The sequence below is a fragment of the Callospermophilus lateralis genome, chromosome 1 (assembly GCF_048772815.1).
Source record: "Callospermophilus lateralis isolate mCalLat2 chromosome 1, mCalLat2.hap1, whole genome shotgun sequence".
NCBI lineage: Eukaryota > Metazoa > Chordata > Mammalia > Rodentia > Sciuridae > Callospermophilus > Callospermophilus lateralis.
Genome location: NC_135305.1, coordinates 24,706,502 through 24,850,680, shown reverse-complemented (window position 1 = coordinate 24,850,680; position 144,179 = coordinate 24,706,502). Strand labels below are relative to the sequence as shown.

At 40.5% G+C, this 144,179-nt stretch overlaps 2 protein-coding genes across 8 annotated transcripts; one reads left to right on the top strand and one right to left on the bottom strand.

The window, feature by feature from the left end:
- Window positions 1-28,407: 28,407 nt before the first annotated feature.
- On the top strand, window positions 28,408-39,213 carry Irf5 (interferon regulatory factor 5). 4 transcript variants are annotated; one of them, XM_076833439.2, is made up of 9 exons: window positions 28,408-28,487; window positions 32,579-32,784; window positions 35,908-36,097; window positions 36,472-36,530; window positions 36,948-36,981; window positions 37,154-37,420; window positions 37,647-38,039; window positions 38,128-38,246; window positions 38,459-39,213. In XM_076833439.2, the coding sequence occupies exons 2-9, from the start codon at window positions 32,590-32,592 to the stop codon at window positions 38,702-38,704; spliced, it is 1,503 nt and encodes a 500-aa protein (XP_076689554.1). In that variant the 5' UTR covers window positions 28,408-28,487; window positions 32,579-32,589; the 3' UTR covers window positions 38,705-39,213. The 4 variants fall into 4 exon arrangements, with proteins under 4 accessions (XP_076689554.1, XP_076689538.1, XP_076689547.1 ...); XM_076833423.2 differs by lacking the exon at window positions 28,408-28,487 and adding an exon at window positions 28,554-28,993; XM_076833432.2 differs by lacking the exons at window positions 28,408-28,487; window positions 37,154-37,420 and adding an exon at window positions 28,554-28,993.
- Window positions 39,214-39,810: 597 nt separating this feature from the next.
- Window positions 39,811-130,396, bottom strand: Tnpo3 (transportin 3). 4 transcript variants are annotated; one of them, XR_013088634.2, is made up of 24 exons: window positions 129,899-130,396; window positions 102,324-102,524; window positions 101,111-101,184; window positions 99,103-99,259; window positions 88,419-88,562; window positions 85,862-86,037; window positions 85,117-85,255; window positions 83,294-83,440; window positions 81,415-81,522; window positions 79,543-79,634; window positions 77,499-77,638; window positions 75,777-75,968; window positions 72,461-72,552; window positions 70,741-70,817; window positions 68,056-68,116; window positions 66,255-66,395; window positions 64,256-64,372; window positions 63,090-63,184; window positions 61,088-61,244; window positions 59,931-60,098; window positions 56,317-56,429; window positions 46,513-46,604; window positions 44,942-44,984; window positions 43,547-44,722 (listed from the first exon to the last, which is right to left on the bottom strand). XR_013088634.2 is itself a non-coding variant. In XM_076833410.2 (23 exons), exons 1-22 carry the CDS (start codon window positions 130,016-130,018, stop codon window positions 46,544-46,546), a joined length of 2,772 nt encoding a protein of 923 aa, XP_076689525.1. In that variant the 5' UTR covers window positions 130,019-130,396; the 3' UTR covers window positions 39,811-39,862; window positions 46,513-46,543. The 4 variants fall into 4 exon arrangements, 3 of the variants coding, with proteins under 3 accessions (XP_076689525.1, XP_076689507.1, XP_076689519.1); XM_076833410.2 differs by lacking the exons at window positions 43,547-44,722; window positions 44,942-44,984 and adding an exon at window positions 39,811-39,862; XM_076833392.2 differs by lacking the exon at window positions 44,942-44,984 and having other exon boundaries at window positions 129,899-130,395.
- Window positions 130,397-144,179: the final 13,783 nt, after the last annotated feature.

The following is a 144,179-nucleotide window of genomic DNA, read 5'->3' as shown; positions in this document are numbered from 1 at the left end:
CTGTATACCACCTTAGCCAGGGTAGAGGTGACTCGCCCCTCCAGGCAGTAGAACCCTCCCATCTTGCCATGGAGGGGGAGCTCCTATACCAGGCAGTAGAACCCTCCCATCTTGCCATGGAGGGGGAGCTCCTATACCTCTGCAGCCAGGAGAGAGGGGACTCGACCAACTAGGCGGTAAACCCCTAAACCCTGGTTGTCAGGGGAGCTCATACACCACCAGAGGCAGGGAAGAGGGGACTCGCGCATCCAGCCAGGAGACCCCTCCCACTTGGGTGTAGGGGGAGCTCCTACACCACTTCAGCCCCGGTATAGGGGACTTGCCCTTCCAGGCTGGAGACACATCCCACCTGGGTGTCAGGGGGATATTTTATACGCTGCAGCCAGGGTAGAGGTGACTCATAGCTCAAGGTAGGAACCCCCACCACCACCGGGTGTTACTAGGAGATTGTATAACAACTTAGCCAGGGTGGAGGGGACTCGCTTCTCTAGGCAGGAGATTCCTCCCACCTGGGTGTCAGGAGGATGGATGGAGCTCATATACCGCTTCTGCCAGGGTACTGCATACTCGCCTCTCCAGGGTGTCAGAGAAAGCTAGTATACCACGACAGCCAGGGGAGAGGGGACTCGCCTTCCAGTTGGGAAACCCCTCTAACCTGTGTATGGGGGGAGCTCCTATACCGCCACAACCAGGGTAGAGAGGACTAGTCCCTCCAGTTGGGAGACCCTCTCATCTGGCAATTGGGGGGTCATCTGGTATACTGCTGAGCCAGTTTATAGGGGACTTGCCCCACTAGGTGGGAGAACCCTCACACCTGGTTGTCAGGAGAGCTTATACACTGCCGCAGGCTGGGTAGAGGGGATTCGCCCCTCCAGGCAGAGACCCCTGCCAACTGGGTGTCAGGTGAGCTAATATACCAACATAGCCAGGAGAGTGGGGACTTGCCACACCAGGCGTGAGACCACTCCTACCTGGGTGTCGGGGGGAGCAAGTATACCGCTGCAGCCAGGGTAGAGGGGACTCGCCCCTCCGTGCAGGAGACTCCTCCCACCTGGGTGTCAGGGGGAGCTTGTATACCATCGATGCCAGGGTATAGGATATATGCCACTCCATGCAGGAGACCCATCCCAACTGGGTGTTAGGGGAGCTCTAATACAGCTGCAGCCAGGGTAGAGGGAACTCACCCCTCCAGGCTGGAGACCCCTTCCTCCTGGGTGTCCTCCTGAACCCTGACCCTTTGCCCTCCAGTCCCCGGGCCTGGCTCCTCTCCAGGGACCCCTGGCCAAGTTCAACGTGTCGCGTGCCGTTTCTCCGTGTAGGGTCGGACCTGGGGACCCCTTGTTTGGGCCCCCTCCCACACTCCCCTCGGTGCCCCTTGCGCTGCCCACCCGCTGGCCCCTCATCCTCGCGCCGCCCCTTCCTCCTCTTCCCCGCCTTCCCCTCCTGCACTGTCTTCCTGCTCCTTGGGTCCCTCATCGTCCTAGGTCAGGTGGGTCCCTAGCCTGGGCTCCTCGCTTGGGTCCTGGCTCTCGCCCCTCTCCACACCCACCACGACCCCGCCCTGAGCCCTCGGTCCCCTCCTCCTGGCCCCCATCCCTTGCCAGGTCCCCTTTGCCAGTTTCCTGGCCCAGGATTCTCATCTGGGCCAGGGCGCCTTATGGGAAACACAACGCTGCCTCTCGCCTGGGCCCCTTGCTCTCCCTGGGCCCTTGGTCCTGCACCTGGTACTGACACCTGGCAGTGACCCTGGGCTTCCAGCCTGACTGCCCCCTGCCGCGTCCCCTGCCTTCCCTCCCCAGCCCTGTCCACTGTCCTGAGCTCCTGCCCCAGCCCCAGCCCTTGGCTCTCTAATTCCCTAGCCTGGCTCCTCGCTTGAGACTCTGGTGGCCCTTGGTGACCAGCGCGTCCCTGGGCGTTCACTGCCGGCCCCCTGCTTGGGCCACTTTTCTGCTTCTCTTGGTTTCCCTGCATTGCAGTCCAATAGTGCCGCAGGCCTGCCCGGCAGCACCCGCCCCTGCTCTCCCCTGGTGTGGGCCCTCCTCTAGTTCCCTAGCTTAGGCTCCTTGCTGGGGTCCTGGCTCCCACCTCAATAGCACCTGTGCTCCAGCCCTTCCCGCTGTGCCCTCCTTTGGCCCTCCTTTGGTTCCTGTCCCTATCAGGCCCCCTTCCCTGATCCCTTTCCCAGGATGCTCACCCAGCCAGGGGAGTGGACCTGGCCTCTTGGCCCTTTTGGCTCCCTAGGGGAAAACATAGTCCTGCCCCTTGCCTGGGCCCTGTGGCCTCCCTCAGCCTGGGCTGCTGCCCAGCAGTGGACCTGGGCCTTAAGCCTTCCTGCCCCTGCACCACGGGCTCCCCTCTCTGCCCTCTCTCCCCTCTCCTGGCCTGCCGGGGCCCTGGCATGTGGCTCTCCATTCCTGGGTCTGGCTATTGCTTGAGCCCCTGGCCACCCTTCTCCAGGACCCTGGCCTTGTGCCTGTCCCTTGGTTTCAGGCCCTCCTTGATTGTGCCCCTTCCTGTGCCTCCCCTCTCCCCTTTGTGCTGTGGTCTCCCGGCCCTGCCCAAACCCTGGGCTCCCCCTGCTTCTCCCTAACTGGGTTCCTCCATTGAGTCCTGGCTCCCCACAGACCCCTGCTACCAATTTCTGATGCAAGGTATCCCATCACCGTGCCCTCCTTTGGCCCTTTTTTGGTCCTGTTCTCTCTGAGGTTCTACTCACCTGGGACAGAGGAGTGTAATTGGCCAGCCTCTGCCCCTCGCCTGGGCCCCCTTAGCTGCCCACATCTTGACACCTGGTAGTGGGCTTGTCCTTTCACTTACCTTGTCCTTTGTGATCTTCTCCCTCCCTTCCCCTACCATCTAACCTTTCATGCTGCACCTTTGCCAACCAAGCCCATCCTAACCCTGACCCTTTACGCTCCAGTTTTCGGGCCTGGCTGCTCCACTGAGCCCTTGAGTCCCGCTCTCATTTCTTGCCTCCCTCTTCTCCCTAGCCCTGTCCATTTTCATGGGACCCCTAACCCGACTAAGGCACTTGGCTTTCTAGTCCTGGGCCTGGTTACTTGCTTGAGGCCACCCTTCTCCAGGACCCTGTTCCTTTCCCTTGATTTCAAGCCCCTTTATTGAGCCCTCTCCTGTGCCTTCCTTCTGTTCTCTCTGTATTGAAGTGGCATCCACTTTCTCTACAGAAGAGTCTTACCTGGGCTTCTCCAGAAATCTTCACCATGGCTGATTTTAGGACTGTCAGCAAAAGAGTCTCTGCAAAAGAGTTCAATGTAGATAAACTTCCTATATTTGTGTCATCCTATTTTACTTGGACCCTGGCTGAGAAGATACCAGAATTCCAGGTGCTGGACACCCCCTTACAAGTTTTTCATAAACATATCCAGTATAGTAGTTTGTAAAAATGTATAAACGAGGCCTGTAGCCTTGAGCTGGGCTTCACAGAGATGTCTACATTTTTAAGATAAGTTACCAACTGGGCTCCATGGTAACAGCTGGCAGGGGGAAGAAAGAAAGGGGAGAAGAAGCTCTCCCCTTCTCAGGTGTTGTCCTTGAAGAGTTAACTTGCCCAGAACAGTGAAAGAAAAAGCTGCTTTTATGTGAACTTCTGCAGACTGTGAACTTCTGAGCCCCTACTCTTACATGCTGGGTATAAAATTTTGAAACTACCTGAACTCAGGGTTCATAGGATTGATTGATTACAGCAAAAGTTGTGCCTTCTGAGCCTGGCTGCAGCCAAATAAAACTGTTTCCTGCTATCTTGGGTGCCTTGCCTTGTTTGTCCCTACAACATTTTTGGTGACCCAGATAGGACAAAAGAGGGAGGGAAGGCTATTCTGCCTCTCTTGTCTCTTGGGACCAGCTTCCCTAGGGTGGAGGGAGACAGCATTCCCCTTGGCGCACCCAGGCCACTCTTGGCCTGAAGGAGGATCGACTCACCCAGTGCCCTGGGGCTGCCACCCGGGAGCACAATGGAACCTACAGGCAGCAGGAACCAGAATTAGGGTTTTGGAGCACTGCCCAACTGAACAGGTAGGACCCGGGTCCATTTGTTTTTGAAGCCCACCTGATTTCCCCTTCGAGTCCTAGGCAGGTGGAAGAGAGGCTTGATCAACCTCTGTTGGGCCCTGAGTACCCTCCAAAGTGGTTGGAGCTGAAACGGACCCCAGGAGTAGCCCGATTAGTTTGTGTTTGTGGTCAGCGAGCAGAGGGGAAACCATGACTCCCTTTTTGTTTGGTTTAGAATTGTTGGAATTTGGGTGGTATAGAAATTTTGTTCTGACCATGTCTGTGGGAAAGTGTGTGAAAGTATTCGAATGAGATCGACAAAGGGAAGGGTTCTGACAGAACCCAAGGGCCAAAGGGAGTGTGGAGTCCCAATCTGCAGTTCCATGGCATCTCATACAGTCTATGGCAGAATTTCACCAACCAACGTCTAGGTGAAATCTCCAGATTGGGGTTGATACCGACCAGCAAGGCTAAGAGGGCCCTAAGTCCCCACGAGGGGAACAGCCAGAGATGGACTAAGAGAGTCTTGTCCTAAATGTGAGACAACCATGCAGGATGAAACATGGGAGGCCCCCAAAGGAAACTGAGCCTTCTGAAATGTGTGTGAGAAACCTTTAGGAAGGTTTTCCTGGTAACTGTGGGGTGAAACTCATTCCACAAAGGTGGCATACTCTGTGAATTAGAATGGCCCATCCAAGATGTGGGCTGGCCACCAGAAGGATCTTTAGATGAGAGAGTCATTGCTGAGGTCCTTTTGGTTATTGTTGAAACCCCTGAACCATGTCTCTTACATTGATTGCTGTCAAGAGGTAGTACAGAAACAGCCTCCTTGGTTGAGAGCCTGTCTAGATGGACAGTCCAAGCTAATGGGAGCCAGGAGCATAGTGGTCTCTAAGACCCAGTGGAAATCAGCTAAACAGAAAACCTGATGGAGGAAAAACAGGAAGGGAAACAGTTTTCCCCATGAGCCAGAAGAGGTCCCAAGACCTTATGTGCCACTCTACCCAACATTGCCAAGACCACTGGGACAGCAAAGTGTCCCCTCAGCCCCCTCATCCTCAGAGGCAACAAATGATGGCCCCCAATACTGGCTATTCCTTCCTCTGTGATGGCCTCAAAGGCAAAGGCTTCCTAGGACCAAAGAGTCTTTCACCTCCCAAGATTAAGGTGGGAGATTTGTCCTGAGACCAGAGCCACAACTCAGATGAGAACTCTCCAGATGCCCCTGCAAGGGACTAAAGGACCTACCCATGTTGACCAGAAGGGAAACACCTGAGGGAGACAAGGCAGTTTTGTGTGCCAGCCTTTCTCCACCATTTCGCTCATAAGCTGGAAAAATCATACTCCCTCCTACATGGAGAAACCTTGGACCATGACTGATCAGATGCCGCCCATTATCCAGACCTAGGATGGGGCCCCAACAAAGAAGGCTAAAAATAAAGAGATATCAAGAAGCCCTCATAGGAAGTCTCACAAAAAAAAAAAAAAAAAAGAAAAGAAAAGAAAAAGAAACTGTGCCCCAACAAAGAAGAAGGGCTAAAAGTAAAGATATCAAGAAGCCCTCATAGGAAGTCTCACAGAAAAAAAAAAAAAAAGGAAAAGAAAATGTGTGAAAAAGAAGGAATCAGAGCCAGCCCTAGGCCCTAGCCTAAGCCAGAGCACATCTACAGACAAACAGAGCCAAGAAAAACCTCCCGCTGCTCCAGCATCTCCCCTCTTGCACCTTTGAGAGCTCTGAACATTTCTCTGGGCCCTACATCTCCCTTAGGCCCCTCTGCCTTATGAAACTGGCAGTAAGCAAAAGAGATTGCCACAGTCTGGCTGGGCACAAATCACGAGCCACTCACAGCTTTGTAGATTCAAACACCAATTCTTTATTCCAGATCTCACACTGGCCTTCTACAAACACGTTCTGGGGAAATCCATGTTCTCTGCCCAAATCCACACCTTCACTGGGCTTCTGTCTCCCAAATATACTGTCTGACCCTAAGAACTCAAGAGGAACTCAGGCAGCAGGATACGCCCTATTCTAAAAGGGGAACGCCCTAATCTCCTATTATGCTAAACCGGGAACACCCTAAACACGGATCCGCCCTGGTCCTTGAGCAAGGTCACCTTACATGCAATGTCGCTGCAAAATGTCCTATTTCCATGAGTCCTTCCACTAAAGAAACATGGGGGTACGCTGGCAAGGAAATTGTCATACCTACTTGGCTGATGGCTCCCAGCAAGAGATGTGCCCAACTGACTCAGAGCTGAGTGTCTAGGCCACTGCCACTGCTGCCCCTCTCCCTGCCCAGAGGGGCCCAGGAGAGGAGGGGCACCATACAAGCATAGCTGCCACAATGCAAGTTTTTCAGTGAAGAGATGCAGAGGCTCAAGCGACAGGTGACCAATGCAGCCTTTGTGGAACAGGCTCAGAGTGATATTTGCCAAAAATTATAAACCTAGAGGGCTTCACTGAGAAGTGTGCCAGAGAGCTGATGAAGATGGCAACCACAGTTTTCATCAATCGAGACCCAGAGGCTCAAAGACAGGCAGACCAAAAAGGTAAAGAGGAGGATGGATCTCTTTACAGCTGCCCTCACCACAAACCCAGAGGTCACTCAAAGGGGGTCTCACTAGAACAAAGCCAATGGTCCAAATGTTTATAAGGAAAAAAAGTGTGGCAAGACAAAAGGGGAAGGCTCCAATGGCCCAGGCGGGGAAGCACCCACTGTCATGCTCAAATGCGAAGCCTTGACCAGAGAAGGAGTGAATGTTTTCCCCCAGCCTTTGGCCCCAGCCCCTCCTTTCAGTTTCTTCCCACTTGCTCAGAAGTTGATGATTGACGAATATGGCAGGGGTCCCATAGACACACACAACTGCATCTGATGCATGGGACCAAGAGCCTCAGGAGGGATCAGCTGCTGCAAGCCTCAAAATGAACCAGAAATATGTTCATGAAAACAGCCAATAGTGAGCTATAGGGTGAACACTCCCAAACGAAAACCTGGCTCTAAGCCACAGGCTGTGAGCCACCAACAGGAAGGACCACAGAACCCCATGCACCCAGGCATACCGTACAAAAACACAAGCAGGTCAGCTACTATATACAATTAGAGCAGGCTCATACCTGACAAGAGGAGAAAGTCACTCAGACAAAGAGCAACACCTAAGTGAGCACAGTGTGACTGCCACTCGGAACCTGCCCTCCAACCTTGGCAGACGGCCCACAGCGAGATTGATGTAGGTGCCTTTTATACAAATGATGTCCCAGGTTATCAGTCTCTGCTAAGATTTACATTAGATTTGAGAGTTGAAGAATCCCAGCAGCCAAGATCCTGCACCAGGAGATAACAAAAAAATTCCTGCATCTTAAAGCGCCAGAGGATCTATGGAAGCTCCCCTTTTCCTAAATGGCAGTTCCTCCCAGGGGCTTGAGTACACCGTCCTTGGGACAGCACTGGACTCTGACTTAAAAGCCCATATCTGTCAAGAAAAAGGTCAAATGCTTTGGTTACCATCTGACTCAGTAACAGAACTGACAATAGCCACTGGGCCTCAAAAGACACAGGAGATCTGCTCAATGCCATTCCCTTCAACCTGCCATCAGACCAGAGAATTCTTGGGGGCTACCAGATTGAGCCATATATGGATCCCCAACTTTCAGTTATGGCAAACTCCTCTATGAAGCCACAAATGGGGGAGAATAGGATCCTCTAATTTGGGGGCCAACTAAGCAAAAGGCCTTTGAGGACATTCAACAAGTACTCCCAGTGCATCTGGCCTAGGGCTTCCTGACCTCACAAAGCTTTATTTTCTGTACATCCATGAACAGTCTGTAATGGCTGTAGGAGTCTTGACATGGACATCTGTCCAAATAGCTGGTCTCTGTAGCCGAAGGCTGGCCATCTTGTTTACGGGTGCTTGCAGCCACAGATCTTCTGATGTGGAAGCTGATAAACTGGCTATGGGACAAAAAAAAATGGTTTTCAGGTTTTCTCATTCAGTGTTGACATTGTTAGAGTACAAAGGACAATATTGGTTAACTAATGGTCAATACCAGGACATGTTCTGTGAAAACCCATGTATCCATGTGGAAGTCATCTAGACGCTAAACCCAGCAGCCTTGCTGCCTGATCACAACTCTATTGAAGTCATGAATGAAACGTTCTCCAGCAGACCACACCTGGCAGACCAGCCCTCAGGGACCCTGATGTGGAGTACTTCACAGATGGAAGCAGTTTTATAAAAGATGGGGTATGTTTTGTTGGATATGCAGTGGTCACTCTGGACTCCACTGTCAAGGCAGAACCTCTGCCTCAGGGAACTTCAGCACAAAAAGCAAAACTTATTGCTTTGATTCAAGCACCTCAGTTGACAGCAGGAGTCTTTGTGGATATTTACATAGACTCAAAATATGCATTCCTTACCTTCATGTTCATAGGGCCTTATGTAAGAAAAGGGGGCTAATTAACTCAGGAGAAAAAAAAAAGGTATGATGTATGGGCAAGAAATTCTTAAACTTTTCGATGCACTGTGGGCTCCCAGGAAGTTTGTGATTATATATTGCCAAGGTCATCGGAAGGGAAACACTGTGGTTTCTCAGAGCAACCACAGAGCTGACAGAGAGGCCAGGTTAGCTGTCTGCAAGAAATGAGAAGAAAATCCAGTCCTAGGTTTAAATGCTGCCCTTCTGCCTGGCTGACTATTTAACAGAATGGGAGCCAACATACTCTCCACATGAAAGTCAATAGTTTATGACTGAAAAAGAAAATTTTCTCCCGGAGGATGATGGAGATTTTCTGATGGCTGGCATAGCCATCCCAGAGATTCTAGCCCCAGCCTTTATCAAACAGTTCCACAGGAGAACACTTTGGACATATAGCACTTGAGACAGTTCTGAGTCAACATTTCTATGTCCCCTGCCTCACAAACATCACCTGGGTGATCTGAAAACAATGTGCTCACATCAATCCTTGTCCCTTGCCAGAGCTCCCACCAGGAATCCAAACTATAGGAGGAGCACCTTTTGAAGACTTGGAAGTAGACTTCACTGAACTACCACGCTCACAGGGCTATAAGTAACTTTTGTTTTTTGTGTGTTCCTGCTCTGACTGGGTGGAAGACTTTCCCACCCACTCTGAAAAGGCTAGGGAGATAACCAGGATGCTTCTCTGGGAAATGATTCCCAGATTTGGTATCCCAATAAGTATTGGCTCAGACAATGGGCCAGCTTTTGGGCAGAGGTGATATGATTACTGGGCAAGAGTGTAAACATCAGATGGAAGTTACATACTGCCTATAGGCTGCAGAGTTCTGGTAAAGCTCAAAGGATGAACAGGACTTTAAGTCTCAACTGGGTAAGCTGTGTTAAGAGACTCACTTACATTGTGATGAACTTTTCTCTATTACACTGTTGAGGATTAGACCCACTTCCCTAGGAGGACTGGATTCTCTGCTTATAAGATAATGTACTTGAGGCCCCCCTCTTATTAGGGGATCATTGGGAGACTTAAGAGAGATAGGAGAATTCACCCTGAGACGACAGCTTCAGGCCTTAGGGAAAGCTTTACAAGTTCTCACCCAATGGGTTAGAGAAAGATTGCCAGTAAGTTTGACCACAGGTGCACACTCCTTCAAGCCTGGAGATTGAGTCTGGGTGTCCTGACCGGCAGGACACATCAATGAGGGCGGCAAACCTAGGCAGGGAGGAATGAAGGGACAAGAGACACGAGGGATGACAGCAAGACAGGAGTTCTGATCAAGCTGTAAATTTTTATTGTTCACACAGAGGTATTTATATGCTGGGGATGGGGAAGCTCTCTTATCGGCTGTTAGAGTCTGTAAACAAGTCTGGATGGTGCCTGGCAAAATGCCAGAGGGAGTGGTTTGTGAAGTAACAAAAGTGAGCCATTAAGTGTGGAGATTCCTTATTGGTTGACTGCTGTATCTAGTTTATGCTAATTAAGATAAGCTGTGTGGAATGTATAAATACCGCTCCTGTCCTACAATAAATGGCTCCTACTCCTGCTGTATCAATGTACACAAGTTGTTTGTCACCCCCCGGTTAGCTTGCTGCAGCCGGACTGCGGCAATCGGCAGTTGCTGGATGTCTGCACAAGGTGAGATAACCGCAGGATGTTTCAGGAAGACAGATGGCCGCAGGATGTCTCCCAGGCAGGATATCTCCCAGGGGGATGTTTCTTGTGTCAGGCTATTCTTTGAAGGAGAACTTCCTTCTAGCCCCTGACATCTGGGTCAAAGAATGGAATATTCAAACACCTAAACTTCTTTGGAAGGGCCCTTTCCCTGTTATTTATCCACCCCAACTGCAGTCAAGTTTGCAGAGATAGGTCCCTGGATTATTTACACCAGATTCAAGCTCCAGCTGTGGACTGGGCGTGCACTCCAGATGCTGCTACGCCCTTGAAGCTGAGTGTCTTGAAAAAAAAGGAGCACCAGAGAAGCTTGAGGTTCAGAAGAACAATAGCCCTGCTCCAGTCACTCTAGAAGCTGACTGGTCTCAGCACGGCGGAAGCTTGAGGAGACTATGGCCCTGTTTCAGCCACAGGGGAGGGACTGGCGGATCAATGCACCGTGAAAGATAAACTTCCCACCAAGACTAATGAACTCTTTCAAACTCTCAGATAGTTCTTATACTATAGTGTATTGCCACCCCTTGCTTCCAGATATATACATAATTCTCTGGTTTTTGCTACTGGTTTGATAACTGTAACTCCTACTGACTGAACCACTGGGTAAAAAAAAAAAGATTTATTCTTTTTTATCTTACATATATATTTTTTCTAGGGTTGGTTTGTTGTTATTAGTTTGGCTTCATTAATTTATGCTGTTTAACCTATTCTAACCAAAACATTAGTCTATTATTTAGTTTGGTTTCCTTTGATAACCTTAAGGGGTTCTATTCTACTACTATTCCAACCATGAAGATCATGTGAACCATATGTCAAGACAATCCACTATAACCAATAGGTGATAAAACATATATTTAAGACCTGTCCTACCAGAGGAATGCTATAGATGGATGACTGGAAAGACAAAAGAGGTCCAATGGGAAGAAACTTGACCAATCTTGGGGTGAAGATAACTGGACACCCCAGAGGATTATTGCCACTTATGGTCCTGCTACCCTGGCTACAAAATGGCAGTTAGAGTTATAGAATTCCTATTTACATGTTAAACAGAATTATTCACTTACAAGCTGTACTAGAAATTATTATTAATCAGACTGCCACAGCCTTTGACCTCCTAGCCACACAACAGACCAGAGGCAAGTGGCTAACTATCAAAACCATTTGGCATTAGATTATCTACTAGCTGAGGAAAGAGAAATATGTGAAGAGTTCAACAGCTCAGATTGTTGCATTCAAATGGATGACAATAGACAAACAGTTAAGAATACAGCCAACAACACAAGAGAACTAGCATGTGTGCTAGTTCATACCTAGAAGGGCATCAAGTTTGGGTCCCAAACATGCTTTTGGGAGATGGTTGTCAACTCTTGGTATATTTAAAAGCTTAGCTGGTATAGTGGGTATTCTGCTGTTAACCTGTTTATTGCTCCCATAGTTGGCTCCACTGTGCATTAAAACTATTGGGTCCACTATAGAAGCTGCTGTTGAAAGGATGATAACAACTAAGGTTTTGGCATTATATAAGGCTTTAAGCCAAGATAATGGTAATGATGCTCTTAAATTTAAAGGATTAAATTATGGGGAGCATCATTAAAGGGCAGAATTGAAGTGGCACCCCCTTTCTCCACAGAAAAGTCTTACCTGGGCTTCTCCAGAAATCTTCACCATGTTTGATTTTAGGACTGTCAGCAAAAGAGTCTCTGCAAAAGAGTTCAATGTAGATAAACTTCCTATATTCGTGTCATCCTATTTTACTTGGCCACTGGCCAAGAAGATACCAGAACTCCAGGTGCTGGACATCCCCTTACTAGTTTTCACAAACGTATCCAGTATAGTACTTTGAAGAAATGTGCAAAAAGGCCTCTGGCCTTGAGCTGGCTTCACAGAGATGTCTACATTTTTAAGATAAGTTACCAACTGAGCTTCATGGTAACAACTGGCAGGGGGAGGAAAGAAGGGGAAAAGAAGCTCTCCCCTTCTCAAGTATTATCCTTGAAGAGTTAATTTGCCCAAAACAGTGAAATTAAAACTGTTTTTATGTGAACTTCTGCAGACTGTGAATTTCTGAGCCCCTACCCTAACAGGTGGATATAAAATTCTGAAACTGCCTGAACTCAGGTTCAGGGGATTGATTGATTACTGAAAAAGCTGTGCCTTCTGAGCCTGGCTACAGCCAAATAAAACTGTTTCCTGCTATTGTGGTGCCTTGCCTCATTTGTCTCTACAACAGTACTGTGGTATCCGGGCACTGCTCGGACCTTCCCATCCCCCTGTTTATCACAAGCCTGGGCTCCTCCAATGGGTCCTGGCTCCTCGCTGACCCCCCAATCCTGGATACAAGGTACCCCCTCACAGTATCCTCCTTTGGTCCTGGTCCCTCTCTGAGGATCTCCTCATCTGGGCCAGAGGAGTGGAATTGGCTGGCCTTGGCCCCCTGAAGGCTCCCTATGGGAAACACAGCTCTGTTCCTGGCCTGGGCCCCCTTCCCCACCCGAAACTTGACACCTGGCAGTGGAAGTGGACCTAGCACCTGCCTTGGCCTGCAGGATCCTTCCCTCCCCTGCCCTCTCACCTTGCATGCTGCCCCTCCCCCAACCCAGCCCTCCGCGAACTCTGGCCTCTTGCTCCTTGGGTTCCTCTTTTGGTCAGGTCTTTTCCCTTGCCTGGGCTCCTTACTTGTGTCCTGGCTCTTGCACCTCTCCGCACCCACTGTGACCCTGTGCCATGCCCTCCCATCGCAATCCTCCTGGCCCTTGTCCCTTGCCACCCCCTTGACCCCGTCCCTGACCCTTGATTCTCATCTGGGCCAGGCGGCCTTATGGGAAACAGAGCCCTGACTTTCATCTGGGTCCCTTGCTCTCCCTGGGCACTTGGTCCTACGCCCAGAGCCCTGACACCTGGCAGTGGTCTGCTCCTCCTTGGGTCCCTCATCCTAGGTCTGCGAGCCGGTCCCCTGCCTGGTCTCCTGGCTTGAGTCCTGACTCTCGCCCCTTTCCACACCCACTGTGACCCCCAGTTGAGCCCTCCTCTCGCCTTCCTCCTGGTCCACTTCCCTTTCCAGGCCCCATTTGCCTGGTCCCTGGTTCTGGATTCTCATCTGGGCCAGGTGGCCTTATGGGAAACAGAGACCTGCCCCTCGCCTGGGCCCCTTGTTCTCCCTGGGCCCTTGGTCCTGCACCCAGAACTCTGAAACCTGGTAGTGGCCCTGGACTCGGATCCCCTGCCTTCCCTCTCCACCCTTGTCTACTTACCTGAGACCCCAGCCCTGGCCCTTGGCTCTCCATTCCCTGGCCTGGCTCCTCGCTTGAGCCTCTGGTGGCCCTTCTTGCTCCATGTGAGTCCCTGGGCTTGGACAGTGGGCCCCTCACTGAGGCCTCTTCCCTGCTCCCCTTGGTTCCCTGTACTGCAGTACCCTAGTGCAGCCCACCTTCCAGGCCCTGCCCGCCCCTGCTCTCCCCTGGCTGGGGCCCTCCTCTAGGTCCCTAACCTGGGCTCCTTGCTGAGGTCCTGGCCCCCACCCCGACAGCACCCATTTTCCAGCCCTTCAGGCTGTGCCCTCCTTGGGACTCCTATCGTCCCTGTCCCTGCCAGGACCTTTTTCCCGATCCCCTTTCCAGGATTCTCACCGAGCCAGGGGAGTTGACCTGACCTCTTGGCCTGATGGCTCCCTTGGGGAAAATGTAGCCCTGCTCCTTCCCTGGGCCCTTTAGCTTCCCTCAGCCCGGGCCCTGCTCCTGAAGGCTGATACCCGGCAGTGGACCTGGTTCTTGAACCTTCCTCCCTTTGCGCCACCCCACTCTCCATTCTCCCCTCCCTCCCATCCCCAGCCCTGTCCATTTTCATGCACCATGGCCCAAACCCTCACAATTGGCTCTCCATTCCTGGGACTGGCTCCTTGCTTCAGCCCCTGGCCACCCTTCTCGAAGACCTTGTCCCTGTCCCTTGTTTTCAAAAACTTGTTTGGACGCCTTCCTGTGCCTCCCCTCTTTTCCCTTATACTGTGGTATCCTGGCACTGCCCGGACCCTCTACTCCCCCTGCTTCTCCCTTGCCTGGACTCCTCAAATGGGTCCTGGCTCCCCAGTAACACCCCCCAATCTCCGACAAAATGTACCCCATCACAGTGCCCTCTGTTGGTCCCCATCCCTCTCTGAGGAACTGGGAAAGAAGAGTGGAATTGGTTGGCCATGGCACCCTGAAGGCTCCCTATGAAAAACACAGCCCTAGCCCTCCCCTGGGCCCCCTTTGTGCTCGAAACTTGACTCCTGACAGTGGACGTGGGCCTAGAGCCGCCAACCTTGCCCTAGGGTGATTCCCTCTTATCCCTCCCCTGCCCTCTGGGCTTGCATGCTGCCCCTACCCCAACCCAGCCCTCCCTATCCCTGGCCCATTGCGCTCCAGTCCCCAGGCCTGGCTACCTGAGCCCCTGACCGTGTTCTTCGTGTCGCGTGGCTTCGCATGGTATCCTGGCTCTTGTCCTTCTGTAAATATATAACTTATAACATGAATCATTGCCTAATTTAAGTATACATAAATTATTTAAAGTATATTATTTAATAATAAGAGAGGTATATTTAAAGTATATAATCTTTATATACTTTTTATATGTCCATGAATATTGATATCCATGGGGGTCCTCGAACCAATCCCTCCCCCCATGGATACTGTTGGATGACTCCATTCACAGAGTTGTACAAGCTTACTACAATTGATTTTATAACATTTCATCATCCCTCCAAAGAAACTTTGTACCTTATTTCTAACCACATCCTGGGCCTTAGGCATACCATGAATCTATATTACTTTCCCTATGGATTTGCTATTCTGAGCATTTTATATAAATGAAATCATACAATGTGTGGTCCTTTTTGGTCTGACTTCTTTCACTTAGCATGTTTTCAAGTTTCATTCATATCATAGCATGTTGCATGTCTTTTTTACTGCTAAATAATATTCCATGTATATACATACAGAATTTTGTATATCCATTCATCAGTTGATGGATGTGAGGTCTGTTGTTTTTGTTTTGTTTTGTTTTACTATTATGAATAATGGTGCTATGAACATTCATATACAAGTTAGTGAAGACAGATGCTTTGATTTCTTTGGGGTATATAAATCAATGGAATGCTGCACTATAGGGTGACTCTTTGTTTAAATTTTGGCAGAACTGCAAGACTGTTTTCCAAAGTGGCTGCACAAATTTTCCTTTCCATCAGCAATGCATGAGCATTTCAGGTTCTCCATGTCCTTGACAATGTTTGTTACAATCTTAGTCCTTGATGCTACCTGTCCTGATGAGTATGAAGTGATATCTCATTATGGTTTTGATTTACATTTCCAATATCATTTACTAATGATACTGAACATATTTTCATGTGTTTATTAACCATTTATTTATCTCCTTTGGAGAACTGTCTATTCGAATCCTTTGTCCATTTTATGTATGTATGTATTCTGCCATACAAAGAGCAGGTGTGCTTTACCACTGAGCTACATCTTTTTTAATATTTACTTATTTTTTAGTTATAATTGCACACGATACCTTTATTTATATATATGGTGCTGAGGATCAAACCCAGGGTCTCGTACATGCTAGATGAGCGCTCTGCCACTGAACCACAACCCCAGTCCCTGAGCTACATGTTTGGTCCTTTTTATTTATCTATTTTATTTTGAGACATGGTCTTTCTAAGTTGCTCAGGCTGGCCTCAAATTTTCCACCCTCCTGCCACAGCGTCCCAAGTAGCTGGGATTACAGGGATATGCCTAGTCTTTTGCCCACTTTAAAATTGGGTTGTTTATTTATTATTATTCAGACTTGTGTATGTTTTTCTGTGTGTGTGTGTGTGTATGTGTGTGTGTGTGCGCATGTGTGTGTGTGTGTGAAAGAGAGAGAGAGAGAGAGAGAGAGAGAGAGAGACTGGGGGTTGAACACAGGGCCCAATAAATGCTAAGCATATATTCTATGACTGAGCTAAGCCTCCAGCCCCAAGAGTTCTTTATGTATTTTAGAGACAAATTGCTTACCAGGCATATGATTAACAAACACTTCCACCCATCCATGGGTTGTTTTTTTTTTTTTTTTTTTACTTTTTTGACGGTGTCCTTTGCAGCACAAGTATCTGTTGTTTCTTTTGTTGTTTGTGCTTTTATAGACTCATTGCCTAATCTAAGGAAGATTTACCCCTATGTTCACTTATACAAGTTTTATAGTATTAGCTTTTACATATAGGTCCTTGATCTATTTTGAGTTAATATTTTATTTATTGTGTGAGTACAACTTAATTGTTGGGTGCATTTATATTGTCATAGCTTCTTAATGCCACTTCTTAACCCACTTATCATTATAAAATTTTATCTTTGGTAACTTTTGTTTTTAAGTCAATTTTGCGGGGACTGGGGTTCTGGCTTAGTGGTAGAGCGCTTGCCTTGCACACGTTGAGGCACTGGGTTTGATCCTCAGTACCACATAAAAATAAATCAATAAAAATATGGTGTACATCTACAACTAAAAAATATTTTTTAAAAACTATTTTGGGGATGCTGAGGTAGGTAGATCACAAGTTTGAGGCCAGCAATGACAATTGAGTGATACCCTGTCTCAAAAAATTAAAAAATAAATAAATAAATAAATAAATAAATAACAAGGACTAGGAGCACAGCTCAGTGGTAGAGTACCCCTGGATTATATCCCCAATATCACACACAAAAAATAAATTAAATAATGTTTTTTGGCTGTAATCCCAGCTACTTGGGAGACTGAGGCAGGAGGATTGCAAGTTTAAGACCAGCCTGAGCAACTTAGTGAGCCCATATCTAAAAAAAACCCCAACAAGAACAAAAGTGAAAAGGGCTAAGGGTGTAGTTCAGTGATAGAGCGCTTGCCTATCATGCATGAGATCAAAGGTTCAATCCCTAATACCACACACACAAAAAGCCTATTTTGTCTGATATATAGCCCTTCCAGTTTTCCTATGGTTGCTGTTTACGTTTTACACACACACACACACACACACACACACGTTATCTTCTTTTCTTTAAATCTTCTTCTACCCTTAAATATAAAGCATGCCATTGGATTGGATTGTTTAGTCCATCCTCATGGAGACAGTTGTGTATACATCTCCCATTTGGAATGCATTATGGTTTAGATCTGGAATGTCTCCCAAAGGCTCCTCTGTTGAAGTCTGGTCCCTAGTGCAGCAATGGTCAGGGCTGGGGCTTTGGAGAAGTGATTGGCTCATGAGGGCTGGGACCATGGATGGGTTCATAATTGAATGCACTACTTGGAGGTAGCGGGAACCATAGGAGGTAGGGCCTGGTTGGAGGAAATAGGTCATGGGGGGCATGCCCTGGGTTATATCCTGCCCCCAGTCCCTTCTTCACTTTCTCCCTTTGCTTCCCTGCCCACCATGTGCTCCTTACCATGATGTTCTGCCTCGCCAAAGGCCCAAAGTGATGGGGCCACATGACCATGGGCCTGAAACCTTAAGCCAAAATCTTTCCTCCTTTAAATTGATTGTCTCAGATACTTTGTCATAAAGATAGAAAGCTAACACAACTTGTTTTGATGTCTTCTTTGTTCCTTTATTATCCCTTCACTGCTTTCTTTTGCATCAAATGAATATTTTCTAGTATAACATTTTAATTCCTTTAAAGACATTATATATATAATGTCTGAGATACGGAGATGGCCACAGGTGACTCTAGTTGGCAATGCAGAGCTTTGATCTCTTTGGGGGCCTATGCAGCCCAGGGGATCACCCCAGATTTTTGAGTCAGAGAAGATGTCAGACCAAGGAAAACAAACGCCTTCAGGTCTGGGCATGGCTGCTACTATATTTTCCTGGTAAATGTCCCTGCTGCCTCCTGTACTACACCTTGAGCACCTCCCAGGATGGGCCCTTAAACTGTCCACATTTGCCAACAAGGCTGTGGGGCAGGGTTCAGAGGGAATGGTGGCTGCCTCCCTTTCCTTGAATATGCTAAAATTAGAAGACTGGGCTGGGGGACACAGAGGGGATGAAGGTTAGGGTGGGATATCCAAACATGAGGAATGTTGAGAATGGAGGTCCAGGGACCCTGAAGGGTTCTGATTTCTTTGTTCAGTCAGTGGCCCTGCTGAGAAAGGACAGGGTTCTTTCTAGTGGTCCATCCCACTGGAATGTTCTGTCAGCTCACCTGGAAATGTTTGGAAATAGACCTGAGAGCAAGGAGCAGGCAGAACATGGTAAAGACTCAGGGTCACTATATTCCAGGGACCAGTCCACACAGCAGGGGTGAGGTTCCTGCTACTCACTTGGATTTCCACAGAGGCCTGGATTGAGGCTTTGGAGGTAGAGTTCGGCTCCTGATTGGAGGTAGGAGCAGAGCTGAAGCAAAAAAGGACATGGCTCTGCCCTTAATCCTCACCCCGGGTACCTGCCTCTCATTCTAGTGAGTCTCAGCTCTCTGGCATCCACCATCTAGCAGCAGCTATTCTGACTGCCAAGTATTTCTCCATGTAGAGGTGGGAGTCCAGTGTCTCAGGACCCACAGGGGAAACCCCCAAGGAGGAGACCTTCCTTAGACCTTTGGTCTTCCACTGTGACCCTCGCCCCTGTTCTGGTGCTGGTTTCTGAACTCCAAAGGCTCTGAACCCCTCTTAAGGTCTTCCCCATGAGATCTGAGCCTTACCACTTCTCTGCACCATGGATGGTCAAGGCTAGTGTTCACCACGCTGGTGTTCACCCACACTGACTCCACCAAATCTCTAAGAATCTAGGCAGCGCACCAGGTACAGGAGGGGTGATCTCCAAGCAAACCAGGGCCTCTGTTGGGGTGAAGTATGCAGGACAGAAAATGTACATGCACAAGTGTGCAAGTGCCCAGCACTGTGCCAAAGTCCCTCCTGCTCTACCAGGGACAGAGAAGCGCTCCCTATTAGCTACCACCAGCCTGCCTCCCAGAACATTGAGAACTGTGCAGTCATGCTGCGCTCCTCCCACCAGGGGGCGCGGGTTGCTCTGCAGACCTGTACACCAAGCTCCTGAGGGCTCTGGCCTAGCTGTCCTGCTCCACCCCTGCAGCAGATGGCTGACCTCCTTGGCCTATATGACTTGGGCTCTCTCTGGATTGGGGATTCTGGTTGAATCCAAAGCCTGACTGAGTCCCAGGAACCAACCTATGTCCCTGAGCAGTCCAGATGGAGAAGGGTCCTTTTCTTTTCAGCGACCCATTTATTGAGTAGGTATTCAGGGAGAGGGAAGAGGGGCAGGGCCTCTCCCTTGCAGAACTACTGGCTTCATGATTCTGGTAAGGCGCCCTGCTGCGCATCCCACCACCACATGGCTTCTTCTTATTGTGCTTAGGATCCTACATAAGGTCTAGAAGTGGGTACTCAAGAAATAGTCCTTAAGGGACTGGAAGGATGGGAATCCTGGAAAAGCGACCCACCTGGTTCCTAGTGCCTAAGGAATGGATCCCTCCTCATTCATCTTATCATTTATCCATTTAAAATTTCATCACTCGTTCATTCAGGAACTCCCAACCTGGAAGACGAGCTTGTATACTTGGTTATCCCCAGGGAGAAGCCTGGGGTAACCATGGGCCCCGGGTGTGCTCCCACGTGGTGCTGGGCTCTTTCCACTGACCACCTCTTGCCCATTCCATCCTTTGCTTTTCTCTGCCTTTCCCCAGATGGCTGACCTCCTTGGCCTACATGACTTGGGCTCTCTCTGGATTGGGGATTCTGGTTGAATCTGGCTAATGGGAGGCATTGGCAAGAGATGGGCAGACAATAGAATGGAACACACAGGGGATTTCTTCCCTTTGTCCCTGACCTTGCCATGGCCACAGCCTGTGAAGGACTGGCCTTCTAAGAGTGGAGCTGGTTCCCAGATGATGCTAGGCCCTGGGTGTCTGGAACTTCCAGAGTGGCCTTCAGAATCCTGTCCACACCCCTGCAGATGTTCCCTTCACTAAACTCTCTTCATTCAATACCCCCTGTGTCCAGCCAGAACCTCTCAGCCACAGCCACCCACACTAAAGGCCTGGGTCCCAGGGCAGTCAGGAGACCTCAGAGTCCCTGGGGAAGAAGTCCAAAGTCAGACCAGCCAGACATCTGGGAGATGGCCCAGAGGGGCCAGGTTAGGGGTGGGGGTAGGGAGACATGATAGGACAAAGATATTAGGACCACCCCTGGTTCTTTGTGAAGGACGTGTCAGGCCTGGTTTTTTTCCTTTTCTTTTTAAAATTACTTAAGTTTTACTTTAGACTTACTTAAGGAGTCCTTTAAGACTTTTGTTTTTACTGGTAATTGAAACCTGAACACTTTACCATTGAGCCCTTTTTATTTTTCATTTTGAGACAGTCTCTCTAAATTTCTTAGGGTCTCACTAAGTCGCTGATGCAAACTTGTGATCCTCCTTTCTCAGCCTCTTGAGTCACTGGGATTATTGGTGTGTTCAAACATGTGCATCAATAAAACATGTTTCTTATCACATATCAATCTTTTGCTTACAATAAGAAGGAAAATGCAAATCAAATACATTAGTAAGATTTTTCTAAAACTGCTTGACATTTAGAATTTTTTAAAGTTTTACAAATTTATTTTTCATTGACGTACAGCCCATTTACTCTTTGCAGTATACGGTTCTGAGTTTTGACAAAGGCAAAATCGTGTCAAGACACGAACTGTTTCCATCCCTTCGTGCTATCACTTTGTGGTCAACCCCTTCCAGAAACTTCCCCATCCCTGTCTGTTCCTGTGGCTTTTTTGAAGCCTCTTCCCATACTGAGACAGCTGGGGAACAGACGAGCTCTCTCGGAAGCCACAAGCATTGCCTGGACACATGGGTCACCTTTTCTATACAGAGAACTTCTGGGACCTGACCCCACATTGTGTCTGGCAGGGGAGGGAAAGAAAGGATCAAGTGAAGGGCATGTCCCAAGCAGCTTGGGGAGGGGGTGGTCAGGAAGCTCTGGACTGTCAGAGTGTGGGGACCCACATGCTGCTCTGGCTCTGACAGACAGAATGGCTGTCATGGCTAGGTAGCCACTCAGAACCTGCAAAGTACAGGATGTAGCTTATTTACTTATTCCTGTCATTTCTACTGTTGGCCAGGTGCTGGGCTAAACTGGTCCTCACCACTGGGCAGCAGATTTGTTGCTTTCAGAATATCATTTCTGAGACTCAAAGAGTTGAACAAGCCCAAGGTAATTGACCTAGATCACAGCCCAGGTCAACTGAATCCAAAGTGATAAAATGTCACCCATGGTTTATTCTGTTTCAGCTCCAATTGTCTCATTTTATTCGTTGCTGTGTGCCTTTGGGTAAATTGCCTCACCTGTCTGAACTATAATGTCTTCAGATTAAAATTAAGCATATCCCTTCTTTGCAAAGTTGTTGCGAGAATCAAATATGACCCCAGTGTTTGGGGTGCAGAGTAGTTACGTGTTAAATACTATCATTGGGGTGTCCCCATCTCCCAAATTGATATGTAGAAGTTGTAACCCCCAGTACCTCAGAATGTTACTTTATGTGAAAATAGAGTTGCTGTGCATATTATTAATTAAATCGAGGTAATTGCGGGGGGGGTCTAAACCAATAGGACTGGTGGGGTCTTTTGTTTGTTTGTTTGTTTTGATACCAAGGATTAAATCCAGGGGTGCTAAACCACTGAGCCATCCCCCAGCCTTTTTTTATATTTTTATTTTGAGACCCGCCTCGCTAAGTTGTTTAGGGCCTTGCTGAGTTGCTGAGGCTGACTTTGAACTCACAATCCTTCTTCCTCAGCCTGCTGAACCACTGGGATTACAGGTGTGCACCACTGTGCCTGGCAATGACTGGTATTCATATATAAGAGGACATCTGGACAGCGAGTTGTGCCATGGGCATGAAAAGATGAAGGCAGAGATCTGGGCGATGCTTCTACAAGCTGAGGGACACCAAAGATGATACTAAGAATGCAAAGGAGGAACCCGAGAACCTTGCTGAAACTCACAAGGTCAGCAAGGTCCTCAGTTTACTTTTTGTAAATGGGAACACAAGTAACGCCTACCTCCTCCTAGTGGCTGACTGTGGTAATTAAATGCAATAATGTATAAAAAGTCGTGTCTGACATGGTCAAGTTCTTGTTATTATCTTGTTATTCTTGTTATTCGTTTGCTTCCAAAGTGATCAAATATCACCATGGTTTATTCAATGTCAAAATTCAGTGCTTTATTTCATCAACAGCCCCTCCCCAGGGGCACCTCTGCTCCATTGCTTAGGATGGGCTGCCCATCTGCAAGGGGTCCCATCTGCCCCACTGTCTCTTACCTGACCTTAAACCTCAGATCTGCAGTAACCACCCAGGATTGAGCACATTTGCTCAACAGACGATGGAGTTCCAGTGGGATCTAGGATCCCTAGACTGGTTATCCTCATACGGGTCCTCTGGGCACTCCCATGACCTGCTCCTGCAAAGCCCCTTAAATTCAGGGAGCTGGTAAGGAAGTCCCTTGTAAACTGAGCAGGTGCCTCTTCTTTCCACCCCGCCCCCATCTCCATCCACTTGCAATGGCCCCTGGATAAGCTGCTAGGACATGTCCTAGGAGGGAAAGGAGGCCCGGTCCTCGGGACTGGCTCAGATTAGCAGAGGTTCTCCTGAACCCCACATGCCCCTTCAGCACCCTCATGGGCCTGGTATGCCCAGCATGGGGGTCTGGGTGGGCATCAGGATCTTAGATGGCTCCTGGCTTGGAGAACTGCAAAACACTACGGTAGCAGGACATTTTCCTGGTAAGAACTCAACTCCAGGTCCCCTGTGGAGAGGCCTGGCACCCTTCTCCTAAGTGGCCCCCAAAGAGAAGAGGACTCTAGCTCATGATCCTCCACAAAGCTTTAGTCCCAGGCTCTCAGCTTCTTTGCCTTTCTGCCTCCCACCCCCACAGGAGAGGCTACAAAGACACGAAACCAGCCTGGGAGTGTGTGGGTCCCACCAGGGTCCCCAGGGTCTGACTGCACATGGTCACAGCAATTGTCTGCACAGCTCTGTTTGGCTATTGGCCCCCAAGAGCTACCTCCTCTTCTTCTACCACATATGTGAAATGTTCAACTCAAACCCCCCTCAGGAGTCCAGAGAGGGGCAGCCAGGACATCGCCCCTCCCATGGTGAAGTCTTGAGAGGCCACATGGGGAAGGAAGGTCATGCCCCTCAACCCCCTCCCATCACCTCATGCCTAAGCAACTACTGGCCAGGGGACATCTCCTCAGGAACCTCGGAGTCATCCCTTGAGCGTCCCCTCCAGGCATGACTCGGGCTGAGGAGAGCCCCACCACGCCCTTGGGCCATGCTGCTAGCATCTCTCCTCCTTTCCCCGCCAAGGAGTCCTCCTGCCCTTGGAGAGTCCGTGGCCTTGGTTCTAAGCTGCAGCTCTTGGAGTGGATCAGGCTCATAAGTACTCAGGAATGTGGGGCCCAAGTCCCTGCACCCCTCATTGCAGATGGGTGGTCCTTGTGCACCTGGATGGGACCCTCTCCCTGGTGGGGACCCCTGCAGATTCTGATCTTCAACAAGGTTCCTCTTGGAACAAGAGGACACTGTAGCTCCTCAGCTAGTTCCCATGGGGCCAGTCAGCCTGTGTCCCCTCAAAGCAGAGGCAACCCATTCTCACTGCAGGTCCCTAGAGGCTGAGGTTTCCAAACAGACTTCCTCTTCTTCTATTTCCTCCTTGCCCAGTCCTCTAGACAGGCAGGCAGGAGGGAAGCCCGGAGCCCCTCCTTGACAGAGCTCAGGAGTGGGAGGGAAGTGGTTTGAGGCAATGATGAGCTAAGCAGATCGTAAAGGGTTTGAATCAGATCAAGGGCAGTGGGTGGGGGACATGAGGCCATCTGTGGGTGGTGTCTGGGTGGGTGTCTGGTGAGGGCAAGGGGTGGAGAAGGACACTAATGCCTACTCAGGTTGCCAAACCAGGGGAGGGTGCCTAGGGAAGAAAGGTCTCTGTCACATTTGTTTAAAGGAGCTAAGTGAGAGATTGAGGCAATACTGAAACCCCAAGATCTGAGAGTTAAAATGAGAAAGGGAGGCAGGCACAGGAGGTCAGAAGAGACTGGGGTCAGGGAGTTCCTGAGGACCTGGGGACCAGTTTAAGCTGTGAATCCAAGGTCCAGAGGAGGGGGTGAAGCCAGAACAGAGCCCACAGAGAAGGAGCTGGAGCCAGGTCTCAGGGTATCAGGGAGAGATTTGACAAGGGCTTGGGGAAAAGGAACTAGCATTGGCTCTTAATGGGGTACCAAAACAAAAAGCCAGACCCTGGGCTGGAGGAGGTGACTTGGTGGCATGCTAGACCTCAGGCCATGGGACAAGAGACAGCGGTAGGTTGGGGAGGTGAAGTCCTGAGGTCCAGAGCTGTCCAAGTGACAATGCTGACCAAGCAGGGGATTTCCAGGTCATACCCCAGAAAGCTCTGAGGAGATATCATTTAGTAAGAAAGAGAGAGGAAGGCCCAGCTGTGGCATCCCTGGCTTTGAATAAGCTAGAGCTACCAGAAACCACAGGATGCACTTGCCGAGAGCCAGGTGCATTAGCACAGCCCAGTCCCAGCTGTGTGGGAGACTAAGGCACGAGTATGGCAAATTTGAGGCCAGCCTGGCCAACTTAGGGAGACCATATCTCAAAATAATAAATAAAGAGGCCTGTGGATGTAGCTCATGGTAGAGCACCCCTGGGTTCAGTCCTGTATAACACACGCATGCGCACACACACACATGCACACGCACACACACTCACACTCACACAAAAGCACTGGAGTATTGTTAAAACTTCCATCAGATTATGTCCTGCCTCTGCCCTCAACTCTTCCACAACTCCTGTATGGAGCAAAGCCACAGCCTGTGGGCCATCTCAAATATATTATTTAAGGATTTATTGTCTCTCACCCTAAAGAATGGAAGCTCTGGAAGGGCAGGGGAGTTTGGACAAGAAAATAGTTTTGTCTACAGCTACCCAAATATATTATTTAAGGATTTATTGTCTCTCACCCTAAAGAATGGAAGCTCTGGAAGGGCAGGGGAGTTTGGACAAGAAAATAGTTTTGTCTACAGCTACCCAAATATATTATTTAAGGATTTATTGTCTCTCACCCTAAAGAATGGAAGCTCTGGAAGGGCAGGGGAGTTTGGACAAGAAAATAGTTTTGTCTACAGCTTTATCCTGGCAGGTACAGGTACTTTGCTGAATTTAGAACCCGCAGCCCCTCTATGACATAGATACTACGGTTTCTACTTGACAGGGGGTGAACAGGGAGCTTCCGGGAGAGGAGGAAGCTTGCTCCAGGTCTTGCAGTTCCTGAGTGGTGGAGCCAGGATTTGAGAGCCCTGTGGGACTCTGCCTGATATCCAGTCAACAAGTTTCAGAAATTCAGGATGTCTTAGAAGTAGGCCAGTCTGGGGAACCCTGAGAGCCCAAGCCTGAGGAAGTGGTTTCCTGGAAGGAAAGCACTGGGAAGCAATGGCAGCTGCCATCTGCCCAGGCCTGGTGAAGGGCACTGGCCCAGAGGTGGTGGGAGTCCTTTCCAGCTGCCTGTGGGCTTCTGTCTTCCTTCCCTGCCATTCACTGGTTTCTTTCAGTTCCCTCTGGTGACGTGGCTTCCCCTGGACCTTCCTGCCTCTGCTCAAAAACACTGGCTTATACTCAAGCAGGGGAGGGACCCCCTTACCACATGCTCAGCCTGTGACAAGCTTCCCCAGCCAGAGGAAGTGGACACAGGGATCGTTCGGCTGTCTAGACTTAGACACCTGGACACATAACTGCTCAGGCTCCCGGGGCTGTGGAGCCATTGTCCCCATTGCCATTGGCCCTGTCCCACCAGGGGGAACTGAGATTGGTGACATGTGGGCTGGGTGCAGCCACACTTCCCCTTTGCTCATGCTTCCACCCACAAGAGTACCAGGAGACTGGGGACCCTAGTTCTTGGAAGAGCCAGAGTGCTGTTGTGTACCCAAACTCTGCCCTCACTCCTTCCCTTTGCACACTTCTGGCCCAGAGTGGTTCTCGACTCAGGGTCTCCCTGTTGAGGGAAGATACTAACCCTCATGCAGTGCTGTGAGCCCGGTGATGCCATCTCCCTTTTAGAGACAGGGAATGAGATATACAAGGCCTGCCTCAGGCCGTGTAGTTTAAACATAGCAGAGTTCAAAGCAAGGTGATGTATGGTGTCTCTTTTTCCCACACACAACCCCTGCTGGTTCTTGATGAAGCTCAGAGATGCTAGAGTGGAAGTCTCACTTGAGCAAAGTGGACAATGGGAGGGGGAACCAGGTGCGGACTCTTAGGTCTTATGGTCCTTCAGGCTGTATGTGGGGGTGAGGGAGGTAGTATTTGACAAGAGAAGAAGGTTCTTCTTGATTATGATTCCAAATAGCTTTTCTGGATCAATGTATTTTTTTTTTACCAAGCATAACTCACTTTCAATGAAGAGTATTATTGTTCTGTGGAAGCCCATTTTCAATTAAATTGCAGTTTTGTTTTATAAAGAAAAAAATAAAAACAATGGACCCATTCACATTTTCCCCATCCACACTTTTTTTAAAGGGGGATAGAATCCAGAAGCACTTAAACACTGAGGAGATTGCTTCTGGATTCCATCCCCCTTAAAAAAATACATATATTTCTATTTTATGCTGTCAGGGGTATAAAAGGAGAGAGGGAGAGGGAGAGAGCTTCAGAAGAGAAGTAAAAAGATATGGAGTCACTTTACTTCTTTGTACTTGTTAAAGACCAACCAGGTGTTCCTCAAGAGACAACAGAGAAGGGAGTTCTCCGACCTTACTAGACATTTGTTGTAAATACTAGGCTCTAAATTTTAAAGGGTAAATAGTATTACCTAGAACTTACATAATTTGTTTGTTATCTAAAATTAAACAATTTACTTGGAAAACTTGTATTCATTAAAAATAGTTTTAAGCTGGGGGGCGTGCTGCCTGTAACCCCAGCTACTTAGGAGACTGTAGGAGGATCTCTTGAGCTCAGTTGGACCCACCTCGGCAACATAGCAAGACTTTGTTTTAAGAAAAAAAAATTAAAATTACTACAGGGCTGGAAATGTATTCATTAAGTAGTAGAGCACTTTCCCAGCATGCACATCCCGATTACCATATAAATAAATAAAAGTAAAAATAAACTGGGCTGGAGTTGTGGCTCAGTGGTAGAGCACTGGGATCAATCCTAGCACCACATAAAAACAAATAAGGGTATTGAGTCCATATAGAACTAAAATTTTTTTAAAAAAAATAAAAACTACTATAGTAAACAAACAATGAAAAGACAGGCGCGGCCCCTGTTTAGGTTGGACATTAAAAGCACCAGTGTAGGGCTGGGACATAGCTCAGTTGGTAGAGTGCTTGCCTCGCATGCACAAACACTAGGTTCAATCCTCAGCACCACAAAAAAAAAAAAAAAAAAAAAAAAAAAAAATCACCAGTGGAAGAGAGGAGGACGACCTTCACAGTCCTGGAAAACCCATCTAGGAGGGGAAGTCAAGGCAGAATTCCTAAGGAAGGAGATGCTGACAGGAAATTTGAAGAACCACAGTTATCAAGTAAAGAATGTTCCAGAAGGAACAGAATATGTGAAAGTTGAGGCTGGCAGCGAGGCCCATCTATGCAATCAAAACAGTGTTAGTAATGGCAAACCAATGGTGAAGGTAGCGCTGAAAGAAAAGGCGGGTCTGGCGCCAGTGCCACCTCCACTAAGAGAGGAGCTGGGGTGAGGCAGGTGTGGGGTTGAGGATGAGAAATGGAGAGTGGCCCAGAGATCCTCCCCTGCAAGCTGGGGCGTCGCAGTCCAGGGCTGGGGCCACTCTCCCACGGGGCGCCAGCGGGTGCTGGGGAGGTCCGGGGCTATCTGCGGCCTCAGGCTCCCTGGTACGTGGCTCCAATGACAACCTGCGTGCATCAGATCTTGGGCTCCTGGAGGGCGCGGGCTGGGGAAGTCCTGGGTCCCCGAGCATTGCAGCAGGTGGAGGGCAGCTGTCGGTTGACTGTTTTGCGGTTCCAGATTTCTGAAGGAGCCCAGTGACTGGTCCAGGGAACCTTGCTGCCTGGAATCTCCCCGGAGGCCCTGGGCCTGACCGGGTGCTCAACGCAGGTCCGCGGTCGCCGGGTCAGTGCTGGGGCTCGGGGTGGTTCCGCGGGGCGGGGCGCTGCCTGCGCACTGAGGCTCCGCAGCGGCGGCCCAGGGGCGTGGGCGGCGCGATGCGGAAGTGCCAGGCTGGTTCATCAACCCGCGGGAGGCGCCGCTCCAGAAGGGCGCAGCTCGGCCCCGCAGCCCGGCCGGTGCTCGCGGGCACAGCCGAGCGGGCGCACCGCAGGCAGGTAGGTCTCCGCCGCAGCGCACTCTTTCGACGCCGCCGCCCAGCGCACCCTGAGCACAGTGAGAGCGGTACCCTGTTGCTGCCAACCCACTTCCCCGGCTTCAACTACTGCTCGCACCTCAGGGACACCTGCCGGGAGGGCGGGTGGAGTCCGTGTCCAGCTCCTCCTGGCGCCCAAGCTCTAGTGGGCACCTACCGCAGGGCGTGCCCAGCGGCCTGAATGCCTCCAAGGTGCCTCCCACGCGTCGATGAGATTGGGGTGCTGGGCACTGGCTGCCATCGTCGCGGGGAGAGCCCCAAGGCTTGAACCGAGAAGTGGGCACCACTGTCGAGGGCGCCTGCTCTGCTGCGTCTCTCCCTTTGCTTCGCCATTGCCAAGGACTGGGAGCAGCACTCTGGCGCCTGAGTGTAGCTGGGGACACCGTGGAGGGAGGCCCCGACTCCAACCCCACGCCACGAACCCTATCAGAGCGCTCCCTCTACCTCGGCCATTCTTCACCCTTTCGGGTAAGAAGTTGAGATTTCAAGCAGTCACTCTGCCAGGATCTTAAAACCAGTTAAAAGCGTTTGGGGGAAGATGGTGTCAGATGGAGTTGTCGTGTATCCTTTGACTCACGGCCCAGAAAAGTAGGCACTGACTCTCCTAGCAGCGGAGAAGAGTCGGGGTGCAGTAATTTTGGGGTAGCTCTTATTGACTTGAGAAGGAAACAAGTCTAAAAGTGGAGGGAAAGTGAGACTAGTGTGGCCGAGATGCGGGGGAGGAGATGGTGAGGACCTGTGCACCGCACTCCGTCGCCGCTGTAGTCTCTGGTCTCCGGGAGGGGCCGGAGCGGGTACCCAGGAGCGGGGGTGGGACTAGGGGACTTTCCTGGCCTTGCCCTGGCATAACAGGGCGGGGAAAGAGCGGGGGCACACCAACCTGAAGAGGTACAGCGGGTACTTCGGTGTACAGCGGGTACTTCGGTGTACAGCAGCGCCGCGGGCTGCCCCGGGGGCGCGGGTGGTTAACCCCGCGCCCAGTCTGCGGGGGAAATCGCGAGGGCCAGCCTTGGCCTGGACCCCAGAGCGGTAATAAGTGAGCAAGACCAGAAAGGATGTAATCTGGGCTGGTGAGGGACGCTGGAGGTCTTTAGGTGAGAGCCCCGGGACCAGAGACAGAGTCCCCGCCCCCGCCCTTTAGCTCTCAGGCCTGGGGCGCTGGTATCGAGAGGCTCCCGCCTAGTGACAAGGGAATCGTTGGGAAATCACCCCTTCTAACCCAAAGGACTTACTTTGGGGTTTCCCCTTGCACCCTGGCCTTCCCCTAACCCTTCCTGCAGCACCTGCTGCCCTGGAGTCTCAATGTGTTTGGACTTTGAGGGGGGCCGGGTCCAGGGTATATCGGATCACCTGGAGGGGGCGGGTTTTAGGGGTTCTGCTAAGCGAACCCCTTGCCTTCTCCCTGAGTTGAGTGTGGAGTTTGCAGGGAGGCATGTGAATCAGAATCTCAGGAGGAAGCAGGGGGACCAGCTGTTCTGCCAACTATTACTTCCACTACTGCTGACTTTTTCCCTACAGCTCCCTGGTGCCTGGGTGTTTCCCCCTGCTCAAGTGTCCTCTCCTGGGTCTTTAATAGGGCCCTAGGATGAGCTGGGGGTCTCTCCACCCCAGCAGAGGCTTCAGGACTGCCAGCTTCTGGGGGCTCCCTTAGAACTTCAGCAGCCCACACCCTTTTCAACATTTCCATGGAAAGTATTGGAGGAGCTCTTGGTTTACTCTGCTTTCCAAGGCTCAATCCTAGGGCTGCATAAATTTCACCTCAAGCCTCCAGACCCTTCACCAGGCAGATGTATTCAGACACTGGAAGTCAGAACTCACAGTTTGGGGGAAAATCTGAATCAGATCTAAGCCCACTGTGGGGCAGGAGAAAGCTTCTTGGGAGATGGATGATGAGCCTGATCCTGCTCAAGGGAAAGGACCTCACAGAACTGGTCATGGTCAGAAGTTCTTGAGTCTGAAGACCCTTCTACAGCCTGGAGGACAGACCTTCTTAGCTGTGGTGGGGCTTGTTGTGGAAGCCCTTTCTCCATACCTTGTCCCTAGACCACTTCACGGGACTGCAGCTTTCTGACACTGAAGCCAAAGTTATATTTTCAAAAACTTGCTCTGAATTGGAGAAGTGTTGGGTTGAGCCAGATGGCAGGACTCACCCCTGCTCCTCCTTAGCCCCAGCAGCAGGAAGCAAAGGGGGTTTTCTGGTCTCCCAGCAAAACTGTTCCTCCAGCTTCAGACCTGGCCATGCATGTGGGGGTCAACAGAGTAACTTGCCCACCCACTTGGCATCATAGAAGAATTGCCTACTGCTGGTCACAGTCATCCTTCCATTGTAGGACTAGGGACTACAAATAAAAAACATGGGTGAGTGAGACTCCCCAATGTTGAGGACCACACCAAAAATGCTGTGATTGTCTGCTGGCTTGGGAGGAAGGGAATAGGCTAGGGATGGGTGGTTGGAAGTTTGGTCTTGGGGACTCACTTGTGAGTTTTCTCTGCATCCCTCCCTCCCTCAGTCCAGAGTGAGTCAGGTGTCTGAGATGTCCCATCAGACCACTTTCATTTCCCTTGGGGCTGGGTGGAGGCTAATATAGAAAGAGGAACTGAGCCACAGTCTTCTGAGGCCTGGGGGCAGGGCTGGGAGCCTTGCTATCCTCCCTGTCCCGGTCTGTCCTTACTCTCTGTCCTTACTCTGCTTGGGTCCCTTGTAGCTGAGCTGGGCACTGCTTTGAAACCTGTAGAAAGACGCTCTGGCAGTCTCGAGGTGGAATGTAGCAGCTGCAACCCAAAACAGTACTACGAGAGGAACTTCAGGGGAAACTGAGGCTCTGTACCGCAAGGCCCAAGCAGGCCTGGAATGACAAAGGGTCCAGCTCAGCCCTTTGTTTCTTACTTGCTGAGCAACATTCCCCTGTGAGTCCAGTTGGTATGATGGCTCTCTCCTTTTGGTCACTGACTCTGGGGTTACAGACTTAGGGGCAAGCAAAGGAGAAAAACTGACCAGGAGCAGGAAGGGGCTCCAGATTGTGAAGAATTTGTTTCTGGGTTGGGAGAGGGTACAAACAGGGGGAAGGGAGGACACTTCATGTGTCCTGTTGACCTGACTCCAGTGAGGCAGAGACTGGGGCCTAGGTACCCACGAGGAATTATGAGATCTTGGCTCTGTACTTCCTGCATCTGTGTGCAGTACAAGCCCGAACACCCAAGGGGCTTCCTAAACGCTGAACAAACGTGTGTCCAGTGGAAGATGGGGCAGGAAGAAGCAGCTAAGAAACGGATGGCTTTAGAGGGGTCAGATGTAAGCTTAATGGCCACCAGCCTTGCTGGAAGTAGATAGGTTGATGGGATTTCTCTGAAGAGATCAGGGTGAAGGGATCCTTCATCCCTGAGGATAACTGAGAACAGATGCTCTGAGAAGTAGGTGTGGAAACCTTCATTTCATTCATATATTATATATATATATATTTTTTTTTTGTCTAAGGCCAGATTTCCTAGAAACCTGAGATGGAATTCTTATGTAGAGATTTGTTGAGGGGATTCCTAGAGGAAAGAGGGTGAGAAAAACAGGGAGCGGGGAGAAGCTGAGGAGAAGCTGAGCAAGGATGGAATGGATCAGTTATGGTGGAAATGTCAGGTCCTATGGGAGCCCTCACACCTGTTGGCCCACCTGGAAGCAAGGGAGCCAGGCTTTGTCCCAGGTGTCAGGCAGCTGTTAGCTGTGGAATGAGGAGTGCCCTCACCTGTGAAGGGAGGCAGCTGAGAGCCAAGGGGCAGCTAGGTTCTGTTAGCAGTTGGAGAAGGGAAGCCCCAGCTGGGTGCAGAGTCTGGTGAGGCTGCCCACAGCATCCCCTAGTGTGAAATCACTTCCTTCCTTTCCCTCTGGACACAAAGCACAGACTCAGTGACTCTGTGACAAGAAAGCCGAGATTTGGAAAGGAGAATTGGCCTTGAACACCTGGATGGACTGGAGAGACTGTCTGTCCCTCCATGCTCCCCCCACCTGGGGCAGGGAGCGTCCAGCTGCCGATCTGCTGAGCTCCCCCTTGCTTTCTCCTCCAGACACCTTTGCCATGAACCAGCCAGCCCCTGGGGCTCCCCCGCCACCCCGCCGGGTGCGGCTGAAGCCCTGGCTGGTGGCCCAGGTGAACAGTTGCCAGTACCCAGGGCTTCAGTGGGTCAACGGGGAAAGGAAATTCTTCTACATCCCCTGGCGCCATGCCACCAGGCATGGTCCCAGCCAGGACGGAGACAACACTATCTTCAAGGTAAGGGTTGGGCAGGGTGCTGCCTGGACCTCTAAAGCCACCCCCACCCCTAGGAAGAGGAGACACACACACACACACACACACACACACACACACACACAAATCTCCTCAAGGCTAGCCAGTCTTCAGCTGCCTTGCCAAGGTCACACCAGGCTTAGACTGGGGACATAGGAGCTGGCATAATGGTACAAGCCTCTAATCCTAACAACTTGGAAGGCTGAGGCAGGAGAATCCCAAGTTTAATCCACCCTGTCTCAAAATAAAAAATATAAAAGGTCTGGGGATGAAGCTCAATGTGAGAGTACTTCTGGGCTCAATTCTAAGTACCACAAGGAAAAAAAGGAGGCAGCAAGGGGAAACATAGCCATAGGGTTACCTTTTCTAACCTGTACCTCAGGGCAAAGTTGGGACCAAAAGTCCCTGGGAAAGCCTCTAGTGACTTCTACCTACCCCTGGTTCTAGCCTCATGCCATTAACCAGGAGCACACATTCAGTATACATAGAATAAAGGAGGTTACCAGTTCATCCATAATCTTAGTGCTAGGAAGTCCCCATTATTATTTTTATAATAGAAAATATAATAGGATAAGATCAGGGAAATGGATGGCATTAGAGCAGATTATGCTAAGTGAAGTTAGCCAATCCCCAAAAAACAAATGCCGAATATCTTCTCTGATATAAGGTGGGTGACTTAAAATGGGGTTGGGAGGGAAAGCAAGGGAGGAAGATTACCTCTAGATAGGGAATAGGGGTGGGAGGGAAAGGGAGGGAGAAGGGGAATAGAATGGATGGTGGACAGAGACCCTCATCATTATATAAAATTACATGTATAAAGATGTGAATTTGGTGTCAACATATCTTATATAATCAGAGATATGATAAATTATGGTATAATGGTATATTAAGAATTGTAATGCAAAAATAAATAAATAAAATATAATAGGTTTTTTAATAGAAAATATAACTGCTAATAATTTCCAGTTTTCTATGTGTATATGGAATGCAAAATTAGAATCAAGCCATATATTGTTTTATAACTTACAAATCTTTTTTCTTTCTTGTTATTTTATTTTTGTGGAACTAGGGATTTAACTCATACCTCAAGTGTGCTAGGCAAGTGTTCTACAACTGAGCTGTGTCTCCAGCCCCTCCTTTTATAAAAGAATTGTATTTTGAGACAGGGTCTCTTTAAGTTGCCCAGGTTGGCTTGACTTGCAATGTTCCCATCTCAGCCTCTGGAGTAGCTAGTAGGTATTATAAGCATGGGCCAGAGCACCCAGGACCTGGACCATTTTCACCCAACATCAGAACTAGTTTTCCTTTCCAAAATATGCCCACATCACTTGTAGTGACTGTTGAATATTCCACTGGAAAGATTTAGCATCCAACACCAATTTTTGTACTCTTCAGGCTGCTTTTCGTGTTTCAGTGTTGAAAACCACGTTTTCATCTAGACTTTCTTAAGTCCTAACCTTTAACTGGTTTCTTTGGGGGATAGTTACTGGAACTTTGGGGATAGTTCTGGGTCAAAGAGAATGCTTATTTTTAAAACTTGGATACATGTTTCTTAATATTTGTACCTAATCTTCCCTTTTCAGAGTTCTTTTTCAAATCCATTTCTTATTTTTCAATATATAACAGTTACATAATTCAAAATGAAAATGGTATAAAATGATTTACAGCAAAGTCTCCCTTGCACCCTTGTCCCAGCTATCCACTCCGCTCCCTAGAGGCAGTAGTTTTATCAGATTCCATGTTTTGTTTTAGTACCAGGAATTGAACCCAGGGCTGCTCAACTACTGAGCCATATCCTCAGCCCTTTTTTTTTTTTTTTTTGTATTTTATTTAGAGACAGGGTCTCCCTAAGTTTCTTAGGGCCTCACTAAGTTGCTGAGGCTGGCTTTGAACTTGCAATCCTCCTGCCTCAACCTCAGATTCTTGTTTATCTTTCCTGAAAGATTTCTGTGCAGACAAGCAAAACACCACCTATCTTTTCCCAGCTTTTCACAAAAATGCTAGCGGTATACATACTGTCTGCACTTCATATTTCTTTAAGATCAATCAGTGTATAAAAAGTCCCCTCCTTTCTCTTCCTGCAATTCAATTCTATGAGCTGATCATAATTTAACCAGCTAAACATAATTTAACCAGCCCCCACTATGGACATTGGCTATCACAGATCATTTGCTTTTCAAATAGTGCTACAGTGAATAAGCTGTATGTATAAAATTTTGTGTTAAGTCTAATTTTTTCTTTGGTACCTGGGATTGTGGGTACTTAGCCACAGAGCTGTATCCTCAGCCCTTTTTATTTTTTATTCTGGCCTCAATTCTGAGTATCACAAGAAAAAAAAAAAAGGAAGGGGGAATCTTGCTAAGTTGCTTAGGGCCTTGCTAAGTTGCTGAGGCTGGTTTTGAACTTGAGATCCTCCTGCCTCAGCCTCCTGAGATTACAGGCATGCACCATTGTGCCTGGCTAGTCTATATAATTCTATAGAAACCCACTTGCTGGGTTTGAGGGTAGAAACTTTTGTAATCCTGACATCACCAAATTGCCATCTAAAATAATAATAGCAGCTGGGGGTGTAGTTCAGTGATAGACCTTAGCAAGCATCCTCAACATCACCATCAGCAGCAGCAGTAGGAGCAGCATACCAATAGATGAAGCACACCCATCCCATTCTATACAAAGGCACAGTTTTGAGTACTTTATGGGCACTGACTCTTGGAGCCCTCACTGATACCCTGTGAATAGGTATTATGAGGAGGATGAAGCAAAGAGAGGCAGAGTGACATGGCAGGAGGCACATGCTGGTTTCGATACCAGCCTGGCTCCAGATTATGTACCCATATCCACCATGTAACTTTGTCCTATGTAGAGACTATACCTCTTTGCCCTGCTAGGAGCAGTGAATCGTGGGGTTTATTGAGCTTGTTGGAACCCCAAGAGAAGGACTATTTCACATCCACTAGTTGCAGATGAGTCCCTCAGCTCAACAAGGCTCAGCCTATGGCCACAGATCTCAGCAAGGACTCCTGTAGGACAGGAAGGTAGAGAAAAGGATAGCTGGGGCTTCAAGGAGTGAGGTTCTCCATGGTCAACTGTCCTCTCTTCCTGTCCCAGGCCTGGGCCAAGGAGACGGGGAAATATACTGAGGGGGTGGATGAGGCTGATCCAGCCAAGTGGAAGGCCAACCTGCGCTGTGCCCTTAACAAGAGCCGGGACTTCCGCCTCATCTATGATGGGCCCCGGGACATGCCGCCTCAACCCTACAAGATCTACGAGGTCTGCTCCAATGGCCCTGCTCCCACAGGTACCATGCCTGGTCCTGTATGGACCACCTGGGAGGCTTACTGTGAATGTAGGAAGGCCCAGGGCCCTTCTAGGACATGGTGCTGGGGCTTTGCAAGGTCATTACTCCAGGGCTTGGAATAGATTCAGGGCCCCAGATGGTTCTTCCTCACCACCACCATTGTTCTGGGCTCTTGGAGTCAGGGGAGAGGTCCCTACCACTTCCTGGTGGTGGTGCCTTTCATCTCATCCTGTGTTTGGTTAGCTTTGGGGAGGGCAGAAGGCCCAGCAGGACTTTTGGGAAACCTCTCAGGCTGCCCAAATGGAGCCTGGATGGCCCAACTCCTGCATTGTCACTGATTCCCCTCCTGTCCTTTTCTCTCCCTTGCTGTGCAGAGTCCCAGCCCACTGAGGATTATAGTGTATGTACAGAAGAAGAGGAGGAAGAAGAAGAGGTGCGTGGGGGCAGGGCAGTGAGGAGGGGGCTGCATCCAGCTGCCTGCACTGACCACTGACCGACAAGATGGGCTTTGCTTTCCTCCCCTATTTTAGGGTTGAGCAGTCCCTTCCTCTGGAGCCCATGACCCTCTGTGGCTCTCTTTTATTTTCTTGGGGATCTGAAGGACAGGAACAGAGTGCCTACCTTGTCCCTCCCTAGGCTGTGTTGTTACACAGCATGTCACATTGACTGATTGACCCTCATAAAGGTTGGACTTTCTGGAGGTAGGGTCTGGCCTCAGCTGAGCTGAAGAAAGGAGGAGACAGCCTTGTGCTTCTCCAGCCTTATTTTCTCAGCATCAGAACAATTTAATAACCTGCCTTCCTTTCTCTCTGCCTTCTTCTCTTCTCTTTTGCCCATGTCTTCTCTTTAGCTCCAAAGGATGTTACCAGGCCTGAGCATCACAGGTGGGGCTGGGAGGTGGTACGGTTGGGGGTCTAGCATAAGAAGTGACAAGTACCATAGGTACTTGGGAGGGGGCTGAAAGGAGGCTGAGGGTTGGCAGGAGTTGGGAGTTGTTGGGCCTGGGAGGCATTTTCTAGGTGGCTTTAATGGCTCTGTCCACCCCACTGTCTGTAGAAACAGTGCAGCCTGGTCCCCCAATGGCATCCTATTTACCCAAAGAAGATGCCAAGTGGTCACCAGCTCTCCAGCCACCTGTGGGGCTGGGTCCCCCAGCTCCAGCCCCCAACCTCCTGGCACCTCCTCATGGCGACCCTGCTGGCTTTGGGCATCTTCTCCCTGGGGTCCTGCCGAACCTGGAGCCGGGGCCCCTGGATGCCAGCCTGCCCCCTACAGGAGAGCAACTCTTGCCTGACCTGCTGATCAGCCCCCATATGCTGCCTTGTAAGGAACCCCGGGTGTGCTGGGGGTGGGGTACAGTGCTGGAGGTTGTGGTAGAGCTGGCAAGGAAGGTGGAGGATGACGGGAAAGAGAACAAAAGTATGTATGCCAGCCCCCCCGGGAAGCTGGGACGGAGAAAGTGAGAGAGCGGCTGAGGTTGGGCTTGTTCCTGGCTGCAGAACAGGTGGGGGGGCTCATGGCTGGGGTGGCCTGCCCCTCTGCCCCACAGTGACAGACCTGGAGATCAAGTTCCAATACCGGGGGCGGCCACCCTGTGCCCTTACCATCAGCAACCCACAAGGCTGCCGGCTCTTCTATAGCCAACTGGAGGCCACCCAAGAGCAGGTGGAACTCTTTGGCCCTGTGAGCCTGGAGCAAGTGCGATTCCCCAGCCCTGAGGACATCCCCAGTGACAAGCAACGCTTCTACACCAACCAGCTGCTGGATGTCCTAGACCGAGGGCTCATCCTCCAGTTGCAGGGTCAAGACCTGTATGCCATCCGTCTCTGCCAATGCAAGGTGTTCTGGAGCGGGCCCTGTGCCACAGCCCATGGCTCAAGCCCCAACCCCATCCAGCGGGAGGTCAAGACCAAGCTCTTCAGCCTGGAGCAGTTTCTCAATGGTGAGACTCCACAAGTTCCTCCTGGCTGCCTCTCCCCCAGGACATGGTTCTAACCTCTGACTAACTAGGTGTCTTGATCTTAATGCAGAGCTCATCCTGTTCCAGAAGGGCCAGACCAGTGCCCCACCACCCTTTGAGATTTTCTTCTGTTTTGGGGAAGAGTGGCCTGACCGAAAACCCCGAGAGAAGAAGCTCATTACTGTACAGGTGTGCCCCTCAGCCCCACTGCCTTGGCTTGAGTACTGGGGCATACAGGGCTGGCCCTTGACCCAGGGTGGGGGTCAGGGCTTTCTGGGAGGTAAGAACTTGGTTGTCAAGAAATGACCAAGGCTCAGGGCTGGAGGAGGCAGTCTACCACTTTCATGCCCAGTGGGATCTGGCAGCCCTGCCACCAGTTTTGTCACTTCTTTGTCCTCCAGGTCGTGCCTGTTGCAGCCAGGTTGCTGCTGGAGATGTTCTCAGGGGAGCTTTCTTGGTCAGCTGACAGCATTCGCCTACAGATCTCAAACCCAGACCTCAAAGACCACATGGTGGAGCAATTCAAGGAGCTCCATTACATCTGGCAGTCTCAGCAACAGCTGCAGCCTGTGGCCCAGGCCCCTCCGGTGGCAGGCCTTGGTGTTGAACAAAGGCCCTGGCCCATGCACCCAGTCAGCATGCAATAACAGGGCTGCAAATACTGGCTGGCCCAGGTTTCCTGGGGGACTATGTGGACTGATTAGCTGTGATAGCCCCAGAAGGCCTGGCTGGCTGCAGGGTCCTACCTCTGGGTCTCCTGAATGTGGATTTGGGCCAAGTACAAAGAAAGGCCTAAGCACCTAGTTCTCTCTGCAAAGCTCTGCTTTAAAAGGGCTCTATCTTCTTGGGCCTACCCCTGTGTTCATTCTAGCTCTGAAGAAACTCAGCCAGCAGCCAAAAGAGCAGGAAAAGAACACCTCCAACCTTAGGGGCCTAGTTATGGTTGCCCCCCAACCCTTTTTTTGGCAAAAGAGCCAAGAAGTATTGTGGGTCAAGTCCCTCAGCAAGGCCTCTGCTGGGCATGGGCCTGATTTGGGGGTTCCCCAGTTTGAGTGTTGCTTCCTCTTCTTTCTTCTTCCTGAGATGGATATGATGAGCCTTTGTGTTACTGGATACTTAAGGTTGGCAACTACTCCCCCTTTTTCAGAGTCTAAGAACCTGGGGTAGAAAATATAATTTTATGTATTTTTGGATTAAAAAATGTTAAAAACAGACTGAGCTGTTTTTTCTAGTGCCTGACTTCCATGCTGTTCTACCAGACCCTCCTTTGGATGCTAGCTGGCTGTCCCCCCCAGCACCTGCCCTCTGGCCCATGCTGGCATGGGGATGGCCTGCTTTCCAGGAGGAAGCTGGCTGAGGCAAGGTGTGCAGTCTAAAATCCTGTCTGAATCAACTTTCCCTTAGGAAGTGGTGAAAAAGGGAGGCCTGGGATTCTAGCTACATTTGGGACCAGTTAGTCTCTTATCCTCATGTATATTCATATGCTATTAGATAATGTTTGAATATGAGATAGCTCATGAGTATAATTTTCTGGACTGACAATTTATTGTTTTATCATGGAAAATTTTAAACATTTTTGAAAATTGGAAGGATAATAGAAAATCCCATGTAGCAGCTTCAATAACTATCAGTTTATAATCAATCTTTCTTATCTAAATTTCCATCCATACTCCACACCAAGATTATTTTGAAGCAAATCCAGAAAATAACATTACATGTGTAAATATTCACCATGTGTCTTTAGCCCCATGTATGCTAGGCCAGCACTTTACCATGAGCTACACCCAAGCCAAGACAGGAACATTCTGGAAAAGGAAAAAGAAAAAAAAAAAAGAGTACATGGCTGGGGATATGGCTCAAAAGAGAGTATATGATTTACAATGCTGCTTGTTGACTTTAACTACCAGTAGTTCCTCCACAGTTAAGTCCACTCCCAACCCCTGCTTTTTTTGGTGCTGGGGATTGAATCCAGGGCCTTGTGCATGAGAGACACTCACCAACTGAACTGTATATCCCCAGTCCAACCCCCTGCTTTTCTATATTGTCATACGTATGGTGTTTTCAGAATTATTAACCTGTACCCCCTTAAGAAACTTTACCTAGGGTCTCAGTTTGCAGTCATTTACAAGGTTAGCACCTTTACTGCCCACTGGTCTGTACAATTCTATTTCCTCTTGACAAGCTTTAAGCTTTGGAGATGTCCCATATTTGCCAACCTCTCTCAAACAACTGACAAATATGGAAATACTGTCTCACATTCCCTGATGGTATTACTCAGCTAAATTTAGCCAGGGAATGTCCTCCCAGTTCAATATAGTCCTTGTCTCTGAAGGCAGCCCTTGGTATCTGCAGCCCTTGGTGTCTTGGAGAATAAGGAGACAGAGTAGATGAATTAGGGAAGCTTGGAAGAACTACATGCTTTATATGAACACTGGTAATCCAGTACTACTTATATCTTCCTTGGCTTTCTATTTTCTTTTCAATTTCTTAAAAATGAAAACACTAGGCCAGGCACAGTGGCACATGACTATAATCTCAGTGGCTCAGGAGGCTCAGGCAGGATGACAAGTTCAAAGCCAGCCTCAGCAAAAGTGAGGCACTAAGCAACTCAGTGAGTCCCTGACTTTAAATAAAATACAAAATAGGGCTGGGGATGTGGCTCAGTGGTTGAGAGCCCCTGAGTTCAATCTCTGGTACCTCTCCAAAAAACAAACAAACAAAACTGTCATTTCCTCTAGATTTCTGTTGTGGTAGTCAGTTGTGGATAAATTCAAAAGAAGTGACAGACATGCGCTCCAGAGGTAAAGGGAGAACCATACATTCCCTTCTTGGGATCCTCTTGGTAGTGGCTTGACTGCTTTGGTGACCAGTGCTGTTGTTTTAGGTTGGAATCCAGAGAACACTGATGCTCACGGTTCTGGGAATGAATACATCCCACATACACAGGAGTCTCTCTTCCTTCTTCCAAGTACCTCCCTCCTTCTCCATCAAGTTTATCCTTGTATGCAAGGAAATATTCCTTTAATTCAAGACTCCTTCCTCTTATCAGCTCTTCAATGACATCAAGAACATACCTCTTTTCAGTCTTTTTACAGGAGAGGATACTGATGGTTGTTTCCATTTTTGCTAAGGATCTGTTCTTGGAAGGACACTTTATTTGCTGGTAATATATGCCCCCCAAATCAGACCTACTTTGTCACATGCTCCAGATCTTGGCTCCAACTTAGTAAAATGATTCACTTAAATCAGGGTTATACACGGTGGATATGCACAATAAATTTGAGGTGTTGATGCCATTCAAAAGCATAGGTGCCTTTACATTTTCAGTCATCAATCTTTAATCATTCCTTCCAAACATGTACATAAAAATTGTAAATTCTTTTTTAGTAGTCTTACTGGGAATAGTCCCAATGGGTGATTTGTGTTTCATGTAACTAAAATTTCTTGGCTTATCCAATACATTTAACAGATAATTTGTGGATAAATTCCAAAGAAGTGACAGACATGAGCTCCAGAGGTAAAGGGAGAACCATACATTCCCTTCTTGGGATCCTCTTGGTAGTGGCTTGACTACTTTGGTGAGACAACTTAGATAAGTTGTCTCTCTTTGGGGAGACAACTTAGATCTTAGATAAGTTAGGGTACAGTTAGCTGACCTGCACATATGGGAGAAAGATGGTAGTTCTACTTCCTCTAGATAATGCCATGCAGGAACACAAATAAGACTATATTAGATTAATTCTTTCAAATCTATAAGGCTCACAGGAAATATACTATGAGGCCCTGAGCCATTAATGACAGGGTTCAGCTTTCAAAGCCATAGCTATAGAGAGGACATTCTTGACATTAACTAGAATACGCATTCCACATGCTATTTATTCAGTAGCTAGGGAGGGCCAAATGAAGCATTCCACATTTTTCAATCCAGGATATAACTTCTTGTGAAAAAAGCCAAATTCCTTAAACAGAGCAAAGTCAACTGGTTGTTCAGCAATGTACAGTTGGACTAGGCTTAAACGTTTTATTGTTTAACCAAAACATGAGAGGGATGGCTAGGGAACTGTGCTGATCCCCAGGATTTGATAATCTCACTCCACTCTTTCACATTCACGGTTTTTGCTCTCCTAATAACATCTCTTTAGAGAGTAAGACCCTGAATACCACGGATTCAAGTAATGCTGAAAGGTCTGCTTCACTGATTGTAAATATCACTCTGCAGCTTGAGGAGTCAAGCCCGGGAGTGAAAAAGTTAAAAGTGACACGGTGAAGGAAAAGGCAGAGAAATGTCAATCCCAACAATACTGCCAGATGTTATCAATGAGAGCCAGTTCAGTAGTCAGGGATATTAGCTCAAAGCCTAATTACCATAACATAATGTTTGATTCCACTTACATAAAACTCAAGAAAATAAATTTAGTAGTAGAAAGCAGATTGCTAGGGTGGGAGAGAACAGGAGAAAGCCATCACCTAGGGACTCTCGGGAAAATTGGTAGGTAAAGAATATGTGAACCATTGGGGGAGTGGGAACTGGGATAGAACCCAGGTGCTCTAAGACTCAGCTACATTTCCAGCCTTTTTATTTTTTAATTTTGGGAAGGGTCTTGCTAGGTTGCCTAGGCTGGCCTGGAACTTTTGATCCTCCTGCCTCAGCCTATTGAGTCACTAGAATTATAGGAGTGTACCACCATGCCTGATCTTATATGTTATCTTGACTGTGGCAATGGTATCATAGGTATATCATGTCAAAGCTTATTAAACTGTATACATTCTGTGCAGTTTAGCCAGGCACAGTGGCACACACCTACAACCCTAGAGACTCCGGACATTAAGGCACAAGGACCACAAGGCAAAGTTAGCTTCAGCAACTTAGTGAGACCCAATCTCAAAAAAAAAAAAAAAAAAAAAACACAACAGTTAGGAATGTAGCTCAATGCAAAATGTCCCTGGGTTCAATCCACAGTAGCTTCGCTCCCCAAAGGTGCAGTTTATTGTCAATTATAGTTCAATAAAACCATATATATGTATACACTTAAAGCCTTATCATTAACAAAAATATATAGCTATATGTGTGTGTGTATATATATGTAGGTACACATATATACATAAGTAAAAGACCAGCAGCTCTGTAGTTAAGAACAATCTAACTTAGGGGACCATGGAGGAGAAAAGCAAGCTTGCTTCTAGTTTACCATGAAGGAGTGGCTTCCTTTTTTACCTTACTGAGGTGACATGAAAGGTGTGAAGAGCAGCATGAGGAGCTTTAGGGTGAACTAGAAGAATAAAGCCTGCAGAAAGCCACTTCCCTGCAGAGTCTATGGTACAGGGCAAGGGCTTGACCTTTCAACTCCATACCCAGCTGTCTATGAGGTACCAACTAAAGTTGCTTACTTAGTTGCTCTGACCAAATCATTTCAGAATTGGGAGGTAGTAAATGGAAGTAAAAACAAAGAAACACTGATTACATTTTAAAAATTTATTGTCTTTTTTTTTTTTTTTTTTGCAGTTGTTTTGTTGCTGTTGATTTGTTCTTGAGATGGCCACAACACCAGACAGAACAGTGCCCTCAAATCTAATGGCTGTGCAGGGCTACACTCCTTTTAAACATTAAGATCCGTTTGGGCTTCCTGATTTGACCCTTATCCCCACAAGAAGTCAGTTAGTTTCCACGCTTTTTAGTAAAATACAATTAGCCCTATAAACACTTTTGCTTCTCCCACCCTAATTTTTTTCCTCATGTCTGTGGGTGAATAGTTTGCTAAGGAAAAAAAAAAAAAAAGAAAGAAAGAAAGAAAGAAAGAAAGAAAGAAAGAAAGAAAAACTAAACAAAATACACATTTATATCCTATCTCCCCTCCCCACCTCAATACCTCAATGTGGCTCTTCCCCCTCAAAGACTGACGACAACCTCATGGGGATTGGTAGTGGATTCAGAGATTAAACAGGGTCAGGGATGGGTTATACATAAATATGAATTTTGACCCTGGCTGGTCCTGAGTATCACCGACATGACCATGACTTATAGAAGAATAGGCTTCTTGTCATAACAACTCAAGGCAGGAAGAACAGTTGGGGGAGGAATATTTCTATTCACATATGTTAAAGTTGGGAAGTGGAGGGAGAGTAGGAGAGGGAAAGAAGGTGAAACAATAGAAAATTCTCAGAGATGACCCTGACCCTTTACTTCCAACTGTAGCTATTTAAAATTCATTTGATTTCCCACATTTTCCCTAAGTGAATATTTTTGTTTCACATCAAGTCCTCACTTTTGTTTTTCTATGTGTACTGCACTTAGCGTGTTGTATCTGTGTATACCATTTGCTTATCAGGCGAATGTTTCAGTACTGGTTTCAGTTTAGCTTTCCTTTTTTTTTCCTTTTTTATTTCCTTGAAATTGTTTTTCCTTTTAGAAACAAGTTCACCAGGAAACCAGCTCCCCTCCCCACCACGCCGGACAGGCTGCAGCCATCTTTTTTAAACCGCGCTGATTTTCCCTCACACCCCCAAACAGGAACTCCTCAGGACGCCTGGGAAGGCTGGAGTCTCTCCCTGTCTGGGTTGGACACCCTGGGGGCAGTGAAGGCCCCTCTGCCGCGTCGGAGGTTTCTGATTGTGGGACACAGTCTGAGTTTTGTTTTCTTCCTGTCTTCTAATTAAAAAAGACATTCCTGACAAGAAGAAAGAAGATAGTCAATAACTGTGCCCAAGAAGCTAGTGAGCATTTTATAAAAGAAATCTCAAGGCAGAGGTTTCTATAATTGCTCAGGCATCACATTCTGTATTCTGTCATGATACCTGTTAAGGAAAAAAGCAGCAACAACAATAAAAAGCAGCAACAACAATAAAAAGTTAAATTTTTTAAAATCTATGATCTTAAGGGAACTTACTTTAATGAAATGCTGCTTGAGTGCATCTCCAATGCTGACTGGACTGTGGAAACAGGGATGTGTGGGTGGGATCAGGAAAAAGCCAAATGAAGAGCCCAGGCCTTCCATTTCAAACCAACCAAAAAAGCTCCACTTTTAAATAAAGACGTTTCATTATGATTTACTTTGTAAGAAGGCTTTACCTATTAACAAAAGCTTTTAAACCACTGATTTAGACTCTATGGAAGGAGTAGGTATAGAGGTGTTAAATGAAATTGTTAAAAAGTGAGGACACTGACACCAGAATGTCAACACTTGAATTATGGCTCCATCAGTTACTAACTGACACAATTAGGCAAACTGTTAAACATCTCTGAACTTGAGATCCTCATATGTAAAATGAGAATAGTAGTAACTAACCTAGAGGATTGAATGAGGATTTCTTAGTTAATACATAAAGATATAATACATAATATATAAAAAATGCATAGTAGTATGAGATACCCAGAAAGTGCTCAATAAATACAGCTATGAACATCTATAGCAGTCCATGAACAACACTTTGAGGTGCATCTCTGTTATCAGAAACACATGTAAAACCCAATGATCCCAGATTATATTACTCATTAAAAACAACAAAGTTTAGAATAAATTTTGATGTGGCAAGTCACTGCTGAATGTCACTTTGAGTTATTAATGCTTTTACCACAAAAACTACAGGTCAGGGCCCCAGATTCAGAGAGAATTGCCTTCTACGAGAATAAACTCTCCTTAATATGTTCAAAGGGGCTTAATATGTCAAAGGGTGCCCATTGTGGTGACACACCCCTGTAATCCCAGCGGCTTGGGAGGTTTAGACAGGAGAATCGCGAGTTCAAAACCAGTCTAAGCACTAGCACTTAGGCTATGAGGCACTACGCAACTCGGTGAGACCCTGTCTCTAAATAAAATATAAAATAGGGCTGGGGATGTGGCTCAGTAGTTGAGTACCCCTGATTTCAATCCTCAGTACCAAAAAAACAAAGGAACAAAAAACCTAGCACCCAAATTCTACTACCAAGATTTTCCTCAGCTAAGCTTCTTGCTTTGCTTTGTAATAAGCAGACAGGAAACAGGAGAAGAAAAACAATGACCAAAGAGGCTATTTGTTTCCTGTACCACCTGCTGGTCAAGGCACAGCATTTCAGTATTTTTTAAAAAAAAGGCAGTAAGAACAAGCTCCATGCTCATCATATCTGGAAGGTCAGTCCTAGGAGGATGGTGTCATGTTATCAAAGTCAACTTCTGGCCAGCACTGTTTCCATCAGTAGCTAGGTTAAAAGTAAAGATACTTATTTGATTTGTTACCACACTCATTATAGTAGTTATTTTGTTATTCAAGTAAAAATGACATCCGAATACACTAGCAATTATATGGCTGCCATAGCTCAAAAAATGAGGGCCCTGTATTCCCCAGTTGTGTGGTACAGTTAAACTCTTAAAGTCTTTTTCTAACTCTAGCTACAGGACTGGTCCCATGATGGGCATTAAACTTCTCCCCATCCCCAAACCTCCTAAAAGCTCAGGAAAAGCTGGAAGCACATACTACTCACCTGGGTGACAGGCACAGTACAGGAGTGTGAGCTATCGAAACAATCTGGTGAAGTCTCGCAAGGCCCAGCAAACTTGCTTACATTCCTCAGCACTAGAAGAGAAAAGGCAGGTGGTTCTTGACTGAGGAGAGACACATAGTCCATAAAGAACTAACCATGACACTGAGGCACACTGAGGATGGTCCCAACTCTGTGAGGAGTGTCCACTGTCTCTTGATTCTGCTTCAGATCTTTTTGTAACCCAAGGTAAAAACAGACTAGTATAAATGAGAACAATGATAAACTTGGCGGTCCCTGAAGAGCAGACTTTGGAGACAAACTGCCTGAGGTTGAATCTTGGCCCTGCTGTATCCTTGGGCGAGTTACCAATCTTTGCCTCAGTCTCCTCATCTATTATCTACCTCATGCTGTCCAGAGAATTCGATTTGTTCATATAGGTAAAATGCTTATTTTAACAGCATGGTGAAGAAGGCAGCATTCAAGAAACACCAGCTGCCACATCAACACTTTGCTGAAGTCCCTGACACATATACAAGAAATTTAGAACCCCCAAAATAAAATAGCAAGCATGTTCACTTAAGGCTCTGGTCACTGAACTTTGAACCACACTACAACAGTTAGATACCCTGGTTTATTCATTCTCTCCCAAAGGCAGATTCTTTTTACAAAGCCCAGTCCAGCAACTAAGTCTCTATCAGTTATAGATTTTCTAATTAACAGGTCACTCAGGGGAAGGAGTTTAAGGTGTGTAGAAAGGGAGAAAGGGGGAGCAGAACTTGGTCTTCAGGCAAACACTGGAGGACAAACAGTAAGAAGAGTCCAATATTCACCTGCTTTTTTTCAAAAGGTTCCCTTTATCCAAAGCTGTCACCAGGAAACACACTGATGCCAGCTTTATTCTTTAGTGTCATGTCTTCATAAGTTTTTGCTAACTGAATCTCGGGCTAAGTTAAAACAGTGAAAAAGGCAGCACTTTCTAACATGCCTACCCTTCTGTGGAGTGCTTTCCCTTCTGAAAACTCAGGGATCAGGGTCTATGCCTAGGATTCAATTCTCTCTTATAATGGCTGAACACCAGAGGAAGGAACTGCTAACAGTGACCCAACAGAGAAGAAGATGAAATCTGAGTAATTTCTTTGAGTACCTACATCTAGATTTCCCTACCCATTGTAAGGTTGGTCTGAAACATTAACCCATTCAGTCCCAAGTTTTCAATTCTATATAGAACAATGGGACATAATGAATTAAGAACTTTGATTTAGACATATATTCATTATTTGATCCAACATAATATTCTAGAGACTTTCCTGTAGTCTCTCTCCATCCTAAGAATGTAATGAAAATGAGAAAGGTCTTCTGGTTTTATTGGCAATCTGCCACTTCCTTTTTGTGGACTTAACAAAGTTCAATAAAAACATTGTACTTCCCAGTCTGTCATTCATGCTCCCAATGTCAGGAGAGAGGAAGACCCAAGGAGGCTGCTGTGTGATGTGCTATGACCAGGGCTAAGACAACAAGAAACCCTGACAGCTGAAGACTCAGGATTCCTTAACTGTCCTAATGTCCTACATGTTTAAGAAATTTAATCCCTTTCAACCCAAGATCTTGGTTTAATCTCAAAGAGAAATAACTCCATCATTCACTTTTTTTTTTTTTTTTTTAAAACCAGGGATTGAACCCAGAGGTGCTTAACCACTGAGCCATACTCCACCCAAGTCCTTATATTTTGAGAGTCTCATTAAATTGCTGAGGCTGGCCTTGAACTTGTCATCCTCCTGCTTCAGCCTCCTGAGTTGCTGGGATTACAATTACAGGTATGTGCCATCATGCCCGGCTTCTTGTTAGCCTCTTTTGTGGTACATGAGAAAGGGTATTGAAACCAAAAATACAAGTACAGGAGAACTGTGATAAACAAAGCAAAATGAGGGGTGAGTCACAGTGTTTTAAATCAGCTCCATTTCTGCTCCTGACCCTATCAATGATTGTATGGGTGTCAAGAGCTTTAGCCAAATGTTGAACTTACAGAGCCTTTGGTGAATAAACCCACAGAAATGGATCAAAAATCTCCTGGAATGCTAGCACTATTTTTTGGTTCCTGCCTCAGTCCTTCTGACATTTGTTAGTTCTTGGTTTCTAATCATATTTATTTGAACTGCCTTTATTTTTCTAGGTTCTGTTTTCTGCTAGTCCACAATTCCAATCATTCTACCATACTTCTGAATACTTTCACAGTCACTATTTCTTAAGCCTCGTCACTCTAGGGGTGTACTGAGAAATGCAACGCTTTTGATCTGATGCCCTGGTATGGAGAATAACCAAGCTCTCACTGATGACCTGACCAGGGAGACACCTCCTATTGGCCTCTAGTTCCATTGTCAATTCTTTCCACGTTCAACATCTTTTAGCTTAAAGACCTATATGTAAATGGTACTGTCACAATAAGATAAAGAAAGGAAAATGATGGCATGATTTTTTCTGTTCCAATTACTCTTTGACAGAGATAGGGTCATCTGGTGTTTAGAAAGCAAGAACGATATTCTAGAATGAAAGGTCCCAGCTTTCTTCATGTTGACCAACTTAAAAAGCCAGGGAAGTAATTGCCAGTACCATTTGAAAAGCAGGCTTAGACTTGCCGAAATGAAACTGAACCAGTTCACCCTCCCTGTTAAGATGGCAAACAAAGCAGCATGTTGAGGCAGGACTTACAGGACCTTAAAACCAAAAGGGAGACTGAGTCATGCAGAGATTCAAGGGCAACAGGCATACCAGAGAAAGAGAGGACGTGAGCCATTTCAAACCCTCTTTCTTATACCTTAACATTACCTCTTACTTCTGTTCATTTCCCACCATTATGTCACAGTCTACTACAGCAGGAGCTGTAAAACTTGTTTTGCAATGAAAGATCAGGTAGACAACCTAGGTAGTGTACTTTATTTTCCCATATCACAGGGCCAAGATTACAGATATTTTTTGTTTACAGTCTTGTTTTAGGTACTTTTCCTTGCCCCTTTCCTTAAACAAGGGAATAATACCCACGACCTTGATTTCCAACTTAAACTATTGCTCTATCTGTCATATACTAGCCCTGTCAAGAGAATTTGGGTTTGGTGGAGACTTATTCCATAATGTGTGGGTGGCTGCCTTAGAGCTGGCAAGAGACACGCCTCAGCTAGTCTTGCAAGTATATAATGGCATTTTGGCAGTTTCTTTTTTAAGAAGGAGTTAAAAGTCACTGATCACCTACTATGTGCAAGCTCTTCTTTAGATTTCCATTTGCTATTTCACAATAACCTTATGTGCTAGGTAGAACTAACTCTGTATTACAGAATTAACTAAAGTTTCAAGTAACAGGGTAGTGGGACAAGATTCAAAATAATATATTTGACTCTTAAGCTCAATCCTTTGAGGCTTTTCCCTCCTAGGCTCTCATTTGCTTAGAAATCGGAGCCAATATGATTGTGCCCTTCTACTGACCAGCACTACATGGAATAAAGCAAAACAGAAGTAGAGAGAAGCATCTGTTACACTACTTTCATCTGCAACAGCTTATAGGTAGAATACTACTTTAACTGGGAAGATTCATAGTTACAAAGGTTGTCATGTTATTTTTCAGTCATGCATGTCACTTGATCTATAGTTAAATATCACTCACTTCTAGGGCATGAAGTTAAGTCACTTAATAAGCTACAAATAATAATAATGTTAAAATCCCAAAGCTACTCCATGGTTTGGGATTTTAACATTAAGAAAAATTTGGGGTATACAAAAGGAAGAAAAAGGAAACTGTTTTTAAAGTGACATTAAGAAATCAATTCTCAGGCTGGGGTTGTGGCTCAGCAATAGAGTGCTTGCCTAGCAATTCGGAGCCCTGGGTTCGATCCTTGGCAACACATGAAAATAAATCAGTAAAAGGTATTGTGTCCAACCACAATGAAAAAATAAAAAAATATTTAAAAAGAAAGAAAGAAAGAAATCAATTCTCAGACCAAGGGTGTAGCTCAGTGGCTACACCCTTGCCTAGCATGTATGTATAAGGCCCTGGGTTCAATACCTAGCACCACACACACACACACACACAAAAAAAAACAAAACAAAACAAAAAAAAAAACTCCCTCCCCTTCCATCCTGGTCCTATGTATAATTTTCCAGCAATTTACTATACATGAAGTAACATATATATACAAACACATATACATACAGACATATAGTACAATAAAAAACTACAAAAAATTGATGAAAGACATTAGCCAGGCATGGTGGCACACACCTGTAATCCCAACAACTCAGGAGGCTTAAGCAAGAGGCTCACAAGTTTCAGACCAGCCTCAGCAATTTGGCAAGATCCAGTCTCAAAATAAATATATAAATAGGACTGAGGGGTATAGCCAGTGATAAATCACCTTGGGTTCAATCCCTAGTAAGAAATAAATAAATAGATAGATGATAGATAGATAGATAGTCTGGGGACACTAGAGATCAACATGAAAAACGAAAAAACTGGGTCACTACCAAACATCACATACAAAAACTAAGTCATAACAAGACCTAAAATTATAACTCTTAGCACAAAATCTAGGGGGAAAACTTTATGACATTATATTTGTCAATGATTCTTGGATATGACAACAAAAGCACAGGCATAGTGGTGCACACCTGTAATCCCAGTGACTTGGAAGGCTGAGGCAGGAAGATCACCAGTTCAAAGCCAGCCTCAGCAAAAAACTAGATACTAATAAGCAACTCAGACCCTGTCTCTAAACAAAATACAAAATAGGGCTAGGAATGTGGCTCAGTGGTTGAATGCCCAAGTTCAATCCCCAGTACCCGATCCCCCAAACTTAAAACTTCTGTGCATCAAAGGACACAATCAGCAGGATGCAAAGGCAGACTATAAAATGGGAGAAAATGTTGTATGCAAATCTGATATACCTGATAAGGAGTTAATGTCCCAAATATATATAAGGAACTTCTTCTACAATCTAATGACAAAAGATATCTAATTTAAAAGTGGTCAAGGAACCTGAATAGACATTTCTCCAAAGAAAATATACAGATGGCTAATATGCATATGAAAAAATACTCAACATCGTTCATCAAAACCACACCAAGATATTTATGTCATACTACAAGTGAGATGCCAAGGTGGCTGCCATTAAAGAAACAAAATAACAAACATTGACAAGGATGTGGAGAAGGTAAAAGCAATGCTGGTGAGAAAGAATAATGGTGCAGCTGTTAGGAAATAGTATATGATGGGTCCTCAAAAAATTAAAAATAAATTCACCATAGACACAGCAACTTCACTTGTGTGCATAAATCCAAAAGAAATAAAAGCAAAGTCTCAAAAGACATTTCTACATCTGTTTATGGCAGGATTATTCACAACAGCCAAGAGGCTGGAGACAACATAAATGTGTCCTACAGAAGAATGGAATTATAAAATACATGCATATAAAAATATTATTTAGCCTTAAAAAAAGGAAGGAAATTCTGGTACATATAAAAAACATGGCTGACCTCTAAGGACATAAAAAATAAGCCACATGAGGTAGTCAAACTCAAAGAAACATCAAATAGGGTGATGGTTTCTAGGAATTGGGGTAAGCAGAGAAAAGGGAATTGTTACTTAATGGGCACAGTTTCCATTTTACAAGATAAAAAATATTGGAGATATGTTTATATTGTTTTGCAACTATTTCTTTTTTGAGTGAGAGCTACTGGGGATTAAACCTAGGGGCACTTTATCACTGAGCTACATCCCCAGTCCTTCTTGTTTTTTATTTTGAGACAGAATCTCACTAAGTTTCCCAGGCTGGCCTTGAACTTGTGAGCCTCTTGCTAAGCCTCTTCCTAAGTTGCTGGAACTATAAGTGTGTGCCATCACATATGGAAATATGAACATACTGAGCTGCACATTTAAAAATGGTTAAGCAGGGCTGGGGCTCAGTGGTAGAGCACTCACCTGGCACACACTGAGGCACTGGGTTTGATCCTCAGCACCACATAAAAATAAAATAAAGATATTGTGTCCATCTACAACTAAAAAATACATTTAAAAAAAAATAATAAACATGGCTAAGCACTCATAAGTCAAATGCATTCCTATACATGAGTGAGGAATTCACTGAAAGAGAATTAGGAAAACTGCCCCATTCACAATAGCCACACACACAAAAAAAATTGGGGTATCAATCTAACAAAAGAAATGAAAGACCTCTACAATGAAAACTATAGAACACTAAAGAAAGAAATTGAGGAAGACCTCAGAAGATCTCTCATGCTCTTAGATTAGGGTGAAGCAGAAGGATCTCAAGTTCAATGCCAGTCTCACAAAAAGTGAGGCACTAAGCAACTCAGTGAGACTCTGTCTCTAAATAAAATACAAAATAGGGCTGAGGATGTGGCTCAGTGGCTGAGCGCCCCTGAGTTCAATCCCTGGTACAAAAAAAAAAAAAAAATCCCAATGATATTCTTCATAGAAACAGAAAAAGCAATCATAAAATTCATTTACAAAAAATAAGAGACCCAGAATAGCCAAAGCAATCTTTAGCAAGAAAAATGAAACAGGAGGCACCACAATACCAAACCTTAAATTATACTACAGAGCCATAGTAACAAAAACAGCATGGTGTTGGCATCAAAACAGACATGTAGACCAATGAGAATAGAAGACACAGAGATAAACCCACCTAAATACAGTTATCTCATACTAGACAAAGTCACCAAAAAAAAAAAAACATCAGAAAAAAGATAGACTCTTCAACAAATGGTGTTGAAAAAACTGGAAATTCATATGTAACAAAATGAAATTAAACGTCTATCTCTTACCCTGCACAAAAATCAACTCAAAGTGGATCAAAGACAGGCACTAGAACAGAGACCCTTGGCCTAATGGAAGAAAAAGTAGGCTCAAGTCTTCCCCATGTCAGCTTAGGAACTGACTTAGGAAGTCAACTTAACAAGACTCCCAAAGTGCAAGAGGTAAATTAAGAATCAATAAATGGGATGGACTCAAACTAAAAAGCTTCTTCTCAGCAAAGGAAACAATCAATAATGTGGAGAGCCTACAAAATGGGAAAAAAATCTTTACCACATGCACCTCAGATAGAGCATTAATTTCCAGAATACATAAGAACTCAAAAAACTCAACACCAAAAACAACAAACAACACAATCAATGGGCTAAGGAAATGAACAGACACTTTGCAGGAAGAAGAAAAACAATCAACCAACAAATATATGAAAAAATGTTCAACATTTTTAGTAATTTGAGAAATGCAAATCAAAACTGAGATTCCAATTCACCCCAGTCAGAATGACAATCATCAAGAATACAAGAAACAAAAAATGTTGGCGAGGATGTGGAGGGAAAAGGTACACTCAGACATTGCTAGTGTGACTGCAAATTGGTGCAATCACTATAGAAAGCAGTAGGAAATTTCCTAAGAAAACTTGGAAAAAAATCACCATTTGATCCAGTTATCACACTCCTCGGTCTATATCCAAAGGACTTAAAATCAGCATACTACAGTGTACAGTGATACAGCTTAATTCACAATAGCTAAATTATGGAACCAACCTAGATGCCCTTTAACAGATGAATGGATAAAGAAATTGTGATAGATATTCCCAATGGAATAATGCTCAGTCTCAAAGAAGAATGAAATTATGAACTTGTGAGCCTCTTGCTAAGCCAGTAAATACAAGGAAGTAGAGAATATTATGCTAGATGTAATAAGTCAATCCAAAGAACTAAAGGCCGAATGTTTTCTCTGATACATGGATGTTAATTCACAATGGGGGAGGAGACAGAGGTATTTTGGACTAGACAAAGGGAGTGAAGTGGGTGAGGGGATTTTGGGAGAGGAATGATAGTAGAATGAATCAGCCTTTATTACCCCATGAGCATATATGATTACGTGACCTGTGTAACTCTATACAACATACAACCAGATGAATGAGAAGTTATACTCCACTTATATATGATGTGTCAAATGCATTCTGTCATGTATAATTAATCAGAACAAATTAAAAATATGTAAAAATGGTTAAGATGATAAATTTTAAGTTATATATTTTATTATAAAAATTGTTTCAAAAGTTCAAATTGAGTTATGTAATACCATTAGCTTCCTTTACAAAATGTTTTGTATATTTTTTGTACCAGCACATGTACATCTTTTTCTTTTTTAGTGACTATTTACTAGTACAGTCATACCATTAATTATTAAACATGGCAATTAAAATATTTCCAATTTTTTTTTCACAATTGCCAATCTCACTTCAACACTTATTCTCTGACCTTATCTTTCCATACTTGTTTAAGCCATTGCCTGAAATTTATTAAAAATTCTAAAGATTGTTCTTGCAAAAAGAAGTATCAGTTATAAAATCCAATTTAAATTGCTGACATTAATATTATTGAAGACCATACAAGTCTTATAGAGTTTGATTCAGTGATTATATTTTAAGACAAATATTCAAAGGAAAAAAAATGCTACATCTTCAAAGATTCTACATCTTTGAAACAATCTTTATAAAATATATATAACTTAAAATTTATCATCTTAACCATTTTTATATATTTTTAAATTTGTTTTTAAATGGCACTGGGGATTGAACCCAGAAGAACCTGACACTGGGCTACTTCCCTACTTTCTTTTTTTTTTTTTTTTTTTTTGAGACAGGGTCTCATTAAGTTGCCCAAGCTGGCCTCAAACTTGCAATCCTCCTGCTTCAAGCCTCCTGAGTAGCTGGGATGAGAGGTATTACAAATCATGTCTAGATACAGTTCTGTTATTATCTCTAACACCAAAAAATATATAAATAAAAATAAAAATAATCTAACTACCCATTAATAAAGAAATTAAAAGGAAATCAAGTAACACCTCTATGGATATAAGATGGTAATTAGGAAGACCATTAAATAGGTTACTATTCACAATCAAAATGTACACACAAAAACTTTAAGCTATAATCCAGAAATTGTGATCAAGTAGCTGACTCAGGGTCCTAAACAACATCCCAGAGAGATGTTTTATGTGTACAACTGTGAAATTAGAATTTGAATATCTTTAGGCATGGGGAAAATTCTCATTCACTGCAGTCTACATTTCCCTTTAATACTTTATAACTAATGCTTCACCTATTCAGGAATCTGCATTTTTTTTTAAAAAGATACAATTGAACCCAGTGTTTTAGGCATGCTAGGTAAGCACTATACCACTAAGCTACATCACCAACTCAGAATCAGAATCAGTGTTCTTTTTGGGGGGTGGTGAGGGGGAGGTACCAGGGATCGAAATCAGGGCACTTGACCACTAAGCTACATCCCCAGCCCCTGTTTTGTATTTAATTTAGAGACAGGTTCTCACTAAGTTGCTTAGCTCCTCGATTTTGCTGAGGCTGCCTTTGAACTCAAGATCCTCTTTCCTCAACCTCCAGAGCCGCTGGGATTACAGGGGGTACACCACTGTGCCCAGCCAATAGCATTCTTGATCCCTGAACATGGACTAAAAGGGACTCAGAAAGGTAAACACTGATCTCCTGATTGCATTTTCTTTTGGGATAGGTAATGCCTCCTCTTATTCTTAAACCAGTTTAGTTGATATGTATGATGTGATATACAGAAATATATAGTATGGTGATATTCCCCCCAGATTGGTTTTTAATGCCAATTTGTGCAGTCTCAGACTAAAAGAAACTAAATTGTGAATTTACAATAGCACAGAAGAAACATAGATGTTTTATTCACATATCCCAGATGCTATTCACACTCATTTCACAAGCCTCTGGCGTCACTCACCTAGTGACTTGCTTGTGGAAGTCTGTAAGTTGTTTGTGTGTCACTGTAACAGCTCCCACAGTTGTCTCCTTTGGCAAACCTTTCAAAGAATTCTCTAACCATCGACAAAAGGTCTGTATGAGGAAAAAGGATAAGAATCTTAAAAGGAGCCAGGGTTTACATGTCTGAGACTTTATAGGTATTAGCAAAACCACACAGGTTTTCCTTAGCATTTTCCCCCTAGACTTGAAACAAGTAAAGGAATTAACAAAGTACTATCTTTATGCCCTCAAATGCTCTGGGTTGATATAGTCTGCAAATGCAAGCCTAGACTTCCCTTCAGAGGGGGAGCAGGCATGATTTCAGATGAAGTCCTTCTACACTTTGGAAGTGAAGCCTTTTCTATATAAGCCATTATTCTGTTTCTGTCATTAAACTTACACAATATTTAAAAAATTAAACAGATGTCACAAAACTCCAGAGCCTATATAGAAAAAAATTCAAAAATAAAATTTCAGACATAAGAAAGAATAGGGACAAAATGTATACAAAAAAAGTAAAGGGACGCAGTGCCTAGAAAGTGGCAGCAGTCAGGCCACTATCACCATGTCCTTGCAGGCTGATTTTGACAGGGTTGCAGAAGACATGAGAAAGCGGAAAACAGGACTAAATAATGAGGTACTGAAAGAATTCTATAGGCTTTACAAACAAGCTATAACTGGAAATGTTGACAGGAACATCTAGCAAAGTACTGTATAAAATGCAAAGTCAAATGAAAAGCTGGGAACCTTCAAACAGGGTTGTTGAAGGATGATTCTACTTCTTTTATTCTTTGTAGTACTGGTGATTGACTCTAACTATGCTAGGTAAGCACTCTACCAATGAGCTACATCTCCAACCCAAGTATCTATACTTCTAAAGCAAAAGAGCTGACAGAAAAATCTGGAATTCAGAATTAGCAGATAAGACATTTTTCCTTTGGCTGGGCACAGCGGCGCATGCCTGTAGTCCCAATGGCCCAGGAGGCAGAGGCAAGAGGATCAATTGAAAGTTCAAAGCCAGCCTCAGCAACTTAGTGAGGCCCTAAGCAACTTAGCGAGACCTTGTTTCAAAATAAAATATAAAAAGGACTGGGGAATGTGGCTCATTGGTTAAGCACCCCTAGGTTCAATCCTGAGTACAAAAGAAAAAAAAATTTTTTTCTTTCCTTTTGAAGACTTCAATAATAGTGTCATTGCCTAACATTTGGGGAGGAAATGGACTGTTAACTAACTCTATGTATCATGTATATTTTTGCTATTAGCATGAACCAAAACACTTAATTAGGAGTAGGCTAAAACTACATAGTCCACTAAACTTTATATGCTTATACCAGGTGAATTTGCCCCAGGGTATGGATCAGGCAGGCCATCTATGGACTGAGACCTCTGAAACTATGAGCACAAAATAAACGTTTCCTCCTTTAAATTTGGTCTTGTAAGGTCTTTTGGTCATGGAAGTGAAAAAGCTGACTAAAATAATGATTATTTCTTATTTTGGGTTGTTTTTCCACAATGAGTATTACAAGTGACATAAAAACAGTTTATTATAAACAAGTATACTAAGCAAGCAAGTCTGCATACATAACAATATGAATTCAGTGTCTTTGAATTTTAAAGTCATTTTTCTCAGTAGAAGTCATATCCATCCATTCATTTCTCTGTATAATTGCCTACTTTCTGGGTTAGAAAAGCTCACTCTTATTGCTATTTAAAATGCTTTATTTATATCTGAGCAGTCTCTTTAAACCTTTCATAGGCACATAACTGTCTTACCCCACTTTCAAATTAAAAACTCAAAGACTTGTTCTGGGCTATTTTCTGTTTAACTGTTCTCCTTTGAGTCAGCTCTAATTTTTTTTTTTTTTCATCCCTTTCTTAAATGGGATATACGCTTGGTCATAGTTTTCAGCAATAAAATTATCTTTTTATATCTAACTTTTTTAACATCATATATTTCCCTTCATGTTCATTTATAATCATAAGAGAGGCACAAATGTAAACATTATAATATAAATGCTTAACAAACATAATTCTCCAAATGTTGCCTACAGAAAAGACAATACTTACTCAGAAAAAAATATAAGCAGTGGAAAAGGACTCAGTGAAAAAAAATAGAAAACTAAACAAAAAGGAAAAAACTCATTAGCTAGAACAAATAATCTTTTATTATCTTCCAAAAAAGGCATTTAAAAAATTTGGTTGAAAACATTAAATTTACCATATATGGGTATCCAACAAAGAAAGAGCAACAGAAGAAAGAGTTTAGTTTATTCAACCTAAGAGAGAAAGCTGGTATGTCACCTTCTAGTGAAGGATTTATATATTCAATTTTGAAAAAGTTATATAAGAAACTGCTCAGGTCTGGGTGTGGTGGTACACACCTGTAATCCCAGTGACTTAGGAAGCTGAGGCAGGAGATGGTAAATTCAAGGCCAGCCTCAGTAACTTAGAAAGACCCTGCTTTAAAATAAAAAATAAAAAGAACTAGATATAGTTCAGTAGTAGAGTGCCCCTAGAATGAAAGCCCAGGATTTAAAAAAAAAAAAAAAAAAAAAAAAAAAGCTTAGGAATGTAGATTTTATTTTGACATATGTCCTTAGTTACAATATTAATCCAATTATAGGGTATACACAACCCAAACTTACATAAGTGTTCTTTTACAAAGTTGGAAATTGATGTTTATAGAAGAAAATAATTTAAATTGCTTGATAATAAAGTGTCTATATAGTAAAATGTTATAAGCATATAGATACCTGATTTCTGTTTCTCTCTAAACCTGCTATTCCCATTTTCTTCTGTAAGCACTTAAGTGTATGTTTGTAAATAAAGAACATTTTTGAAAAGTTTGACTTAGTTTAAGCAGAGTATGGGGGTTTTATTTCTTAAGAACTTTCAGAATTAAATTTGTTGGTCCCTGGGTGATGGGAGTGGTGTGTGTATCAAAGACTGCTTTATGAAAACAGAAATATTATTGTATTAGATTGAAATAGAATATGTATACTGAACCAAGAGCAATAGGAATTTATATTACTATCCATTTATATTATATAAATATTATATTACTATCCATTACATATCCATGGTTCTGGAAGACAGTTCACTTAGGTCAACTGTGTACTTTCCTAAAGAGCTTTTTTTATCAATATTAAAAATATTATCCTGTGGTCAGTACTCAAATTACTTGGACATAACTGTATAATGCTCTGGCTAGATACATCAGTAAGAAATAATACAATTCCCCAAAGTGATTGAATATTGGAATAATCTGCAACTCACTATAACTGATACATGGGATCTCTTATGAGGGAAAAATTTCTTACTGGCTAGTCACATAGCTGAATTCAATGCTTGTACTTACTTCTGGTAATGCACAGTATAAACCTCATGAGAGATTTATTTAAACATAAATATGATATTAAGTTATTTTTCTTCTCTGGGCCCTTTCAACTACCAATTAAACTTAGCAATATGCCTAAATTTGGTTCTAAGGACATATGCAAAAGGGCTTGTTTCGAAGTTATGGTAGGCTTCAAGGAACCAAAGTCTATTAAGTTTAAGAATTAGGAGAATAGGTTGCTTATGAAAGAATCTTACCGGTCTGTCAACCTGCATGATCTCCCAGAGCACTTCAGCCACGTCTGGTAAGGTATAGGGGGGGAGACAAAAGCAACATGTATGGAGCAGCTGGCTTACAAGCTGCTGTCCAAGCTGGTTCATCACCTGTCCAATTAGTTCTTTTCGTAATTCAAAGTCTTCTTCATGCTGTAACAAAGCAGGAGTGTCAGATGACTGTGGTTCTAGTTTCCACTTTCCAAAGAACAAGAACTCACTCTCCGTTAGTCTAATAAGTACTCTTTACCATGGAAAAAAGTATATACATTATGTGACAGCTGAATTCATAATGACCATTAAATATTTTGTCATTAGGAAGAAAATATGAGTTTAATATGAGGGAAATGGAGTCATAGGTATCTGATGAGATTAATATTAATGATTTGATTTTTCAGGATTAGAAGGCAGAAGAGAAACAATGGTTAAGAATTAAGATTAGCATTTTTCCCCCGTGAAAAGTAACTCATGTCCTTGTTTTCATCTCCCATGTTCACCTCCCTGTCTTGTTCCTTGCTTATTTCCTTTTAAAATAAACCTTGATTACTTTTTACTTATTAGCTCATTCACATATTTCTTCTTTACTTTCAATCCTACTCAACATCTAGACAAATTTACCTTTGAAAATCTTGTGAACCACTTCACTACATAGCCAAACAGGTTTATATTCATTGTCTACTAGCATACTTCATGCTATTCTGACTTTTCCTGATCACAGTTATATACCAATTAGACTATCCTCCTCTCTAATCCATCAAAGTTCTATCTCTATCTTACGGCTTTAAGTTTCTTCTTTTGAAGACAGTTACCCCAACTAATTTCTGTCCAGAACCTTCCCTATTCTGACTCATAGCAATCATGACTTTTATCACTCATCTCTATGTCTATTTATCTCTTCAACTAGACACCAAATATTTTGGAAACAGGGACAGTTTTAGACTGCTTTGTCTACAAGATGCCTAAGGCACTTAGCACGGCTACCTTAGATCTGGAGTTAATAATTCAGGGGGTGAATGATCAACTATGATATATGTCTGGTAATAGAGATCAAATATGGACCTACTAGCATACTGGTTTTCCCCTAAATAGTAAGGAAGAGATGATAATCTGTTAAGTAGGAAAGGTACAATGTTTATACTTACATCATTGGCTACCCCTGTATGGATGAGGTCTCGTAGGAACCTCATGACACTACAATTGGCATCCCGGTGATCCAGGGTAGTAGAGGCAATGGCCCACTGTAAGATTGGGATGACTACTTGGCTCCTCAGTAAGGTGACAGGGCTACGCTGAATAAACCTGTTATGGAAAGAGAGGCTGGATATAATAAATGATAAGATTAGGCTACAAAAAAGCAAGCAGGGTAAAGGATAAAAAACCATGAAGATACCAAAAAGATCAACTGTTGCTATAATTGTAGGGAGGAGGAAATAAATATAGCACAGAAGATTTTTAGGCAGTGAAAATGCTATAATGGTGGATTGTTTTTTTAAAACTCACAAAATGGGTACACCAAAAGTAAACCCTAATGTAAACCATGAACTTTGGGCAATGATGTGTGAATGCAGGTTCACTGGTTATAACAAATGACCCACTCTAGAGGGGAATGCTGATAACAGAGGAGGCTATGTTTGCTTGTTTGGGACAGAGAAACTGGAGGAATATGGGAATTCTATACTTAGTTTACTCAGTTTTGATGTGAACCTAAAACTGCTCTTTAAAAAATATTTATTGGAAACAAAAAGGCAAGAAAGGGACCATATTTTAGATTAGCACATGAAAAAACATGTTGTCAAACTCAATTTCCAATTAAGACTTTGAAGTAGCTTCAAAGATCAGTCCAAAAGAGCCTCAACACATTAGAATAGCATTTCCCAAACTATATTCTATAGAACAACGGTTTCCAGGATGTCAATAAGAATTCTTCAAAAATAAATTGTGTGTTCAATCTGGTTGGAAAATGCTGAATTTTTAAAGTAGTTTTGCTTGAGGTTTTTTTTGTTTGTTTGTTTTAAATTACCACAAGATTTTACCAATTGTTTGTGAGATGGTGGTCTCACTAAATTTCCCAGGTTGATCTTAAACTTATATTTCCTCATCTCCTGTTCTTTCAGATTCTTTATTATACAGGAAGAATTTTTTTTTAAAGAATACAGTATGTTCTGAATTTACTTCACCACATGCAAAGAGTTTTCCAAGAAAGATATCCTGGTAAACAGAGGTTGACTGCTTGTCCAATAATTCTTTTCTAGATTCACAAATAAGGTTTTTTATTTTGTTTTTTAAACCTGTCCAAAAACCAACAAAAGCAGTATTCTATATTCAATTCTAAGATGAAATAGTCAAGTCAATAAGACTTCAAATTTTCACTGGTACAATAATTTAAACAGTGGGGCTGAGTGGTAGAGTGCATGCTTAATATGTATGAATCCTTAGGTTCAATCCGGAGCATCTAAAGTTTTCTTAAAAAATGCATTTAAATTTGTTCACTGACTTGGTTCAAATTCCTTAACAAAGGACCAAGAAGGAATTCAAGCAGAAGGTCAGCAACAATGTTTTCAGTGCTATTGGTAAAAGAAATTTAATGGATAGGAGTGATAGCAGCCTGGTGAGGGTACAGCTGGACTAGTAACTTCTAAGGCATTTTAAAATCCTAGGAATTTTTTGTTATGAGATATGATTAAATCTGAAGGATGTTAACCTTCTCAAGGAAAAAGCTGGGATGAAGCATGAAATAATCACAGCAGCATAAACACTATGAGGGTTGTAGAGATTATCTAGTCAAATGTTCATACCAGGCACTTTTTTTTTTTTTGGATGCTAGGAATTGAAACTAGGGGCCTCCACTGAGCTACACCACACAACCCATACCAAGCACATTTGTGCTTTGTGCACGTTCTCTTCTTCATGGTAGGAACTCAGATATTTTTCTGCCTGCTCTCACCCAGTATATATCCTTGTTAACCTCTAGGTATATACCAGTTCACAATTTACCTTTGGGTTATGAATCATTAATATCTGTTCTCCAATGATCTCATTTTATAGAGAAAGAAATAACCAGGTGTCAGATGGCAAGATTAAGCAGAGATGGGGATGAGCAATTAATTTTAAAAAAAGTTTAGTTTGTTTTTCAGAAGGACTTGCCTGGTAGCTAGCCTGAACAGGTCATCTACAGTGTCGGGGTGGTTCTGGAGACCATTCTGCTGTTCCAGGAGTTGAAAGGTGGGGATGCACAGTGCCTAGATTAGAACAGTGATTTTAAAAGAAATGCTTATAAAGCTACAGCATTCAGACTTGCCAAATATCACAACAAATACAAAGGGAACAAAAAAGGGAAGCACAGGTGAGAAAAGAAAAGATTGTGATGAGAATCAGATCAGGGAAGCCAGGTGTTATGAAGCATGCCTATAATCCCAGGGAATTGGAAGACCGAGGCAGGAGGATTGCAAGTTCAAGGCCAGCCTCAGCATTTGACAAGGCTCTGTGGCCATGTAGTTTAGTGGTAAAGCCCCTGTACTAAGTTCAATCCCCAGTACTAAGGGGAAAAAAAGAGAGAGAGAGAAAGAGGTGGGGTGGGGTAGATGGGATATGAATCAGTAAAAGCAAGAGAAAAAAAATTTCTGATTAAAACTGTTTCCACACATGAAATTTACATTTCAGAAGAGGTAAAAGGTATAGATTTCAGTTCATAAAACCAGAAAAATGTCATCTCAAAGTTTTATAAGTTTCTGAAAACAAAGACACTATTTATAAATGTGATCTAGGGAGTAGATGAAGTTTTCATAACAACCCTGAAATGTCAATTTTACGTGAAATAATAACTTGGGAAAAGGAGTAGCACACTTTAATTCTCTTATCTATTACTCCCGTGTGACTAGAAAGGAGGAAAAAGAAGTATATTAGAGGCATTTTCCAACACCTGCTATGAACTCCAAAACTCTCTCTGTTGCAAAATAAACTAGTTAATTGGCTATTCCAGGCAAGAAATTAAACATACAATTATGTTTGAGTTTGGAAAGCCTATGCTCTCCCACTCTACTGAAAAAAACTCCACTCTATCACAAGAAAACATAAATCACGCAATACTATTTATAATGATTATTATACTCAAGTAGCCAAGTTTGCTCACTTGCTCTTTCTGCCAATCTCATCTGTACAGAAAACAAAGAGCATTTCTACATTCCTGTTATGAGGAAATCAACATGCATAGAAGGGAAAACATAAAGCAATAAAGACATAGTGAAGAATACAATGCTTGGCTTTTAGGTCCTCTAGGCCTGATGCATCTGCTGTGCCAAGGAAACACATACCTGGAGCATGTCTAGAAGTCCCTGCCGACAGCCTTCTTCCATGCCATACTCATCAACAAGGATACTGCCAAGGTACAGGAAACAGGAATGCTGATGTACATGGTATACATTCACCATCTGCCAAGGGAAAAAAATTCATCAGTTTTGCAAAGGGTGGTGGGGCACACCTGTAATCTCACTTACAAGAGACTGAGGCAGGAAGATACCAAGTTTGAGGCTATCCTTGGCAACTTAGGAAGACCTTGTCTCAAAATAAAAAATTTAAAAGGGATGAGGATTATAGCTCAGTAGCACAAAGTATTGTCAACCCCCAGGATTAATTTAAAAAAAAAAAAAAGTAAAAAAAAAAAATTAATTAAAATCTTTACCCTTCAAAAAGTATCAACTTAGGTAGCTATTTTCCAGGAAGCCACTGAGAGACAGATTGATCTCTTTAAGGCAATATAGTAAACCCAGGCCTCAATTTCTCCATGATTTTCAAGTTCTCTATTTAAGAATTCTTTCAAGCCTTTGATCTTTTATTTTGCTAAAACAATGTTGTAAGAGAATTGTCCAATATTTCAAACTGGAAGACATGAGGGCACTCACGTAATATTTGTAAAACTATAACAGTATGTGCTCAAATTTTATTTGCAATATCAACAAGTCTTATTTTTTTAAGACCATATATAAAACCACAATAGCAACAAAAATATGAAATGTCCTTATCTTGGAGAAGACAGTGAAAGAACTCTTTATTTTTATTTTGGGGACTGAATCCAGGGGCACTTTACCATGCTTAAGATACAAAAACTGTTTAAGATTTTGAGTTGATCTTAAACTCATATATTTTACTTTTTAAGTAAAAAACTTATTTCCAATCAAGATATCTCAATTTCAACAAAATAAAATCTTAGTACAGGGGGTTGTGGCTCAGTTGTAGAGAGCATTTGCCTAGCAAATGCCTCTAGTGTGAGGCACTGGGTTCGATCCTCAGCACCACATAAAAATAAACAAACAAAATAAAGGCATTGTGTCCATCTACAACTAAAAAAAAAGTAAAATAAAACCTTAGTACATTATGTACATTTAAAATATTTGTTTAGGATTTTACTCGAGAAACATTTACCTATTTAAAATGCCATTTGATCTTAGTATATAAATTCAACTATGAGCTTGGTGGGGGTTGAAGGATTTAGTAATTCTTCTATCAGCATATGCCATGGAATGAGCAAGCATAAGATGAGAGCTATGAATCTATTCAGTGTTACAGACTCAAAACTATATGCACTACTAATGAATGACTGAAATCAGGGGTTGGCCAACTTTTATTTTGAAGGGCCACACAGTAAAAAGTATAGGCCTTAACAGGCTGTTCAGTCTTCTAACAACTTACCCATGTAGCACACACACACACACACACACACAAACACACACACACAAAGTCAATAGATAATACTTAAAATATGGTACACTGGCAAAGTTTATGGCCCTGCTTTGAGGTTAACATAAATACAAATTACTTAGTGATGTAAGCTGAGGCATCTCATATACTATAGTTCTAGATGTGAGTACTTCATACAGAAAGTCTTGCTATCATATTGACTTTAAGGATAAAAATAAATAAAATTCATTTTTAACAAATAAGAGATATATGTGAACAACAAACTGTGGTCTATAAAATATCTTTGAGCCAAGAGCTAGCAAAGTTTGACTTGCTACAGTTTTTCCCCAAGGAAATTAATCTGTAAGTGCTTAGCTTTGGTATATAAGGGCTGAACATGACTCATTCTCTTCACATAATTTCACACTGGAATGTAGTCAGACTACAATTATACAAAAGAGATTACAAGTTGTTTTCCTTATAGACAACATATCTACCACAGGCACTTATTTCTTTCAAATATTTTTCAGTTTGCACTTAATAAATTGAGAGCATTTTGGCAGTAAAACTTTTTGATCTAAAGGGTCTTATTTCAAATTCTGTGCATTTAACATTCTGCTTTTGTGGAGAACTTACCTGTGTGACTAGTGGTTGCAGCAGGGCTGCAGAACCTTTGCCTACACAGCGAACAGCAAAGCGAAGGCACCTGCAACAACGCTCTACAATCCGATTATCAGCCCGGTGTTTATTTAGAGTCTCGGATAAAACTGGCCATATCTGAGTCAAAAGAACACAAGAAAGAAAATAATCAACATCTAAAAGCTCAAATAGTGCTCCTACGATGGTACTATCTGATTTGGCTTTTAAATATTCTGGATAAAACTTTTTATAAAAATATACATGACCTGATTTTGACCAGTGTATGGACACACATATGTGCATAGGTTCAACCCATTACCCATCAGTAAAACTTGATCTTTTCTTTTTCTTTTTTTCCTATTACTGGGAATTGAAATCAGAGCCTACCACATGCCAGGCAAGTCCTCTACCATCAAGCTATACCCCCAGCTCTTTTCATATTTTGGGACATGATTTCACTAAATTGCTCAGAATGGGCTCAAATTTGTAATCCTCCTGCCTGAGCCTCCCAAGTCTCTAGATTACAAGGTATGTGCCACTGTACCCAGCTAATTTTTTTCTTTTTTGGCAGTACTGAGGATAGAACCTAATACTTCACGTATGCTAGTCAAGCGTTCTACCAGTAAGTCACACTCCCAGTCCCTCAATTGCTTCTGAAGAGAAATAAAGTGATTCTGGACTTTTTTTTTGGGGGGGGGGGGAGAGGACTGGGAATTGAACCCAGGGGCATTTTAACCATTGAGCCACACCCCCAGCCACATCTATATTTTATTTAGAGACAGAGTCTTGCCGAGTTGCTGAGGCTGCCTTTGAACTTGTAATTCGCCTGTCTTACTCTTACCAATCACTAGGATTATAGGCATTTGCCACCACAACTCATAGTGATTCTTTAGGAAGAATATGTTTTTTTTGTTTTTTCCCTTTGGTGTGTGTGTGTGTGGTGGTGGGGATTGAACTGAGGCCCTTGTACATGCTAGGCAAATGTTCTTCATTGAGCTATACCCCCAGCCCAACAACATGTCTAACTTTACTAAAATGCAGATTGCAATTTCCTAAATCACAACCTTCTTCAACCTTCTTGCATGAGAATGAAAAGAATGGGTTACAGAGGAAGAGATGTTTAAGTAGTTTTAGGAAGGCAGAAGACCTTGAACAGAAGACTGGTGTTAAGGAAACAGCATAATTTGATAAACAATTAAGGATATTTAAGATTTATGCAATCCCCCTCGAGTCTGAAGCTCACTAATCACAACTATGACTCCTGATGTTCACATTTTCCTCAGTGAACAAAAGTACAAGGGAAATATGTTTTCAACAGGGAAACTGAAGCCACTAGCTTTGTCAAAAACATTATGCTAAGATTTATCAGTCCTCCTAGAAATTCTAGGAATCACACACAGTTAAATCTCTATTTCTTCTTTGGCCTTTCAGTGTATTTCCCCACAGCTGGCTTTGTTATCAAATCTAAAATTAAAAGTAAAAAAAAAAAAAAATTAAATTAAATTAAAAGTATCTGGGTGGGGCTTAGGATACAGCTCAGTTGGTAGAGTTCTTGTCTTGCATTACATGGCCCTGGATTCAATCCCCAGCATCACAATTTAAAAAAAAAAAAAAGTATTTGGATGACTCTGTTCCTCATTTCACTGAAATTGGAACCCTACAAACAAATTTAATATCCTTATGAATTTAGAAGACAACACCTTATTAACCCAGTTACCCAAAGCCTTGAAAGAACAGAAGAAACCTTTGAAAGGAACACAAGAAAGCCTTGATTCCATAGGTATTCATTAATACTTACTTCCTGTATGACTTTTTGGCATGGATGAGTCTGTCCATTTTCCACAATGGGATTGGTATGTCTGAGAAAAGAAAAGGGCCCAGAATTGTTAAAGGAGAATAATTTTGCTGAGGACCCAGAGCCTTGGTCCCTGTTTGCTTACTTAGTATATCTTTCTTTAAAATGAAGAAAACCAGATAATACACTCATTTACTTATATCAACACCTTTCCCTCCTATTCCATTCACACCAAAAAAAGCACACTTTAAACCATATTATCATTTTTAAAATTTTTTTTTATTTTTAGTTGTAGTTGGACACAATACCTTTATTTATTTATTTATATGTGGTGCTGAGGATCGAACCCAGGGCTTCGCATGTGCTAGACGAGTGCTCTACCACTGAGCCTGAGCCACATCCCCAGCCCCATATTATCATTTTTTATCACCACTATGCCACTTCCACTATAACCTTCAAATTCTATTCTAACTCTGGTTATTAGGGATATGGGGCACTACTTCTACCTTTTCCATATCCCATCCCTTTTGTAAACATAAATATGTAGTTTCTTCTAAATTAATAATAAAAACATACACAAGCTGTTTGAATCTACCATGAAAAACTGAGTGCTGCTAGCATTAAAAGACAAAAATCTTTAGGCCTTGTTGTCTACCAGGAATGTTTCTTGTAATTCTATTCTGAACCCAATGATAAACAATACAGATCCACCCGTAAGTCAAATCCAACTCTTCTATTTCTGGAGTCCACTAATTTGAAGAAAAACAAGGGAGAAAAAAACTGCAGGATTACTAACTCCATACTACTCTTTAAAATTTTAAATATATTTCTTTTTGCAATACTGGGGGGATTGAACCCAAGGTCTTCTACCTCCTAGGTGAGTACTCTACCACTGAGCTTCATCCTCAGCCCTATTCTTCGATTTTAAAAAACTCAAACACAACATAATAAAAATCTGATTTTCTTTAATTCAAGCATTTATATCTATCACAAATTTTCTTTCATTTAATGTAAAATAATGAATATTATCAATAGGTTCTCAAGAATGGCATGCAATAGGGCTTTCCTAATTACATAAGGAAAACTCTGCACCAAAATAGAAAGATATTTGTTGACAATAGCTAAGAAGCAAAAACAATACCTTTATTTTAACTTATCCCACATACATTTTTCTTTTCTTTCTTCTTTTTTTTTTTTTTTTTTTTTTTTTTTTTTGTGGTGCTAGGGATTGAACTCAGGGCCTTATGCATGCAAGGCAAGCACTCTCCAACTGAGCTATACCCCTAGCCCTCCACATAGTTTTCTAAGTGAATACTATTCTGACATATATGCCCATGGGGCCCATGAGTTTTTAAATTGTGTAATTTAGTCAAGATCGAGCTCTGAATGTTATTCAAATGCCTTTTTAATTATTGAGCTCCTCTTCACAGGAGGATTAATTTCATCTGATTATTGAAAATGGTTTTATTATTATTGTTGTTTTTTGGACCATATACTATATAGCAATGATTCTGAAAGTGTGGTCTTTAGAATAGCAAGCAGCATCACCTGGGAATTTATTAGATATACAAATTTGGGGGCACTACCAAGATCCAATGAATCAAGACACTTGAAGGATGGGAACTAACATTTTTGTTTTGATAAACTTTCAAGGTGATTCTGACACATGCTAAAATTTAAGAATCTCTGAAAATGTATTCTCTCACTGAAAGAATCATATTTAGGGGCTGGGGTTATGGCTCAGTGGTAGAGTGCTTGCTTAGCACATGCAAGGCCCTGGATTCGATCCTCAGCACCACATAAAAAACAAATGAAACAAAGGTATTGTGTCCAACTACAACTGAAAAAATAAATATTTTAAAAACAGAATCATATTTATATAATTATACATATAAATTATATAATTTGCATCGTTATATATACAAATTAAAACTACAAATTATTTATAATTATTATATACTATATAATACTATCACACACAATTATTCATATGTCATATAATTATTATATATATATATAGTGTGTGTGTGTGTGTGTGTGTGCGCGCGCGCTGGGCGCGTTTTCCTCCCCACCCCATCCCCCACCCCTAGTACTGGGGATTGAACCCAGGGCACTCAACCACTGACCTTTATTTCCAGTCCTTTTTATTTTTTGAGACAGCCTCACTAAGGTGCTAAGGTTACAACCCTCCTGTCTCAGCCTTCTAAATAGCTGGGATTAGGTGTTCCACCAGAACTAGTTTAATTATATATATTTTGGGAGAAGGGGGGTACTGGGGATTGAACTCAGGGGCACTCAACCAATCAGTCACATCCTCCCAGTCCTACTTTGTATTTTATTTACAGACAGGGTCTGAGTTGCTTAGTGCTTTGCTTTTTGCTGAGGCTGGCTTTGAACTGGTGATCCTCCTGCCTTAGCCTCCCAAGCTGCTGGGATTATAAGCGCACGCCACCATGCCCAGCGTTCATTTATGTTTTTAAAGGGTCTTTTGACAGAGATAAACCAAGAATTAATTCTCAGAATTTGACTTTGTACCAAAACTTCAGTAACAGGCTTTAGTCTCCTGAAAGACAGCATTATGAAAGTACTTCAAAATATAAGGAAAAAAGTTTGCTTATTTCATCATATATAATGGACTCATCTGAAATTTTAACCCAAGTAAGAAATCCAGAGTCTCCCTTTTCTTACCTAAATATCACTGCCAGGCGATCTAAGAACACAGTGGGATCTGAGGATATGCCATTGCTGGGCTCCTGAGACAACAGCTGAAGAGACAGAGAGACATTATCCAGTGGTCACAAGTACAAATCCACAGCAAACACCACAAATCCTTAAACATCAATTCTGTCTCAATTTCTGCTTATCTCCTTATAACAGCGTCTTAAAAATTACTCAAATGCTATAAACTTAATTTAGATTGTCAAAAATTTTCCTTCATCACCCTGTATCTTAAGCCTGTATATTATATTTTACGCTCATATACTTAGGAGCAGAAAACAGCATCATTTGATTCCACCCCCCACAGATTAAGATATTATTCACATTATATATTATAATGTAGACTGAATATGTTGTTATATTATAATTAAATATATGTAAGATAATATATTTATATTTAGCTTTATGCTATAAAGCTTTCAAATTATAGCTTTATAATATACTCCAAGCAAGTTGCCTATCATTCTTCTTTCCTAAATCATTTTCTTCAGTTCTGAAGATCAAACCCAGGACCTCACACTTGCTAGGCCTTGCTCTAACAACAAGCAACATGCCTAGTCCCCGAAAATTTCTTGGATAAATTTCTACCAGAGATGAATTCTAGAATCATTATATCAAGTTATAAAAACCCTACCATTTGTCTACAGTTATTGTGCTAAAATGTACATTAATAGACATCTTTAAAATATAAGAGAGCCAAGAATGTAGCTCAAAGGTAGAGTACTTGCATAGCAGGTGCCATATAACCAATGTTTGGTTAATGATGGACCATTTATTTATACAATGGTGTTACCATAAGATCGTAAAAGGACTGAAAATATCTTTTTGTCTAGTGACTTTGTAACTGTCCTAACATCAGAGTACAAGACATTACTGATGTGGTTTTTGTGGTGATGCTGGTATAAACAAACCTATTGTGCTAATGGTAGAAAAGCATATCACAGTTGGGCATGGTGGCACATGCCTGTAATCCCAGCTACTCAGGAGCAGAGGTAAGAGGAGCACAAGTTTGAGGCTAGCCTAGACAACTTAGAGAGACCTTGTTTCAGTAAATAAAAAGGGCTGTGATGTAGCTCAGAGGTACAGTGTCCCTGGGTTCAATCCCTATTACCACTCCTTCCCCCTCAAAAAGTATAGCACATACAATTGAGTACAATTCATAAAACTTGATATCAATGATCATTGCTGGTTTATGTATTTACTATACTATACTTTTTTATCATTATTTTAAAGTGTACTACTTCTAGATGGGCACTGTTGCACATGCCTATAACCCCCAGTGACTTTAGAAGGCTGAGCCAGAAGGGTCTCAAGTTCAAGGCCAGCTTTGGCAATTTAACAAGACCCTGTCTGAAAATAAAAAATGGCTGGGGAGATAGCTCAGTGGTAGAATGCCCCTGGATTCACTCTCCAGTATAGCCAAATAAAAAAAAGAAAGAAGAAAAAGTACACAAAAATACAGAACAGTCTACTACCCAGGGGCACTTCTCAGAATATATCCCTGTTGTAAAGGAATGCGCTAGTACTTTTTTCTTATATGTAGCTACTTTGATACTTACTAATTTTAATAAATTTTCAGTTTATTCTTTTGGCTTTTCTAGGCAGATGAAAGACAAGTAAGTAATTTTGTCTTATTTTCTAACATATTAATATCTTATATTTGTTTCTTCCCTTGCTTAATTGGACTCACCTTTTTCAATGCCATAACCTGAACAGAACATAGTTCACTAAGACATTCAGTAATCTTATCCAACGGTAATCTGGCAAGGACAAGAGCTGTCCCTGAAAAACAAAGGAAGATGCAAATGAAAATAATTGAATTATTTCAATTAATCAGTCTACATCATACAGATTAACAGAAAAAGCTGACTGGTTTCATTATTTTTAAAAAAAATCAGCACTGTTTTTAAGATGCAACATTTTGTTATTTATGATTTTTTTTTTCTTTATTTGGCTTAAAAGACCACAGGCTGACTGTCACATTGAGTTTTATAACCAAAGTTGTTACTAATAATATTCTCTATAGCACTAACTGGTTTAAAGATGGTGTAAATATGCCTTCCCTTCCAATTATTCAAAGACTTTAAAAATCTCCTTTAAAAAGCAAATGCCAAAACTATTTCTATACACTATTAATGTAATATTTCTCATCCTTCACAGAGATTGTGATTTAGTGGGTCAAGAGGAGACTTAATTTTTTCTAAGTACTTCAGGCAAATACAATCAGAGAAGTTTGAGAAACACTGACATAATACTTTTAGGAAGGATGGGCTGAAGTCAAAGATTTCATTTGCATTCTACCATAACACACTCTGTGAGCTTTGTGAAACATTATCTCTGAGCCTCAGTTTTTTTTTTAATGTGTGAAAGTGATTTGAATAGAAAATTAATAATCAAGCAACCTTTATCCTACCAGCATTTTCCCCCCAAATAAATGCTACCTTTGAGCTCAACAGCATAAAAAACAAAACAAAACAAACAATCCATAAATCCACAAGAAACAATGTTTAGATTCAGTGGGGCTGGAAGAAAGGTTGGTTCTTTCAGTCAGCCTTCCTCTGGTTCAAATACCTTTTCTATCCCCACCAACCACTGAAATTTATTTTCCCCAAATCCAAAAAAACACATATCAGCCAAATCCAAAGAAACACATATTAGCCAAAGTCCTTGCAAAGTTAAAAACCCTCTGATTCTTATTCATTTCTTTAATTATCATTCAATATAACAGTAATCCTTAAAATCTGAATTTAAAAACTGAGTGATTTTTTTCCCGGCAGTCTATGAGCTATAGATGGGTTAGACATTTCTTTAAAACTAGTGGGGAGGGAAGTGGTTGGGGGAGGTGAAACTTAAATACACTTTACCACTGAGCTACATCCCCAGCCTTTTAAATTTTTTAGACAGAGTCTTGCTGAATTGCTGAAACTTGCCTTAAAATTGTGATCATTCTGCCTCAGTCTCCTGAGTTGCTTGAATTATAGGTGTGTATCACCATGCCTATCTTTTAATTTACATTTTTAATTCATTTCTACAGAAGAGAATGTAAATAAAAACTCTTCTACATCTAGAAGATATCGTAACTGGAAGCCACAATCTACTACAAGTTACCAATCTAAGTTAGATATTACTTTAGTATCATAGTTAAATTTCACTAGAAAATAACAAGAAAGAACAGCTGACTGATTTAATCAATGCCTTATTATCTACACCCATGAAGGCAAAACCTATGGTATGAAAATAAAATCTATGGGAAATGTGTAGTCATATTAACTGGTAAGGAACCTGGTCACAGAAATAAGAGAATTAGTTCATGCATAAGGTCATCTAAAGCCTTGCAAAGGCTGTTTGATGCCCACAGAAACTCAGACACTGTACAGTTTGTATTATCCAACCCTTTATTTAATATATTCCAACCCTCTCTACTTTACCGGCTATAATGATTTTACTACCTCACAGAACACTCCAATCTGTCTTCAGAAAGAAAGACTAGAAATTGTTTTCTTTCTAGGAGCCAGTATATATTTCCCTATACGCGGTTGATAATTCCTCAAAATAAACAGGATCCACTTTTTTATAAATTAATCTTTCAAATGTTTATAAATAACCATCCTGTTTAAAGTCTATTCTAATTTTTTTTAATTGGATATTGAACCCAAGGTACTTTAAATGCCCAACCCTTTTTATTTTTTTAAATATATATATTTTTAGCTGTAAATAGACACAATGTCTTCATTTTATTTACTTAGTTTTATGTGGTGCTGAGGATGGAACCCAGTGCCTCACATGCGTTAGGCGAGCACTCTACCACTGAGCCACAATTCCAGCCCCTTTTTATTTATTTATTTTTAATAATTATTATTTTTTTTAGTTGTAGTTGGACACAATGCATTTATTTATTTATTTATTTACATGTGGTGCTGAGGTTCGAACTCAGGGCCTCATACGTGCTAAGCCAGCACTCTACTGCTGAGCCACAACCCCAGCCCTGCTTTTGAGACAGGGTCTCACTAAGTTTCTCATGCTGGCTTTGCAATTCTCCTGTCTCAGCCTCCCAAGTTATGTGCTACTAGACTCCACTATATTTTTCCCTAAATTTGTTTTTTTTCTTTTTTGGTACTGGGGGGTTGAACCCAGTCGTACTTAACCAATGAACCACATCTTCAGTCAATTTTATTTTGAGACAGGGTCTAAGTTATTTAGGGCTTCACTAAGTTCCTGAGGCTGGCTTTGAACTATGGATCCTCCTGCCTCAGCCTCCCAAGTTTGTGCCACCATGCCCAGCTATCTCCAGTCCTTTTTATTTTTATTTTGAGGCAGGGTATTACTAAGTGGTTAAGGGATTCTCTAAGTTGATGAGACAGGCCTTGAATTTGCAATCCTCCTGCCTTGGTCTCCCAAGTCTCTGGAATTACAGGCATGAGCCACTGCACCCTGCTTTCCCTAATCTTAATAACTCTGGTTCTATTAGTCTGAGCCCCTAACCACTGTGTTTGGATAGGCAGACACACAGTGTAAGCTGATCAGTAATGATAGAGACTAATATGAGACCAGAACCCTTGGCTTGTTCCATGCACACCAACTTTCAATATCTACTTAATTCTTTTTTATAGCACTACTTCCTTAGTAAGTCTAATGTAAAAAGTAACTGTATTTAGTTCAAATGTGCTGCCTCCACCCAAAATCTATACCTGTGCTTTACATCCTTGCCAACAGCATGATTTAATTTTGTAGACTTTAAAATATCTTTTTTTGGTGTTGGTGCTGGGGATTGAACCCAGGGTCTTATGCATGCAGGGCAAGCACTCTACCAATTGAGCTATAGCCCTGGCCCCGACCTTAAAATATCTTAAGAAAACAATGCATGTACACCCTTCCCTGAATGGAAAATCTACCTTCACCATCACTAAGTTTATTACAACTGAAAAACAATTTTATGATGTATATAAAACAACCCCAAATAGAAGCTCAGAGGAAATAGTTACTGGTTAGCATTATTTAATAAATACCTTTTAGCAAGCCCACTGCAGCTTCCGGAGAAAACATGAAGGAGTCAAGAGAACGAGCAATCTCCAGGAGTCCGTTAAAGTGCTGAGCCATGTGATCTCGACAGACAGAGCAAATATTATGAATGGCTTTGGCTGCAGCAGAAGCCAGAGGCTTTTCACACAGGCCTTTCATCAAATAGCCCAACACAGGGTCTGGAAAGTAAAGCAGAGATTATAAATCTGAAACTCAAGGAAAACTTCTAGCTAAAGCAGAGGTTTACAATTTTTTAAGTAAAAGAATATTTTTTAAACAACAAAGTATATAAAGAATCCCCAATAGAAAAAGCATAAAGCTGGGCATGGTGGCGTATGCCTGTCATCCCAGAGACTTGAGAGGCTGAGGCAGGAGAAATGCAAGTTCAACATCAGCTTCAGCAACTTACTGAAGCCCTAAGCAATTTCGTGAGACCCTGTCTCAAAATAAACTAAAAAGGGCTTGGGATGTGGCTCAGTGGTTAAACGCCCCTGGGTTCAATCCCCAGCACCAAATAATCAATCAATAATAAATATATAAATTAAAAAGCATAAAAACAGAGCTGATCTGACAGACACAGTGTTAGGAGGCCCTGAGCCCTATCTATTTCATCTTCCATTTCTTCCCTTATGTTAGTCAACTATTCCTTCTAACTGTCTGGATTCCTGAAGTACAGTTTGAAAACCACTAATTCCACAGTATATATGGCCATTTAGTTATTAAAATATGTTAATGTAAGAAAGAATGTAAGGCTCAGAGGATTACCATTATACCAAGAGATGAATCACTTAGTAAAACAGCCTACACTAATCAGGACAATGATAGTTGTCTAAAGCTGACATTTTTATATTTGTATCTTTCTAGTTATATTTCTCTTTCTAGTTATAAAAAGCTATAAATTTGTGGAAAAATCTTTAGCACTTCTAGATAAATTCATTAAAAACTGTTTAATTAAAACTATGTCTTGGATTGGGGCTGTAGATCATTGGTAGAGCACCCGCCTTGCATGTGTGAGGCACTGAGTTCGATCCTCAGCACCACATAAAAATAAATAAAGATACTATGTCCAACTACAACTAAAAAAAAAATATTTAAAAAAAAATCTGTCTTGGGGGACTGGGGTTGCAGCTCAGCAGATAGAGCAGTCTGCCTAGCATGTGCAAGGCCCTTGGCTCGATCCTCAGCACCACATTAAAATAAAGGTATTGCATCAAACTAAAACTAAAAAAAAAAAAAAAAAAGTAAGCTAAAAAAACAAAAACAAAAAAATGAGTTTTACTTATTTTTTCAAGTCAATAAGGGTAGACAAGTTATATTTCTCACTGCTGTTCATTTTCACTTGTATTTATTTTGTTTTGAATGATAATTCTCAAGTTTTTAAATGGAGCATGTACTTAACACAGAAAACCCCTCTCCTTTAGTCTATGAGTGATTCTAGGTTAGAACTACAGACAGATTAATTCATACATTTTGCCAAAGACTAGCAAAACCAGACCTTAAGCAAAGTACCAGACCTTTTCCTTGTCTAGAGATCTAATTTTTCAAAGGTCCTTCTCCCAGATCAGATTACAAATGCTGTGTCATCTATGCAACTTTTATTCTGTCTACAAACATTCTACTTATCAGTAAAAAAGAAAGCAAGAAAAGAATAAAAGTAAGCAAGGAAAAGAAAATCAGAAGCAGCAGCACATGGGAGAGTTTATACATACCAAGGAACTGAGGATTTCGATCAACCACTTCGCTCATTTCTCCAACCAACTCAATGCTGGTGTATCGCACGGCTGTATGGACAGTCTCTGGGAGACGAACGACTCCTTCTAGGACCTCCACCAATGTTGGATTGTTCTCCCTGAATATAAAAAGCAAGCACTCAGTTACTGACTATAGAGGTTATGATCTGGCCAAATAACAGGCTACAGTGAAACACTGCACTGCTACAGGGCTTCTTTCTAAAGAAATAACCATTCAAATAAAGGTTTTTTAATACTAGGTAAGAATATTTCTTAAATCCTCACAAAAGATGAAAGATTACATTGTTTCAGGAGAAGCACTTTCATCTTCTCAATGTGAGGAAAGTGTTTAAGGCCTCAAGATGCTATTAAAGAGAGGCCTTCCAGTGGGAAAGGCAGACATTCACTGGGGATTAATGTCTTCTTTTAAAGAATCTATTTCATTTATTTCTATATCTGTAGCACCTTATTTTTCCCTAGGGGACACTAAGCCTGGAACAGTGCCTGGCACATAGTAGGCACCCAACAAATATTGCTGAATGGCTAAATGAATAACTCTCACAGACCACTTTCTATTACTTGCTATTCTTTAAAAGATTTCTTATGGTTGAATACTGGAAACTTTAAGAACAGAAGAGTATGGGTAGACCAGTTCACTAACTAAAATAAAAGAACACAAAAACAAGCTGCAGCAATAGGTTAAGGTGCTCCAATATGAAACACATGGGAAAATTAAAGTTAGGTACTTTTTATAGTGACATGAATTTATCACCATCCCCAGTCCAATATTACTGGCTAAGGTTTTTTTTTAAAACAGAGTGAAAGATGCCCCAAAGTGGCAGGACTTAATCCAGAAATGAAGATGTTTAAAATATAAGAAGTATTCTGGATTAGAGCAAGTATACCCCCTACAGACAATAAGTCTATTAAGCCCTTTAAATGGATTAAAAAATTATAATTATTCAGTTGGCTTGACAAGCAAGTAAACAATAGAAAAAAATCTTCTCTCGTTTACACCTTATTTTTCCCTAGGAGACACTAAGCCAATTACTGAAGATTACCTATACATCTTTTTCAAGCAAGAATAGTAATGACTTTAAAACCTTCAGAATGTTCTAAAACAACACCAAACCAGATTAGATTGAAAAGCAAATAGTATAATACATAATTATGAACTAGAACTTCTTAAGAGAGAAAAATAAACCCACTCTATCTCTATGAATATTTATTATATAGAAACAATGTAAGATATCAGTGACTAAGTCCTGAACTCAGAAAGAAGTACTGTGCTTTTAATAAATATCTGCCTTAACCATCTTCCCATCAAGGCCCTGAATAAAGAGTTTGAGTGCAGATATCTGATCAAAATACGAAGTAATGTGACAGATATTAACACCAATGTATAAACTCATGGTACAAAGTAAATTGTCTTTACAGTTTCATGTCTTAAGTAGATTTTCTATGCTAAGCAATTTAAAATCAAATTTGAAATAAGTTTTCAATGGCAATAACAAAAATAACAACTGCCCTTAAGATATTGCTGTTCTTTTAGATGAAATGGTGCCTATGCCTTGACTCTCTGATATTCACAAATGATTCTCTAAGACAGAAAAAAGGAACACAATATAATTAAATATTTGTAAAGATATTATGCACAAGATCAAAAAAGCAGGAGGCCCAAATTAATACCTATTCAATTGCTTTTAAGCAAGTACCAACAATTTAATAGTCTAATGAATTATTGATCTATACCTATTTTTAGAAGGGTGCCACGGTTGGAAAAATAAATCAGCATTCTATTCCTAGCATCAAAAGTAAAATAATTTTACCTCTAGAAAGTATGGTTAAAACATGGCAACAGAAATGCAGGCCATCCTGGACTAGTCTAAACACTAGAAAACACTATAGAAGGTAAAAAGTTCTAAGAGTTTCCAAACATATACCAAATAGGTCAAAAAAAATGTGTAATTTTCCTTCCTCTTGATATTCAAAATTCCCAGCAAAAGACTTATTAGACACTCACGGATCAACACTCTTTGCTATAGCAGCCATGATAAAGAGAACCGCTTCTGTCACCTCCCAGGGTGGGTTGCCTTCTTTCAGAGTAGAATATAACTAGAGAAGAAGAGGTGGATTGTGGATCCATTAAGAGGAAAATAGAATACCAAAACAAAAAACATTGTTAGTTAAAAAGAAATCCAGCTCCTTGTTTCTAAATCTAATTATCTCTCACAGCCAAGCAAGAATATTTTTATTTTTCACATCCTCACTAATTAAAACTGTTATTTTAATATTTGAAATACACCCATTTATACCCCCTACAAGAATTTATCAAGACTTCAGAAAATGAGTATAATGGGAAAAACAAAACATATTATAATAGTGTCTTCTTTTGGTCTTGATAATTGATAAATACATACACACTCAAAATGGAGACACAATATAAATCTTCTGCATGTATATTGGCTGTACCTTTCTACTATTTTAACTATTTGCACCAACACTAATAATAGAGGCTAAATTCCTGTAAAAGCACCTATTTAGAAGGATCTATTGCAATACCATATCCAAGAAGAATATTTTTAAGAAGGAATCAGAGATATTCTGGTCCAGAATTTTCCAGGTAATAGTCACCTATGGAATGTGACTAGACATTAACCTAAGTAAGACTTCTATGGTCAAATAACAGATACTACCAGGAAAGACAAAATTAAACAACTCTCTTGTCTGACCTTAGAGAGGCTTTAATATACTATATTAGCATACACCTGTAATCCCAGGCTAAGGCAGGGATTCAAGGCTGCCCTCAGCAACATAGCAAGGGCTTATCTCAAAAAATACAAAGGGCTAGGGATATGGCTCAGTGGTAAAGCACCCCCTCCCCCGTGTTCAACCCCCAGTACCCCCCAAAAAAATATATATATACTATTTTAGATAATTTCCCAATTTTACTTAATTTAACTCCTTTCCTCCTCCCTCAAACATAACGAAACATCTCACAGACTGTTATTCCACAGAGCACATTCTGGCAACATGATTAATTAAAATAAATTAACCAGAGCCAGTGAGGAAAGAGCTAAAATCTGTGCGCAAGTCTTCTGCCTAGAGTCTAGGGATATCACTAAACTTCCTAAGAAATCTCTAACCCTTCATAGTTGAATCAAAAACCATGCTTTGTAATGAAAATAGTTATAAGTTTATTAACACTTCCTAGATCAGATTATGGTCAAATACATACAAAGTGACTGAGATACCTTCCCTGCAAAATTCCTTTAGGTTAGTTTGGTATTGCTATATAGCAAAGGATCCAAACTAGTACTTCAGAGATCATTAGAGAATGAACCAGAAATATGAAAATCACCTGAAATTATGCTAATGTTAAGTGATGTGGAATGATGATGATTGTAACCTTATGAGATAAAATGTTACTCACTGTCAGGAAAACCACAGGACTATGAATCTTCTACTCTACTATAGTCATCCTCTGGGATGAAGCTGCACAGGAAATCTAACCTTAAGTGTGGACAAAGGAAATGCCAAATAACTAAAAGAGTTGCCAGGAGTTGGTACATAGTCCAAATTCCGTATATGTATCCTGGAAGCTTTAATGCTTATCTGTGATCTTCCATTCTAGCTGCACAAATGGAATAGCTCTTATTAGCCAGAGTAACAGAGTAATCCATAACTGAATTATCCACAGACTGCAGTTGCCTTGTTAGATACTAAATAAACATAGCTTAAATATGCCAGGCAATGTGCTAGGCACCTGTATAACTACTATTCCATTTAGCCATTAAGCTTGAAGAAATATGATGGAACATTAACAGAAGACACAGAAGTGGAAACAATTAAGGTGATCAGTAAAATTGACTCAAGAATCTCCAAACAGGCTTACCTGAGCAAAACACTCCATAGACCCAATCAAGAAAATCAAATCTTTCACCAGGTCTGATACCCGCATCCGAAACTCGCCAAAGTCATCAGTTTCCTCAGGAACCCCCTCCTGAAATTTCAAATCAGGCAGCATTTATTTTAAACTCACTGAGGCTTTCAATGATGTCTATAAAATCAATAGAGAAGAAAAAGTCATTAAGCAGTCAAGTACCAGTGAACCAAAGTTGCCTAAATCACAGGGTATTTTACTATAGAGAGTCTCCCAAATTGTTAGGGAAGGTAAGACAACATAACTTATCCCCTACCCTTACTTGAAGAAATTCTTCCATTTATGTATGTATGTGTGTTTTGTATTCCCAAGACACACTTTGTTTTGCTTTAAAAAGAATGTGAGTAGGGGTGGAAGTGATCAGAAGTGACTAGGAAGAAGTGATAAATTTAAAGAGTTATAAGCCTACTCCTAGGGAAGGTCAGCGCTTAAGCACTGAACAAGTCACTACAGCTTCAGTGTTCAAAATCTCCCAAAATCAACCATTATCATAATAACTTCCCAAAGAAAATAGAACTTTAGACTTTAAATGCTTCCTATCCAAACAAACTTCTATAAGTAAATAAAGGGTTACCAATTAATTTATAATTTTGAGATGGTTAAGGGCATGGTATAAGAATCTTGGGCCATGTAAACCTGAAAAAATTCCTTAGTTCTTAGTTCAACCTCCTTGCATTAATATAAAGAAATTAAGGTTGAGGAATGATGAAGAAATGATGGCTGTCTCAGATGAAATAATGGATAACATTATAAAGCAGTGTATAGTTACAATTAGAAGAAAATATCTGCAAGGGAAATGGTGCCACTGAACTAGCAAAGGGAAGAGGATCAAATAGAAAGACCATTTAAACCACAGAAGCCCTGCTTTTTATTTACATATCAGTCTTCCAAGTAAAATGTAAAGATAAGATTCCTTGGTTTAAAAAAAAAAAAATCTGAACATCATAAAACAAGGTCATCAGTAAAGTTCTATGGAGATACAATTCAGATTGGGGATGTAGGTCAGTGACAAGAGCATTCGCCTAGCATGTACAAGGCCCTAGGTTCAATCCCTAGCAAACCACCCTGGCCCCCCAAAAAAAGAAAGAAAAAATACCATGTCTAATTTAATAGTAATCAATTAAATTTACTCCAGGTCCTAGATTAAAATGATCAACCAAACAAATGAAATAAATGAGGCAAAATTTGGGAGAGACTAACAAAAAAGGTTCAAGAGTTTTCCAACGAACTATTTGGTAATATTTCTAGTATGTTTTCTTATATGCTAATATATTATTTCTATATTTTCTCTTAAATTATAAAGTCAGTATAAATAATATAAATAAAAGTATGTATGTGGGGAGAAGTCATGAAATTTCCAATACCTTCACAAATATTTCCCTTTTCTGTTAATCTAAGCACACATTTTATACTATTAAAAAACAGTATAAAGCTCCTCATTCTGATTTTTTTTTCTTAGCATACCATACTGTTTTTCGGTAGTCATTATTTTACAATGTTCCATCAATTTCCTATGATTTATGTCACTCTTCTTATACTGTTACTCATGATTTATCATTTTCTACTTTTACAGATAATATTTTTACATAAAAGTGTTTCTTCTGAAGGATTTTTTAAAGATAAATCCTTGGAATAGAATTACTATCTCAGCAAGAGCAATATTTGCGAACATAAGCCTAATTTGTCTTTATTAATACTGCTACTGACTGTGTCTCTGTAACCTAAAGTGACAAAAATCAGAAGATTCTATCAGCTCTATTCTCTATCTTTTCAAATTAGCACTGAAAAGAGGAGAAAATTACGATATAAAAAAGTAGAGAAGGAAACTTACATGGTCCGGTTCTAGCTGGCAGTGTCGAGCCAAGGCATGAAGCAGCCTCTGAATGTAAGCTTTGAAGATGCCATGAATAACTTCATCATTAGTTTTGTACAAATGCTCCCCTAGTCGGTACCAAAAGTTAAAGGAAATTTCTACTACCTGTCAGATTACAAGAGAAAAGATTATTTATTTGAATGGGAAAGAAATAGATTCAGTCAGTTTTATTATTTCTAAGGCCACATAAGAAAGATTTACCTAATATGAGGACCAGTTAATGAGTCCCCCTTTTCTCTAGACCCCAAATATGTCCACCTATATTTAGCATGACTAGATTACATTTTCCTATTTACTCCTGGGATAACTGTTTCTAAAGTTATATTGGATTCTGAATTTAGAGAAATAGATACTGAGATGAAGTCCTTCTAAAAGTATTTTTCCCAAACTATAAAACCACTTCAATATATTTTTGAGATTAGAACACTTCTTACTGTCAAACCATGTAATTCCTTGAACATAACTGAGTCAGCCTCCTGTCATTATATGTGAGGTGCTATACTTCTCCCCAAAATGATTTGGGTTTCATTCGAATCTAGTTGTCCTCATGAAATTATACAAAACAAATAAACTTCTCTTATGTAATAAAAGAAAAAGGATGGAGATTCACAAACCTGCTCTGCCTACGAGTAATCACAATTAAGAGGCAGCCCTACCATTCTTTTCCCATCAAGAATCCAAGATAGAGACACTCAAAACAATATCCAACTTGGAAGCACTTTTTTCACATTTCTTATACTATAAAGAGGAGGTAAATGAAGAAAAATATTTTAACCTCCAAATTTAAGAGAGCAGGGTATTGCCAGGTACAGTGGCACACATCTATAATCCTAGCCACTCAGGAGACTAGGGCAGGACAACTCAGCAAAACCCAGTTTCAAAATAAAATAAAAAGGGTTGGGGCTATAGCTCAATGGCATCATGTTCCTGGATTTGATTCTAGTTTTCACCCCAACCTCACCAAAGGGCAAGGCAAATGTCTTAAAGATAGCCTTTTCAATCCCTTTCTCATTCACATCTCTCATGTGGAGAAAAATCTGACATGTGAAGATTTGTGGAGATTCAGTTAGGATTCAGTATATGTTATAGTTTGATCTTGAAGGTCTGCCAAAGATTTATGTGATGAAAGTTTGGTTTCCATCCATTCCATAACAATACTGGGAGGTGGTGGAACCTTTAGGAGGAAGGGTCCAATGAAAGAAGTTGGGTAACTGAGGACATGCCCCTAGAGGTAGAGACTCTAGCCCTCCTCTTCCTCTTTTGCACACAGCTGGGATTCGTTGGCCATGCACTTACAGCCATGATTTACTACTACCGAGCCACAGGGCCCAAAGCAATAGGGCCAACAAAACATGGACTAAAACTTCTGAAACTGTGAGCTAAAATAAACCTTTCCTCTTTTAAAAAGTTAATTATTCAAGTATTTTGTACAGTAATGGAAAGCTGATGAACAATGTAGTTTTAAACTATAAAGCTCTAGAGAATCAACACAGCTGAAAAGGGGACTCAGTGAAAAGGCAATAAGCTTTTCTAATAGGTTTTTTGAGGGACCTACAACAGACAATCCAGCAAACCAGGTAAGAAAATGGAAAAGGATATAAAGTAGAAACTCAAACGCAATTTTTGAAAAATTTCAATACAGAGGGAACTCCCATATCACATTAATTAAAAATAAGAATATAATTTCTCAAGAAAACAAGGTGAGGGATGAGGCCATGGAATATAAACAACATGCAATACACAACTTGGAGATGATGGTCTTAGCATATTAAAGACATTACCTCATATTGAGGATGCCCTGCACAAATAAGAAGCAATTCCAGAGTTCGCAGGTCTCCAAGACCTTGGCCTGGAGTACAAACAATTTTTTCAAGAAAAGTTTCACATAGTTCAGTGAAAATACGGCAGTAATTCAGAACTCTGTAGAAGAAAAAAGAATGAGAATAGCAAGTCAGAAATCTGGTTATTGTTTACACACACACACACACACACACACACAAATACACACACACACTCATAGTCCTCAGCTTAAGACACATATAGTGATTCTTTGCTATGCTGTATCACAATCTCTATTGTAGATACCTTTACTTAGATTGTCTACTTCTCCACAGATAAGCAAGGAACTAATAAGTCAAATTCTCAATTACTAAAACATTTTTAAAAATTACACTTGATATTTTAAAGTTTTTTCCCTAATTTTTATAGCCTTTCCTTTTGTGCAAAAACTTTGCATAATTGGTAATTATACAACTTCTTCTGCATCCAACTTGCCACTTCTAAGTTTGCATGAGAATCAAAGTATCTTTAGGATGCACTACTTTAATATTTACACAGAGCCACTAAGAATCATAAACAATAGATGAATAATAAAAAGTAACATGATGTGCTAGGGATGTAGCTTAAATATACAGTACTTCTCCTCCTGTGTGAGGCCCTAGGTTCAATCCCTAGCACCACAAAAGTAAAAAATAAAAGATCAGACTTTAAAAAAATTCAGAGCTCCAATCTTAAATAATTACTCACTTGTCTAAATCTTCACGTGCCACAGCCATATGATAGGCAGTCTCCAATGTCAGGACTCCCTGAAAAAGTTGCATTGCTAATGGCAAGTTAGTTTCCACATTCTCAATGGCATAAAGAGCTGAGCATACACAGTCTGAAGCAGCTTCATGTAGGTTGGATGAGGTCTTATCCTGTTGCTAGAAAGATAGCAGGAACAGCAAAGTAAGAAGTATGATCATTTTAATACAAGTAATAGGAAAACAATTATAGCTTCTTCTGAACATGTTATGTACTTTAAATATCTAATAGCCTAGTACTCACTGCCTTGTATAAGACAACATCATGTTGTCTATTATTATTATCATCATGTTGTCTATTATTAGCCCTATTATTACCTCTGGAATTCTTTTCCATACTCTTTCTGATATTCAAGCACTAAGTAAAATGAAAGGGCTCAACAACTTCCAAACATATCACTGTGAAATCAGAATACCAAAGTTAAACAACAGTTCTTCAAACTTACTGGGATGAAAGGAGGAGGTAACTTATGAGCAAAACTCATAGAGTCCTCCAACTTCTCATTAACAATGATGCATGCTAGAAAATGAGAGCAAGGCTTCTAAAATTCTGAATGAAAATAATATTGAATCTAGAATTCTATACCCTAGCCAAAGTATGAAAACAAAATAAAAATATTCCTTAGGCATGCAGAAATTCTGATTTCACTTTCTGTGCATCTTTTCTGAGGAATTCATTGAGGAGGTTCAAAAACTACTTTATTCAACCTAGAAAGCATAAGAAAGGGAAATCCAAGGATGACCATTGGGGAGCTGATCTAAAGAACAACTGATACAAATTAGAACAGTTCAGAAGGTACAAGAAGGGACGATGCAAGGCTCCTACTTAAAGAGAATACAGATGAGAGAGGCTGGAAAAATGTAATGAAGGCACATTAGTTTTTCTTGAATAACAAAAACCAGGAAACTTAGAATCACCAGAAGGGAAAAATGCTACATAAGCAGGGTTAGGAGAGCAACAAGATGCAAACTATTCATTACCCTATTCTTAAAACCGAATGGTGGGGGCTGGGGATGTAGCTCAAGCGGTAGCGCGCTTGCCTGGCATGCGTGCGGCCCGGGTTCGAGCCTCAGCACCACATACAAACAAAGATGTGCCCGCCGAAAACTAAAAAATAAATATTAAAAAAAAAAAAAAAATTCTCTCTCTCAAAAAAAAACCGAATGGTGGTTCAAAGATATTCATTATATAACCATGTTTTAAAAGTTAGACACAAACTCAAATTTATTCTTTTGAGAAATATACTCAAATTTATTCTTTTTATCAAGTTTCTTTCTTTAAATAACTTTTAAAAAAAGAACTACAGAGGGGAAGTTACACAAGAAAGCTGTGTAACTTATAAATATAAAGCAAACTAAAACGTGGCATGATTTTCAACCATTCAATGAATGTAAAAAATGAGAATATATTTGACCCTCAACTATGGAAATACGCTCTTTTTAAGTGGTAGTGGAGTCCTGACATGAGATCAGTAGAGTAGATAATATAATCCTTACATACAACTGAACTTCTTTCTTACCCAGATCCCAATTCCCAGAAGTCACCACTATTAAGTCTGAAGTGTATATACTCGAGACTTTCCTCCATTCATAGGTAATCAAACTTCTGTGGGTTTTTTGCTTAGTTTTTTGTTTTTTCTTTTATTTTATTTTGAGACAAGGCTTCATTCAGTTGCTCAAGTTTGCCTTGAACTTGTGACCCTCCTGCCTTAGTTTCCTGAGTAGCCAGGATTAATATGTGGGCCACCATGCCTGGTTTATATTTAGAAACTCGTTTTTTTTTTTTTTTAATTTGTTCTTTTTCGTTATACATGACAGTAGACTGTATTTTGACATATCATATATTCATGGAGTATAACTTCCCATTTTTTTGGTTGTACATAGTGTAGAGTTACACTGGTCGTGTTTTCATATGTGAACATAGGAAAGTTATGTCTAATTCAGTCTACTGTCTTTTCCATTCCCATGCCCCTTTCTTCCACCCTAGGAACTTTTAAAACTAAACTATCTCAAGATAATACTCTGATCTACAATCATCTCTGGATGCAAAACTAAGGATGATTTTTAGGTCCTCTCATATTTTTAAAAAAATATTTGATATACAAGTAATTATGTCATGGTAATGTCAAAGACACTGTGACCATTATTAAAAATATGCTATTTTACTTTATTCTACCCTAAATTCTAAGTTAAAAGTGATACCTTCAATTTGGTACTTGATAACAAGGAAAGGACACTGCCACTTTCCTAAAATATACATTCCAGTCACTGTGCAGAAATTTGAAAACACTATTATGACCCAGATTATTAAAAGTAAATGTGGTAGGGGCTGGGGATGTGGCTCAAAGGTAGCACGCTCGCCTGGCATGCTTAAGGCACTGGGTTCGATCCTCAGCATCACATAAAAATATTGTGTCCACCTAAAACTAAAAAATAAATATTAAAAAAAAAAAAAAAGTAAATGTGTTAGGAATACTATGATAAGCAAAGCTCTTACTTACCAAAACCTCAAAAAGAAGGGCTAGTAACTTATTGTTAGCCATGAAGTTACTGTCCAAAACTCCCAAGTTAAACCAACTTCCCAAACAGCGAAAGACCTTCATAAGCATTTTCTCATCTGTTCCTGCTTTTTCTACACAAGTCATCTGAATAGAAGGGAAAAAAAAGTTAAAAGAAATAATGTTGATCACCTTAAAAGGACAATGATGAGGACAATAATAATGCTAACAGTTGAAAGTATGTTGTGTGTACCACAGTTCTTAACACCACTAAGTCATTTATTCCCCGTTAAAATTCTAAAGGAAGGTACTATTGCCTCCTGTTTCTCAATGGGAAATTGAGATTCAGAGAGATCACAGACATATTTCAAAAACAGAGCTCTTTCAAAAAGAGTTTCTAAGTTCCCACTTCTCCATTAATGTAATTTTATAAATAATAGTTTTTAAAGTAACATTTAGCTATCTACATACCCAACTTTCATAGAACAAATGAACGAGGCATACCACTGTATATTCCTTCATGAAAAGCCAATGCTTCAGCACCTGAATATTCTAATAAATATGTCATTCCACAGAAAGTGACACTACTATATGTGAAACAGATGCAACAGAAGTCGGACCAAAACTTACCACTGTTTTTTTCTTAGCAACCCATTCTTGGGGTATATATTTTTACCAAAGTAAAGTGTAATGCAACTTTTTCTAGATGAAGAATGTTTCAAGAAAGCTTTGGCCAGCAGTAAGTTGAAACAACAAAACTGCAGTGGGGTTCCAAAGGCACAAGGCAAGGGCACTGTGTCCTTTCCTTGCTATGGGACAGTAGAATCCCATAACACGCTATCAAACCAGACCTCAATTCTGGTGCATGTACTTCCAAATAGCCCTGTATGCATTATCGGGCAATAATGATTACATGCTTCTTAATTAGTTTGAATTAAAAGGAGAGAGAGAGATATGATTCAAGTAAGTTTATGGCAACCACAATCTAAAGAATAAAATTCTGGTATTCATATTTACACTGCAGATATAAACTATTCAGGAAAATCCTCCAGATTCAGAGCTTTATCTATCTCACAAGGTACACCAGAGATGACTGTTTTTTTCACTACCTCCAAGAAGTGCTGGGTTGCATGCAAAGATGAAGAGAAGTGATAGGTTTAGATATGACTATACACCACATTCCTTTCCACATAACACTACCTAAGATATTTAGATCTGAAGAACTAAAAAAAAATTTTAAACCAAACTTTTCTACTAAGAAGACAGAAAGAAAGGACACACAAGTATATGAATATACTTGGTTCTTTCTATTTTTCTGCCTTTTTCTGGCAGTTATATTTTAGGGGAAGAGGAACATTATAATAAAAAGGGTGACCATCATAACTAATGTTTACTGAAGGGTAAGACTATTTGCTTTGTAAAGAAAGAAATTTGCTAATTAAATTTACTGAGACTTCACTGTGTGCCATGTAGTTTTAAGAGCTTTACAAGTATTATTAACTCAATCCCCACAAAGTGAAATAGATACTATATCCTAATTATATAGATAAGAAAACTGAAGCAGAGGAGATAAGTAACTTGCTCAATATGATACAGGATAGACAGGACTCAAAGTTAAGAAGTCTAGTTTCAAAGCCTATGATTTTAACTCCGACACTCTTGCTACCTCCCAAATTTCTGTATTTGCTTGTATGTACAGAATATCCTATTACTAATCCAGGACTTCCTACATTTCAAAGACATTTAAATGTAAGAGTACATCAATGACCTTGCACAGAATATTATATACTAGTATATAATGATAGTAAATAGTATATTACCAAAGAGTGCCAGGAAATATTAAAAGAGCACAGGGAAACAGAATCATCCATAATCCTTTAAAATATTATTTTGCTAGCTTTAAGCACAGTTTGCTTATTTTTTAAAATTAAATTAATGCAGACTTGGGACACTAAAATGCCTTAAGGTTTTTAGAAAGGATTAAAATACTAACGTATTTCAGTAAACTAATGAATACACCTGAAAAGAATTCCTATACTAGGCACTTATTTTAATATGATTCAAGGCTGAAAGTAGAAATGATATGAGTAACTAAATTTCCTTAACATGAATTGGAGGCACTGAGAGATTCTCTTTTAGCACTTATATATAGCAATACACACAGTCTCTTCCTTTTGAATCTTTGAAGCCCTTGATATAAACTCATTACACAATTGCTACGCCTTTATGCTTCCTGAATGACTTTGGGTTTTAATAAGGCACCCCTATTTAGAAACAGAAGGCTTGCTGTACATGAATTCTGAGGGGGGCGGGGAAGCCTACATGTAAGACTATTTACTTTATAAAGAAAGAAATTCTGCTAATTAAATTAAATACACATACCAACTAAGAGGTTTTCACTTTCTTGAGTGCTATGTTACTACACATTGTCTTTTAAAATGAGGCCTGGGGCTGGGTGATATAGCTCAGCTGGTAGAGTCCTTGCCTCACATGCACAAAGCCCTGGGTTCAATCCCCAGCACTACCAAAAAAAAAAAATAAAATAAAGAAAGAAAATGAGGCCTCAAAAGCTGCAAGACAAGTGCCACACAGAGTCCAGAACAATTCATCAATAAAAACATAGCAGAGGTAAATAAGTATTGACATCATGGATTAATAAAATAGAGAATGGAGAAAGAAAAATATTAGAGGCTAGGCTTAGTTCAGCAGTAAGACCAAGAAGAGCAATATGAAATTTACTGCCAAGTATGGTGGGATGTGCCTGTAATCCTAACTACTGACTAAGCTCTGGCAGAAGGATCACGCAGAAGGATCACTTGACCCAGGAGTTCTGGGCCAGCTTGAGCAACTAGGCAAGACCCCATCTTTGGAAAAAGGACAAAAAAAAAAAAAAAAAAGGAAGGAAAAGAGAAAAAAAGTTAACACCCTGCTTAGAAATGGGTCACATAAATCATAAAAATACAATACTAACAAGAAACAGGATGAAATATAACCATTAAAGGAGAATATGGGAGTAACTGAATGAGAAAGTTTTATTGAATTGCCACTTTGGGCAATTCATGCTTTGGGTTTTTATAATATGAAAAGCTACATGACAGAATATGATAACCAAGAGCAATATATTTTTCAGACCACATCACAATTAACCAAGGTTGAATATGACGAAGTACCAAGTGAAGCATGTGCCCTTGGGAGTCCAAGTGGCTGGACAGTTCACCACTGTGGCAGTAATGTTGATATAAAGGACTGTGATGTGGCTAGTTTCTTTTAAGATCACTTAAATGCTTACAAAAAAAATGACAAGGTCAGGTTCATTAAATCACAGCTCAACTCACAGTCTGAGAAGCTTCCAGGGCAGCTCTAAAAAGCAGTTTTCTTGTAGCTACAGGGCTGATATCACTGAAACTCATCTACAAAACTTAGTTGTGTGGCTTACTGTATCACAAACAACAGCTGAATTCTGTCTCACCAAATCCCTCAAGGATAGGAAAATGATTGGTAAAGAACAAGATTCTGAAACTTGAAATGGAGACATATGGTTGGACTCAAAAGAAACTGATAATTTCAAACTCCTAAGTCACTGAGTCTCTCCTTCCAGCAGAAAAAGCCTACTCTAGTATCTGTAGAGACTAACCCTCCTCAGTCTGATAGCATCACCTGAGCCAGTGTCTTGACAATAGATGCCCATTCTCCTTAAGATCTGACACTAACATTCCTATTGCCACTAGACCCATAACTAGGGTTAAACCTCAGCAAGTTCCAGGGGACAGATACCTACGAAAGAAAAATTTACATTCCAAGAGAATTATAAAACAGCTAATATGCATCTTTGAAGAAACCTAGGGGGAGTATGTGTGGGAGTGGCTTCTAAGGTTATTAGACCCAGGGAGGACAGACTACATAACACCAGATAGAGCCAAATTCATTGCCATATGCATACTTCAAACAAATTCTGGAATTAATATGTATATGAAGCTTCTGGGAAGCCCCAATAAGAAACCAGTACAAATACCTAGGATTCAGAAACAAAGGTATGTCCTCTTTTGCAGGTCACAATTCTTTTAAGAAGCAGTTTCTGTCTGTGGCTGGGCTTTGGTAAAAACTAAACATCTAATCATGAGACATTAGGTGATCACAAGGTCTAAGCTTCCTATCATGAACTGGGTATTGTCCCAACTACCTACCCACATAGCTGGAGATAATCAGTCATCAAATGAAAATGGCACATGAAAGACTGAGTTCAGTAAAATCTTAGAAGGTAAAGGTAAGGTGCATGGACTCCTTTAAGACCAACTCTTCTTTTATTGATTTTTGCCTCTTGATTCATGCCTATGGACTCCTAAGGTGTTACTTAAGAAGAGACACCTGAAGAAGAAAATGACTCAAGTCAGCTTTTACTGGTACATCCATACAATATGGTATTACCTGAAGGTGAACTGCTATAGCACTAGAGACTCATTCTGGGGCTTTAATAAGAGCAATGGTGAAGAAAAATCCTCCTAGTAGAACTTCAAATATAATAATTGGTTATCTACCATGTCTGGAGTGAAAGATAGTCAGAAATATGGATTTATACTTACTTATGGTAATTGTCAATGGTTTGGTTAGATGGTTGGGGACTTGGAAGAAACAGGATTGAAGGTTAGCAACAAGTAAGTCTGAGAAAAGACATGGATGGACCTCTCTCAGCACAGATTGCAGAGATATTGCTTTCTTATGTGAATATCTACCAAAAGGTATCCATCTACTATAGAAGAATCTCTCAATAATAAGATGGACAAAATAATAAACTCTACAGATATCAGTCTCTTCTCCAGCTGATAAAGGGCTTACTCAATGGACTCATTAACAAAAAGTAGCCCCAGTGGCAGGGATAGAAGCCAGGCATGGGACCAACATGAACTTCCAATTACCAAGGCTGAACTGGATAATACTATCACTGAGTATTTAACCAGCTGACAGGAGAGACCAGTATGGCACCATCCCCCATGGGCACCAGACTGATTGCATGGAACTTCTATCCTGGAAGAAATAGAGATTAGTCCTTACACAAATGGACTCATTCTGGATATGAATTTGCCTTCCCTTCCTAAAAAAAAAAAGCTTCTGTCAGCACTTTTCATCCACAGTCCCACAGAATGCCTTATGTAGCAGTCATGGTTTCTCTCAAAACATTGTATCTGATCAATGAATTTACATCAGAACAAAGGAAGTACAATAATGGGCAATTCTGAACACTGAGATCTTAGTGCCCAAGAAAGGAATGCTTCCACCAGGAAACCCAAAAATGATTCCAATATATTGGAAGATAAGACTACCAAGGAAATAATATGGGCTTCCTATGGCATTAAAGCCACAAGGAAAAAAGGTGGTAATCTACGGGTTGAACCGACTATATCCAACTACTAAAGAGAAATTGGGTTGCTTCTACATAATTGAAACAAGAAAGACTCAAACTGGAATCCAGGGAATTCCTAGGGACTCATCGAGTATTTCCATGCCCAACAGCAAAAGTTAATATAAAACAACAAAGCAGGATAACTTGAGGGCTCAGACCCTTTGGGAATGAAGATCTGGGTTACTTCAGCAGGTGAAAAATTCCAACCAGCTGAGGTTTTAGCCAAGGCATGAAAAGACAAAGTAAGTTGAAGAAGAAACCACAGATATCAATCATGGCCTATGAACAGCTATATAAAATGAACAATGTAGCAGATTTGCACATTTCTAATCACTATATGTGTCAATCTACAGGAAATTAAATGTGTGCAAAAAGGTGTATACAGTTAGTCAAACGGGGGAAGACTAGGCCAGTTATAATTTATTGCCTTCCAACTTACCTTATTAGACTGCTCTATGAAAATAAATCTGTACCTTTACATATTTTTCCTGTGTCAGCACTAAAGTTTTGTTAGTAGAGGACATGGAGAGACAATCCAGAAAGAAAACAGTGTTTTGCTTCTGGTCCAAATGTATAACCTTCTGCACAATACAGTTTCTCTAGCATGAGACCTCTAGCTTCTCTGGGACCTAGTTTTTGCAGTACATTGGTCAAAATCTTCCTCCAGGGTTCTCCTCTATCCTCACCAATGTATTTTGTTTTTTTGTTTTGTTTTATTGGTACTGGGACTTGAAACAGGGCTACTTTAAACTGAGTTACATCCCCAGCTCTTCTTATTTTCTTGAGACAGGATCTTGCTAAGGTTGTCCAGAATAGCCTTGAACTTGTGATCCTCCTGTCTCCTTCTGAGTAGCTGATATTACAGGCATGTGCCACATACTGGCTTCACCAATGGTTTTATAGCACAGCTCTTCTGGATCCAGAGTAATGAACAACTTTTCCATCACTAGACAGATTCCTGTAGCTTTCAAGTTTTTCCAGTGTTCTCAGGGTACAATGGCTAGGGGCTTCCCATGATATTCCCACACTCAAGATAGTTTTGTAGCAGAGTGCTTCCAACAAGATAGCAAAACTATCTGATGAGAAACCTGAAAACAGGGGTGGGATGTTGCTCAGTGGTAGAGAGCTTGCCTAGCATATGTGAGGTCCTGGGTTTGATCCCCAACACCATACCAAAGAAAAAGAAAAAGAAGGAAAACAAAAAGAAAAATACCTAAAAAACTTTCTTAGATTTCCAGAAAATTCTACAGAACAGATTTCCAGCAGCATATAGCACCAGTGACTTTTAAACCACATGCCATCTCCAAGAAGGTCTGGACCTTAACCTTGGAAAGTAGAGGGTGATTCTACTTATCTGGAAGCTCTATCTCAGCCCTAGGGCTATATTATATTTCTATATCCTTTAAAATTCACTTTACTTCTTACTAGACGATTCCTCTTTACTGTAAACCCTCCACTATAACTAATAATGATAATTCTCTATATTAAGTATTACGGTTCCAATCAACAACAGTCCGTAAGTCCTCAATACTTCAAAAAGAAAGCCAACTTGGGCATGGTGGCACATACCTGTAATCCCAGCAACTTGGGAGACAAAGGCAGGAGAATTATAATTTCAAGGCCAGACTCAGCAACTTAGAGAAACTCTGTCTCAAAAATAAAAACAATTAACTCCCTGTTGGCATGCCTAGGAGAACATCCCACTTTCCTTTAGCAGGGATGTCACTGGGTTTTGGAACGGGATCACACGGAGAAGGGGACCTGCTAGAGGGTGATGGTAGCTAACTAGGGATTAGTCCTCTTGGATGGGGTAGCTGGGGCAGGATAAGTCCTCAGGGTGAGACAAGAACCAAGCACCCAAGGTACCATTTTGCTGGCGGAAAGGATTCCTTGCTTCCACATGGCCACATCAGGAGTCATGGCTGGGGAATGAAGATCAAGCCTGAAAGGCGGGTCACAGGAGGAGCCAAGGCCAAACAGTATGGCAGAGAACCAAAACCAGAAAGCATGGCTGCAGGAAAGGACAAGCTTAGTTCAGAGGATAGCCCCTGCCCAGCATGCACAAAGCAAGGCTGGGAGTTCAATCCTCAGCACAGGGGCAGAGCCACAAAGAACCCTGGAGGCCTGGAAGGAGTGGGAACAAGGCCCTGGGGTTAGCTTGTTATAGACCCAGGTGCCACTTGTGAGGTCAAGGAAAATTGAGTCTATGGACAAAGTTTAAGCCCCAAAGGCATAAACAAGAAAAATAAATATGCAAATTTTTTAATTAAATAAAAATATAAAAGAGCTGGGGATGTAGCTCAGTGGTAGAGAACTTTGGCATTCAATCCCAGTATTCTACCCCATCCCAACAAAAGTCCAGGAAAAAAAAAAAAAGTAACAGCTAAGGCAGCTTAAAACAAATTCTTACTTTGTAAGTGGGAAACTTTAAAATTAAGATTTATTCTATCTCTCTGGTAGCAATTCACAAGAAAGCCGACTTATATACGGGTAGAAGGAATAAAAAAATTAGTAAAACATCATTTTGCAAACCATAATGAAATTATTAAGCAAAGTTCACCAACAGAAATTTAAAACATAAAAGGCTGATAAAAATCTAGACATTCTAACAAGCTACAATCATATTTCAATGGGAAAAGCAAACTTTTTTTTGGTACTAGGGACTGAACCCAAAGGTGTTTTACCACTGAGCCACGTCCCAGCCCTTTTTGTTTTTGACACTGGTTCTCAGTAAGTTGCTTAGGGCCTCATCAAGTTGCTTAGGCTGGCTTTGAACTTGAAATCCTCCTGCTTCAGCCTCTGGAATCACTGGAATTATAAACCTGAGCCACCACCCTGGGATGGAAAAGCACTTTATAAGTGGAAGAATCAGACCATCATCATCCTGATCTAGTGGTCAATAAGATGCAACATGAAGTACCTATGATGATTCTAGACAAAACTATTCTTTCTTAAACTAACCCATTACACCTTCTCAGTTTTCTCAACTAGTATCCTGGGAAAGAATTAAACCCTAAAAAAAAGATCAGAGTGACTATTTTCTCAATTGTTCTAAGTGTGGTATATGGTTAGTACCATTATTAATGAAGAGTAGAAAACTCACTACACACAATGGATTCCTCAGGGTATTAAGACTTAATTATTTTGAGGAAACCCTATTGAGAAGAGATGCTTTAGATGTAACTTTCAATTAGAGGAACTAGGTACTAGAAAAAAAAAAAGCTAAATTAAACAAACAAAGCAATCATAAAATGCAGAAGGTAAGATATGCTATTAAAAAAAAAAAGCTGGTCCAATTTTTTCCCACAAATGTTATTTTGAAAAACACAGAAGATGGGGAACTGTCTTGTGAAGAAGACATGTTTCTAAACCAGACACTGACTTGCAAAATCTTCACTGTAAAAAAAATTTTAGGGGCTGGGGATGTGGCTCAAGTGGTAGCGCGCTCGCCTGGCATGTGAGCGGCCCGGGTTCGATCCTTAGCACCACATACAAAGATGTTGTGTCCGCCGAAAACTAGAAAATAAATACTAAAAAATTCTCTCTCTCTCTTTAAAAAAAAAATTAGAATCAACTGAGGAAATCTGAACATGGTCTGAAACATATTAGATGATACAAGAATTTACTGAAATGTAAAGATGAATCTAAATGACTAAAAAAAAAAGGGTTACAGAAGAGCAGGTAGAACACAATCTCATTTGGGGTTTAAAAAAAAATCTATACAAATGTTCATAGACGATACCTTTTAAAGGGTTAATAGTTGTTGGCACAGTGGCATACCTTGGGAGGCTAAGGAGACAGGAGAATAGCTTGAACAGGAGTTCAGAAACAACCTGGGAAACAGCCTGGGACCACAGTTTTAAAAAGGGGGGAAGGGTGTGGGGGCTGAGGGTAACAGCTCAATGGTAGAGCACTTGTCTAAATATGGCTGAATATGCATGAAGCTCTGGGTTCACAAAACAAACAAATAAATAAATATAAATGAAGGCCTACTGTCACGTATAACCAATTAGCACAATTTTTTAAAGTTAAAAAAAAGGCTATGATCTCCAAATTATTTGAATGTAATTGCCTTGTCTATATTTCCTAATTTTCTACAATACTATTTAAAATAAATGGCCAATTGAAAATTAAACATGTTTAGCTTAAAAGAATAATTTCACAACAAATTTCTAACATCAACCTGACCATAATTTTTAACAAAATTGTTTTTTCAAACAAAAAGATCTATAATGTTGTAGAAGCACTGAAACAAATCCCTGAAAAATATCTCCTATAACCACCTCATTGAGAAAATCAAACGAGATCTGAAAGAGGTAAAAATGAAATATGAGCTAGATAACGGATTTAATACCATCTAATTTAGGAACCAGTAGACATATTCACTAAAAGACCAAAGAGTAAATATTTTAGACTTTGCAGGCCATAAGGTTTCTGAAAACTGCTCAATTCTACTGATAGAGACCAATAAAATGGACATTGACAATATGTAACTAAATGGCCCCAGCTGTGTTCCAGTATTTGCAAAAATAGGCAGTCAGCCCACGAAACATAAATTTACCCACCTCTGGTCTAAAGCATTTACATTCTAAGTGATCACAAGGAACTAATCACATTTAACATTGTTCAAAGATCAAGTAAAGTCTTCTATTACCTTCTTATCAAAATTTCAATTTGTCTTTATTAGAGAAACTTTTCCTTAGTAAAGTAAGTTTATAAAACTTCCAAGCACGGTCCCTTCTCAAAAGCTCCCATAGCTTCTGTAGAATGTGGGTTACACAATCAGAAGGCCTAAGTTCAAATTCTGATTAACAATTGCATTACTCTAAAGTTAATTCTCATTCACAGAATCATCATCCTCACAGGATTATGTATAAACTCAAAAGGTAGTTTCTTTTTGTTTGTTTGTGTTTGATACTAGGGATTGAACCCAGGGAAACAACCACTGAGCCACATAACCAGTCCTTTTTAAATTTTTTTATGTTGAGAAAAGGTCTAGCTAAGTTGCTCAGACTCACTAAATTGCTGAAGCTGGCCTTGAACTTGAAATCTTCCAGCCTCAGCCACCCAGTCACTGGGATTATAGGCATGCACCATCATGTCCTACAAGAAGTATGGTTTCTGAAAGTATTTTGTAATTGGAAAGTATTACATAAATGTCAAAGTACTATTACTGCCAAATTTTCAAAAGAAAAAAAAATTCAAAATAAATAAGTGCAATTGGATCCCAAAATAACCACTACAGTTTTCTGTCCCTCAGCAGCAATTGGGTATTCCAAACTTACTCACCAACAGAGATACTACTGTACTGGAGTAGAAGGCCAAATCTTCTATAATTTCTGTGCGTCTGTTAGCTCCAATTCGTAAAGAACGACTATGTACTTCTTCAGGTAACACCGTAAGAATCTCCAGCAAAAATGGCAGAGAAGTTACATCATTGCTATATCTGGAAAAAAAAAGGGGGAAGATTTATCACAAGTTATTGAAAGACAGAATATATGTAATCACAAAAGATAACAGCCATTAGAACATACCATACAAGAAAAGCAGCACTCCTGTTACAACAGGAAAAAGAAAAGATACAATCTTTTGGAAAGGTTATCTAGAAAGAACTTGCAATCAAAATTTCAAGCTGTACAGTTGGGATGAGGCTTAAGTGGTAGTACGCTCGCCTGGCATGAGTGAGGCCATGGGTTCGATTCTCAGCACCACATAAAAATAAAGATATTGTGTGCACCTAAAAAAAAAAAAAAAAACTAAAAAAAAAAAAAAAATTAAAAAAAAATTTCAAGTTGTATAATCTTTGACTCTCCATATTCACTTTTGGTGATTTATGTTTCACGAAAATCTTCACATACACAGACAAAGATAAATATGTAAAGATGTATACTACAGCATATTTATAATTGCAAAAAAGGGGGGGATACAAATGTCCTTCAAAATTAGATAGAATAAAAAGGATTACTAACAATCATACATACTCAGCAATTAACAAAGAAAGTGATATACATTTATGAAAAGATGATCACATGTATTAAGCAAATAAAGCATATGAAACATATTAAATATGGCTGAGCAAATACACAGGACCGTATTAAAATATATACATACTTATTTGTTTTAAAATGCCAAGGGCTATATGATAAATCGTTAGCTGTGGTTATATAAAACATAGGACAGGATAAAGACAGGATTTATTTGTGCTTTGAAAATTTCTATACTGTTATAAATTTTTTCAAGGAGCATATGCTATTTCACTTTATAAAAAATTTCCTAAAAAAATAAATTATCCATGTAAGGGCTTTCCTGATGCACTCTCTTTGAAGGTAAAAAGGTTATACACTTTGTTCAGAAACAATTCCCTAATCAAATACAAGAAAATATCAAGATTGTGTCTGGGGATATAGCTCAGTGTAAAGAGTGATTGCCTAGTGCGTGCAAGGAATAGGTTTGATCCTTGCCAAAAAAAGATTATCTTGACAGGGCACATAAGGAGATGTTTTATCCAAAATAGTAGGCTTAGTGAGGCTCTAAGCAACTTAGCAAGACCCTGTCTCACAAAATAAAAAGGGGGGCTGGGGCTGTGGCTCAAGCGGTAGCGCGCTCGTCTGGCATGTGTGTGGCCCGGGTTCGATCCTCAGCACCACGTACAAACAGAGATGTTGTGTCTGCCGAGAACAAAAACATAAATATTAAAAAAAATAAATAAAAATTTAAAAAAAAATGCTCAGCGTGGCTGTCCTCCTGACCCCTCCCGGCTGTGGCCGTCTCCACAGGCTGTTGTTCACTTTAAAAAAAAAAAAAAAACAAAATAAAAAGGGTTGGGGATGTGGCTCAAGCACCCCTAAAAAAAAAAAAAAGTAGTAGGCTCCATGTCTAAAAATAATATGGCCTCTCTTGACAGACATGAAACAAACTTCAATTAGTAACAATATATATCCAAAGAACCTTCAATTTAATACAATCTACAAATACTGAACTACTTTTACAAATCTGCTAATAAGTCCATTACTGGGAGTAATCCACAATGCAATGAAAGAATGTGCTACAGTGGATTCAAGGAGAAAAAGAGAAAGAGTATGTATATAAATTATGAGGGTCTTTTATATCCCACATGATCTATTTCTGTAGTAATTAAATTTTAAATGACTTTCTTCATTTTAACAAAGATTAATAATATATAACTATGGTAACAGTTCAGGGAAATGGTCAAATTTCTACCTACTAGTAACAAATTTCTCTGTGTAGCTTAATGAAAATTCCTAATGCTAATATGCTGTCAATACATATTACTTACTTTTCCACCAATGTTTGTACACAACCCTTCCAAGAAGGCATCTGTAGAGCGAGATCTGCTATTGCTAAAGCCAGCTAAAGAAGAGATTAAAAACAACAAATAGAAACAGGGTTACCATTAATGTTAACTGGAAAACAATGACTGAATTTTTTCTTCCAGACAATATGACAAGACTGAGACCTTCCTTCTTCCCCATCCCAAACAAAAAAAAAAAAAAAAAAACCACACACATACACACATATGTATATAATATATATGCATATACGTATGTGTATGTGTGTCTGTGTGTGTGTGTGTGTCTGTGTGTGTCTAAGTATATTTGCTTCTCCAGCCTAGCTGAAAATTCTTGAAATTAAAGATTAGCCTTTAAAAGTTAATAACATGAGATGGAGTTGTGGCTCTGAGGTACAATGCTTGCCAAGCATGTGGTTCTGGGTTAAATCCCCAGCATCATAATAAATAAAGTTTAAAATTAAAAATAAGACTACACAAAAACAACAAAAGTAAAAAATATAAGCTATAGATTTTTTTCCTTACAATATATTAATACTTACTTTTATTTGGCAATACCACAGAACTTCATAGACAAATAAATTACACTTTCCCAAAAGGCCAAAGCTACTGACAAAAGTCAGACATTTGACTGAGTCCTCAAGTAATAGATTGCCATTTCCCTTCTCTTTCCATTTCTCATCTTGAGGCCTTAGGCAAAAAATCTCCTTTTACACCAGGCAGAGAAAACTTGGGAGCATGTATTTACAGAAGCTTTCAGTTTTTCTTTCTAATATATTTCCCTGTTTAAAGGATGGGGGGGGGGGGAGACCAAATGCTCATTTTATTCATGAGAGACTTTTACTAGCCAACCAGCCCAGAAAGGATCTTTTAAAAAGGTAATAACCCTGTAGATCTCAGACCCAGCATAGTACAGAGTTTTTTTTTTTTTAATCATCTGCAAATTTTTAACAGCATGTAGCACTCGAATGTCTGTGAAAATACATTCTCCTTCCCCACTTCTAGTATTTAAAACAGTTTGAAACCCAATGAACTATAAGACTAATGTGAAAGATTAAAACTGTCATTTTTATAAGACTATACCAAGACCCCCTATAATAAATTTAACATTACCTCACACAGCTCAACAATGATAATCAAAATAAACTTGACAAATCCAAATGGCTTTACAAATTTCCCTAATGAGAATCACAGGATTTACCTGCGTTACAATGACAGGTGATAAATCTTTCAAGTTCTGGATATGGGTTAGCAATGAGTCCCTTAAGGAGGCATGAGAGTCCGTAGGGAGCTCATAAAATGAGGTCTGAATCTTCATCTTCATGGTCTGTGCAGCAAAATAGCATGATTCCACATCCTGTCGGATCTGTAACAACTGATCAGAAATCTCCCAGGCATGAACCTGAAAGTAAATCAAACAAAGATACTTTAAAGAAAATTAATTTTCTGCCAGGTATGATTGCGCATGCCTGTAATCCCAGTGGCTCAGAAGGCTAAGGAGGAGGATCACCAGTTCAAGGTCAGCCTCAGCAACTTAATGAGACCCTGTCTCAAAAAAAAAAAAAAAAGGAAAAAAAAGGCTGAGGATGTAACTCAACGGTAAATTGCCCCTGGGTTAAGTCCCCAGTATCCACCTCTCTGCCCCTCCCACCCCCCTCTCCCGCAAAAAAAAAAAAAAAAAAAAAGATTCTAAATAATTTTAATGTCATACTTCAATACGTATATAAATATATTTAGACAAAAGTATACTCAAAGAAGAATCTGACAAGCTAAATCACCCACTAATTCAGTCAATATTTCAATTGTAGGCCCTATTCAACAAAAATTTTCTAAAACCTCTATCAACTGAGCCAGCAGATATAATCTTTTTTTTTTTAATTTGTTGTTGTTGTTGTTGTAGATGGACACAATACCTTTATTTTATTTTTACACAGTGCTGAGGATGGCACCCAAGTGCCTCATGTGTACTAGGCAAGCTCTCTACAACTGAGCTATAACCCCAGCCCAGCAGATATAATCTTGCTGATGAGAATCATTTGAAAAATGTCCCCAAAGTCTCTACTAAAATGTCACTATGTAACTTCTAACCCTACCTATAGGTTGGCTGCTTCTTCTCTTTTCCTACATAAAGAAATAAGTTTTGCTCACTCTGAAAATTGAGTCTGGAAGCTGTTTTGTTAGTATATCTATAAACAATGAAATATATTTACTATTGGTCTCAGTACACCTACATTTCAACCTTTAGTGCCTGAAAAAATAGCAGAAAAAAAAATACTGGTCCAAGTACATATTTCACATGCTTTATTTGGCAAAATGTTAAATATGCTACTCAATAACTATCTCACAGAATAAAATAAGCTTATCTATAGAATATAAAGAACAGAAGCAAAGAATTTGGTACTACTCACAAATAAAAAAAAGAGTCTTATTTTAAAGATAACTTTAGGGGTTAGGGTTGTGACTTAGAATGCTCGCCTGGCATGTGTGAGGAACTGAGTTAGATCCTTACCACCACATAAAAAAATAAAATAAAGATATTATTTCCACCTATAACTTAAAATATTTAGAAAAAGAGATAATTTTAGGAAATAAATCATGTAGCACAGAAGGCAACTAACAGCTAACTAATAAATTCTAATCCAATTTAACACCAAATGCCTTTTCATAGGAGAGGGCTAAATCCAAATGACAATATAGACTGAAAAAACTTTCAATCTCAACATAAGAGCCAACTGTGAAGATCATATGCCTTTTTAGTTAATTTCTTTTTTTTTTAATATAGATTCTTTTTTTAAAGAGAGAGAGAGAGAGAGAAAGACAGAGAGAGAGAGAATTTTTTAATATTTATTTTCTAGTTTTCGGCGGACACAACATCCTTGTTTGTATGTGGTGCTGAGGATCGAACCCCGGCTGCACGCATGCCAGGCGAGCGCGCTACCGCTTGAGCCACATCCCCCGCCCCCTTAGTTAATTTCTTATGAAGATGGAGCCCTTCACAAGTAACACAATTTCTTCAAGATCTTTCCAAAGAGAGATAAGCAGCAAGTCAAAATCAGAAACAGGCAGAATAAATAGGCAGTGCAAATTCCTAAAGTGAGTTGAAAACAGCCCCTGAATTCCACAATTACAGGTTTACTAACATAAAATTTAGCTTTTAATCACATACACTGGTGGAGAGTAAACATGAAGCATTAATTTCTTTCAAGACATAGTTGTTTTATTAATTTGGGAGAATTTTTTATCCCTTAGAACATATACTCAACAAATATTTAAATGCATTGATATATCATTATTAACACCAATTACCCTTCCTCAGGTAAAAATTTTCGAGCCACACTATTTTTAGTCATTCATTATCTAACTAGTAACCCTAGCACATCTATGATTTAATATGCCATCAAAATATATTTATTTTGCTCAAACTCATTTTTTAAATAGCAAAAAGATTCTATGAAGCTCTGGAATCTCTACAGATATCCTCAAACAGAGCAAATTAGAAAGAAAGAACATTTACAGCAAAACTAAGTGCTGTCTAGTCATCTCCAAAATTTAAGTGGATGGGAAACAGCCAGTGATATCTATATCTGTAAGATCTCTGTGGTTTCAACTTCAGTTAAAGCAGAAGCAGAGACAAACAACAGAGTATGTGATGGATGCAAAAGAGCCAACAGGTATTCACTGAGAAGTAACAGAGAACCAATTTGAGCACTGCAGTTGAAAATGCCAGATCCAATGGTGGATTCGTGAATGGAAGAGACCTACAAAAGATTTAAAAGGGAATGAACTGCTAGGCACAGTGGTGCATGCCTGTAATCCTAGCCGCTCGGGAGGCTGAGGCAGGAGAATCCCAAGTTCAAAACCAGCCTCAGCAACCATGAGGCACTAAGCAACTCAGTGAGACCCTGACTCTAAACAAAATAGGACTGAAGATATAGCTCAATGGTTGAATGTCCTTGAGTTCAACCCCCCCAAAAAAGAAGGGAATAAACAGTTTAGTCTCTATCTAAAACTTACAAATTGAAGAAGTCAGGAAAGCGGCCCAAACCAAGAAGAAATTACTGTAAAGAGAATCAAATTTATACAGAAGTATGAGACAAAGGAAGAAAAACAAAGGGGAACAAAGGAAATCTCAGAAATCAAGTTTCCATGTTTGTTAACTACCACACTAAAAATAACAGAAAAGGAAGCCCTAAGAAGTTGGAAATATTATATTTAACCAAGACTACTTCTACATGTTCAGAAAAACTAATTTCACAAAAAAATAAACAACAGATCGAATAACATATACAGCTTTGGAGACAAAAAAGAAAAATGAGCAGAAAACAACTCCTACAAGAAATGAAGACCAGAAAAACAGATTTTAAAAACTATATTACTTTTTCAAAATGAGCTAAAAGACACTAAGAAAATGATATGAAATATAAAATAGCACAATTGGAAAGGAGATTTTCAGAAATGAGATAAAAGACTCATAGAAAAGATGAGAAATTAAAGAAAAAAAATCACTTCAAACATAAAGACTAAATTAGAAAGAATTTTATAAGTGTGACCAAACACATCAGATAAGTAAAAAAACAAAGTTGTCTTTAACCACAGAGAGAACAAAAAAGGTTAGGGTTATAGTTGTACATGTCTGTAATCCCAGCTACTTGGGAGGCTGAGTCAGGAGGATCCCAAGTTCAAAGCCAGGCTTGGCAACTTAGCAAGATCCTGTTTCAAAATAAAAAAATAAAAAGGGCTGGGAATATAGCTCAGTGGTAAAGCACATACCAGAAAAATGAAAATGGAAGAATGTACTGATGATACTAAGAAAGAAAATCTGACAAACATTTCTGTTTAGTCAAAATTTTATAAAAGCCACAAACTCTTACATAGAAAAATTCAGAGATTATTATCTTGAGTCCTTCTGAAACAATCTTCTAAAATAGGTTCAGACAACCAAAACAACTACGAAGAGTTTGTCTTCAACATAAGGACTGATTATAAAGTCTACACATGTAGTGTAAAGAACAACTAAAAAGTAAATGAAGACTCAAAACAGAGAAGCGGGAGGGACCGGGGATGTAGTTCAGTGGTAGAGTGTTTGCCTAGCAGTGCTGGGTTCAATCTCCAGCACTGCTAAAGAGTGGGGGGGAGGGAGGGAGGAAGGAGGGAGGGAGGGAGGAAGGAAAGAAGGAAGAAAGGAAAGGAAGGAAAGGGGAGGGGAGGGGAGGAGACGGCAGGGGAGAAGAGGGGAGGGGAGAGGAGGGGTATACTGTTTGTGTACCCTGACAGTTCATAGTATAACTATTAAAGAACGAGGGGGAAAGGAAGGTACTGGGGAATTAGATTGATCAAACCATGCTTTGTACAAGTACAAATATGGTAAAGAATTCCACTATGATGTACATTGTAATACACAAAAAAAATTTTTTTTTTTAAAAGAATGAGGGGAGTGGGTAGGGGTTGTGGCTCAGTGGTAGAGCACTTACCTCTCACATGTGAGGCACTGGGTTCAATCCTCAGAATCACATAAAAACAAATAAACAAAATAAAGATATTGTGCCCATGTATAACTAAAAAATATTTTTAAAAATTTTTAAAAAAGAGAATGAAGGGAAAAGGAGAGTAGATGCAAAAATTAATTTAACTGCTGGGCACAGTGGCACACATCCACAATCCCAGTGTCTCAGGAGGCTGAGGCAAGAGGATCACAAGTTCAAGGCCACTCTTGGCAATTAGCAAGCCTCTAAGCAACTTAATGAAACCCTGCTCAAAATAAAAAATAAAAGGGGCTGGAGATGTATCTCAATGCTTAAGCACTTTAGGTTCAATATCCAGTACCAAAAATAAACAAACAATGGTGATGGTGGTGGTAGTACTAGTATGGTTAATCTGAGGCATCAAGGCACTGAAATCTAATGGCATAAAGTAACTGAATAATTATGGGATATTCCATTTCTACCACCTTCTGTGTCCTTGAGAATCTAGATTTTTACAATGGAAGGAAAATATACAGATGTAATACAGAAGGACTTTTCAGATAAAAACTATGTAATGCTGAATCTGAATCAAAAACATTTATGGAGGACTTGGGGTATGGCTGAGTGGTAGAACACAAATTTAGCAGGTATGAAACCCTAGTTCAATCCCTAGCACTCCCCACCAAAAAGGAGGGGGATATCTGAATGACTATATAGGGTATTTTATCTTTAAATAAATATTTTCTACATGCATAATATTTACTCATGCCTATATATACATGTACACAAATGCATGTACATGCCTATATATACATGTACACATATGCATGTACATGCCTATATATAATTTTAATTTCATATATATAATATATATAATTCCTTAGCTATATTCACTGAAAGCCCTAAATATACTATCCCACCCAGTAACAACTGCATACCTAGTGTTCTAGGTCTTTAAATTCAATTTCCCACTATAAGAAAACATTCCTTCTTGAAGAAATAGAAGATTAAGGTCTGAAGAAGAAAGCAGGCAAGAATGAGCCTAAGATACATTTTGTCCTACTAGATAGCAAGAAAGCTACCTATTTAGAGTCATTTCAAAAGTACTTCGGAGGCACTGGCCTTGCTTCAGCAAGGGATATCACATGGAGAGACATGGTGACCATTATATTTAGGTATAAACTCAGTATCTTACAATGGGAAATAGCATTATTTTGGTTTTCTTATATAAATCATAATTTTAGTAACCTACTAGTAGACAAGGAATACTTTATACAAGTAGTCTAGAAAAATAAGTAAAAAAGAAAAACACATATTTAGAATACACTGTCTCTATTTTGCAACCCACAAACAATGGTTGAAGCGACATTCTGGGACTTCTGAAGTTAGATCAGAAGCAGCTTTAGGACTTCTGCCTTGGAATCCTTCACTTTATACTCTAAGGAGAGAACTGCCATTAAGAATTCAGTAGTGGGCTGGGGATGTGGCTCAAGCGGTAGCGCGCTCGCCTGGCATGCGTGCGGCCCGGGTTCAATCCTCAGCACCGCATACAGACAAAGATGTTGTGTCCGCCGAAAACTAAAAAATAAATATTAAAATTCCCTCTCTCTCTCTCTTAAAAAAAAAAAAATTCAGTAGTGGGCTGGGGATGTGGTTCAAGCTGTAGCGCACTAGCCTGGCATGCACGGGTTGCTGGGTTCGATCCTCAGCACCACATAAAAATAAAAAAAAATAAAGATGTTGTGTCCACCAAAAAACTAAAAAATAAATATTAAAGAATTCTCTCTCTCTCTCTCTCTCTCTCTCTCTCTCTCTCTCTCTCTCTCTTAAAAAAAAAAAAAAAAAAGAATTCAGTAGTGCCCCACTCAAGAGAAAATGTGGAAAGGCCGTAAAGACACATGGAGCTGCTGGGTACAGTGGCACATGCCTGTAATCCCAGTGGCTCGGGAGACGGCTAAGATAAGAGGATCACAAGTTCAAAGCCAGCCTCAGCAAAGGTGAGGCACTAAGAAACTCAGTGAGACCCTGTCTCTAAACAAAATGAGACTGGGGATATGTTTCCATGGTTGAGTGCAGTGCCCCTGAGTTCAATCCAAGGTATCAAAAAATAAAAACTAAAAATAAAAAAAATAAATAAAAGACTACATGGAAAGTGAGGACCAGCTGGGCTCAGCATTCTGTAGAATTCCAATCACAGTGTCAGGCATGTGTATGAAACTGTCTTAGAACCTCCAGACCAGGCCAACCACCAAATGGATGCCTCAAGTTGCATAATCACAACCTACTGAACTCTGATCAAATTCCTGACCTACAAACTTATGGGATAAAATGGTTTTTAAGTCACTAAGTTTTGGGATTGTTTCAAAAAAGGAAATCAGAAGAGATAACCAGATGATGAAAATGATAAGATGATGAAAATAATAAGATCTTGATGAAAATGATAAGATCAAATATGACTGTCTCTCATCAAGCCTCTGGATCCAGCTGCCAATATAAAGATGTCCTTTAGTATCCTTGGGGAATTGGATCCAGGAACCTATCAGATACCAAAACCTGCAGATGTTCAAGTCTCTGATACAAAATGGTACAGACTTGTATATAACAGACATATCTACCCATAAATTTAGAAGTGACATAAATCATCAATAGATTATTTGCAATACATAACACAGTATAAATGCTATATAAACAGCAGCTGTACCTGGGCTAGGCAAGTGGCAGAGCACTTGCCTCGAACATATGAAGCAATGGGTTCAATCTTCAACACACATAAAAATGAATGAATGAATGAATAAATGAATGAATAAGGGTATATATAAAAAAACAGTTGCTTGCTGTACTGAATTGTTTAGGAAATAATGATATGAAAAAAGTCAATACATGTTCAGTATAGACACAATATTTCTTTCCAAATATTTTCATTCTGCAGTTGGTAGAATTCTCAGATGCAAAAACCCACGGATATAAATGACCAACTTATAGAATAGAATGACCTTACATAATTCTTATGCAATCGGCAAAATCCAGACCAGGAAACTCCAGGTCAAATGGACCAGCTTCCTCAACATAAACAATCTTACAAAGAGAATCTACAGACAAAAGGTATATTTAAAGTTGTAATAAAAACAGCAAGATTCTACCACAAAGTGTGGGAAGGTCCACCTGCTGATAAAACTGTAAAGACATCGAAAGAAAACATTACTATAAAAGAAGAGTGGGCTACACACAGAAGTGCATGCCTCTAATCCCAGCAGCTCTGGAAGCAGAGACAGGAGGATCGAGAGGTTCAAAGCCAGCCTCCGCAATTTAGGTGAGGCCCTAAGAAATTTAGCAAGACGCCATCTCAAAATAAAAAGGGCTGGGGATGTGTCGAAGTAGTTAAGCACCCCTGGGCTCAATCCCTTGGAAAGGAAGGAAGGAAAACAAAAAACAGCAGTTACTTTTAGGGAGAAGAAAGAAGTCAAATAGGGCACAAGGAAGACCTCAGGAAAGGTCAGTAAAGTGCTATTTCTTGACCTGTTGTGGCTATAAGGACACTCACATATACTAATTCACCAAACTATACTTCTGTACTGTACAGTTTTTTGCATTTGTGTTTAAAAAAACAAAATAACAATAAAGCCAAACCCTATATATTGCCTATTTAAATTAAACTAGTATGAAGTCTTTATCCCAAGTTAAATCTGTTAAGCTATTACTTCAGAACCCCTGTAAAAAGTTCATTTTGGGCCAGGCATGGTGGCACATGCCTGTAATTCCAGCTATTTGGAAGCTTAAGTTACACTCAGCTATACCCTCAACCCACAATGAATTCTGCCTCCTGCTCCCCAGTACTGGGGACTGAACCAAGGAGTATTCTGCCTCTGAGCTACATCCTTAGACCTTTACTAAAATTTAATTTCGACCTCAGCACAGTGTGCACACCTATAATCTCAGCTACTTGAGAGGCTGAGACAGGAAGATCACAAATTCAAGGTCAGTCTTTGAGACTTATCAATACCATGTCTCAAAAATAAAACTTAAAAAGGGACAGAGATGTGGCTAACTGGTAAAGCACCCTGAGTTCAATCCCCAGTACGTACGTATATACATACATATATACTTTTTGTTTTGTTTTGTTTTGAGATAGGGTCTTACTAATAAATTGCCCAGGCTGACCCTGAACTTGAGATCCTCCTGTCTCAGTCTCCTAAATTGATAGGATCAAATAGGTATGCCACTGCAACAGACTGTTATCTGTATTTCTGACTTAAACATTTCTATCTTCTTAAAAGTTGACATTTCACTGTTACACACTTTGGCACAAACCTGTAATCCTAGTGATTCTGGAGGCTGAGACAGGAGGATCACAAGTTCAAGGCCAGCCTCAGCAACTTTGTGAAACCCCGACTCAAAAAATAATAATCATAAAAAGAGTAGGGATGTGGCTCAGTAGCTAAGTGCCCCTGGGTTCAATCCTAAAACTATTTACCTTGAGCAAACTGGTAAACTTATAGGTAGGGTTGTGAATTGGTAAATAAGAGGAGTAGAAATACAAAGGAGATATTATATATATATATATATGTATGTATGTATATGTGTATATATATATCTGACGATAAAACCCAGAGTCCAGAAGCTCTTTACCACTGAGCTACATCCTCAGCCCATCTTATTTTTGAGGGGTTCTCAGTAAGTTGCTGTTATTGAAGCTGATCTTGAATTTGAGACTCTCCTGCCTCAGCCTCCTGAGTCACTGGGATTACAGGTATAAGCCACTGTGCCCAGCAAATATATGTTTTTAATGTCTTTTGTATTTGTTTTCTTACTTTCTTAGAACCAGAGATGAAACCCAGGGACATTTTATACTGAGCTACATCTCCAATCCTTTTTTACTTTGAGACAGGAACTTGCTAAGTTGCCAGGCTGGCCTCAAACTTGCAATCTTTTTGCCTCAGCCTCTCAAATCACTGGGATTACAGGAGTGTGTCACCACACTCAGCTTAGAACTGTCTTTTTTAAAAAATGGACTTTCAATATGGAAAAATCTCCAAGATACGTATTTTTTAATATTTATTTTTTAGTTGTACACAATACCTTTTTTTTGTTTGTTTATTTTTATGTGGTGTTGAGGATCGAACCCAGGGTCTCGCACATGCCAGGCGAGTGCTCTACCTACCGCTGAGCCACAACCGCTGCCCCAAGATACATATTTTTTAAAATATATAGTAATATACCCTGTGCATGTCTTGGTAGCAGAACATCCAATGATCTCCTCTACAAAGAGGCTTTGTGACCTAGGCCCCAACCTCCTATATGATTACAGCCTTTGAAGGGTTAGGGAAGTCTCCGCCAGTCCCAAGAGCATGACAGCCACCTCTTACAGAGACCTGCTTATGCCACCCATAACTTCTACTGTCTCTATCTGGGTTCCATGTCCAGGAACAGCTTCTGGCAGGCAGTCCAAGCAAAGCCAATGCCAGACCCCATCCTGACCACCAATCTCAGGCTTCCAGAGGAACAAGCAGCTACAGCCTTGCCTAGCCTTTTCCATCCTAACCCCATCTGGTAGACTAGGCCAGGTGTACAGGAGCAATTGTGTTCTTTTTTCCCCTCCAGTATTGGGGGCTGAACCCAAGGGTGCACTACCACTTAGCTACGTTTGAACCCTTTTAATTTTTCATCATGAGAGACAGGGTCTCACTAAGTTGCGGAAGCTGGCCTCAAATTTGTAATCCTCCTGCCTCAGCCTGACGAGTAGCCAGGATTACACATGTGCTACACTGTGCCCCACTGCACTTAGATTCTTTTATATCAAAACACTAAATAACAAAAAGGAAGTCAAGAGAGCTCATTCTTTACTATCAAGAAACAAGAGCTTGGGCTGGGGATGTGGCTCAAGCGGTAGCGCGCTCGCCTGGCATGCGTGCGGCCCAGGTTCGATCCTCAGCACCACATACAAAGATATTGTGTCCGCCAAAAACTAAAAAATAAATAATAAAATAGTATTACAGTGTGGTTTTTAATTTCTATTTTATTTTGGGTGAAACTGAGGATCTTTTAAAATTTTTTGAAAATACATTTGTATTTCCTTTTATGTGAATTTTCTGATATGTTTTTGCCGAAGTCTGTCTGGGCACAAAATAACAGACCCACCACACTGCCTTGTAGATTCAAACAGCAACTCTTTATTCCCGAACTTTCACTGGCACCCTACACACACTTTCTGGGAAAATAGACTCCCCTCCACCAGGCTCTGGTACCAATTCTCTCAGAACCCAAGGAGAACTCAAGGAGCAGGCGCCTGAGGCAGCAGGATATGCCCTAATCCCAGCAGGATCAGCCCTAAACCTGGAGCCACCCTAATCCCTGAGCAGGGTCACCTTTCAAACCAAAATGCCATGCGTCATTCCTACTTGGCTATGGCTCTCAGCACATTTTATCAATCTTTTACATGACTATAGTTTTTCCATATTGTTTTCCAGGAGTTCCTTATGTTAGTGTGATTTCACCTTAAATACATGACCACTGGTCTCAATTAACCATTTGTGATGCACAGCAATCCTTCTATTTCCCTAATATATTTGTCAATTAAAAAAAAAAAAATTCTTTCTGTAAACTTTTTTAGAAAAAGCAGTGAAACTTTTTAATATCACAGCAGTTGGTTTTGTGCCTCATATGCTCCCTATATGACCTAAAAGTCATCTCTCCTTTTGCGTTTGCCAGACATTTCAACTTTGATTACAAAAGGATATCTGGTATTTTTCCAATTCTCCAGCCAAAAACAACCAGAAAATGTTAATTAGGTACCAAAAAAGACCCTTTTTGTAGACACCAAATTAGCTAGTACATGGGGCCACAGATCCCAGAGAGAATGGAATAGAATTCAGTCCAGTATTTGGCTCCACTTTTTCCCTCAAGGTATCCAATTTGAAAGTGGAAGACAAGAGTCTGAGATGCTGAAGAACTCTGGGACGTTTCAACAGACTGGGAAAAATGATTTCAGGAAACTGGAATATGGCCAGGTGTTGTGGTGCACACCTGTAATTCCAGCAGCTTAGAAGGCTGAGGCAGGAAGATGGCAAGTTCAAGCCCAACCTCAGTAACTTAGGCCCCAAGCAACTTAGGAGATCCTGTCACAAAATAAAAAATAAAAAGGGCTGGGCATGGGAATATGCCTCAGTGGTTAAGCACCTTTGGGTTCAAACCCCCAAACAAACAAACAAAAAAAAAAAACCTGGAATATGAAATTGAATTGAAAATTGGAATTCAGACTGCCAAGGAAGAGGAATTCTGATAAATACTCCAAGCCTGCAGTCTGGACCCAGTGAAGAAAAGAAGACATACAAACGCTACTCAATTTATGATGGAATTATGTGCACATAACCCTCCATAAATTGAAAAGATCATGGGTTGAAAATGTGTTTAATACACATAACATTCCAAATATGATACTTAGTCTACTATACCTTAAATGCCCAGAATACTTATTTTAGGTTACAGTAAGACAAAATCATCTAAGACAAGGCCTATTTTATATCAAATATTTGTATCAAATATATAATTTATTAAAAACTGCACTGAAAATTAAAAATAGAATGGTTGCACTTTCACACCATGGAAAAGACAATAAATCACAAGTCAAATATTCCATTATTTGTCAGGGACCATCTACACACCAGTTCTCAAAAAGACTGAAACTTCTACAAGATAGAGTGTATATTATGCCACAAAAAAAGTCCTAATAAATTTAAAGCCTGAAACCATACAAAGCATCTTTTCTAGTTACAATGAAATGAACAGAAGAAAAACCAGAAACTTCATAAATATGTGGAAATTAAACAACACATTCTTCAACAATCAAGAGGCCAAAGGAGAGGAAATACCTTAAGACAAATGAAAACACATTGTACCAAAACCTATGGGGTGCAGCAAAAGTTACACTAAGAAGGAAATTTACAACTGTACATGCGTATATTAAGAGAAAAAAAAATCAATAGTCTAACTTTTTAACTTAAGGATCTGGGGAAAGAACAAACTAAACCCAAAGCTAACAGAAAGAAGGATATTAATAAAAATTTAGACAAGGACAAAATAAGATGTTCCTATCCCACTCCCCCAAACAAATATACTAAAAAGATCCTGTCTCAAAATTTAACAAAAGAGGTGAGAGAGGTGAGAAAGAATCTGGCGATGTAGCTCAGTGGTAGAGCACTTGCAGAGCATGCATGAGGATCTGGGCTCAATCCCTAGGACCACTCAAAAAAACACCATTTTTAAAAAAAAAAAAAAAAAAAAAACATGATTATATGATTAACCATCAGGAATCCAAATCAAAACCTCAATTAATATCTCTTCACCAGGATAGCTATAATCAAAAAGACCTAAGTGTTGGTGAAGATGTGGAAAACAAGAAGGCACTTAAAGAGTTATCATATTACTTAGAAATTCAATAAACACTTGAAACATGATTATGATTATTCATTGCAGTATTATTCATAACAATCAAAAAATAGAAACAGTCCAAATGTTGGTTCATTGAAGAATGGATAAAATGTGGTACCTATATATAAAGATAAGAAAATGGAATATTGTTTAGCCATAAAAAGAATTAAGTGGGTTGGGGATGTATCTCATTGGTAGAGCACTTGCTTAACATGCGCAGAACCCTGAGTTCAACTCTCAACACCACAGTCAATCAATCAATCAATAAAAATAAATAAGGGTGAAAACAAAAATCAAGTGGGGAGGAAAGGAAACAATCATACCTGCTACAGCATGGATAAACCTTGAAAATGCTATCCTAAGAGAAAAAAAGTCAGCCACAAAGTACTACAAACTGTATATTCCCATTTATATGAAATGTCTTTTAACAGAAAACTCTTTATAGACAAAAAGTGGATTGCCTAAAGCTGGGGATGAAGTAGAAGGGGTGAGCATACCGAGGGGTATGGATTTCTTTTTCAGGTGATGAAACTGGTCTAAACTTGATTGCGGTGATAGATATACAACTCCATGAATATTACTAAAAATGTCTACACTTTAAGTGGGAGAGTTAGGGTTGGTGTGAATTTCATTAAAATTGTTATTTAAAAAATAGGCAAGCTAGGCTTGGAGGCACATACCTACAATCCCTGCAAAATTCCAGAGGCTCAGGCAAGAGGATCAAAGCCAGCTTCAACAACTTAGTGAGACCCTGTCGCAAAATTTTAAAAAGATTAGGGAGGTAGCTCAGTTGTAAAGTGCATCTGGGTTCAATCCTAGTACCAAAAAGAAAAAAAAATTAATTTATAAGTCAGAATAGTGGTTGTTGGGAGTGTGATTTCCTGGGAAGAGGTATTCTGGAGCCTACTGAAATGTTTTATGCCTTGATGCCACTAATGATTACTTATATGTCAACATAAGTAAAAAAATAGAAAATAAAATGGAAATTGTATATGTAAGCAAATTATCTCTGGATAAAGGTTGAAACCTTTTGTCTGTAAGCAAAAAATGAAATGAAACTGTAGGTTACGACTTCAACATAGCCTAAAACTTCTCTTGTTAATATCTGTACGCTATGGGGGCTGGGGATATGGCTCAAGGGGTAAAGCGCTCGCCTGGCATGCGTGGGGCGCTGGGTTCAATCCTCAGCACCACATAAAAATAAAGATGCTGTGTCCACCGAAAACTAAAAAATAAATATTAAAAAAAATTTTTTTTTTTAAATCTGTATACTATGGAAGGCACAAAATTATTCCAATCTAATAAAATGCTAATATGAGGAGTTCAGGGATAGAGGTCAGTGGTAGAGTACTTGCCTAACATGTACGAAGCCCTTAATTCAATCCCCAGCACCAACAGAGGGGGAAAAAGCTAATATGGTATGCACAGATACTGTGTAACTGTATGTAAGAAAAAAAAGTTAGCATATGGAATCATAATCACTTTGACTTTACAGTACAGGAAAAAAAACAAGTTTTAGTTTGAATTGTTCTCTAACTAAATAAATCTAATATAACAAAACTCAGAAAAGATGCCTCCAACAAGAATAAATGAATCCTTTACCTTACTACCATGGTACCACCCTTGACTGTCACAGCTAAGCTGTGGAATTTTATACTGAAATTATTTGGGCCTTGTTCATCTTTTCAAATAGATGATAAACTCTGTTCAAAAGTAAGGAAACAAGGGCTGAGGTTGTGGCTCAGCGGTAGAAAGCTCCCCTAGCACGTGCAAGGCACTGAGTTTGATCCTCAACACCACATAAAAATAAATAAAGGTATGTGTCCAACTAAAAAAAAAAAATTAAAAAAAAAGTAAGGAAACAACTTTAATTATCTTTGCAACTCCCAAAATCCATAGATAAATCCTTATGCTATTAAAATGTAACTGATAAAGCATGCGGGGGGGGGGGGGGGGGGGGGGGTTGCAAGGGATTGAACCCAGAGGCACTTTACCACTGGAACTACATCCTCAGCCCTTTTTATTTTTATTTTAAGACAGGGTCTCATTAAGTTGCTGGGGCTGGCCTTGAACTTGCAACCATCCTGCCCCAATTTCCTGGGACTATAGGAGTATGCCACCACACCCAGCATAAAGTTTATATTAAATTGTTAAATATGAAGCAAATTGATAACACCATCTCATAAGTCTCTGACACCTTTTGTTCTCCCAAACATGAAGCCCACCCTTTCACCAGGTATGTGAAATACTCCACTGGGGACATCTATCAGAACAGAATTTAAAATGTTTAGAGAGAAAATAGGAAATAGAGATAAGCCAATAAGTTCTTTATAGATAAGGAATACAAAAGCCCTCAGAAAATGAGAATTTGAGTACTCATTTGTAAACCTGCACTGGCCATGCCAGGATAGAAACCTGGTTTTATTTTATTTTAACAATAAGAAGAAACTTAATGTTTTTCTTAGCTAAAATTTGAAGATTTAAAAACCTGGGGAAAATGTGGGGGTATCCTTTCTAGAATAAGGCTTACTTTAAACTATACCCAATACTTTTGAAATAGTTAACAGAAGATCAGTGTTCAGCCCAGTCTAATAAACCAAACATAAAATCTGCATCCTCGAATGCTCATTATACTATTATCTAGTTGCCTAGATAATATAAAACTATATAAAACAATATAGTTGTTTTATAATAAACTAAAATATAGAGGGCAGGTATATATAATTTTCCAGGATAATTTTACAATGAACTGGCTTAGAAGAACTCCCAAATTTCTCCTATGAAAATGCATGAAGTAGAACCAAATGGAAAGAAGAGCTACCTTCTAATTTCAAGTACCATTTTTATTTATTTATTTTTAATTTTTGTTCTTTACAACGCTGTGGATCAAACCCCAGGTCCATGTACACTTTAATAAGTGCTCTACCACTAAGCTATGTCCCAGCTGCCTTTTTAATCTCAAAGTTGCCTCACCCACTAGTCAAAAGTGCCCTTCCTATCAAATATCTGTCTTTGGGAAAAATAAATCAACTATAAGAGTGACCACAAAAGAAACTAGGCAAAAGAGTATCAAAAGTTATTAAGTAAATCGTTAGTAAAAAAAAAAAAAAAAAAAAAATTACCCATAATGATAGTGCCGATACTAAACATTAAAGAGGCCATTTATTTATTTATTTTAATTCTAGGAGAGTTTAAGAATTACTGACATCCAAAAAGTATCAAGTAATCTTGTTCTGGTCACTGAATCAAAAAAAAGGCAGGGGGGGAACCAAACCCTGATACCCTTGACACTATAATACATTGCTCATCGTTCTTCCCCTCTGCTAAGCCACAGAAAGGAAAAGAAGGAAGAGAATCAAAAAAGAAAAAGGGATTTTTTTTCAAGGAGAGAATAAAGCACTTACACTTCATAGGACTTTCTAGCCACAGATGCCAGGTGCTACCCACTGAAATCCAGGCTTGGACTAAGCTCCACATTTCTGAAAGGACCATCTCAACCGAAGCCTGGGGCTCCGAGTCAGCAGGAGGAAGCTGCAGCTCCCACTAGCAGCACATTTCAAAGAGGCTGCAACAAGAGAACATTTTCCATTTAAGTATCTAATTCCAATCTTCCATTTCACAAAGCAGTAGCAGAACAGGCCTTTATATCAGTCTTTTCAAAGATATTTCCATGACTATGTGATAAATATGGGGTAGGCAGGCTATGGTCCAGAAATCCTTTCACTAACATGCTCCAAATTCTTCATTATACTTTACAGCAGATCTGAAAAGTACTTGCCCCTTTTCTTTTTTTAACGGTGCACTGTTGCTCCAAGACTCACTTCTACACTAACATTTCTAAAACTGCCAAATCAACCAAAATCACTGCATAGTCCTCAACAATGCAAGCACATACAAGAAGTCATTAGCTGCCAAGAATTAGAAGCAGATTTGGGCTGCTATTTAATCCTACACAAAAACTCCTTCAATTAAGCAGAATTACTTCATGGAAAACAGAAGAGCTCTGGAAAACAGAAAATGAGATTCTGAAAATACAGATAATTTCAGTGAGACCTGAAAAGTAACATAAAAGTGTCAAGTTGCTACAGTTTTAAGCATATCAATCAGTGAATGATATATTTATTAAAAGAAGATTTTAAAAGATTTATAGTATATTGAGGCAAGTTTACAGGGAAGGAGGAACAGTAACTCATAGTGCTGAATTAAAAAACTCATAATGGTGAGGTTAAGAATTAAACTTGTCAATTTTAACATTGCTGTTATATCTGAAATGTTGCAAGAAACAAAAAAATCACATAAAGAAAAACTATCCATCAATAAAGCAACATTTTAGATACTGCCCTGCAACAATGTGATACAGAGCTAGAAAATGAATTTCACAAATAAAGAAAATATCATTTTCATGAGACAGGTGAAGAAAAAACAACTCTAATTTAGAAACAGAAAAAATGTAAAAGCTTATCACATATCCCCTCCACTTTTTTTTTTTTTTTTTTTTTTTTTTGCCACGTTGTAGATCAAACCCATTCTACACAGGTGCTCTACCACTGAGCCATATGCCCAACCCTGGCCAACTATCTTAAGTCTTTATACAATCCTTTATGAGAAATTTACAAATTTGAGACAAATCATGGCCACTCAAATTCCAGAGGAAATAACTAAAAACACTCTTCAAATGTTCCAAAGACTACAGGCCCATATGCACTATCCTATCCTGATCTCAAAGGAAGGAATCAATAAGACCAAATGACAGCACTGTACACCATGTTATCCTTAGTTTCTGATGAAATCCCAAAGCTTCTTGAACAACACAATGACCTCTGTCAAATAAATTTATAGCTGTCAGTCACACATGAAATGGTAGTACAATATCTTGCCCAAAAATTTCATGATTAGTTTAAAGAAGCCCTATCCAAATTTAAAATCTTCAATCACCTATGTATGTGAATTAACCTAAGAATGACCCTAAAAAAAAGGATAAATCTGGGGGCTGGGGTTGTGGCTAGGTAGTACAGCGCTCGCCTAGCATGTGCAAGGCCCAGGGTTCAATCCTCCACACCACATAAAAATAAATAAACAAGGGCTGGGATTGTGGCTCAGTAGCAGTAGAGCACTCGCTGGCTCGGGCGGGACCTGGGTTCACTCCTCAGCACCACATAAAAATAAAGGCATTGTTTTGTGTCCATTTACAATAAATATTTAAATAAATAAACAAACAAACAAACAAAATAAAGGTATTGTGTACAACTAAAAAGTAAATGTTTAAAAAAAAAGGATAAATCTGGATCCATAAAATCCACTCCAGTTGGAAGTAAATAAGCATGCATTCCCTGATAACCATTTTGCTGAGGACTTTATTAATGATACTAGGCAGCCCTGCCCTAAAAGTAGAAAATGCCAGCCAGGTGCAGTGGCACATGCCTATAATCCCAGCAATTTTGGAGGCTAAGGTAGGTGATCACAACTTCAACGTCAGCCTCAGAAGGTAGAAGGGCCCTAAGCAACTTAGTAGGACCAGGTCTCAAAATTTTAAAAGGGCTGGGGATATAATTCTGTGGTAAAGCGCCCGTGGGTTCAATCCTCAGTATCAACAACAAAAAGAAAAGGGGAAAAAAAAGAAAATGCCAAGCTGGAAACCATTTCATCTGAAGCAAATGGGTGCCTGGGGTGAGGGCTTCCTGAAAGCCAAGACACAGAAGATGTTATTTCTTTCTTTAATCTCCTGTCTACCTGAGCAAGTTTTATTAACAAATCATATAAACAAGATGATTTTTTTTTTCTTATACTGGAGAATAAGCCCAAGGAACACTGTCACAAAGCTACATCCTCAGCCCTTTTTAATTTTTTATTTTAAGACAGGGTGTCTCACTAAATTGCCCAGGCTAGCCTTAAACTTTTGATACTACCTCAGCTCCCCACCCAATAGCTAAGATTACAAGCGTGTACTACCATGTCCGACCCCAGATGAAATTTTATCGTACATATTAAGTACATGTTAACACAATGTTGAAGGATCAAATTTTTCAAACTGATAAAAATGTGAAATGAGACATTCAAATTATAAAATGTATGTTTTAAAAGACTGAATGCTTACATGGGCTTGTTATGGCTTGGATGTGTGAGTTTAGGGGACAAAAAGCTCATGTGTAAGCCAATGCAAGAAGGTTCAAAGAAGTGACTGGGTTGTGAAAGTCTTAATTCAACCAGTGAGTTAAAACCCTGATAGGGATTGACTAAGTGGTAACTGAAGTGGTAGGATGTGGCTGGAGGAGGTGGGAATTAGGGCTTTGAGATATATATTTATATCTGGCAAGTGGAGTCTCTCTCTACTTCTTGATCACCATGATGTGAGCTGCTTCCCTCTGCCAAAAACTCCACCATGATGTTCAGCCTCACCTCAAGCCTAAGAAATGGAGCCAGCATTAAATGGACTAAGACCTCTGAAACCAAGAGCCTTCAAATAAACTTTTCCTCCTCTATAATTGTTTGGGTCATATCCTTTAGTCACAGCAGTGAAAAGGCTGACTAAAACAGGGCTTGAGAGAAAATAATGTAAACCCTGCTAAAAGAAAACTCACCAAAAGAGGAAAAATAATTGTTTACTAATATTTTCATTTTGAAAACTCTACTAGAGAATAAAAATTAAGACAGTACTTTAAAGGGCTTCTGCAAGCTGAACACTACAAAATTATCTCCTTCAGCAGAAGTATAAATTTCCAATAAAATAAGACTTCTCTCTTGTGCTTCACCTGTACAAGCATAAGATACTCTGGTAATATCCTAGTATCATAATGCAAGCTAGGGAAATACAGGACAGGGAATCTGAAGTCTACAACTTCCTATGAATTAAATTGGTTTTTAAATTCAACATAACTTAAAATTCTATAAGATCTGAAAAACAGTAAGGCAGTTCCAAAAAACAAAGACAATTACCATATGATCTAGCAATTTCACTTTTGAGCATATATACCCAAAAGAACTGGAAGCTGGGACTCCAAGAGACATCTATACAAGCATGTTCATAGTAACATTATTCACAATAGCCAAAAGTAGAGGCAAGTGTCCATCAATGGATGAATGGATAAACAAAATGTGGCATACGCACACAATGGAATGTTATTCAGCCATCATAAGTAAAGGAAGGAAATTCTGACACACAGTGCAAGGATGAACAGATATGTTTGGTGAGAAAAGCCTGTCACAAAAGAAAAACTACTAGTCAAGCGTGGTGGCATACACCTGTAACCCCAGCAACTCCTGAGGCTAAGGCAGAAGGATTACAAGTTCAAGGCCAGGCTCAGCTACTTAGTGAGACCCTGTCTCACTTGAGATATAGCTCAGTTAATAAAGCATCATTGGGTCCAATCCAGTACCAACAAGAAAGAAAAAATAATATATGATTCTACTTACATGAGGTACCTAGAGTAGTCAAATTCAAATAGACAAAGCATAATCATGGTTGCTATTGTAAGAAGGAAATAGGGGGCTTGGCGTCTTTAATGAGTATAGCTTTAGTTTTACAATAAGTAAATGTTCTGGAGATGGATGGTGTTAACAGTAACACAACAATGTAAAAGTAATTTATACCACTGAATTGTACACTTAAAATGGCTGAAATGGTAAATTTTATGTTTTGAATATTTCACTATAATTGTTTAAAAATAATCTTTAAAATCTACTCTCTATTTCCCCCCATAAATAGCAACATAATCATTAAGGCAATGAAAAAACTTGATGAAATTTTTGGAAGTTTTTTGGAAAAACTCTATAATAATTAGAAAATTTTACACTGCCCTGAAAATTTTATATCCTGAATCAAACCATCAATTGGCCCAAGGCCTGGTAAGACAAGATATAAATGAATCCAAATAAGAAGGAATGCCATTAGAAAACAGACCAACATGTCAATAGAAGTACTGTCACAAATCCACACACACAGGCTGCAATACTCCAAAGATATGAAATGTACAATATTTGCACTACCTAATACCTGGAATATAGATAACATAAGAGAATAATTTTAACTTTAATTTAAATTTAAATTTAAACAGCCATACTTGGTTAATGTCCACCATACTGAATGATCCAGCTAGATTAAGAAAATCTTTAGGTACAAGGCCTTTCATTTCTATTGTTTACTTATATACTTCCAGTTTCTATCAAAGCAAAGTATATAGTGTCCCTATATTCACTGAAATAACTACCCCCACAGAAGTTGAACAAAAATTATTTCCCAAAAGGCTTTCCTTTCAAAAGCAAGTTATTTTAAGGGTCACTTAACCAGAGGATGAACACAAAAAAGACAAGTTAAATAGATAACTACAATTGTAGAGAAAAAACAGAGACATCATGTATTAAAACTAGAACCAAAAAACTACATTAGTTCTACATTTAAAATTCCAAAGGAAAAAGCACTAGGAAAAAAACTTGGAAGTTGATACCCATGGCCCAAGACCTTTCTGAGATGATATTTAAGAAAAAATTTACATGAATTGGTGACAAACCATCAAAGCATGATTTTAATTCACCTAATTTATGCTTAACATCATGCCTTTTTCAGTTTCCAGACTGGACAATAAAACTTTTGATACAACCTCTACCAACATATTGCCTCTGTGAAAAGTAGAAACTTAGAACAAATAAGCAACATAATCACTAGCCCTATAAAAGATGGTCTTTCCTACCTTATCTACTTATTTTGGTTACTGGGGGTAGACAAAGCAAACTATAAGTGTTCAGAAAAACACTGGCTACTGTTAAACAAAGATGCCTCTAAGTAGGTGGGATTATAAGCATAGGTGTTCGACACCACGCCCAGCTTTTAAAAGGTTTTTGGTTGTTGTTGTTTTTAAGAGGAATTAAAATATTGAAAATTACACCCCTGAAGCTAAATGTTGTTTATTTTCAACTAATCATTGATATGAAGCAATGACAAAAATAAATAAAATTTGAGTTACCAACTGTTTTTTAGGCATGCTTACAACAAGCAAAGATTCACTCAACAAACAGCTTGAAGAACTTGTGTGTGGACTAGGGCTGTAGCTCAGTGACAGAACGCTTGCCTACCATGTGAGGCATTGGGTTCCATCCTTAGCACCACATAAAAATGAATGAATAAAATAAAGGTATTCTGTCCATCTACAACTACAAAAAAAATTAAGAAAAAGAACTTGTGTGTGAAAGATTACAATCATCTTTTTTTTTTTGGGGGGGGGGTACTGGGGATTGAACTCAGGGGCATTCAACCACTGACCCACATCCCCAACCCTATTTTGTATTTTATTTAGAGGCAGGGTCTCACTGAGTTGCTTAACTACTCTCTTTTGCTGAGGCTGGCTTTGAACTCACCATCATCCTGCCTCAGCCTCCAGAGTTGCTGGGATTACAGGCATGCACCACCAAGCCCAGCTCATCTCTTTCTTAATAAACATGGTTTACTCATTCATGTATGAATGTTATACCACATATAAATTAATGTGTCAAGGATCCCACAGTCCAGTGGGAGAGAAAAATAAATTTTGAAAAGGTAAAAACTGGTAAATGCAATAAAATATAGCGCTCTAGACATGGGGCACGGAAGACTTTCAGCTGAAGAGAATCAGTTAAGACTTCAAGGAGAAAGCAAATTTCAGATGCTGGATTTTGAAAAGATGGATGAATTTCTACATTTGATGACAGGATTAAGAAAGAGTAAAAGCACAGAAGAAAAAATCAAAGAAAAAACAAAATTGGGCAAAAATTAGCATTCCATTCACCTACCCCCCCAAAACATGCTTACTATGAAAGACATTACAGGTATCTGAATAGCAAAGAATTCAATAAGAGGGAATCTGAAGTTGCAGGTAAGACCCAAGATAAACCAAAAGATCAAGGTCTCAAAGAATACAGCAGGTGATATGCAAAGCACCTAGATCTGATAGGACAAACAGCTGGATACACCAAATCAGGGAAAGGGCTAGTGGTAAATTTAATTGACACAATGATAGACCTTGCAATGCAAATTGGATGAAGAGAGAAGACTGGAACAACTAATTTTAAAAAAGTATTCAGAAGTGGTGGTGACACCTATAAATCCCAGCAACTAGAGATGCTGAGGAGGGGGATTCTTGAGTTTGAGACCAACTTAGCAAGACCCTATCTTGAAATAATTTTAAAAAGGGGGAGGGGGTTGTGTAGCTCAGTGGTAAAATACCCTGGGTTCAATCCCTAGTATCACCAAAATAAAATAATAATAATAATAATAATAATAATAATAATAATAAAATTTTTTAAAAACTGAACTGATTGAACACACTCATTTGCACTTGTGTAACTTCTAAAAATCCACTAAAATCATAGTAAAGATATTTGATAAAAATAAAAATGCAAAAACTCACAAGGACAAAGAGAATGGAAACAGATGATAGACATCAAGGAAACTGGAAAGCTAATGGATGAGTGTTAACTGTCCTTATAGATCTGGGAAGGCTGAAATTTTCCTCAGGGTGGGGAGGGACGAGGAGATGCCAATGGTATTGGCACAAACTGATTCTAGCAAACTGATTCTAATTAGAACTACCAGGAACATCTAAAGGCAGACACACAGGTGTAAAAAAATAAAGGGGTGGATTAAAGCACAAGAAGTAAAATCAAGAATCAATAAATGGGGGCTGGTGTGGGGGCTCAAAGGAGAGTGCTTGCCTAGCATGAGTTTGGCACAGCACCACATAAAATAAAGATATTGTGTCCACCTGTAACTAAAAAAATAAATATAAAAAAATCAATAAATGGGACGTATCAAACTAAAAAGTTTCTTCACAGCAAAGGAAAAAATCAAGAACATGAACAGAGAACCTACAGAGAATGGGAGAAAATCTTTACCATCAGCACCTCAGATAGAGCATATACTAAGATATATGCTAAGGATATACTAAGAACTCAAAAGCCTTCACATACACACAACACACACACACACCAAAAAAAAAAAAAAAAAAAAAAAAAACCCAATCAATAAATGGGCTAAGGAACTGAACAGGAAATTTACAGAAGAAGAAATACAAACAGTCAAAAAAAATTATGAAAAAAATGTTCAACACCACTAGCAATTAGAGAAACACAAATCAAAACTACACTGAGATTCCATCTCACCTCAGCAAAATAGCAATTATCAAAATACAAGTAACAATAAATGTTGGTGAGGATATAGGGGGAAAAGGTTCACTTACACACTGCTGGTGGGACTACACATTGGTACATTACTCTGGAAAGCATATGGAGATTTCTTAAAAAACTCAGAATGGAACCATCATTTGAGAGTTATCCCACTCCTTGGCTTATACCCAAAGGACTTAAAATCAGCATACCACAGTGACACAGCAGCTCAACTCACAACAGGAGCTATGGAACCAACCTAGGTGCCCTACAACAGATGAATAAATAAAGAAAATATGGTATATATACACAATGGAAAATTACTTGACCATAAAGAAGAATGAAATTATGGCATTTGCCAGTAAGTGCATGAAACTAGAGAATATCATACTAAGTGAAATAAGCCAGTCCCAAAACACCAAAGGCCAAATGTTCTCTCTGATATGTGGATGCTAACCCACAACAGGGAGGGGAAGATCAGAAGTCTACACTGGACTACACAAAGGGGAACGAAGGGAAGGGAGAGGGGATGGGAATAGAAAGACAGTAAAATGAATCAGACATATCTTTCCTATCCCTATATGAAAACACAACCAATGTAACTCCACGTCATATACAACTACAATAATTGGATCCTAATTGGAAAAGTCACACTTTTTCTATGTATGTATAAAAGTCAAAATACATTCTACTGTCATGTATATCTAGAAAGCACAAATTTTTTAAAAATCTGTACAAGCAGCAGTTAGACTGCTATATTTTTCTCCCTGACTATTATTCTCCCACCATAATAAAGGACTCAAGATTTACTTTGAAAAGATTGAAGTAGGAAGACTCTGGATTCTTGGACAACAGACTTAGCTAAAGATTGGAATATCACCTGAAAGCAGAAGATTAAATAAAAGGCTACACACACTGAATTGGTGGGAACCAGCCCCCAGCTTCATTCCCTCATCTGATTGTAGAGCACTGACAGCATCCCTGGAAGAGATCTGGAGTACTCTGTTCAAGGTAAAAAGACCAACAGAACGAGAATAAGAAAAAACAAAACAACAAAAACATGGGTGGGAAAAGTAGAGTGGTTCAGCACCAGGGTTTAATCATCTGTACTGTAAAAAAGAGGGAGAGAGGGGTAAAGGAAATTCCCTAGGCTTACTGGAGCAAGGGCATAGGGGGCTCTCAGGTTTGATGATCCCATCAGCCTAAAAGAACAGACTGTCAAGACTGAATAGGCAAAGACGATATTTACAGTACTGACAGGAATTTGGGGATAAATTACTGTAGATATAAAGTAAACAAAACAAATATTAAAAAAAGAAAAAAGTACTCATTACCATTAAAATAAAGTCAAGCAAAATTTTTAATTTTTAAAAAGAAAACTTAAATTTTGATAAAAGTTAAAAATATGATAATTCCAATACTTGATATTACTGAGCCAAAAATCTGGATTGTGAACAGAGCATAATGTCTGAATAAAGCGATTTGGCGGGCTGGTGACTTTTCAGTAATGGCAAGATCCGGGGTGTGACTATGTGACCAGGTCACTAAAGAAAATGAAGAAGGAATCAAAAGGCTAAAGTGTTAGCTGATTGTCAATCTAGATGCTAAAGGTACTAAAACTGATGGTGTGTGACTGTGCTGGTATTTCCACCTTTCTCTATCATCATTTCTGCTACAGAAAGCTGACCTATATATATGTTATCAACAGGTTGCCAGGTCCCAAGGTTTCTGATTGTGTTTGGACAACAGGGAATCCCAGTAGGAGATTAGAAGAATAAAGTAAGGAAATTCATTCCTTCAACTCCCTCCCTGAAAGGGCCCTTAAGCTAGCCATGTCCCTTCACATGAAAGTCATCCACCATTCCTCTCAAGGCAGTCAAGTAATCATCCCTCTTCCCCTTCAAGTGATGTTAACAGTTTGGCTACAGATTATTACACTATTTCTTGTGGTACCATTACACCTGCAACATTATAAATAGTACCTTTACAAAGTAAACTCTCCTCAAATTATCTTGTCAAATATGCCACCTGTTCCTGTTGAGACCCTACTAACAATGATAGTAATAAGGAAAATGATGGTGATGATAGGTTGTAAGAGAGAAGAGCAGAAAGGAGAGAAGTTACTAATATTTAAATAATAACTTCTAACACAATTTGAGCTCTATACTGAATAACTTTTCGAAGCTCTTTATAGATACTACCTCATTTAATCATAACAATTACCCTATGTTATAAGCACTGATTATTTTCTGGTTCATTTCTAAATATAAAAAACCAACACAGTTGCTGGTTCAAGGACTCAAATACTGATTTTAAATACACACAACAATATGCAAATTTAGCAGTGATACTAACTACTTTTGTAGTACTGCTAAGCATTCCTCTTATATATATTTTAGAAAACTATATGAATATAAAGGAATTGTGACTTCCCAGATCAAAGAAACTAAACTCAAAAGGGGCACATATGTGAATAACTTCCTTATGTAGCCTACAGTAAAGTCCTATTTGTCTTCCCGCAAAGTAAACAAGGATTTAGGCCCCAAATTTTAAGTGTCATATTCAAAGTTGCAAATTTTAAAACATTTTTATGTACTTCTAGACTACTGTCTTATTTAATAGAGCAGAGTACCTTTAAATATCAGTTATGAGTTAAACATATAAAAGGCAAGAGGGTAAACAGAAAAACATGCTTGTGAGTAAAATCACAAAATAAGGGAAAGATAAAGGAGGCTGTGGATGTAGCTCAGTGGTGGAACACTTGCTTGCTCAGCACGCAGTGAAGCCCTGAATTTGATTTCCAGCACCACAAAAAAAAAAAAAAAAAAGTAACAGTGAGCGTTTTGTCAGTCTCATCAGTTTTCAAAGTACTTCACAACTCAGAGCAAATCTTACATTTATGACCTACTTCAGCAAGATCACCAACTATACACACTTCCAGAAACAGCACAACACACATAAGTGTGAAAATTAGGGAATAAAGCATAAAATGTGAGTCAAAGAACAATACAATATACGTAAGAGACAACTGAACATTTCACTAGATACTTAAACAAACATACAGAATAACTGAGATAGCTACGATGTCCATCTTATAAATAAAAACCTAAAAGTCAGGGAAATAGGTTAGAGGACCAATATGAAGCAAAATGAGAATTCTTAAGTTTTTCTGAAACCAGAATTGGCTTTTTTTTTCATCTGTATTATGTTGCACTCCAAAGCAAAGAGAAAATTCACAAGTATACGAATCTAGAAACCTGAGAAGTTTCGAGAATAATGTTTCAGAACTGGAATGAAAATTGGCGAAGACTAGTGAGGTGTGCGGCTACCTTCCCACGTTTGGGAAGAACTGCCACATACAAACCTTGGACATGGAGGTGAGACCGATAAAGCATCCTTGAGTGGAAGGTAGAGAAGCACTGAGATTTGATGTGGTTTAAGACAACACAGAAAAGCACGGTCTAAGGAGTAATAGCAAGGGCAGAACTTAAAGAGGGCTGGACCCACGCCACAAGCAAGAAGTTCAGGACCTACAAACCAGATTCTACGGGGTGAGGAATGGGCCAGTTCGCGAGCGATCAGCTGCGACCAGTTTCCGAAAAGCGACAGAGATGTAGCTTCGCAGCCCCACCCCACAACAGCAGCTCCTCCCCAAGGAGGACCTCACAAGGGCAACCGCCCGCACAGGCTCTCCCCTCGAGCCTACGACCCACCCAGCCCTGGGCCCCGCGGCGCAGAACGGCCTCTCTGGGCCCCTCACCGAACGCTGCAGCTCCCCAAGCCAAAACGAGGCGCGCTCCTTTCCGCTGGGATCCGGGTCGTGGTAAAGCGCCTGCACTGCCTGGTACACAAGCTGCAATGTCGGTTTTGCTCCTTCCATGGTGGTGGCGGCAGTGGTGACAGCGACAGTTCGGATTCTTCTGAGGAGGCTTCCCGGTTGCTCCGCCTTCGCGCTTCCTTACTGTCTTGGCCACAGCCGCTCCCTGACTGGCGCCATCTCCTCCTCTTTGGCCGTTACCAGGGCAGAGGGGTTCACTGTGGAAGTTGGCCCCTCGGAAACAGCGGATAGATCGTATTCAGGTTCCTTTTCTTTTTTTCCGTCTTTTCACTGGTATCCAGACTCCTAAATCCGGACGCTGATTCTTGATTCTTCACCTGCTGATTTACGTTCAGAAACCGATCTCCGCACGACACCAGCCACGTTGTGTACCTAAGCCGCGTTTAACCGGACCGGAAGCGACAGCCGAGTACCTTTGGCACACTTCCGTCTGGTGCTCTACAAACGGCCTCCTTCCCGGCACGCCTCCTCTTGTCTCCCCGCCCCCTCCCGGAAGTGACCCTGCCAGGAGAGGAGTGTGGAAGAAAGGGTAAGCTGTGGTTTTCTACGTCCACCTTGAGCTTTAGGACCGATTTGTGTCAAGTACCTGAGCCGTTCTTCCCTCCTTGGCATGGGTCAGAGGTCATCTCTCTCCCTCCCGACTTCCTCATTCCTCTCTGGAGAATCCCTTCTGTCCCGGGTTGGTGATCAAGGCGCGTCAATTGAGCTATCTGGGGTGTCCAATGTACCGGAGATTGAGATGACTTAAGACACGGTTCCTACTCAGACCCTAGTGAATGAGACATGTAACGACTAATTATTTACAAACCTGAAACGTGCCACTTCCGTTTTCTACTAAGTTCTTTGACCCAAAAGGAGTCTCATTCTACTGCTTGTGACGTGACTTTCCGAACTCCAGAGCACATGCACGTATCTGCAGGGCCATTATCACATTAGTTTGTATTTTTGTGTGTATGCCTTTCTTTATGAATCTAAAATCAGTAGTCTAATAATTCTCAATTTCACAAAAGAAAATAAAAACCCACACTGGAGAAATTTAGCACGAAAAATAGCAGCGTGTTAAGGGGTTCCCCAACACTGCTCCTCTCTTTGCACTATTTGATAAATGCTTATAATGTGTAAAATACTATAGTTATGATAGCTAAAACCTTGCCAAATTATCATTTTAAAGAATGAGAATTTTAAAAAACAAGAGAATGAAGGTAATGTAATTTGCCCAAGGTCATACATTTTTCAATGAAAAGATTTGAATCCAGATCCATTTTTCTTCAAATACTGTGAAGTAGTACAATTCCTATCATTCTGTGGGGTAGTTTTCTTCAGAATTATTATTGTCAAGGTATTTTAACTAGCCACACCATGATGAATAAAACTGTTATTGTAGAGTTGATATAATTTCAGGCAAAGAAAAGAAACCTTATGCTTAATCTACCTCAGTGATCCATTTGGTGGAAAAAATGAGTTTTAATAACACCACCTTGGTGGAATTTACATTCCATGTAAATCATGGAATTTACAATCTAATTGCAAAGAAAAACAATTTAGGGCTGCCCCCCCCCCATGTAGCGCAGTGGGAGGGCACTTGGCTAGCATGCCCAAAGCTCTGGTTCAATCCCCAGCTCCAGGGTAGGAGGAAGCAAAACAAAAACTAGCAATTCAAGACAGTGTAAAAGTTCTGTGAACATACACAAACAAAATAATGGTGTTGGACTTACTACCTCTATTCTAAAAAGATCATGGAACTTAATATAAGAGCTAAAACTACAAAACTCCTGGAAGAAAACAGGAATATATCTTCATGATTTGGATTTCTTGGGTATGGTACCAAAAACTCAACAAAAGAATAGATAAATTTGATTTCATCAAAACTGAAAATGGTGGGCTGGGGCTGTGGCTCAAGCGGTAGCGTGCTCACCTGGCATGCGTGCGGCCGGGGTTCGATCCTCAGCACCACATACAAACAAAGATGTTGTGTCCCCCGAGAACTAAAAAATAAATATTAAAAAGAAAAATTCTCTCTCTTGGGCTGGGGATGTGGCTCAAGCGGTAGCATGCTCGCCTGGCATGCATGCGGCCCGGGTTCGATCCTCAGCACCACATACAAACAAAGATGTTGTGTCCCCCGAAAACTAAAAAAAATAAATAAATATTTTTTTTAAAAAAATCTATCTATCTCTCTCTCTCTCTCTCTCTCTCTCTCTCTCTCTCTCTCTTTAAAAAAAAAATTTAAAAAATGGTGTGTTGAAGTACACTCTCAAAGAAGTGAAATGATAATCCACAAAAAAATGGGAGAAAATATTTGCAAATCATTTGTCTTGTAAGGGATTAGCATCCAAGAAATATAAAGAACTCTTGGAATTTAACAATGAAAAGACAAATATAACTCAGTTTTTTAAATAGAACAAAATATTTGGATAAGCATTTCTCTGAAAAACATTGGTAAATGCACATAAATGATGGTCAACATCCCAGTCATCTGAGAAGTGCAAATCAAAACTACAGGGTCAGGGCTGGGATTGTGGCTCAGTGGTAGAGCGCTTGCCTGGCATGCAAGGGGCACTAGGTTCAATCCTCAGCACCACATAAAAATAAATAAAACAAAGATATTGTGTCCATCTACAACTAAAAAATATATATTTAAAAAAAAAAAAAAAACTACAATGAGCCAGAAATGGTAGGTAGCACATGCCTAAAGTCCCAACTACTTGAGAGGCTGAAGTAAGAGAGTTGCTTTAGCCAAGGAAGTCAAGACCAACCCAGGCATCAAAGTGCCAGCCTCAGCAACTTAGCAAGATCCTGTCTCTAAATGAGATATAACAAGGGCTGGGGATATGGTTCAGTGGTTAAGAACCTACCCCTGGTTCAATCCCCAGTACTCAAGCAAAATAAAAAACAACAGCAAAAAACTTCTTAGAATTTCTTGAAGGATTTTCCCCCAAGCTAATTCCAATTGGATTTCTGTTACTGCCATCAAGAATTTTGACCAAAAAAGAAAAGAAAAAATGAATGAATGAATGTCAGTCTGCCATGACAAAATACCACAAACTTGGTAGCTTAAACAACAGAAATTTATTTGTTCACAGTTCTGGAAGCTGGAAGTCCAAAATCAAGGCAACAGGATAGAAGACTCTGGTGGGGGTCCTCTTCCTGCTTGTAGATGGTCACCTTTTGCTGTGTCCTCCTGTGGCGTAGAAGAGAATTCTTATTAGGTCACAGTTCTATGGGATTAGAGTCCTACTCTTGTGAGCTCATTTAATCGTTTTTTTCCACGTTATCTTATTGGTGCATTGTGGTTGTATGTAATGGTAGGATTTGTTGTTGCGAGTTTGTATACACACATATTGTATATATAACAATATAATGAACTTATTTAATCTTAATTACCTCCTAAAGACCCCCAGGTATAACCATATGGTGATTAGTGCATCAACATATAAATAGAGGGACACAATTCTGTCTATGCATATGCTTTTGTTTTGGTACTGGATTGAATTCAGGGGAATGAGACCACTGAGGCAGCGCTTTTTTGTATTTTTTTTAGAGACAGGGTCTCACTGAGTTGCTTAGCACCTTGCTTTTTACTGAGGCTGAGCTCATGATCCTCCTGCCTCAGCCTCCCAAGGCACTGGGATTACTGGCATATGTCACCACATCCGACCATATTATATGCTATTATTTCCATTGGCCTTAGCTAGAAGAAGGCTCTTGCCCAAAAGAATAAGATAGCATCAAACTCCCTTTGCACATGGAATTATAGTAAAAATTCAGGCAAAGACATGCTGCCTGCATCAGGAACAGAGATGTGTTATGGTTCAGCATAAGGCAATACATTTGAATTAGGTTCCATGACTCCCTGCTAGGATCAAGCACTCACAATTTTCCCTAGTAGTAAAAGGATACTTATAGATTAAAAAAGTACGTGTGTAAGAATGTTAATCCCAGTGTGGTTTGCTCCAGTAAAAAAGTAGAAACACACTCAAAATCTAGGTTGGTAACTGATGAAGAACCTTAGGATAGGAGCTGGGGTTAGCTCAAGAGTAAGAGTGCTTGCCTAACATGCATGAAGCCTAGGTTCTATTCCTAACACTGAAAACAAAACAAAACAAAAACTTAGAGTGTTTAAGTACTATTAACATCAGATCAATATTGGCATCAGATTCACCATTTTAGGTCGGGATTCATTTTATCTAGAAGCTCCAAAGTTTTGACTCTGAGGCAATGCTGCTTAACTTCCCATAAGAACATAGACCTGCTAAATGATCAACTCAACCCCAGTTTATGATACAACTCCTAACAGCTTATGAAATTCCTCTTGGGGCTATAGAGCTGCTCTGTGACTGCGGACAAGCTGCTGCTCTCTTCGGTGGGGCAGCCTTGTTGGTTTGCCTCGTGCTACTGACAATAAATCTCTTGCGTGAGATCTGGTGTGTGGCATGGTCTTTGGACTTTGCGTGGACTCTGAGTGTACTTTCAGGTACTAGGCAGCTATTGGAAATCAAGTAGAAAGAAGTACCATTAATTATATTACATATGACAATAGTATTGTTATGTAAATATATAGAATATATATAAATATATGGAATATATAAATATATATAGGAAATATATTTTATTATATAAATAGGAAAAAGTTCCTACTTATTTAGACATATATTCTAAAGTATTTAGAGCAATATGGTACAACAAAGAATATATCCAGTCTTTGTCCCCAGTTCCTGATAAAGTACTTCAAAAACTCTTGGAATTCTAGGCACTATGGCCTGTAATCCTGGCTACCTGGGTGGCTGAGGCAGGAAGTTTCCAAATTCAGTTTCAGACAGCTTGGGTGACACTGGGAGATCCCACCTCAAAACAAAAACAAAAAAACTTCTTGGAATATTTACAAAGTGATAGCAATGTCTTTGTTGTGGTAATGAGGTAACTCCACAGAGCCCCTGGTAGATGCAGGTCGGTCTCAGGAAAGACCAATCATGTGACTAGAAGTTTGGAATTTTGAGATTCCAAGGGGAACTCTGGGAAGAACTTCAAGAAAGGAGAGGAACTAAAGATGATTCCATCCCATGACATTGATTTTCTCAATCATGCCAACATCACTCACACCTAGATTCAAAAACAATGACAAAACACAGAAACTCTGGACATCAAAGCTCTGTAGCACTTCCTGGTTAATGAACATATTGTTTTTATGATAAGACATGGAAACTACCTTCCTCAAGGACCTCACTCAATGTGAATCCTTTATAATAAAACTTAAACCATTAAGTATTGCACTTTCCTGAATCATTCTAGAAAATTATCAAATTTGAGGGGGCTGTGAGAAGCCCTGTCATTGCAACTAGATGGTCAAAAATGCAAGTAGCTTGGGGATACCAATGTGTAGCTGATATCTGAAATTAGGGGAGTCTTGTGGTGGACTGAGCCCTAAACCAGTGGAGTCTGATACTAACTCCAGATGGAGTGTCAGAATTTAATTGCAATTCCCCCATTTGGGTTAGAAATGGAACAGGTAATTGAGTTTAAAATATGCAAAAATAAATAAGTAGATTAATTAAATAGAGTAAACAGCAAAATGTTAACAATTTTTATGTACATAAGAGCTAAGTAAATGTTTACCATTATCAGTACTTTTGTGTATGTTCAAAATTTTCCAAGTTAAAAAAAAGTGAAAACTGGAAACACATACAAAAATTCTTGTTTATTGTCATGAAAAAATGTGTGACCATTGGAAAAAGAAACAGGTTTTGAGTCAGCATGTAAAAATACACATCGAGGTGAAAAAAAAAGTCTATATTTACATATATAGATGAAGAGAGGTATCTGGGCGGATGTTGACAAAATATTAGCAATGGTTATCTCTGGGTGATAGGATTTTTTTTAAATATTTTTTTTTGTTTTGTTTTGTTTTTTTTTAGTTGTTGATGGACCTTTATTTTATTTTTTTATATGCGGTGCTGAGAATCAAACCCAGGGTCTCACACATGACAGGCAAGTGCTCTACCACTGAGCCAGAACCTCAGCCCCTGGTGATAGGATTTTATACTTTCTTTTTTGTTTTTCTTCATAGCACTTAAAACCACTTAACACATTCCATACCTTTTTTTGTGTGTGTGTGAGTTTCCCCATTGAAGTGTATGCTCCATGCAGACACTGACATTGTGTTGTCTGTTGCCAAATGCCCAGTGCTTTGGTACTTGGCATAAATAAATATTTTTAATGCATTAATAATGTTTATATGATTTGAATTTTTCTTTATAATGATTATTTACATTTTCAACAAGCACATTTTATAAAATCAACACAGCTTTTTTTTTCCCTTTTCCCTTTAAACAATACAGTATTAACTAGAAGAAGTCATAACCTCAATTCCCAATAGCTAAACTGTGGAACCAACCTAGATGCCCTTTAGTAAATGAATGGATAGAGAAAATGTGGTATATACACACAATGGAATATTACTCAGCAATAAAAGAGAATACATGGCATTTTCAGGTAAATGGATGGAGTTGGAGAAGATAATGTAACTCCCCGCCCACACGCACACCCAGGTCAGGGGGTCTCCCCCCTAGAGAGGGAGTGAAGTTAGCCAATCCCAAAAAAAACAGATTTTCTCTGATATAAGGAGGCTGATTCATAGTGGGATTGGGAGGGGGAGCATGAGAGGATTAGACAAACTCTATATAGGGCAGGTAGTAGGAGGGAAAGGGAGGGAGCATGGGGGTAAAAAAGATGGTGGAATGAGATGGAACATCTTTACCCTAGTACATGTACAAAGACACGAATGGTGTGAATATATTTTATATACAACCAGAGATATGAAAAATTGTGCTCTATATGTGTTATATTAATTGTAATGCATTCTGTGGTCATATATAACAAATTAGAATTTTTAAAAAATTGGTGGAAAAAAAAAAGAAGTCATACCTTTCAGGGGCCAGTGTTAACTGAATCTTGGTTGATGTTGACCAAGAAAAGACCACACAGACCCAATCTCTCCTCTTCTGACTAATCGGGGAACATACTTTGGATCAAATTCCTCCAGCTGCACAACCTGAAACAGCTGTGAACCCAGAATGGAACAAATCTTTTTTCCCTTAGTTGAACCCACATTTGAGGCTCTCAGGCTTGGCTCTCCAGCTCAGAACTGCCCAGTCACAGCCAGTTTTTCCCCAGATTTCATTTGCAAAACAAATTCAAAACATGGGAGGGGTTGGGAGTGGAGGATGATGAATAGAAATAGTGAATTTCTTAGAATAAGGAGAGTACAAATTAACTGTCTTCAGTCAAAAGCAGCAATTATGTCTCTCATGTGAGATAATGGATGAATATACAGAGGTAAAATGATTAAACTATGAGAGTGATAAACTAATCCACTGGTATGGATTAACTGAATGGTAACCTAGGAAGATAGGTAGCTAGAGGAAGTAGGTCATTGGGGGTGTGATTGGGGGGAGGGTATATTTTGTCCCTGGTGAGCAGAGCTCTTTTTCCTTGTTGCTCTGTCCTGAGCTGCCTTCCCTTTCCTCATCCTTCTGTCATGATATTCTGCCTCACTGAGGCTCAGAGCTATGGAGTCAGCCGACCATGGACTGAACCTCTGGTCACATCTATGCAAAAGTTGACTAAAATAGCAGTCTTTCTCAAAGATTTTCTGAGGGATGGTTCTGAAATGCTAGGTGGAAAAGCAGTGGGTAGGTTTGAAGTTTTTGGAACATTAACAGTGCAGAAAAGGAAATATGATACAGAGAACCCAAGGAAAATAAAGGAAAAACTCCCTCAGTTCAGTAAATGTGCCCCGACTCCTCCTTTTTCATTCACAGATCTTCCTCCCTAGATCTTCTAAGCTTCTCACTCTAGATCTTCTTCATCTCCTGTTGAGCTTTTCTCTTTAAAAGCCTGATGTAGAAGAAGGAGGAAACCAACTTTTTTCCAACAATATTAACTATGTGTGTGTGATACAAGGTATTGAATCTAGGGTTCTTGCACATGCTAGGCAAACACTCTACCACTGAGCTGCATTCCTGCCCACGATGCAGTTCATATTATATCTAGTTTACTGACACTTCACCCAGTTTACTTCAGGTTATTAAGCATTGCTTTGGTGCTGGTGTGATAAATGCCATATTGTTGACCAACAAACCAGGCTGGTGAGTGAGTACATTTCCCTCGCAGATGCAAAAGGTGCCACTGGGGTTGTTGGCAGAAAAATGACTTTCTCTCTCCTCTCTCTGTCTTATGGCATGATGGAACAAAGATTCTCCTAAACATCAGACCCCTGCATGTGACTCTAGGCAAGTAACTACATTCCTCAGCTGGATTCCCCTGCAAAAAGCAGTCATAATACTTACCCATCCTATGCATAGGAGAACCAGTGTGGATATAGTGGATGTGCCTGGGAATTGTTTCAGTGTAAATAATTATAAAGTAATTCAGGGCTGAGAATGTAGCTCAGTGGTAGAGCACTTGCACTTGCCTGGCATGGAAAGGATCTGGGTCAATCCCCGGGTGTACACACACACACACACACACACAGAGAGGAAAGTAATCCAACACAGTTTGACAAACATAGAGCCAAATGGTCACTTCATTTTGGAGAGGGCAGGCAGTACTGGGGATTGAACCTAGGGCAGCTTAACCACTGAGCCACATCTCAGCCCTTTTTGGTTTTTTTGAGACAGGTGCTCTCTAAATTGCTTAGGGCTTTGCTAAATTGCTAAGGCTGGCCTTGACTCGCTATCCTCCTTTCCCAGATCCTGAGTCACTGGGATTGCAGGCATGCACTACCAAATCCGGCTTAATTTTTTATTTTGAGTCTGGGTCTCACTAAGTTGCTCAGGGACTCAATAAGTTGTTGAGATAGGCCTCAAACTTGTGATCCTCCTGCCTCAGCCTCCTGAGTCACTGTGATTACAGGTGTACACCACCATGCCTACCACTTTTTACTTCAGTGCTTGGTACCAAACCCAGGGCCTCATGCAATGGGGTAGGGGTCTTATGTCCCTTAATCCACTGCCATAAACCCCATCCAAAGCCATCCAGAGCAACAGGGATGGTAAATATATCAGGTTTCCATTTGTCTAGTGTCTCAGGGCTTGTGCCTGTTTTACTGTATGTTTGGCCTGATTAAAGGCCTCAGCGTGCTGGTCAACCCAGTCCCACACTCTTACACAAATTATGTAAGGGTCATAATTGAGTCACATGAGGGACGAAAGCCCTCCAGTAACCCAGTAGCCCCATAAATTGTTGCATTTGCTTTACTGTGTTTGGGACGTACAAAAGGACTTTATTTACTATAGCCTGAGGTACAAGCTTTGTCTTGCCCAACAAGACAATACTCAAGAATTTCACCATAAGCCAGGGCCATGCACTTTGTTAGGGGCTACAGCCAATGTTCTCCTTTGCAAATGAATCAAATCGGAGTGCATTACAATTCATCCCATATTGTATGGTCCTTAGAAAGGCTACACATACATGGCATATTGCATTCCAAGTTCCTGAAAATAGCTTCCATGGACCCCCAGGTGCCTCTGGGCATACGAATATCTCCTGAATTTGGCCACATATTTTGAGTAGAAAGGAATATCCAAGCTCATAATGACTCCACACTTTCATCAGCACCGCGGGTAAAGCCATTGATGTAAGCAGGTAAGTGTTACTGAAGCCATCTTAGATAATTCTACACCATTCAACATCATCCCATCTGCTCCAGTGTCCCACAAGCAGAGCAGCTGTTCAGATACTCTTTCTTTTGTTTTCTGCCCAAATTTGGACCTCAGTTCCACAAACTTCCAGCAATATGATCTCATGGTCTCATGATGGTACATATATCAATATCTCTCAGGAATAGGAAGCCACAGATCTGGATCAGCTCCCTCAGGTTGAGTCTTTAACTTTTGGACCATTACATGTCCTGCTTCCACTAGAGTTTCATCTTCTACCTCAACTTCTGAATCACTGGAAATAGTGGACTCCTTAAGTGGGTTCCACATCTGAGTTTTCACAGGTTACCAATACCCTAACATGGGCTCTGGGCCTGGGATGTTTCCCTGGTTTACCAATACAATTGATCATGACCTACAGGTCAATCTTTTTTTTTTTATTTACATATGACAGCATTACAATTCTTATTACACATATAGAGCACAATTGTTCATATCTCTGGTTGTATATAAAGTATATCACACCAATTTGTGTCTTCATACCTGTACTTTGGATAATGATGTCCATCTTATTCCACCATTATTTCTAACCCGGCCCCATTCCTGCCCCTCCCACCCCTCCGCCCTACCTAGAGTTAATCTATTCCTCCCTTGTTCCCCCTCCCTACTCAGCTATGAATTAGCCTCTTTATATCAGAGAGAACATTTGGCATTTGTTTTTGGGGGGGATTGGCTAACTTGGCTTAGCATTATCTTCTCTAACTCCATCCATTTACCTGCAAATGGCATGATTTTATTCTCTTTTATTGCTGAGTAATATTCCATTGTGTATATACACTACAGTTTCTTTAACCATTCATCTACTGAAGGGCATCTAGGTTGGTTCCACAGTTTAGCTATTGTGAATTGTGTTGCTATAAACATTGATGTGGCTGTATCCCTGTAGTATGCTATTTTTAAGTCTTTTGGGTATAGACCGAGGAGAGGGATAGAATTTGGGGATTTCTTGGAAAACTGGGAATAGAGTCATCTGTAAGTTGTAAATGCCATGACAGTACTTGCTGTCAACCTGTACAAAACAGGTCTCTCTAGTTTTAACTCTCCCTGTTCTCTGTGGAACTGGGTGAACTCCAAGTCTGAGGCTAACTTTAATGCACACAGCAGGGGCATTGTTTGTTTTCTTTCACATCCCCAGTGACTACTTTGGATATGGCTTTCAACACTTGCAGCACCCCTCTTTGCATTTCAGGACTCACCACCCCTCCAATAGAGAAGCCACCTCCAAACCACATTGACACTTGTGGCCAGACTGTGATCTGTCCCTGCAGACTTCAGGCCCTTTCCCAATTCTGGAGTCAGTTCAACATGTTCTCCTTTGGAATCCTGCCAACTATGCCAATTGTTCAACCCCAGGGCTGCACACATCCCAAGGATACTGTTTATCCATTTCAAAGAAAGAAATTAGAGCACTCAACAGAGAGATTTTGGACATTCTATTACTCACATGCTCCCCAGCCATGATGGGCTGAGATACAATGGAAAACCACCTTACGCCTACAAGCAAGGGGAATATATAGGACAGGTTGCATGTTCACTGTGCAGGTGGAGTCCTTCATATGTTTTACAAGCACCTTCTTTTATATTCAATCAGGGTCACTTTGCTTTGATTCTCACCTAAAGATTGGAGATAACGGCTGAGCATGGTGGCACACCCCTGTACTCTCAATGACTGGAGAGGCTGAGGCAGGAAGATTACAAGTTTGAGGCCAGCCTCAGTAACTTAGCAAGGCACTAAGCAAGTTAGCAAGACCCTGTCTCAAAAAGAGGGGGGAAGGCTGGGGGTGTGGCTCAGTAGTTAAGTGCTCCTGGGTTCAATCCCTGGTATTAAAAAAAAAAAATGGAGATAAGAGAAGTGGCTAGCCCTTCCTCTCCATTCCTTTCCTTATCAGATTGTTTAGACCTCATCTCACTGCAGTCTTCCCTAGACACTGATTAGTGTTTAACCCAACATATGCCAACTACAAAAAGACATATTATATAGAACTTGGATTGCATTAAGTATCTAGAGTAATCAAATTCACAAAAAGAGAAAGTAGAATGATGGTTGCCAGGAATGAGGTGGGTGGACTGGAGGGCTGAAGAATTGTTTAATGGATACAGAGTTTCAGTTTTACAAGATGAAAAGCTCAGGACATTGGTTGCATAACAATATAAATACATTACTGAGTTGTACACTTAGACATGAAAAAAATTAGTAAATTTTATGTTTTGTGTTTTTTTAGCAGCAATAAAAAATAATTTAAGATTTTAAAATATTTCAGAAATTAATTACTTAATGCAATATCGTGGATTGACCCAGGGATACTTTAGCAAGAAACTATTTTCCCAGCCCTGTTTATAATTTGTTTCTAATAGCCCTTACTCTAAAAATGCTGTGGTCCACAGTATTGTGGCCCATTATTAGAAGTAATTTTGTTTTGTTTTTACTTAAACTTTTTTAGTACTTTATAGTTATACATAATATTGGGGTTCATTTTGACATAATCATACAAGCATAAAACATAATTTGCTCTAATTCAATCCCCAGTACATCCTTTGCCCTCCCCTCTTCCCTCACCCTGTTTTCTTTCCTCTATTAGTTTTCCTTCTTTTTATTTATAGCTTTTTAAATTAGTGCCTTTTAGATATATGCAAAGGTGAAATTCACTGCAGTATATTCATATATGTTACATGGGATAGTTTGATCAATTTCATTCACTAGTCCTTCTTTTCCCACCCTCCTCCTTCTCCATCTATCCACTTCCTCTACTCCACTGATCTCTCTTCAGACACCAAAATTTTTATTTTTCTTTTATTTGACCTCCTGAATTTTTTAGTCAGATTTGTACCACTGTAACAAAGAGACCTGAGAAGAAACACATAGAGCAGAGAGGCATGTGGCTCAAGTAGTAGCGCGATTTCCTGGCATGCATACGGCACTGGGTTCGATCCTCACCAAAATTAAAATTAAAATAAAAAATAAAGATATTGTGTCCACCTAAAACTAAAAAATAAATATTTTTTAAAAATAAATAAAATAGAGATATTGTATCCACCTAAAGCTAAAAAAATAAATATTAAAAAAAAAACATGGAGCAGAAAAAAGTTCATTTGACTTAATTTCAGGGGTCTCAGTCCATAGACAGTCAACTCTAGAGCTCTGGGCCCTAGGTGAAGCAGGCAATCCATATCAGTGGATTAATTCACTTATTAGGTTAAAGCTCTCATAATCTAATCTTTTTACCTCTGAGTGTTCTTGCATTGTCTTACACATGAGCTTCTGGGGAATACCTTGTATTCAAACTATAGTATTCTAATCCTGGTCCTCTAAAACTCAAGCCCATCTCACAATTTAAAATGCATTTAGGTGGCTGGGGATATGGCTCAAGCAGTAGCGTGCTCGCCTGGCATGCGTGCAGACCAGGTTTGATCCTCAGCACCACATACAAAAAAAAAAAAAAAAAAAAAAAACAAAGATGTTGTGTCCGTCGATAACTAAAAAATAAATATTGAAATTCTTTCTCTCTCTCTCTTTCTCAAAAAAAATAAATAAATAAATAAAATAAAATAAAATAAAATGCATTTAGGCCAGGCACAAAGCATGTGTCTATTATCCCAGTAACGCCGGAGGCTGTGGCAGGAGAATTGTGAGTTCAAATCTAACCTCTCCAACTTAGTGAAACCCCATCTCAAAATAAAAAATAAAAAGGGCTAGGGAGGTGGATCAGTGGTTAACCAACCCTTGGTTCAATCTATGGTACCAAAATAAAATACATTTAATCCATTTCCAAGAGTCCCCATAGTTTTAATACCAGGGATTTAATACCTAGGGCTGGGATTGTGGCTCAGGGGTCTAGTGCTCACCTAGCATGCACAAGGCACTGGGTTTGATCCTCAGCACCACATAAATGTAAAATAAAGATACTGTGTCCAGCTAATACTAAAAAATAAATATTTTTTTAAAAAACCCAAAATTTCTTTTGAGACTCAAGGCAAAATCTTAGCTCTTTTCAAAAACAAGTCACATATATCCAATACATAATGCCATAGATCAAATTTTTCATTCCAAAAGGAAGATATAGGGACGTAGAAAGAAGGAATAAGACCAAATCCTGATAAAATCCAGCTAAGCAGGGGCTGGGGTTGTGGCTCAACAGTAGAACGCTCCCCTCGCACGTGTGAGACCCTGGGTTCGATCCTCAGCATCACATAAAAAATAAATAAGCAAAATAAAGACATCGTGCCCATGTATAACTAAAAAAAAATATTTTAAAAAAATCAGCTAAGCAAACAAGTCTTGTAGCTACGCATTCAGCATCTACATTGGCACTGGATGCCTTCAAGGGTTTGTGTAGCTGTGCCCCTATGACTTGCAGGTTGCAGCCCATGTGGCCTCTCTCTTGGCTTGTTTCTACTGGAATCCTAAAGCTTTCCTCCAAAGATGCCCCATGTTACTGGCATCTCTTAATTTCTGGGGGTCTCCACTGAAGCTTTGGCCCCCTCTGCTG

Coding starts and splice junctions, on each gene's coding strand:
- Irf5 (XM_076833423.2), top strand. CDS start 28,735: ATGAGATTGGGGTGCTGGGCACTGGCTGCCATCGTCGCGGGGAGAGCC. Junction 36,982..37,153: donor ACCAGGCCTGAGCATCACAG/GTGGGGCTGGGA, acceptor CACTGTCTGTAG/AAACAGTGCAGCCTGGTCCC. Junction 38,247..38,458: donor AGAAGCTCATTACTGTACAG/GTGTGCCCCTCA, acceptor TTTGTCCTCCAG/GTCGTGCCTGTTGCAGCCAG.
- Tnpo3 (XM_076833410.2), bottom strand. CDS start 130,018: ATGGAAGGAGCAAAACCGACATTGCAGCTTGTGTACCAGGCAGTGCAG. Junction 81,523..83,293: donor GCCAGCTAGAACCGGACCAT/GTAAGTTTCCTT, acceptor TTGAAATTTCAG/GAGGGGGTTCCTGAGGAAAC. Junction 60,099..61,087: donor ATACAGGGGTAGCCAATGAT/GTAAGTATAAAC, acceptor GCTTTGTTACAG/CATGAAGAAGACTTTGAATT.